Source organism: Epargyreus clarus, unplaced genomic scaffold (assembly GCF_041222505.1).
Source record: "Epargyreus clarus isolate Ecla_fem2 unplaced genomic scaffold, WU_Ecla_fem_2.2 ptg000007l, whole genome shotgun sequence".
NCBI classification, from domain to species: domain Eukaryota; kingdom Metazoa; phylum Arthropoda; class Insecta; order Lepidoptera; family Hesperiidae; genus Epargyreus; species Epargyreus clarus.
Window position 1 is genome coordinate 15,628,373 of NW_027332215.1, and position 121,896 is coordinate 15,750,268.

Here is a 121,896-nt window from a genome sequence, read left to right on the forward strand (position 1 = left end):
TCCTAGATAAAAATAAACAGGTGGCAATACAAGTGACACGAGTAGAAGTAATAGGTCGCGCCTCATTCTCTGCGGATATGAGACCTTACCTACAAGAACATTGTTTAGTTCCTATGTGAAAGTAATTTCCCGCGACAGGTTGTGTATTACAAGCTTCTATTTAACTCGCTTTGTGTGTTCGTATGTATGGTGCTACTGAATTTTAAACCAATTTGAAGATGGTAGATTTGTGATTGGACTCCGGTGGCACCACCGCCACAACTATTTCTGCCTCATAACAGCAGTGTTAAACACTGCTGTGTTCTGGTTTGAAATGTGTGGTAAGGGAAACATACTTTTCCGAGGCGTTCCAGCTTAGTCCTAAGGGGAAGCAGCGCATCTGTGGCCAACCTCAGGTAGGAATATTTAATTCTATCTGGGCTTGATTACAGTTGTCCATGGGCGGCAGTAGCTTACCACCAGGTGGACTGCATACTCGTGTGCTACTCCTATATTATAAAAAAAAGTTAGTCCCAACAGATTGAGTTAAAATATACGAAAGAATGGATTGAACGTCATTAATTCAATCATGCATTGTGGATTGAATCTCAATGCATGATTGAATTAATGACGTTCACACTGGATTCGGATGGGGGACGCTCTAATACGGTGTATCAATTATTTTGTACGCACCCTCTTCGTATGGGTATTAAATGAAAGGGTGTTCAGGCAGGAATACTGAAAATAAAATGATGTTACTAAAAAGTTGTATGAATTTAATGCGTATTTATAATAGTAGTGTTAAGCGCTGTGATCTGGTTTGAAGGGGTAAGGGAGATACACTTTGCTGAGACATTCGGCTAAACAGTGTTGGAGCTTAATGACGTCACATAAGAAACCATTTATATCGATTTCGTATTATTTCACTGCTCGCCCGCTTTTTCTATGGTTACGTGCATGCTATCAAACATATTTATGATTTTTAGGGTTCCCTACTCAAATGGTGTAAACGGAACCCTATTACTATGCCTTCGATGTCCGTTAGTCCGCTTGTCCGTCAGTTTTCCTCGATAACGACTTAAAAACCACTTCTGCGAAAAAAATTTTAGAAACTAGTTCCTTTCAATCCCATAAGGGTGATTTATAATGACTGATAAAGGTTTTCATTTATCTATATTAACCTAAATACAATTGCTCATAACTTTAAGAACTTGGGACTTTCACATACTTACATAAATGGGCATGTTCATCAATGCTAATGTTCAGGTATTTCATTTCCTTCCAATGATATTTAATGAAAATTTTTCAAAATCAGTTTAGTGGTGATGAAAATGTAACATGAAAACAATGACATGAAACAATAGTGTTGAAAAAAAAACAAAGAAACTTTGTCATTTTTAATTTTTGTATCAAAATAATTAATATTAGCCTTTTAGTGTTGGAAATAGTAAATTAGAATCTTAGAAAGAAATTTCCACGTCGCCTGTCATTTTAATATTCTGTTGCACACGACTCCGGAGTACGAGAGTAATCTTTTTGTCGTTCGTCGACACAGAAGCGATATTCCCCCGATGTTGCTTTATAAAATTTTATCTCAGTTTGCAGCTCCATCGATAAAATCCGCTTAGTTTATTTTCAGAAATAGAATAGTTTTATCGAGCGAGACAATACTTGAGTTTGTTTTGCTCGTTTGAGGATCCTCGCTTAGTCTTCAAAGAGCGTTGTTTGACTTCAAGTAGAATGGGTATGATGACAAATTTTAAAATCTCATTCTATAATGTAGGTACACGTCTACTGATTCCAAAAATCGTATTATTTCGGCAATGAATTCAGTATTAACGAAAATAATAAAATTTAAAACAATTATTGAATTAAGCGCGAAAACGCTCGCGGGTGTCATGGCCTCCGCAAGTGACGTCACGCTTCGATACCCCATAGAAAAGTTGAAGCAATACGGTGACACGACCAAAAATGACGTCATTTCGCCCCAATTAGCGACAAGAGGGCCGACTGCAGTATTTTATACATTTAATATATTAAAATATGAAATCATAATGTTTATATTAATCCTTTCCATATATTGTTTTTACTTAAATCATTTATTCTTTGATATTTTAATACTGTTTTTATGTCCATTGTTGCACGCTTTGAAGGCATGGGACCTTAATATCCTTGAACAACTATGTAACCTGGACTGCATCCCCGTTTTATTATAAATTATTTACTCATAATGAACATCATATTTTAAATTTGTTTATACCTACTTACTCTAATCCTATACGCAACCCGATACATTTTACGAATAACTATTGACGGTAATGGTAACTTACCACTATTTAAACCGTGTGCTCGTTTGATAATACTGTATCTACTATTGACAAAGTAAAAATTAAAAAGAAAATAGATTTTTTTTAGAATATATTCATAAAATGATAAATACCAAATTAAATCTCTATTTTATATGTATAATTTATCATCTAATTTTACTTGCTTTCGTTTAATTTTAATTTAATTAGAATTAAATTAATATTAGTATTGTTATCTTTCATGTTTAATAAAGTAAAATATCAAAAATTACGAGGTGGAACAAATTACGAAAAGGAAAAACTATAAACTCCAAGGGTAAAAGAAGAAAAACTAAATTAGAAAAAAAAAAAATTTGTAGAAAGTTCAAAAATGATACCAGAAAATGCTCCCGAGTGGAATCGAACCACCAACCTCTCAGCCTATAGCCGAACGCGCTAACCATTGCGCCACGGGAGCTATGCCAAAAGGGGCGAAAGCAAGGTACACTAACTGTTGTTTGTTGTAATGTTCTAACTAAAATATCGATCTTGTGTGTATAGCCACAAACTATAATAATTGTTCGAGTGGTTCGTCGGAAAGGTTTTAGTGTTTAATTTAGAAAAAAAATGTGTAAATTGACTAAAAAATGATGATAGTTGATAATTTAAGGAAAATAATTGTTAACTGGGAGTGGCGTATGCCGCGTATACCTATAGATTAGACTATATAATATATAGTTAGTATAAAACAATGTATGACCGAATTATTTCTCTTAACATAATATGCGAAATAACAAAAAGTAGAACTTCAATATCACAATAAAGTTAGAGATAATTCAATTACAAGTTACTATGTGAGTATGTGTTTATGATGGACACAGGTATGCGTGATCCAGCGAGTTACATTGCACGTGTAAAGGTATATTTTCATGACAATATTGTTTAATTATTTTATGTTAATAAGAGTCTATTTAATTGCTGGTGTGTAGCAATGTAGCGGGGAACTATATAAAAAGAAAGAAGGATATTATATTTATTTTGACAATAAGATGTTATAGAATGGATTGTCAGAGAAAATTAATAATGGAGTTATTATTGAATCTTTTATTATATATTGAATTTACACGTGCAACAATATGACGAGAAATTAATAGTTTTTAAGCTCTTTCTTTACGCCTTTTAATGATCACATTAAATCTAGATATAAATACAGTTCACTACGTAAACTTAAACGTAGACGTGAACGTGAACGCAAATGCAAACTTCAACACAAACGAAAACCGATTAGTTACCGTTAACCGTAAAGGTTTAGGTTAGTTCTTTAACTTGTACTTATAGTATAAGGCTGGAAGTACCTACGTCATCAGAGTTGAGAAGTTGAAGATCTTTGGCATTATAAGTTTCTGTCTCAGCAACCTTCTCATACACACTTTAGTCCTAAAGGGCTAACTATAGCTTAGGTAGGTAGAAACCCTGCGTCATCAGGGTATAATAATCAAAGATCAAATTTGTCATTAAACTTTTTTGCTTCGGCACCTAATTACATTTATGAAAGCAACACATGGCTAACTTCTACAGCTAGGTTGGAAGCACCTCTGCATTATGAGAGTTGAAAATTCGATGGTAACAATACCATGTTACTAACGAGTAGATAGGTACTTATTGTTAATTCCAAGTTTCATGAAAATTGGGTAAGCAGAAGCTACTTTATTATAATTTATGTAAAAAAATTGGTAAATAGTAGAGATTCAACACATTTACCCATTTTTCCTTCAACTGACAGATCCCATTATCAGACCATATCTATCACCAAGTACCGCAATGAGACATCTAAATCAAAATTTCAAATGAAAAAATTGAAATCGAAATCGCGAAGATGTCTGATGTCTGTAAATTGGCTATCAGATCTGATAGCAAAACTGATAAATGAGTATGCACATGGAAATGCCCTTTTGCGTTAATATCTATGGAAATCTAGTTGTGCACTTTGCGACGTAACCGGAAGCCCTATGCCAATATCGGAGAGGGTTTTACACTACGCTACTCTGTAAGACGTATCAGTCCCAATTATCGGCCTTTAGTGACGCGCGCTACTATAGTGCGCTGTCTAATGGGTCCATCTTCCAACCTACGTACTATTCCTGCATATACGAGTATCAGTATCTCTGCAATCGTAACTCAATAGAAAGTCCATTTCGTGGAACTTATATAGGCCAACGTACGGAAGCTTAAACTTTACGGACTTGAGTTTGAGTTTGATTGGGTCTAATTGTTGAACTGCTCTCACTAAATTTGCTCGCTAACTACTTGGTTATCGAGATTTTAGTAAACGGTGTAGCAATATATTGTATGTTTTAGGGACATACACGTAATTAGTTTTAGAGACTCTTATAAATGCATTCGTTCAAAAATAGGTAAATGAATTGTGTTTAAATAAATATATGCGAAATAATAATTAAACATATCTTTGAATGTAATTTAAGCGCTAATGATAACAGCTATTCTCGTAGTTAGATATAAAACTCACCCTCAGAAGGTGTCGAACGCAATCAATATCGCACATCACCTTTCTAAGCGTTGTCCGACCCAATTATAGGTTCTCCTTTTGCAAGTTACTTTACCCCAGTTTCTATTGAATAGCTCTGTCGCTGTCGCCAATGGGGTGACGAGATCCATTAAAACACAGACAGGGTTTATTTTTCTAATCTTGAAAGAGACTAGAACATGTATTTGTATCGTGAAGCAGTTACGTTTTGGTAGAAGGGTATCAATGCTAAATATTTACTTCGAGAAAAGTAAATAAAAATGAAATTAAAAAGAAATAATAGTACGGCCGTGCTGCTTTTCTGATCGACTTGGCGGGGACACTGCCGTTCCCCTAGATTAACTTAAATATGAAGTGACATAATTTTAGTGCAGTGATAGCCTAGTGGTTAAGAAACTCGCCCTCTCGATCTAGGGGTCCGAAGTTCAAATCCGAGGCACGCACCTCTGATTTTTCAAAGTTATGTGCGTATTAGAAATTAATTATCACTTGCTAAACGGTGAAGGAAAACATCGTGAGGAATCCTGCATACCTGAGAGATTAAAAAAAATAATCTCAAAGGTATGTGAAGTGTACCAATATGCACCCGGCCAGCGCGGGTGGACTATAACCTAACCTAATCCTTCTCATTCTGAGAGGAGATCCGTGCTCAGCAGTGGGGCGATAATGGGTTGATGATGATGATGATGATAATTTTAGTTCTAGATAGCAACGCATCTTTGACTTCTAGTAAAACCCCTGTTCTATATGGAGTAGGTTACATAAGTGTTTTTGAAGGTGGTAGAACCCTTTGTGGTTCGACTCCGGCGGCACCACCGCCTCACCTATTTCTACCTAATAACAGCAGTGTTAGGCGCTGCTGTGTTCCGGTTTGAAGGGTGAGGTAAGGGAGACAGACTTTTCCGAGGCGTTCCAGCTTAGTCCTCAGGGGTAGCAGCGCATCTGTGGCCGACCTCAGGTAGGAATATTTAATCCTATCTGGGGTTTATTACAGATGTCCATGGGCGGCAGTAGCCACTTACCATCAGGTGGACTGCATGCTCGTCTGCCACTCTTATTTAAAAAAAAAAAAAAAAGTCTATGAGTGATGATAAACACCTACTATGGTAGTGTACTTTTACAAAAATCTTACCGATACCTCGTTTTGTATGTTTTACGATAAACTCATCAAAAATATAAATGGAAAATGGAAGCCAAGTTCGATATTAAGTTTAAACGTTTGGAATTAGCCGAAAATAGAATTTACACCAAGCAAATACGTCCCAAATTCTGTAGACAATCTTCAATTTTGGTTATTAGAACAACATAATAAGCTATGTTCATATTCTCAAAATACAATTTCAAGATTCTCGCTACTAGTTATAGTAAACTAATTTTGATAATTGATAAAAGAGTTTCTTCAATTTTAATCTTAATTAAATTTTAATTTATGTTGTCATTACAATCACTTTGGTAGAGATTTCAATAAATATTTACGATGATTTGTTTAATTTCACGGAGACCCGTAAACAAGACTATTTTGTAGCAAGAAAAATAAATAAACATCGTTATCATTTGAATTCGCTACAGTGATATGGTTTATGTATATGAAAACGCTCAGAAGGTATTCCAGAAATACAATATACTTCTTCCATAATCATCATCAAGTACAATAATACATTTTTATCCACTAATTTAACACATCTCCATTATCAAAGACATTGCAAAGATCAGTTGACAATTCATAACTCAAAGTAAGACCACATATTTAAAAAAATAAAAATAGAGAAAGTATTTAATAAGTGACATAAATTATTAGTAACCAGCGAATAAGTTATTTGTACATAAATCAGTGTTATGTGGCTATAACACATAATATTATTTTCACTCTCGGATGTCGTCTAAACTTATAAACTATCTGAACAACTTATTTCATCCATTCGTTGTAGGATAACAAAATTTTAACGAATCCGAATCTGGACAATTAAAAGTTCATTGAAAATATTACAAATATAAACATTGTTTTGTAAGTTTCTAGTAAGAAAGAAACTTTATAAAGCTGTGTAGCAACTGGACTTTGGGCATTTTTAGTAGGCTCCGCACATATTTAAAGTTTGAACGCTTTGATGTGCGCTCGAAAATCCGACACACAAATAGCAAAATGAAAATATTTGTAGGAAGCTTTGAACAAATACACAAATGTTCCTGGGCTTCACTGTGTTCAAACATGTGTACAAATGTCTGTGCTATGTCTGGTGCGGGCCTGTGCTAAGTGTTTTATTACGTTACACTTATATCGACGCTTGATTCGCAATCTATACTGACATTTAAATGATTTTAACAAAGAGGTAAATTTTCAATCCGACAGTATATTGTGATCAGTAGGACTACCATGAGTTTACAAAAGTATTACTCGCTAGCGACTGCGTAAAATAAATATATGAAAAATTGTACAGCGCCTCTGGTGGTACTCGTAGAACTAAAATCCGTAGTGACGTAACTCGATACGTAAAAAACCTATCGAAATCAAATCGCTAGCGAATGTCATTATGATCTATTGCCAGACAAATTCGGTCCCATGAGTCATTAATTTGACAGACGTTGTCAAGAAATACCGTAACGATAGTAGTTATGTTATTCACTAGCAAAATGACAATAGTTTTCTATTTACCATTTCTATAGTGGCGTTTCTATGCCAACTCATGGTAATGCTACAGGTAAATAAGAATACGTAGAACATAATTTTGTTGTATTTTGAATAAAAATAAAAATATTTTGGATAGTAAATTTTTCATTGTAAATAAAATAGGTCCAACAACTAGGTGGGTTTTTATTTTGATTATATTAAATCTTTGGATTACTCTCCTGTAAAGCTTATTCAATGCCGCTTAGTAAGGATTACCTTTCAAGCGTCCATATACGTTGTTAGGTAGTTAAATTACATTTTCGATATCGAAAACAAATTGAAAAACAAGATATACATAACAAATAAACAAATATTTTAGAATTTCTTTCGAACATTTACTTTCCGTATAAATTCCATTACTTAACTCTTAAATCCGTAACTAGCTGAATAATGAAATAAATTTATTTTATTTTGAATTTCATTCCGTCTCTTATTTCTACAAAATGAAAATAAGGTCAAAATAAGATCAATAAAAATAAAATCAACGTAGTTAGTGAATTGCGTTGTGTTTTTATGAAGGTTTTAATTGGCATTTTAAACTTACCTACATCTGATGTCAAGTGGTAACTACAGAATTTACATATATCTGGTTTATAACTATGAGTATTATATTTAATTGGAGAGTCTAAAAAGATGTATAATAAACGAAAATTCAAATTCTAGATTACCAAAAAAGTTGTTACCTTCGAGTTCTGATTTTAACAACTCTATATAAAACTTATTATGGTTGTGTACATTTTGTTTAGTAGTCTTATTGATAGATTTCTGGTTCCACTACGTAGGTTAGGAGGTAAAGCGTTGTATTCAAGTTAGGAGGATGTAATAAGGGAATAAGGGAGGACTTATCCAAGGCGTTCCAACTTAGTCCACACTCGCGTTGCGAAAGCACGCATGGCCGACCTCAGGTAGGTCTCTCGTCAAATCTGGGATTGATTACAGTGGCAGGAACCATTCCCCTTGAGGTGGGTTGCAAAATCGTAATAATGACTAAACGGATTTTTTCGAATTAAATATGATGCTTTGAACAACAAAATCTCGAATTTACCCTAATTAAGCTTAAACTTTGCTACACAGGACGATATACACATACTATCTCAAACTGTAAACAAGCTAAAATATTTAAAGCACATTACGACTACGAGCGCTCGATGTATAACGCAATATGATTAAGTTGCTCATATGTCGTAAAATCGAATAACGTGCTTAGCGAGCCGTCCGCATTAGTGCATTATCAAATTACCGCTGCACACGAGCGTATGTGTATAATTGTTTTCATCTATAGGTACGCCGCGGCTTCAATCGTTAATTAGTTTCTAAAAAGTAATCTATGTTAGGTATTCCTCATAAGATCGATTAAAACTAGTGAAAGTCCCGTCAAAATTGGTCCAGGCAGTTCGCAAATTAGACTGAACAAACAGACAGACAAATAGACAAAATTCTGATAAATGTTTATTTGTCAAAAGTATTTTCATTAGTCATACTTTCATATGAAATTAACAAAAAGCTTTTATTATGACTATAAAAAGAAAGATTTATATAAATGTAGATGTGTGTATGAATTTGAGTTCGCTGGTTTAATACTAATGATAATTTAGATTACTTGACAAGTGATAATAATTGCAGAAGATAGTATGCATAAAATATCTCCTGTTTTCACTTGCAATTCCTTGCCGACCGGTCAGCCTGATGCAGTTCACATTACTAATGATTTCGGATCTCGTGACCACCAATAATAATAGTATTTGGCTGTGCTGATATAAGAATGTCGAATGAATGTCATATCCAAAACTCAACAGACATTTAGCATTTAGAATCTCAAAACAAAACATTTGAATTAATCGCAGATTGACGGCTATGACCGAACCACTGACATTCCACTGCAACACGTGTTGTTAATAATTATAAAATAATTAATCTTAATCATTTTTTGTATCTAAACCTAAGTTCTAAATTTATAAAGTAAATTTTTGCATACCTAAAATGTCACATTCCGAACTTTGGTAGGCAAATCCTTACTAATATTATAAATCCGAAAGTAACTCTGTCTGTCTGTCTGGTTGTCTCTTCTTCACGCCCAAACCACTGAACCGATTTTAATGAAATTTTGTAGAAAGATAGTCTGAGACCCGAGAAAGGACATAGGATAGTTTTTATCCCGGAAATCCCACGGGAACTGAAGATGGCGATCTAAGATCGATTAATTGGAGAATCGATCTTTTGGACCCAAAACATCGATTATTTTAATCGATATTAGTAAGGATTGAATCGTAAACTATGCATTTGATCAAGTGATGATCTTTAGCAAAGTTGAAGGTACGAATTTTCAGTTTTATGTATGTTAGTATGTTATATAATTTTCTTTTAAACGCGGACGAAGCTGCGGGCAAAAACTAGTATTAAATAAAGTTAAGATTGGTGTGCGTGATTAAACCGATGGACAAATTAATATCTAAGTACTTATATTTCGTTTCTCCTCTACAAAATAAAAGAAACGAAGCGACGGCTTAAATATACTTTGCTAACTTCATCATTTATTTATTTTCTATTTTCTCTAAGAGTCGCTTTGCTATCATAAAAGACAAGTTGTTTAAAGAAAACTATCAACAGGGAACAGGGAATTTTCCGTTGAAGAAATTACAGAATTTATGAAATAAAATATTGCTTTATTATTTTAATTATATAAATTGAAGTACGCGTTCTGGAAAGATTATAACAAGAGAAAAAAATGTAAGTCAGCAATATTGTTTCTTCAATTATCACGTAAAAAGTAAGGTTGGTACGCAAACATTATTACTCGACCGTGGAGGCTACGTAAGTGTATGTCTCATTATCTGTCACATCGATTGAGGTGTGGTGTACTTGTTACCACTGAACCCACCAGATCCCCAGATGCACCCACTACTTTGTCAAATCTTACATTACGCAAACAGTCGCGACTAAAATCTAATAGATAATAAGAGAAGATATTGAACAGAATAAGTCCAGATTTATGTTTAACTATAAAGTTGTTTAGTTCGGATGAAGTTATTGTAACTGGATAGGTGGTTTTTGAGTACACGTCGCGGTCGGTGTTGCCTCTCCGCGTTATCTTATATGAAGATAATGTTACAAATGGGAGTACGGTGCAGCTGGCCTTACTTCAGTGACTTTAGAAACCCACATAAAATTATGGCTTTATATTACACAATATTATTTGTGCCATATTCTTCGACGCCGCGAACTTTTTTTTAAAAAAACCTCTTAAGTGTGTATTATTCACCAATTACTAATACTCATCATGGCGACCCGTATTAAGCAGCGGTCACCTCGCCGGTCCGCCGCACAAGGGGTCTTAGGTTCGATTCCCAGCGCGAAAAAAATTAAATAGTAAATTTAGACGTTTTTTCCTGGTCTGGTCGTTATGTCCTTTTCTATGTATGTGTCCATGGTACCCACGACACTGGGAATCCTAGTGAGGAGCTATGAGTGTGGAGCGTTATTTAGTTTACTAACTACTAAATGATGAGTAGATGGTCGAAACCTGGATCGCTCTCATCTTTCTTAAAATGCCTATTTCTTGATAGTTGGTAGTTATAATTTATTACCACCATAATATTCATGTTATAGTGAATCTTATGACACGTTTCCTATTATCCACCTCACTATAAATATTTAAATCCAGGCGCTTGGCTGCACAGAAAATCGAATAATCACTTTTAATTCCATTATTTGCGTCGCTCTTCACCCAGAGGAGTATCTGCTGCTAACTAGATACTCCGTGTAATCCGGTCTGAGGCTTTTGTTCGTTATTTTTTACCGTGTTAACGTTTTACATCAGATTTTAATGCAACGTCATCTTAACTATTCATATTATTTAGCAACATAGAAGTAGCGAACGAGGTAGACACTATCAATGCAGCTGAAGGAATGTGGTCACTGCCGCACGTGGATTTAACGTACACGTATCCAACATGAGACAGAAGTATTATATGGAATCGGCCACAGTTGCGGGGCAACCCTAAAGACTAAGCTGCAATGTCTCTTGTAAGCTTAGCATCTTTCCCTTAGGATTCCTTTCCTAACTCTAAGTCAGAATACAACTGAGCTTGTCAAGCTCAGTTGTTTATTTTACAAGTTTTTCAATTATTTTTACAAGTTTTTAAAATTGAAAACGGATGTTTTAGTCTACTATATTAGTATCATCTGACGAAATATGTAAGAAATTTACAACTTATATATATACCTTCGAAAATATGCCAGGCATCTGAATTAAATTTATTCTTTTAACTTTTATATACAGCGTGTTTATTTCGAATCGGCTAACAAGGCACTTATCAACAACTGAAGCTTGTTGTACCTTCAAATAATTAATTGAAACCAAACTTAGTTAGTAAATAAAAGTAAATTGATTTATTCAACTAGAAAGTGCTGATTCTCATTTCTGTATAACGGATAACCAATAGAGCTTTGGGAAATAATCTGTAATGCTATTTTGTAACATCTTTTAATAATATCGATAGCGACACTACACGAAAGAGGCAATATCGGCAGAAGATGGCGAACAGTTGCGTTGTAGTTGTGTCGTGGTTGCGTTATGGTTGCGCTGCGGTTGCGGTGCCTTTACGACTACGCAAATTTAAGAGAGTATCGCTCGTTATTGCGTTGTGGTTGCGATTTTATAATATATAGCAGATGATGTGATACTAAGTATCCACACTGCTGATCGAGATGTGGTCTGTGTGAAAAGACACTTGTGCATTTTCATACAAGTTATATATTTACATTAAAGTATAGAGTGCCGCTGCCGCTTCTCTCTCGGATGTGCAGATGAGATGAACTGTTGTTCATTAGAAATTCTCATATTGCATTATTACGTAAGTATATATGGGCGGCGAGGCATTTTATAATATATAATATAATTTTTTATCATGTTAAATTTGATTGTCAATGTGGAATTAGTTCTTAGGCTGTTTGTCACTTGAGTAGTATTTAAGTCCACGCGCTGGTAGAGCGTGATTTATTCGCATTTAATCAGTCGTGTAAGCCGTTACTCTGCCCGAATTGTAAATAAAAGTGAATAAAAGTAATTCTCATATTGAAGTCGTTTCGTTCATTTTATTAATATGGAACCAAATAAGTGCGATAGTGGGAACTCGCCGACATGTACATATTCTATAAAGGTATTACCGTCTCGAGCGTAGAATGTAATTTCGAAACACAAATTCACTTGGCAATTTCTGTCGTCTAGGACTCGAGGATCAAATTCGTCTGTATTTAACTGAACAACATAACTGTTATTTAGGTATCCTAGAACTGGTGATTTATATGGTTGATATCAAATAAGATTTCCCGACCAACTATCGAAGTAAACGTAATTTCTTTCAGATTATTGTCGCGTTTTATATTATTATATAATTGACTTAAAAAAAACTCTTTTGTACTTATACTTTTCCGTCGTAAAATATTTTTAAGTCAAGAACAATAACATCAAAGCAAAGTTTTCCAAAAAAGGGTAATTTGGAAGTTATAGACAAATTCCAATTCATTAACTTGTGTAAATTATTAATTAACAGCTTTATTCTGCAAATTATAAGCATAGTTATGATCTGCATTGCACAAGTTATTACCGAAATCGGGGAAACTAGAGTAAACTTGTTGAAATCTAGGGAAGTGATCGATTGTAATTGCTCGAAATATTTAAACAATACGGATTTTATTTACAATAAGAAAAAAATTAAATAATATAACATATAATCTCTAATGTTTAAAAGTAATAATCGCCATATGAAAATGTTTAAGAAATATGTATTACCATAAATTACCTATAAGAGATTTTTTTATGAGTTATCGTTTTGGATAATTTGAAAAATGAAATTGAATTGGTCTTACTACTGAAATAAAATTATTTGACCAAACATTGATCAATTTAAACTTTGTAATAGCTGTGTACTATCTCCTCTTGTACGAGGAGTCCGAACTTAGTTTTCAGGATCGGTTAAACTTTTAACAGCGATGTTATAGTAAATAATTTAAGAGTATTTTCCCTCTCACGCGGGTTTTTCTATAACATAAAAGTAGAAAACGAGCCTCTTGGTGGTAAGTGGATACAATCGCCCATGGACTTCGTAATCAACCCCCAATACAATTAGATTCCCAGCTGAGAACGGCCACAGATCCGCCGCTACCTCTGAGGACTTAGCTGGAACGCCTCTGAAAAGTATGTCTCCCTTCCACCACACCCTTCAAACAAAAACACAGCGGCGCTTAACATTGTTGGTATTAGGCAGAAATAGGTGAGGCGGTGGTGCTGCGGAAGTCCAACCATAGAAGGATCTACCACCTCAAACTCTCACTTTGGGTGTATGTCCTCAAGCGTCGTTCACCCACACTCGCTACAGTCTCTGCAGAATGTGCGTGTACGCATGACAGGAAAATTCTATGAAAGGATATGATACCAGCGGTACCAACATATGTGGATCCCACACACATAATTTTCACGCGGTCTCAAACCCACGTGATAAAAAAGGTCCTAACATCAAATACATCGAAAGCAATAGCTATGACATTAAACCGGGCTTAAAAGATATTCCTGCAGGAATCGACCAAGAAGTTGAGCGAGTAAACTTTAACTTTGCAATTATCTAGTTTCAAACACGAATAACCCAGTTACTTAGCTACTCGTAGTAGCGACTGATCGATTTTATAACTTCATAACAATTTGCCTCCGTCGATACAAATTACAATTCACGTCAGCAATTCAGATACATTTTTTTTATATAATATAGGAGTAGCAGACGATCATGCAGCCCATGTAATAAACTCCAGATAGGATTAGATATTACTAAATGATATCGATCTCAGATGCACAGCTACCGCTGAGGACTGAGCTGAAACGTCTCGGAAAAGTATGACTCCCTTACCATACCCTTCAAACCATAACAAAGCTGCGCTTACCGCTGCTGTAATGAGGCAGAAATAGGTGTGGCGGTGGTGCCGTCGGAGTCTAACCACAAAGGGTTCTACATTCAATTTGTTTTATTTCATTTACCTTTCATATTTGGTGTATGTTATAGTGTAGAAGTTAATGCATTGTGTAAATTAGAATTGTATTACTGTTACGGTCAACAGATAAAGCGAAAACCGCCAAAAAATAGCGGTTTATTTATAGCAACCAGAATTTATTTACAAGCTTTATTATTTTTAGTATTTATTCTTATAAGGGCTACCGTTATACGCGTTCTTTAAAAATTACTTTGTCTTCTTTTTACGATTCAAGAGAGAGCTATTATAGACCGAGACACAGCAGAGGCTTAGTAATAAGGTTCCGTTTTTACCCTTTGAGTGTGGAGGCTTAAAAAGTACCTAACACATACCTATGTGTATTTTTTTTAAATGAAAACACCGTCTTTACAGCTTAACTGTACAAGGTACAAATTTGTACTACATTTTACATAATAACATAGAGGAAATAAATTAAATGGAAGGAAAATAGTTTTATTTCTGGAACCATAAATTTGTAATAGTAAAGTTGCGAGGAATGAACCGTTACAACTAAACTTACTCAGTGAAACCGACTATTATGTTTGAACCGCGGAAACATTTACCTATATTATTTATAAAAGTGGACAATTTATTATACACTATAGTTGAAACACTGCGTTTATAACGGACGATGACAACAATAGATTGTTATATCAATGAACAGAGCTTGCATATAAAATTATGGTGTAAACTGTAAACGAACCGTGTAAGTATGCACAAAGCATAACAAACGTTACATAGCTTTCTTATTGAAAATTTAGTAATATCACCTTTTTTTGTTTAAGAAGGGGAAACCTTCAAAAGGTACCCAGTGACGTAGGAGTGACACGGGGTTATGTGGGATTTTTACCGCACTAAAACCCCCCGAAGAGGACTCCGGGATCTCCAACGGAACGCAACCGGAGTCCACTGAACGAGTGGCTCCATCAGGTTCCGCCCAGGTGAGCCCAGGCGCTCTCTTCACCGTCTGATGTTTACGACGGTATGCGACCACACGTATCGCCGTCCTTCCCGGGGTTGCTTGCTGGACGCTTCTAGCTCCTACTCTTGCTGCCCGCTACCCTGGAAGCACCCTTTTAGCCGCCTCCTACGACAGGCAGGGAATACCGTAGCCCTATTCAGATTCCGCTACTACAGCTTTAACATAGGTTAATTAATGTTTGGTTCTTTTTGTTCATATAAAAACGTCTTTATAATCGATTTTCCCAAATAATCTACATATTTGAAAAGTACCTGCTCGAATTTCAGGTTGCTGGTTTTATCCGAAATGCAATTTTCATTACTTGTGTAAGAATAAATGCAGGTGATAGGAATTATAACATAACAGCAGAGTTAAGCGCTGCTATGTTCTGATTTCAAGGATGTGACAACTGAGACATACCTTTTCGAGGCATTCCAGTTTTGTCCTCAGGAGTAGCGGCGCTTCTGTTGCCGACCTTATATAGCGTTTATTACAGATGTCCATTGGCGGCAGAAGCCACATACCGTCAGATGGACTACATGCCCGTCTGCTACTCTCTCTATATTATACAAAAATCCTTAGTGTTACTTATTATCCTGTATCAATACATAACTATAGGTTTGAACACATTCAAGCGTATAATTAAGTAACATCATGTAATACGAACGCTCGGTCTAATATTAAATGCACGATCCTGACGTTTATTTAGTCTGATACTCGGGTTTGTACAAGCTTTGTCGGATTTACTTGTTCACCACACAATCTGTCAATCAATCACTTTACATCGTATGGATGAGATTTAAAATTTAAACAGGATAATACAGTTTACACTGGACTTTTGTTATCTAAATTAGTGTAAATGGGTTATATGGTAAATGACAATGTTCTTCATAGCTTATACTTGCAGCATCATAATATTCACTTATGAATCGCTGAGTTTAAATTCTGAATCCTTTTGTGCATTTGCAGAGAAATGTGGATATCGTGTCCAGTAAGCCATGTTGGATTTATGTGACGTCACCCAATCTGTAACCTACAAATGGCACGTCGTTTTCAACTTTATCTCTTGTATCAAAAGACGGGGAATTAAGATGTTATGGAAAGGATATCTAAGGGAGATGACAATCGTCGACCTGTGACAATTAACCACTTTTATCAACATAATCTGACCCTCATGTCGTCTCATCCTAAAAGAAAATTTAAACATTACACGTGTAAAAAACGTGTTACACTAATCACTTAGACTTTGCCGAAGTCATACAATTGTAGCATCAACTCTTTTCAAAGACTAAAACATATTTAGTTTTTTTTTTCTATTAAAACAGTCATAAACTCATAAACAATCACAAAATGGGACACGCTCCAAAACGTGATCACATTGTTATGATGAAACTCGTGAAAAGTAATAAAGAGTAGGCCATTTCATGCTAATCAATTTACTTTTATGTAATGGAAGCACCAAATGTGCAGCACCTGTTATTAAGTGGTACAAAAGAGTTATCTAAGGCTGAAGAGGACTAATTTGGAATGCTTTAGAACCTATATTGTAAGACAGTGATTTTTACCCATAATAGCCACGGATAGCTATACTATATTATGTGGACTCCGGCATTTCCAACAGAAACCAACTGGTATCCTCTGACCGCAGTGTTTGAGGCATATCATATTCTTCTCAGAGAGCTCGCGCTCATTGTGCACATTTAAGTGTTTATGACAGTATGCGGCCACAAATACCTACCGACGTTCTTCCCGAGGTCGGTGGTAGGGCTGTTTGAACTCCGATTCTTGCGTCCACAATTACGAAAGTCCTCTTGTAGTCGCCTCTTACTATAGACAGATAATGCCGTAGTTTTAGTCTCGAGACAACAATGATCTGGAGAAACTTTATCACGAAATATTTTCAACACTCTCAAAATAGACTTTGGTTCATGATATTAAATCTTCGCACAATTCACAAAGTTTTGTGATGATCGAGTTCCCTATCCCAAAAATAGAAAGTATTGGCAAATCAAGTTTCACCCTAATAAAGATCTCTGCCCTAGATTAAATGCCTAGGGAAGCTTAATAAAACATGGCAGGCGACTGAACAGTGCTCAGTAATGAATAGAAAGCGAAGTCTTGTAACAAATTAACCGCAACTCAGCGTGCACTGAACGGAATTGTTCTCCTTTATTCCTTAAACACAATTGCTCTTAGCCTCTTTGTTCCTTATAAACGTATAAATGAAATTTATGTCGTCTTCGAAGATAGTAACATGTATGAATTTTCAGTATCATTTTATTTTTTTATTTACTTATAACAATAAATATTTCCAAGCAGATGTCCTCAAAAAGGCAGGTTGTAGAATCCTCTATGGTTTGACTCCGGTCGCATCATCGCCACACCTACTTCTGCCTAATAACAGCAGTGTTAAGCGCTGCTGTGTTCTGGTTTTAAGGGTGTGGTAAAGGAGACATACTTTTCCGAGGCATTCCAGCTTAGTCTTTAAGGGTAGCGGTGCGCCTGTGGCCGACCTCAGGTATCAAATCTTATCTGGGGTAGATCATAGATGTTTAAGGGCGCCAGTAGCCATTTACCATCATACCTCATATTATAAAAAAGCTGTAATACGAGCGATAGTCCTGATCGCTGATACCTAATTGCCTTCGCCGCCTGTCGTAAGCGGGCTGACGCTTGTATATTAGTTCGCTAAGTAAGTCTTTATTAGACCCTAATAAGACCAATTAGCAGTTCAAAATTTTGTGAAAAAATGTATTAGTCAAATTAAAGTAAAATTGTGGAATTGCTGTAGATATATTTTTGTAATATACGAGAAGCAGACAAGCATACAGTCCACTGATGGTAAGTGGCTACTGCCGCCTATGAACATCTGTAATCAACACCAGATAATATTTGAACATTTCTATCTGAGGTCGGCCACAGTTGCGCCGCTACCCCTGAGGACTAAGTAGGAACGCCTCGGAAAAGTATGTCTCCCTTACCACACCTTTCAAACCAGAACACAGGAGCGTTTAACACTGCTGTTATGAGGCAGCAATAGATGTGGCGGTGGTGCCGCCAGAGACGAACCACAAAGGGTTCTTCCACCTTCAAAAAAATAATTAAATTATTACTTTTATAAATGACAGACACACTAATTTGCTAGTGCATGCCTTTTGAGACCTAGACAACTCTACCATAGCTTTAATCGTCAGTACCGTTAAGCATCGGTATTCGCACTGTTTCGATTGGATGGAAAAAGGACACTGAGTGACAATAATGGTGCCTATAAAAACATCATTTGAAATAGAATTTAGCTACGATACTAATCCATATCTGTGTGCCCGTTCTACTAAACACTTTTAAGGGTTTTACCAGCTGGTAGAACCCTCTGTGGTTCGACTCGGGCGGCACCACGGCCACACCTATTTCTGCCTCATGACACAGTGTTACACGCTGCTGTGTTCTGGTTTGAAGGGTGTGGTATGGGAGACGTCCTTCTCCGAGGCGTTCCAGCTTAGCCCTCAGGAGTAGAGGCGCATCTGTGGCCTACCTCAGGTAGGAATATCAATCCTAATCCTATCTGGGGTTGATTACATATATAAAAAAAACGATTTCGGCGACATCACTGCCATATATACCTTTTTCTGCCTTATAATAGCGTGTTAAGCGTTGTTGTGTCCTGGTTTAAAGGTTCTGATAAGGGAGACAGTGTTTCATTCAAGTTTAGTCCTCAAGGATAGTGGCGTATCTGTGGCCGACCTCCGGTAGGAATCTAGCCTTGGCTGGAGTTTATTACAGATGTCCATGGGCGGCAGTATGTACTCATCATCAGGTGGATTGCATGCCCCACCATAGCTTACTATTCCAATATTATAAAAACACAGAGATTCGTAGATTTCACACGAAATGTTATAAAGCATAACTAATCGTTTCATTTCCGCCCTACTTATATATATTTTGTGGTTAAACTGGTTTCACTTTGAGAGATTATTACTTTTTAGTGCACTAAATTCAATTAATTTATTTTAGTCTAAAATTCTACTTTAATACTCTCTCGTTAGAATGATTCGTGGTTAGAGTAACTTTTAGGATATTGCAATAAGTGGAAAAACAGTTAGACTGTAAGTGTTGTGTTGATATTTCGTGTCTTCTAGCATCGTCATTAGATCAAGGCGTTGGTAAAGTTGCAGTGATAGGCCTAGTGGTTGAAAGTCACTCTCACGATCGGAGTAGAGGGTCCTAGGTTCGAACCCCAGGTACGCACATCTGTTTTTTGAAATTTATTTGCGTGTTACAAATTAATTATCACTTGCTTTAACAGTGTAGAAAAACTCATAACGAAACCTCAAAAATCTTTAAAAAAATATCAAACGTATGTATGTGAAGTCTACCAATACGCCTTTGTCGAGCGACATGGATTGCGGCGTAATCCTTCTCATTCTGAGAAGAAGCCCGTGTCTAGCAGTGACCAGTAATGGATTGACGACGACGATAGAGTCACGAGTTAGATAACAATACATGTAGATAGATATACCATATACGAATATCCGATATCAGGTCAGATATCAGGTCATAATTAGTGTTATGAAGAGAGCGATAAAATTGTGATTCCACTTGTGATGCTCTCGTGAAGGGTTTTGCTTTTGACATGATTTCATACAGCCGTTAATGTGAATTGAAGAGCCCGTTATATCCTTTGAGCGCGGAAATGGGTTATAATGTGGTCTGCATTCGACATGTTGAATAAACATAATTATTTAAATCACTTTTCGAGCTATGAATAAATCTTTTCGGTTTTAAGTAAGGTTTAAACATTTTGTCCGTGTAGTCTCGGGACGGAAAATAGAACTATGGTATCCTACGTGTCGTAAGTGGAGACTAAAAGAGGGCCTTCGGAGTTGCGGGCGATAAAAGCAATAGCTCGCCTGGCCTGCAACCCTGGGAAGAGCGGCGGTATGTGTAGCCTCAAACCGTCGTTAACATCTGAAGGTGTGGTGAGCGTACATGCTCATCTGGGTAGAGTTCAATGTGGCGGTCTCGGATTCTTACACGTAATTCTGAGGACAGTCACCGAGGATGATAGTCACTAAAAATTCCACACAACCTGGTGTCGCTCCCACAACACCGGAACCCTTTGACGGTTTCCATCTCATCAAGATTAAAAAATACTTAAAAATTTATAATTACTTTTATTAGTTGATGCAGTTCGAACTTTGAAGTCCTGACGTAGGTATTTTGATGTAAGTAAATCAATAAGAATACGATACCTTATAATGAGGACTTCCGGTTTCGAACGATAGGCATCTTTGTGACAATTCTCACTTGTTTTATCTGTCAATAAGATATGGCCGGAATGTTTATTTATTTTAGAGTTCATAGTCTTATCAAGGATAGTATATGAAGTCTGAGAAATCTATAAAGTTGAACTCAGTCAAATCAAAACTTTCTTAATTTTTAAAGCTGTATAACAGCCATAGAATGAAGAAGAACTTATTAATTTCATTCAGAAAACAATTTACAAGTACAATTTATATTTATAGGTATAATTTATAGGTACAAGGTACCTACATGAATAAAATTAACCAAGTCTAATTAATTTGCATGTAATAGATATAGTAAGTACATAAAATTCAATTACACCGGAAATGTCAGAACTCTGTCCGGTGTAATTACCACCCTAGTTTCAAAAAAACTCACTGGACCATATTTTTGTCCGGAAAGGCTACAACTTTCGTGCGTACAGCCGTAGTAGATGATAGTATGAATGGAGTTATCATGGGTGGTTGCGCGCGCGTAACGGTCGTGTCGCTGGCATGCAGCGCTGCGCGGGACCCGTAGTGGCTTCAGATTAGTCATTGCACAGAGCTTGCCAATTATTATAAACATAATATCGATGACAAATGAATTAGGCCAATTATTATGAACATAATATTTGGCAGCACTTGACAGATGAATTGGAAATATGTAATGTATCACAAGCCTATTGTCGCCAATAAATAAATAAGTTATGTATTGCATATTCACACAAAATGATTACCACAGAATAGCGATATTGAAATGAGGTATGAAAAAAAATAATAATCCGTACCCTTAGTATGAGTTTTTACGTTATTACAAAAATTACTGTTTTTGTATTTGTTTACGTATTTCCCATACATTTCGAATCAGTTATGATACAGTACGCTAGGGGCGATGATTGGAAATGTATAGGCACATACGTAAATAAATACAAAAACAGTCATTTTTGTAATAATTTATACTAAGGTTAGAGTATATTACGATTTTAATAACGCAATTTATTGTATAATTTTTACATAATATTATGATACTGCTCTCTGTGCGATCTTTGTAGTAACGATTTTTCAGTATAGCCTTGTGGATGGTGATCGAACATTTAAAACGTTCATAAATTTAAGACATTTTCTTGTGTTAATAATTATTAACTTTATTATACCGTACAAATTGATACTAAAGAAGATAGAAATCAGAGTAAAAATCTATAGGTAAGCCTTACGCTGCTATAAATATCCGACAAAGTGCTGGCACTGCCTGCTACTGAATATAATATTAGAACTATCCTTGTTGGAATCATATGGTCGACTATGCTTTAAACCTCTACTAAATTTAATTTTGGTCTAAACCTAATAAGCCAGAAGTCCATTAGGACTTTTAGAAATATATTAATATTGCAGTATAGATTAAATAAGGACATATTTTATCAACTGTTTCGACAATAATCACAAATAGTAATGTTTATTTTGAATACATTAATTAATATTTAGGACATTAACTTTATCGAAATGGGTAGTAAAAATTTAGTATTATTTACTATTACTAAATCTTAAATAATGAACATTAACCAACCCATAGATATGATTAAACGGACGCTCGTGATTTTTTAATTTTCAGAAAAGTAGTGGTGTATTTATATCATTATTATTATCATTATTTTTGTTATAATCTATCATTATACGGTCCTGTGGCCTAATTATATGTCAGGAGAGTAACTTGATTTATGCGGAAGAGTTTTAATGAACGTGAATAATATTCTGAATGCACAGTAAGTTTTAAAAATAAAAGAGAAAAGTGCTTGCGGATGAAGGAAAAAGTTCTGCTTAGTTTTAAATACAACCCTTCAACTTTAAGGTGAACTTATTTCATAGACCCGTTGAATATAAATGAGCCTATGTGATACGGATATTGTCTCATTTAAAAAGAGCAGAAAGTTTTCTGGCTGTTGTCATTTATTTAAATTGTGTATATAAATATTTGCAATGTTTTATAAAGTGGAGTAAAGTGTAATAAACATGCGTAGGTACTTTAATTAGTGTCTTTTTTAGCATTCGACGAATTTCGGGGATAAAGGTAAATTTGTACTATAGGATCACATAATTTTATAAAAGTAAATAAATTATCATTATTTCTGTAAAAAATGATATTGGTGTTAATTTAAAGCAACAGACATCAAATATTTATTTTTAAATTTATTTATTATTTTATCTGAGTGGGTGGCACAATAATTAGCTTCTCAAAGTTACACACATCCTAAAACTATGTTACTGTATATTAGTTAAAATTACTTACCCATAAAAGATCTTCTGAGAGAACATGTTTATGAATCATCATTTAGGTACATAATAATGTGAATATATAAATTAATTGTATTTTATAAAATGTAACATTGTGTTATACGTTACATGGAAATATATATTTTTAAATTATATTTGGAAAACTTAAACCTTAAAGAAATAATACATGTACATTGTATATAAAAGGCAAGTATAACGAATTGGAGATTATTGGTTAAAACTTAGTGATTTTCACATACTTTGTCTCAGTGTATCAGTAGCTGTTCGAATAAATTCGTAAATATTTTAACTCCAAATCCAAAATCCCTGGCAGCGGATCTGCCGAGGTATCCTTAAAGGACGAAAAAAGAGAAAGCTATACATAATCGTATCGTGTTCTCTCTATTCGTTACTAGTCTACGCGCGAGGATACTCGCGGGGTAAGACGGGAGGAGGGGAGCACAGCGCGGGACGCGGGCAAGCAAATCAGTCGTGCGCGTTCTGTCGCGGTAGGATTACGTGTGTTGTGGTCAAGAAAACCAAAAAAATAATTTTTCGTTTTCGTCGTATGTAAGCACCATGGACGTGCTCCCCAGCGGTAACCTCTTCCGCGAGCTGCAGGACGTGACGGACACCGGCTACTTTGAATGGAAGCTGTCGCTGGAAGACTACTGGCAACAGGTAAGTGGGGCTACGCGATCACCTACCACCGTGGTGAGCTGTGCAAGCAAGCGAGCTGGCGTTTTATTGTTTAACAATTTTGACTCTTCAATGTGGGGTGGCGTCGCGCTTGCGTGAGACCTCGCGGTCGATTTTCCACGAATCTTCAACCATCGTTCCTTAAGTATCCAGCAGAGAATCTCTTAGACATTATATTTTTAATTTCAAACACGATCGCGTTCGCGCCGAAGGTTGTCGCTGTGCGTTGTACATGATCGCGCGTTTACTAGTTCAGATCGTGCTTACGCCATAACTAAAAATATCCTAGCAATGTTTTAAGAGGTTCGGCTTTACCGTTTTATCGTAGTAACTGGGTTCCTACACACAAAATGTTGCCACATTCTCAATAGTTGGGCACTTCCTTTGCCGCTTTCAATATTTCCCGAGGCTTAAATTTTAAACTACGTACAAAAAGTTTTCAACTTGTTTAAAAGTTAACTTTTAACATAGCTCGCGGTGTCTATCGGTTCCAAACAAGATTTTATCGCGAGATAGTTGTCATGTTTTTCGGATAGAAAGGTTTATTGCTGTTTAAGTGGAATTTGTCTGTAAAAAGAGGGTTAATTTTTTGGTAAAACATAAGTAATGGCTATTAGTTTTCTCTACTGGATTCAATAGGAATACTTCAACGGCGGCATCGCTCTTGTTTTGATTCAACATTTTAGGTTTATTGTCGTTTGTTGGTGTTCACAGGACGGCTGCCGGCGGTCACCTATTGTCCGGTATTGCAGGATTGGTTAATCGGAAACCATTTCCAATAAAATAGGCCTTTAAAGAAATATTTCTCACTTAGCTTCTTGATTACAAACGATGGTGTGTAATATCTACATGCTTAGAAAAGATATTTTTAGATAAGTAAGTCGGTAGCGACTCGTCTATCGTGTATTTATCTTAGTCTCAAACAAACATTAGTAGGTATATATGCATCGTATTTATTACTAGTTCTTGCCCGTGACTGCGTGTGCGCTGACTATAATACTGCTAGTATACACAGTGTAGTTAGAGGGCCCATTACTTATAGGAACTGGTTGATCAAATTTTACCAATCCATCTTTACTGGTTCAAGCTCAGTCAAGATTATTTAGTCCATCAGGATCAAATATTATTGTTTAGTCTGTTACAAGTTAGTTAGCCGAAAAATGTGAACACCTTCGAACTATAATAAACTTACGCTAATATAAGGTAAGTATATAATTAACTTTATTATGCTTTAGTACAATTACAATATTTTTGTTATGAGTTTTCCTTACCTTTCTTCGTTTTCCTTGTATCCTGTTTATTTTTACTATTTTAATTTATAATATTTGATTACATATATTTTACCTTGTATTAATTTTGTTCGGACATTAATTTTGGAACTAAGGATAAAACTAATATGTTGAATCAGTAATCATCAGAATAATTAAGTAAAGAAGAAATCCTAAGGTACATTTATTTAATTAATTTTACAAGTGATCAATAGGTTACAGCCGGAACATTATTGCAGAAATCGAATAGTCTATATAATATAATACTACTCTTGGCAAGAATCCAATTTGTTTTCGGTTCCCAACTACACAATATACTCATATGATCACGAATCACAAGTTATGTTATAATTCCAACCAGTCCATTCCGAAATCTCATAAGTTAATTTATACTCAACGCGCGGTAGTTCCTACTCATATCTTCGTGGGAAATATTCTGTCAATGACTCCAAGAAAATATTGCAATTATCGATCAACAATAGAGAATCATTCTCTTAAGTTCTCTGTTTTCATGTTCGCATTCTTCCAACGTATTCTTCATGTTCCATCCCAACAAAACAAAATCACACGTTAAACTCAAACAGTAATTGAATACAAGAAAACTATTGTATTATCGACCAATGAAAGAGCATCGTTCTATTAAGATCTACTGTTCTTTACTTCATGTTCTTCAATCACATTGTTCGTGGTCCATCCCAACAAAAGGGAATGAAATATGATTGTATTATTTGTAACGATAATGATTATACTTTTTACATTTCATTCATATTTTACTTTTTACAGTACTTTATATTTAATAACAAAAAATACTATTACTACGATTACTAATTATAAAACAGAATAAATTATTTTATCGAAAAATAATTGAATAATAAGTGCAAAATGAAATGAAATCGATTTCTACAAATGAAAAGCCAATTGTATAAAAACTTTAAACAATTAGTAACACCCGCATTATGGTGTTAGAGAGCTAGAGAAATGGTATCAGGCTATGAAAAGAAACGACAAATGCTACTACAATTTTATTTAACTGTTAGCCTTCACAGGATGATCATTGATCAAAGTCTTGTCAAGTTACTTGTAAGAAGCTTAATTAACTTGAATGCAACGAGCATTGAATTGTCACTAAAGTAGGTAGTAAATAACATTGTTGCGTATGTTGATCTATTTTATATATACGAAATATCGGCAATAAATAAATTTAAAAACGCATATCGTGAGTACCCGTTACATAATAAAATGTCTCAATACCGCAATAATTTTAGTCTAAAATCATATACTGTTTTATATATTCGATAGCGGATGCATAATATAGATATCTTGTTGCACAAAAAACATTTCTGTTTCACGGGGAAATATGTAAGTCACAATCCAAACAGTGAGCAACGGCTATCTGAAAAAACAAACTTTACCACTCAAAACCCGTTCGGTTATCGTATTTTACCAAAAGCCGATTTGCCTGCGGCTGAATGCAAAAACAAATAAGAACAGATTGGTAAAAACTCCACTAGCTCGACCCGATTTTGCGAGCTGCGCTATTAAATCAATTAATCTTTCGTACAATTGGGATAGTAATTGCAACACCTATTTCGTCCTGGTAGTTCCGGTAACAATTAGCACGAACTGGCAATTATGCCGTTTTAACACATTCATGCCTAATTCGTTTATGTAACATTTGCAATACCTATTAACTGATCAAAGAATCTATATAAATTGGGACAGAAGGATCAGTATAACAGTAATAATGGTAATGTTAAATATTTTTTTTAGAGTAATATAATAAATTCATTGTGATAAAGTAAACGGACGATCAGTGAATAAAAATATTCTAGAAAATTAGCGAGCCAAACACGATTTCGCCAAAGGAAGGAATGTAGAAAAATATGTTTTGAAGTAACACTCAATATTTATCCAAGTTGAATACCCGGAATATTAACTCATATTTATGTATTACTTTGGTCTGAATCAGTCAGAGAAACTGATGCCAACCTGTTTATTTGAAGAGCCAAACGTATTTAAATGTCAAATTGGCCGTTGACTTAACTTGTCATCGTCAACACTTAACACATCTTTCGTCTGGAGACGACGTGTGGAGATTTTTTTTAACACGTAATACTAGATTTGTTATTCTTTGCCTTCTATATTTTAAAACCCCTATTTATCTATTTATTATTTTACTAAGTTTCTTTTTCATTTTTTTAACATCACTTTTTGTTTTTGTTGAAAACATTTTTAGGATCCGGAATGTCTAGCACTTAAGGTCTCTGCTCGGCTGTACTTCAGGTCTTCGGGTCTGCACGACTGCACTTAACGGATTAAGGATCTGATAAACACTTTGAAAGTATCTTTTAAGAGATTTACAGAAATAAGTTTGCATCGATCCGAAATGTTAGCATGAACCGTCAATATGACTTGTAGTGCTACCAGAAATTTTACTATCAAGAAATTTGGTTTCATGTGTCTGTAGTATCAATTGTATCAATTGATGCACATATCTTGAGAATTGCCGCTTCCTGGTTACTATATTTGTAAGCCTTGTATATAAAAATATTACAGATTCTTTGTAGAAACATCACGCAAAAGTAAATTCTTCCACAGGCAGTCTTTTGTTGTTAGCCCGGTCAAGTTAGACATAAAAATATTGGTCAAATAGCTAAAATTCCGGGAAAGCCAATTTTTTGTAGAGACCTTGGGTTTACCATTACAAATAAAGTGTCAAAAGTCCCCATCGATCCGAAGTGTGCGTCGGCAGTTATTCGAGGTCAAATGTCAAAATTTTAGGTTCTTTGATTTTTCCCCTGAAACGGTAAGTTTTATCAAAAAAGTACCCAGGATCAAGTTGTAGCTCTTAAAATTCTCTACAAAATAGTTCTTATATTTTTTTTCTCTAAAACCTAACATTATTCAGATATTGCGCTTGTAAGAATTACGAGTACGTTTTACACGATGTGCACATATTTCCACACTACCTGTGAAATAGGATACTCAGCGCGTTTTTTTAACGTGGTTTCCCTGGGAGTACTATTCCACGAACCTTTATGATGTTATTTCCTGCAACAATAGTTTAACAAAAAAAATTTAGAACGACAGTTGAACTCAATAACCAATATACATAATCGTCATACTATTAAATAAGTGTTGTCCCTGAAAATAGCTTAAAGCTTCTTGGGACAGTCCCCCCAGGGAAACCATGTTAAAAAACCCCGCTAAGTACGCTATTTCACAGGTGGGGTGGATATCATGTAAAACGTAATTCTTACAAGCGCAATATCTGAATAATTATTGGTTTTAGAGAAAAAAAATATAAGCACCATTTTATAGAGAATTTTAAGAGCTACAACTTTGGCCTGAGGTATTTTTCGATAAAACTTAACGTTTTTGAGAAAAATCCAAAAAACCTAAAATTTTGACGTTTGACCCCGAATAATTGCCGACGCACACGTCGGATCGATGGGGACTTTTGACACTTTATTTGTAATGGTAAACCCAAGGTCTCTACGAAAATTCAGCTTTCCCGGATATTTTGCTATTTCAATTGTCTAACTTGACCGGACTATGTTCTGAAAGGAGATCTGACGCCTGCAGAATTAGTAATGTTTTGATTACATTCTTTTTTAAACATAGTAGCCTGGATTATAATAAACGCGTTGATAAGAAGTATGCGCCATCATTGACACAGTAACATTTCTAGTATAGTGTATTGTATACGTTATACAGACATAATAATATATAACTTATGCAGGAGAAACTTTAACGAAACGTTTGTGGATGCAATGTTGCGAATAAGAACACGAAGGAATTTATAAGAAATCCAATATCCGAGAGCTTCCTGATACAAGCATATTGTATGTATATAGTTCAGTTTAAATGAAAAGAGACGCATATTCTCACTGTACTTCATCTTGTGATACCGTTAAGACGAGGTGTGTTGTGCGTATCGTCTTTTGTAGAATAACTCAAGTGGCATCAAAATACTTTAGTGCTACTGCTACTGATACGATTACTTAGATATAACGAAATTATTCGTAAGTCGAAAGTTTAAAAAATTAGATGTCCAGGCCACATTGGCATGGATAAATAGTTCTACATATGAGTCATAATTCATAATACATATTTATCACACATAATGGAGGTAACACACAAGTGACAGTTTATGTATACGACCGTTGCCACCAGTCGTTGACGGTCGCTGTCGACTCAGCGATGATTGCTACAAGACGCAATCGGCGACCACCAGTGACGGTATGGTGACGATTGCCAACTCACTGTTCCCTCGTGTATTACCTCTCTAATAGTATCTTTTTGGTCAAAAGTGCGGCACCTCTGTCGACTTTAATATGATTCACTGCGCCATTCATCTTTCGAAAGATTAAAACTACAGGAAAGAATCGCTGGACGTTTTTTGCCTAGCTAAGCATTAAACTCATCAAATTGAAAATGATTCATTGCTAATCAGCTATTGTAGAAATAAAACCAACTTCGTTTTACCTCAACTTGTTTGGTTTTCTTTTCGGACATTCCTCGTATCGGTCGAAGCGCGCGCACAATTTATTTTATTTTGGTGCAGCTGTTGAATTGTAAACATTTTGAACATACTCCTAAAATTTGACGTAATGGTATGAATTTTGACTTACTTGACGGATCTAAGTTTAAATTTCGAAGTACTAATTGTCATATTGTACGTAGCTTTACTTGCTAAGCGATTTAGTGGCCAAGAAAAACATCATTAGGAAACCAGCATGGCTGACAGTTATTTATGAGAAAAATAGAGATATATGAAGTTACTTATCTGCTCTTATCCAGCCGATACACAAAGCTGGTATTGATCTGGAGAAACTCATATCTTACAGTAGGACAATTATAGGTTGATGGACAACCCTAAATTGACTGGTATCAAAACTTAATTCCGGTTTAGTACCTCTTTCTGACTATTACTCTGTGCATATCTGAAGCAACAGGTGAATGAAGGGCTGCATGTTCATAAAACAACTTAATACTTGTCGTTGATGTACCAGCAGCGCGTATATATAGGTAAGATATTGATAATGTGAAACTTTTACGTTTCAACGCAAATGTTTTTACGGGACAAAAAGTAATTAAAAGAGAGTAAATAGAATTCACACAGGAGCTTTTTTGTGAGCTTATTTTGTGCTCAGTGGATTGGAAACACGTGTCAGCTGAAGTTTTCTCCCAAAAGTTGTGTGTCGGCGCCCTCTGCGCGCGCATCACAGCGGCAATGGTGACGCTTTGGTAAAGGGACGAACACATAAATACTATTCATACCGACATCCTGCCGAGGTACTCCTTCTAAGCGTTTATTTGTATCTTTTATTAGTACGTTGGTAAACATTAATTTACAGAGTTAAAGGTAGACGAGGTCATTTTGTGATAAGCTAAATCTAAAGATATACAATTATATGTGAGTTTAATTCATAAGAATTAAACTCACATATAATTGTATATCTTGTATCATATTATGTAGGCATATAAAACTCTTACCCACCAGTGATCCATACACGTTTTAAAATAGGCAATCTTTACTATAAAAATCCAGACAACTATTATAATTACAAACAAGGACTACTAGACACTAATTTGGCAATCTCGATAGTCATGTGTTGTGTTATAAAACTTTGATGAAAATAAACTGTGTTCGTTAAAGTGCCGATACGAAACCGGTAATTGGACCTTTTTTGTTTTACCCAAATTAAACCTTTTCAACTAGCAAAATATTACTTGAGTTCGTAGCTACCGGATCGATGGGATGCGGAGAAGAATTTGCGAAAAGCGGTCCTTCTAACGTTGCCGAAAACAGTTGTATAACTCGGTCAAGGAATTTTAAGTATTTGAGCAGTAGATACAGATTGCTTGCGGCTTTAAGTTGGGTGGTCGATGTGTTTCATACTCTGAATAATGTTACGGAATATTCGTCGTTTATACAATATTCTCGTAGTTTATAAGTTTAAAATAAGTTTATAGGTTTATAATAAGTTTATGAGGAAGAGATAACAGGGCCAGAAGTATTGTTGGACTTATAAAGGATTTTATTAATAGAACGTGAAATAATGCATCAATCTTTCCTAAATTGGACATTGGACATTAACAATAATAAACAATTTTGGGTAGAAAATGGAAATAATCTATTATTTAGATCAATTTCAATCTAGCGCATGTTTTAACTTGCTGAGAACTTCTAAATTAAAATGTCAAATATTGTATTTTTTTAAACGATAGTTCATTGGCTTTGGTAGGATTTCAATTATTTGTTACTCTTCAGCTTATACATTTTCCATAATACATCGTGCTTTATTTCCATATTTCATGTAACAGATGGACGAGCAATGTTTTGCGTAAATTAATTATTTGGCCCAAAATCGTATACAAAATTGAATATAAAATCGAATCTCATTAAACATGTATTAATTGACAAGGGTCTTTTAAATTCAGTCGATTTTAAGTCGATTGTTTGCCAGTGAATTTAAATTTAACGAACAATAATCTCTGCCAGAGAAGCTGTACAAAATCAACTTTATAATTACCTTTTTGTACTCCAAAATAAAAGATGAAAAATATCGTAAGCCTATTATGTATGAAATATTTAGCAAATGCAGCAAATGAAACTGTGAGTATTGGAAAAAAAAAATGTTTCATGTGTGTAAAATTACCGAAATATAACGTTTGAAGATAGTAGAACCTTTTCTGGTTCGTCTCCGGCGCACTATTTCTGCATTATATTATACATTATCAGAAGCATTAAGCGATTATGTGTTCTGGTTTGAAGGGTGTGGTAAGGGAGACATACTCTTCCGAGGCGTTATAGTTTAGTCCTCAGGGGTAGCGCCGCATCAGTGGCCGACCTCATGTAGGAATATGTAATCCTACCTGGGGTTGATTACAGATGTCCATGGGTGGCAGTACCCACTTACCATCAGCTAGACTGCATACCCCTCTTCTGCTCCCATATTATAAAAAAATAGCGATTGAAATTAAGCTATACAATACTTTACCTACTAAGTTCAAAATTGTTGATCTATTAGGGATAAATTGTCAAACTCGATCTTTGGGTAAATTGGATTGAACGGGTGTCAATAACCACGTAAGTCCGTAATATGACGTGACCAAGCCTCCACATGCTATTGGTGCTAGCAGAACCATTTCAACAGGAAAAGTCACACCACATGCTAATTTCTAACATATAGTTTATTATAAAACTGTTAGTTACAATTTGCATTTTAGAGATGGATATCCACATTTGCATGCTAGGCGTCATTGAAACTGTGGTAGAGGATTGCAATCCAAGTCTACATGAAATTGGAATTTTATTACGTATTTGCTTAAATTAAATAAACATGGTCTTCGGCACAACCTCACATTGGAGAGAATAATCATCATGAAATTCTATATACATATATGAATATTATTAAAATATGTATCCCGACATTGCAATCTAGCGAGAATAATATAAATGACATTTATAATCAACTCGAGAATACCTTGAGCACAATTCTGAATCGGGAAATAACAATGATCATTGGCGACTGGAATGCGAGGGTTAAATAAGAATATCTAATGCTCATTCTTAATGCTATTCATTATCTTGATACCAAAGATCGCAAACTGACTATGTCTAGAGGCAGAAATGTCAAATTTCGATCTTTGATAAGAAAAAGTTGACGACAACCACGAGCCATTGTCGACGACAGTTGTTGGAACTCACTGCAGTCACTGACGACAAATGGCAACAGTCGGTGGTTGCCTACTGTCGATAACGACGATCGACGATGACTATTGACATTAAATGGAATGAATTAAGAAATTGGAGCTGTAAATACGGAATATATATTTTATTTATTTGTAAGATTCCTACTCAATGTAAATGGCCCAGTTTATTTTAATTAACAGGTTACCTCGATACCGTATGTTCTCTACACATCAAAGCTCATAAAGAATTTATGACAGTTGTACGTTAGTACCTACAGCTACTACAACACTAATTATTAGAGTAGTACCTAATTAAGCTAATTTACCCAGTCTACCGTTATTAATTTATTACTGTTAAGTTGTATTGATTAGTTAGATAAGGAAAGTTTAACTGATTGATATTATAATAGATCAGAGTCAGTGAAAGGAATGTGTAAGATTTTTATAGTATAAATAATCCTATCGTTATTTTTTTTGTAAATCGCCACGAGTATTCCAATTATTTAATAATTCAGAGGAACTTTTGGGTTCGAAAGTTAAAATCGGCATGGCTAAGGTTTCTAAAACGTGGCAATAATCCAATAAACGAAAGTTATTGAACAATCCTCCAGTCAACAATCCCAGCAAAAAATTGAAAATAGCGATAGCAGAGTGATTCGCATACTCATCATAATTTTGCGGTTTAATCCGCAGCGATCAAAGAATATTCACCATGTCTTTGTCAGTACACGTGTTATGATTTAAATCATTCTTTTTTATCTGAAGATAGTTGTACAATCTATTTTTGGTGATAGACCATCGGAGTCATCGCGTCTGGTACATGTAAGCTTAAATACATCCGTACTCAACATTCCTGAAAGATAACCCGTACGATCGGCACTGGCCATTAAAGTTAATTTGGTACAATTAGTGTCGCTACGATCATTACAGTCAAGTGTAAAAGGTCGCGGATATTGCCCGAATAGGTGCCGTTTTATTGTCTGGACTCATTCGTTTGCTCACTAAGCAACAATATACATATAACAAAAATAAAAGGGCAATGTACCTGCCTGGTGGTTAGTATTTCGCAAAGGTAAAGATATAAGTATTCGTGAATTGCTTTGACAAAGTACGTCTCACATCTACAAACTAAGTTTAAATTGATATATAGGATTCCATGGCGGACAAATATACAGAATTTTTAAGTAAATATATATAAATTCAGTCTCAGTTCAATCGTCAGTTTTGGCAACCAGTTATTCCAATTTTCAACTACAAAGGTCGAAATCAGTTCAATTGAGCTGTTAGCTTTCAATTTAAATATGAATTTTGCAATTCAGGATATCGTTTTTGCATCTGTTTTCGGTTTAAATAACAATTTTATTTTGACAGATGTAAATGTGAAGAAAATTAAAAAGATTCCTATTCATAAATATAAACGTTTGTGAAGAATTAATAATGATACTCGTTATGGAGCATCAAGAACGGATTATATCACCTTAACTATAAGAGGCCTAAACAGGGCTTATTTAAATATAAGGGTATTTTGTCATACTATTAAAAGCATGCATCTACGTACACTAGTACGTATTATACTTATACATTTTATAAAGCGTAATAAACTCAATTTGATTTGATTTCTTTACCACAAAATTATGAATTAGTAAATTGTCTAAGACACAGTATGTATGAAATTTACGCCTCTCTACGTATAATACGTAATAATAATAATACTACGAAGAATACACAAATTGATTGTACGAGTATGTTCCATAACGCGACTGGGGAGATACAGGCCGTGCCAGTTAAAATATTGTATAAAAAATTGTTATTGTCTCTGACCCGACACGTTGAATGAAAATACTCGTATAAAAGTAATTCTTTTATACTTTTGAAATTTGCGCCTTGATGATAGAATTACTAAACAGTAAATATTTACTTATAATAATGGTATTATTTCACAACATAAAATTGTTGCGAATCCCTAGTGATTCTCACAATGCCAATTGAATGACAGACTCAGTAGATTGTAAATGAAGAAAAATTGTTTACAAGTAAAAAAACTTCCATCAACGTACACGAACCTCAGCGGCCTCTATCGATCCGCGTTCGGAGGTCCCACGGTCCCAGTACTCCCAGTACGGTAAAATACATTTGACTCGGCAAATTCGTGGAAGGTTTTTGAAACTTGGTTGAGTTTTCGTAGATTTAAGTATATGTCACTCAATTCTAGTTCGAAATCTTCAAAAACATTCATTCGTAGGTACCTACACAATGTGATTTATTAATAAATGTTAGGTGACGTACATTTAGACAAATTACACTTCATAGTTTAAATAAAGTTAAATTGCTGAATGTTAATTAATATATTAAAACATGTAACTAAGTACTTAAATCAAAATTTAAGCGTGTCGTAATATTTACATGCTAATTGACCAAAAATACGCGTTTCTGAAATTTCACGAAACAAAACAAAATAATGCCGAACATAATGTTTCCTTCACATTATTCAATAATTGGCACAAATTGACTAGTGATATAAATATTATGGAAATGTAATTAGCTACCTCGATGTAATTATCCAGTTAATTCTACTTTTATTTTAATGTATAAATCTTGGATCGTAGCAGAACCCTCTGTATTTCGACTGGCGGCACCACCGCCACACTACTTCTGCCTAATAACAGCAGTGTTAAGCGCTGCTGTATAAAGGATATACATATACTTTCCGAGGCACTCCAACTTAGTCTTTAGAGGCACTGTATAAGTATATACAATTATACATCCTTATACTGTGTTGAGGCAATGGCGTATCTATGGCCGTCCTTAGGTAGGAATCGAATCTTATCTAGAGTTGATTATAGATGTCGAGCGGCAATAGCCACATACTATTAGGTGGACTGCTCCTCTGGTACTCTGGAAAATACTATATAATGGCATTAAAATTTCGTTTCACTTGTAATGTGTACAAAATATTCGTACATCGCGCCCCTGTCAAATATTCCCCGTCTCTAACACTGTTGACCTATTTTCAAAAATAAAAACTACATAATTATTGACGGTACATTTTCGCCTCGTTTCCCGGGAGAATCCACGGGTAATTATGGGACGTGACTATGAATGAATTCATAGGGACATATTTTTGCCCATATTTTGACATTTTACATTTGGGTTATTTGTATGGTGCTCAACCTTGTAACTATTTCAAAGAGTTTAAAGTAGTTCATCTAAAATACAGTAAGAAAATCTGTATTTTTTGATTAATCTGGTGTGTGTATAGCACTACAGGACATCTGCAAACGGCGATGTTAATCAAGTTGATGTCTCTTAATAAATATTTTCATAAAAACAATTAAAATTAAAACGCTTCATCAAGTCTTGGCGTGAGTTCCGTGGACGGTGGTAGATAACCACAGGAAGTGGCACCTGCAAATGTTTACTCGAAAATATTTAGGGCTTCTGCGCCAATATTCAAAAGGAAGGGACTGAATGCGGGTTGCGTGCGAATAAGTGTCGTTTGTATTTTTTTAAAGAGACGTCCGACTTATTTTTACCACCTCAGGTTTCTAGACAAAACAGCCAGAGGGAATTGGCAGCGGCTAGATAAAGCTTTAAGAAAAGACAATGGTGTATATTTGTAACATTTTCGATAAAATCTATTAATTGATATCTAAATATATATAACGCGTCCGGTCGAGGTGTCGAAGTAACTAGACGTACTGTCACTCGCTCTAATAACAATATCCACTATTGTGAAATAACTCAACAATAACCAGTGAAAAACGTGCTAATATCACAGTGCAAGACATTAAAAACGTAAATTAATTGGAGTTACACAAAATCAATACCGAAGAAGTGTATTTATAAGAAGAATATTAACCTTAAAAATACAGAGTGAAGTTTGACATTAGCTAATGTTGCCACGAGAAGAATTTAAAAACTACTAAATAACAGTGTTGCCAGATCAAATAAAATACAAGTGAAAAAAAAAATAAAAAAAAATAAAAAAAAAAAAGGAAATACAAAATAATAATAAATAAAAAAAAAAAAAAAAAAAAAAAAAAAAAAAAAAAAAAAAAAAAAAAATGGACAACCAAACTCAAATACTATTCGAAAAAATTCAAGAGCAAATTCAACAACAGACTAAAGCTATTACGGAATCGGTAACTAAAAACGTGGTACAACAAATGGATGAACGATTTGAAAGATTATACGAAGAAAACAAACAACTTAAAAATGAAGTTAAAGAACTTAAAGAGAAAGTTAAGGGTTTAGAAATGGGAAAAAAGAAAAATAATATACTTCTTTTTGGGATAGTAGAAGATAAGCAAGAGCTGAGTTTGGTGAAAAGTATGACTGAAAAAATTAACTCTTACCTTGAATTAAACCTGCAAGAACACGAAATTACAAACGCCTACAGAATTGGAAAAATAAAAAACGCGCCTCGGCCTATTCTAATTACACTCGGTTCGTACTGGAGGAAAACTGAAATACTAAAATCTAAACATAAATTACCTCAAGGCATATATGTGAAGGAAGACTACACGAAGGAAATATTAGAAGCCCGCAAAGCATTACAACCAAAGCTTGAAGAAGAGCGCAAGAAGGGAAATATAGCTTACTTGAAAGTAGATAAACTGATAGTCAAAAAGCAAACTGACGCCAATCGAGAAAAAAGAAAAAGGGACCCGTCTTCTTCACCCAGCCCCAGCACACCACAGTCAGAAAAACCACAGTACGTAGCAGCGAAGAAAGTTAATATAACCAATGCATACGAGTACATGGCACGCGCAAGATCCAATTCAGTAAAAGAAAAGACGAATTCATAGCAATCAACAAACACGCGAAACCGGACCCGAAACGAACACAATATAAATATACAACAAACAACTAAGAAAAATAGCCCCCCAAGCCGGCTGGTCCCCGTGGGGGAGAGAGACCAAAACCCTCCAGGAATAAATAAAAAAATATCTCAAAAACTACTACATATTGGAACATTCAATGTCAGATCACTAGCATCCACAAGAAGATACATAGAACTCATGTATTCGCTAGAAAAAATAAAAATTGATATAATAGGCTTAGCAGAAGTTAGACGAATGGGCAGTAGCATCGAAGAACATGACGATTACATATTTTGCTTCAAAGGAGAAACGCCCGGTCTTCACGGAGTAGGCTTTCTGATAAAAAAGGAATACAAAAATAACATAATAAACTTTTTGGGCGTGTCAGAAAGAGTTGCGCTTCTTCAATTACAGTTCGACAAAAAGATAATATCAATAATTCAAGTATATGCGCCAACTGAAAAAGCTTCTAAAGAAGAAATTGATAAATTTTACGATACCCTACAAAAAGTGCAAAGACAGGCCGGGGTAAACGTACTAGTTATTGGAGATTTTAATGCCAAAGTGGGTCCAGCAAAAACAAATGAGGACAAGATCCTAGGAAAATTTGGCTATGGAAAACGGAATGAAAGAGGAGAGAAGCTCATAGATTTTGCTTTTGAACATAAATTATCTATCATGAATACGTACTTTAAAATGAGGAAAAATCGGAAATGGACCTGGGTTTCACCGAACGAAAGAACTAAGAATGAAGTCGACTACATCTTATCAAACCAGCCCAAAAGAATAAGAAACGTAGAAGTGTTGCACGGCTTAGGGTTTAGTTCAGATCACCGACTGGTTAGAGCCACATATGTTTTAGAAAACTGTAAGAAATGCAGGACTTCGTTCAAACCATCTACAAATGCATTTAAAACAGAAGAAGAAATAACAGAATACACCAAAAAATTAAGAAACTGCATGAAAGAATTGGAAACTTTAGATAACGACGAGGGAGTCCAGACCTTATATAATAAAATAGAACACATCATCAAAAATTGTATATTAATCAAACCCAAAAAAAGAAACCCAATAAACTCAAACAAAATTCTAAAAAAATCAACAATAGAACTAATAGAAAGACGCTCGGAACTCCTAAAAACAAGACACAAAACTAAAGAAATGAAGGAAGAGTTATGTAGGCTATTCAAAAGAACGAAGAAGGCTATAAAACAAAATTACGCAGACTATAGAAAACAGATAATAGAAACTACCCTAACACAATACAGGAGCACGAAACGAGCATATAAACAACTTAGTACACATAAAAATTGGATACAAAATTTAAAAACAAGAATCACAACAACAAATACGAGGAAAGATATTATAGACTGTGCCACTGATTTTTATAAAGAACTATACAAAACTGTTGAAACCTGTACAAGTAAAAACAAACAACCGAGAAAATATAGCAATACTAAAGAAGAGCTCCCCAAAGTGGATACAACGGAGGTAGAAATGCATATTAAAAAACTTAAATCAGAAAAAAGCCCAGGACCAGATGGTATCCCAAATGAAGCTTTAAAAATTGGAAGTAAACTGCTAACACGCCCATTATCCTTTCTATTCAACAAAGTAATTGAGACGGGACAAATACCAGAACAGTGGAAGAAATCAGATATAATTCTGTTGTACAAAAAAGGCGACCCTCAAGATATAAGCAATTATAGACCTATTAGCCTTCTCTCAAATATTTATAAACTTTTCACATCTATACTATCAAGCAGAATCAGTGATAAAATCGAAAATCTTCAACCTTTAGAACAGGCAGGATTCCGACCAGGTTTCTCAACAATAGACCATATACATGTAATGCAGCAAATAATTGAAAAATACAAGGAGTTCAACAGTCCACTATACGTGGCTTTTATCGATTATGCAAAAGCATTCGATACGATATCACATGAGTCAATTTGGGAAGTATTAAACAAATGCAACATCCACAAAAAGTACATAAACATCCTACAAAATATATACGAAAACAGCACCAGCTGCGTCAAACTAGAGAAACGAGGACCAGAAATACCAATCCTACGAGGAACGAGGCAGGGTGATCCCTTGTCCCCCAAAATTTTCATTGCGGTGTTACAAAACATCTTTGAGGGCCTGAAATGGGAAAACCAGGGAATCAAGATAGGGAACAGGCATTTAAGTCATCTCAGATTTGCAGACGACATAGTCATCTTTTCCGAAAGCAGCAGTAAACTAGAAGAAATGATGAACCAATTAAGTATACATAGTGCAAAAGCAGGTCTTCTAATTAATAAAGACAAAACAAAAATAATGACAAACAGTTACACACATAAAATAATACTTGAAGATAATATACTTGAATACGTAAATAAATACATATATCTAGGAAAAGAAATATCATTTGAAGACAAAAATGAAGAAGAAGAGGTTGAACGCCGAGTAAAAATGAGCTGGAAAAAATATTGGTCACTCAAAGAGGTTATGAAAGGTGACTATTCTCTCCAACTAAAAAAAGTAGTGATGGATACATGCATTCTACCGACTCTCACGTATGCTTGCCAGACGAGGACCTATAGTAACAAAATAAAAACGAAACTGGTCAGTTGCCAGAAAGCTATGGAGAGAAGTTTATTGAAAATAAGAAAAATACACAAAATAAAGAGTAATGTAATACGAAAGAAGACCAATCTTATTGACGTCTTACACCAAAGTCTAATGTTAAAATGGCAATGGGCTGGCCATGTTGCACGATACGGTGACAGGAGATGGACAATAGAAGTGACGAGATGGAAAGGACCTAGCGGAAAAAGAGCAAGAGGACGACCTTTAAAGAGATGGAGTGACGACGTCGTGGCAGTAGCGGGAAAGGAGTGGATGAAAAAAGCTAAAGATAGAGAAAGATGGAAAATACTGGAGGAGGCCTATACCCACATAGGGGTTCCTATCAACGATAAGAAACCAAACGAACAAGACAAATAAAAATGGAGAAAAACCTGACATTCATAGTGTATAACTTTAACGTACAAAAAATAATAAGAAAAATACATATACATATATTACTTTTTCAACATTTAAACATACATGTAACTCTTAGGTGATGGGAAATAAATGGCTTTATTATTATTATTATTATTATTATTATTATAAATATATATAACTCAAAGGTGACTGACTGGCATAGTGATCTATCAACGCACAGCCCAAACCACTGGACGGGCTAAAATTTGGCATGGCACGCATTTTGGCATGCGTTTTGACGTAGGCATCCGCTAAGAAAGGATTTTGATCAATTCTACCCCCAAGGGGATAAAATAGGGAATGAAAGTTTGTATAAATCTTCTTAGTTAATAATATTACTTCTCAACGTTAGCGAATACACGGGCAAAAGCTCGTACTGGATAAACTGAAGACTTGAATATGTATATAGTTTTAGGGTTCCGTACTCAAAGGGTAAAAACGGAACCTAAAGCCTCCGCTGTCTATCTGTCATAAGGCTCTATCTCTTGATCAAGAGTATTCTTAAAAAAAAAACAGTATTTCCAAAATGTTGCTGGTACGTTTCGCGTTTGTCAAATCTTCTCGACTCATTTATGTAATTTCGCTTGCGATTTTGCATATCACGGGACTAAAAGCATAATTTTAGTCACGTGATATGCGTACCGAAGAAAAAATGTTTTCTAGATATAAACCTGTGTAACATCTTACATGGGGAATAGTTAAGATTTCAAGGAATAAAGAAAACATAAATTATAACAGTATTCGTAAGTAAACTGACTACAATTAGGTTACAAGTGTAACACTTATTCGTACTCAGTTCAAATCAGCTAATTGTCTTACACATAGTTTTACGATGTGATATTTATCTTTGTATATAAAACCTGATAACGCGATAACGGAACATATTCATTGTTTTCGGGGTAATATGGATATGATAAGCGTATTCGGAAAATGCAGTAGGTACTTTTATTACGTTAAATTTGAAAAATAAATCTCATATGTATAAAACATTAATGGCACATTTTTACAAAATCAGTAAACAAGATAATTATAACAAGAACATTAATTGTAAAAAACATAAAACCTGACTGCTTATTTACGTAGTCTTTTTTATGTTTTTTACTTGCACTGTACATTTGTACAGTCTTGGTCACTTCCACAATTTAGGCCAATCCGGACGAACGACATCACATATCGCTTATTTGCAATTCAAAATTATTTTTTCTGTTCAAGGTACAATTTAATCCTAAATATTTCCTATTTTAAAGTCTAACTGTACTGTGGTTACATATGCTATAGCTACTTATACCTGTGTTTTCCCTTAACTAACTTCATGTTTTAAAAAGATCTCGAAACAAAAACCTTTTTTAATTTTAAACTGGCTCCCCTGGCAAATTACCTTTTTTGAGTTGTGTCCATAATCCTTGCAAAGCAGCGATATGTCAAAATCCGTCAAACCAAAATGGAATGCAGGACATGCAAAAAATAGTACAGATACGCTCCAAATACATTACCCTCCCCAGTCGAGTAAAAAGTGGTAAATCAAGCTGATAATATAAAAGCCTTCTATTAATGTATAAGTTATAGAAGTTAAATTCTATTTAAAAGGTACGAATCCCAAATCAGAATACATCATTCGTTATTTATCATTTCTCCGAATCAAATTATCTGTAAGTACAAAGTATACGTAAGAATCCAATTCATATTATTCCTTATTTATTATTTCTCTTTGTAAAGCCATTTCAATTAATGTTTAACAATATTTAGACGGCGGTGTGGGCGGTATTTGAGGTAAACTCATGTTTCTATTTCAAATCGAGAAAATATCAAAATTAATTGTACGGTCTCTCATATTTTATTTACGTAACACCGCAATCATTGTTCGTTTAAAATACATTGTTCTTGTGTCTGGGGAATACCATATGTTATTGTTCTCGTATTAAGTACATACTAACAGTTATCGAAGCTTCGACTGTATTGTTTATTTTTGATTTCAGGTAACTGCAAATCATGATATATTGAAGCAGTGGAATTGTATTGTAGTTTCAATTGATTAAAGTGGTCTTGGGTTAGTTGTGTTCTGGCGATCGCGAAGTTAGTTCCAAAGGCTTTCGCTTGCTTTGTTCAAATACCGTCGTATGTTTCATTAGCCGCGTAACATGACGTTTAAAAAGAAATCTGAAAATTATCGTACTTTCAATTGAAGTTGTGATTTAGTTTAATATTCTTCACCAATTTTTATTCAAATCTATAACTGACGTTTATAAATCTTCGAATCTATTTTAAGATGTGACAAAGTAATTAAAAATCAAAATGTAAGTATAAAATTCACTTACCTATTTAAAGTATAGATTATGAGTGACATACAGTAACAGTTATGTACAAATGGAGATTGTTTACAGTTATATTTGCCAATGTTAGTTGCATAGGAATTATGGACTAGTGTATAATAGAGTACTGCATGCACGCCGTCTGGAACCTAATAAATAACATAGTTCCGAGGCGGCTGTAATGTAACCTTAACGTGTGAGTGACGTAAAGTGATATATCTAATTATACACATAGAATTAGCAAACGAGCATGCAGTCCATCGCATAAGTACTGCCACTCATGGACCTCTGTAATCAGCACCAGATAGGACTAAATTCCTACTATAGATCTGCGACTTGTGCGTTGCTTCGCCTGTTGCAAGTTCGAACGCATCAGATGAGTAGGTATTTGTCCTTTCGAAAAGGATTCTACTACCTTCTGAAGTTATAATTAGGAACGGCTTGATCTTAGTTCCAATTGGCACCATCCCCAATGACAATATTTAACATGACTCCTGGCATTGAAACAGACGATCAGTACTTCTGTCACTTTTACTTCTTACATTTGCTTAAGGAAGCACTATGTGGTTCCCTCGCCTATTTCTCTCTTGTGGCAGCATTATAGTGTTGCTTGTTGTTTGAAGCATAAATACAAATGGGATATCCATAATTACATGAAGGGTTAGTACCATCAGTTCACCTCAAGATTTCAATAATATTGTGTCTTCCATGCTAGTATACCCTATCAGGTCACTGATAGTACACACCTACTGTCACAATTAAATTTCCCTTATTTTCCATAATGCGTACTTAAAACCCATAATATGAGTCGGTAAATATATTTCAGTTTGTTTTTAGTTTTATATTTTATTTTTAACTGACTTCGTTTCTATTCAAATTTCCTGTTTCATAGTCTTTGAATGTCCTGTAGGCAACTGCGACAATACTATACAACATCATCTGCATGAATGTCATAATGATTCACCGGTTGATATATACTACGTTCTCCCTACGCGAGTACGCTTCTAGGAATATGTTATGACTGTGACTATCACGCCATTATAATGTGTATGTACAAGGAACTATGGGTTACAATAAAAGAAATTGTACTAAGGTCTTTACAATTATAATAATATTAATTGCTCAATAAGTTGTTGGTAAAGGATTCGGAGTTATATCTAAATACTTTTTAACAGCATATTCTTGACTTATTGCACTGTTATTTCATTTTATACAATATCGTCTTAAAATATTATCATAAGGTCCGGCATCGAACATTTTCGTTGATAGTAAAATAAAGGTAATTATTCCGTAGGCAACGTTAGTAGAAATATCTCTGCTAAGTGCCAAACATTATGTCATATCTTTATTGATATGTCTTTAAATATTCGTTTATTTTCGATGTAGATTATGTGTACATTATTTTATACGCGTGATACTGTGATATAAATGTGTACACATAAAATCTTCTAAAATACTGCTGTTCTCACGAAACTTGAAGTGGTGCCAACAAAGAGTGTAGACTGCACTTAAATATCGTAGTTTCTTTCCGATTTATACTCACGAGGGCCTCCCGGTTTTGATTACGGTCTACCGTTCATACTTTTTCTATAGTTCATATTTTTCAAAGGATGAAAAATCTGAGCATTGAACGCCCTGCAAATATTGTTCAGTAACTCTCGGGGAAAATGAAAAATAGAAAAAATTCTGCACATCGTAATAACAGACAGAATGCTTTGCAATAATGAGCTGCAGGTACTGTTAGAGCGTTCAACCCATGCGGCTATTCTTATGATTAGAATATACGGACTTCTTGTGAACGCTATTACCTACTCATAATATGTGCCATACATATGGATATTATTGTCAGTACCGCCCGTAATAAAGGACTCATACTGCCCGTAATATTCAGTACATCCTGATCAAAATTTCACAATGTCTAGTATGAAGTAATTGTCAAGGTCGATTTATGGTAGGCAACACATTGGATCGATTGATTAATAAAATAACGAGCGTTAATTTATGAAATAGTGAGATTGGTAATCATGTCAATCAAAAATATGAATAAATATATTTTAAAGCATTTTAGTTTGTCGGCAATGGTCTAGAGCGTCTGTATTAGTGTAAATTAAGGTAACCTTAATCAAGAGGCGCGTTAGTCATATCTTGAGGAGCAGTAACGTATCTTTGACAAACGTCAGTTTCATGTGATAGGCACGTAATGAGCGTCCAATATGCACGAGTTGACTGTTTCGAATATACAATACTTCTAGTATTTTTGAATAAGATTCCTTCCTGTTTTAAGATTTGGATGCATCCACGTGATGATAGTCAATGTGACCAGCAATGGGAGCGTGACGCACGCCGCAGCTGCAAGCCGCAGCGTCACACAAACAATATTCCTTGCAATGTTGGTCAATGTCACGCAACATGTTTCTAACGCATGCCGGAATGCGTAGTATACAGTAGAGTATAATGTGACTAGCCCGTTCAAGCCGCTGAGGTCAGACAAATCTGGGTATCCAGGATGTTATCACGGTTATTTTTAGCAGGGTAATGAATGTTGGATACAATTAGCGTAGATTATACGTATCTGTAAAATTTAGGAAATACCTACGATATACGTTATTTATCTTTTCTGATATTGCACATTAATAAAAGCAGCAAGCGGTAAACAATAGATCCTCTAAACGCTATTAATAAAACAGTTGATATTGTTTTAGCTGTTTTTTCTTTGCTCCGGAGTGAATATCGCATAGTGACACCCACTTGTCTCGCATTAAGTGCATCTGTTATAGAGTATCGGTTTCTCGCAGGATTTAACTACGAGCGTGGAACGTTGGTGTGAATAAAGCGACGGTGTCTTGGCGATTTTAGATAAGAAATTCTTGAGCAAAAAATGCATGAAACGTTTTGTAAAGACCGGAGAAACGTAAACAGATTTCAAACGAGGAGAAGTATGTACATATGATCGATTAGTGACCACCATTCCTAAGGTTATAGAAATCGCTTTTAAGAAATAATTTTGAAAATTTCGTATCCGAAAGAACAGTTTTTATTTTATTTTAATAAGTCTTCACTTTTATCTTTGCCCTGGAAAGGACTTTAAATAGATATGATTTCTTCGCGAAAATTTATTTTTAGGACAAAGGAATTAGATGTGATTTCATTACAAATTTTTGTATGGCCTGAGCCGATCAAATTTCGACCAGGCGAAACCCAGAAGCCCTTCAATTTAGGAATTTCCTGCTTGTGGTCAAATTTTATTCCTTTATGAGTTTTCCCAATTTGATCAGTGAACTGTTTTGACGTCTTTATTAAATTTATATAACACGTGTATTTTGAAAATATAAACCTGGACAATATTTTTTTACTATCTAAAAATAGCAACGTTGTAATAATTATAATATAACATAACTTTTCAGATTTGGGATTTAGCATCTTCACTTACGTTATATTCAGTTCGAATACAGAAATCCATTATCTTAACAGCCAAGATTCCATTATACGGCTGCAAAAGCGTCAGTACTTTTTAACCGACTTCTTGAGTTATAAATATTTTAATACTATCAAATGCCGTGGAAATATTAAAATACTTACGTGATAATAGTAGAGTCGAGTCTGTATTTCTTGTTTTAGTTGCGTGGGTAGCCATTGCCGATATGATGTCTGGAAAAGAGAAACGTGAAATGAGTATTTAATATGTACTATCACATACCTTATGATAAGCTTAGTTTATTTACGAAAACAGGTATCTACGATTAATTATTAACTGAACTGCCTGACTAATATTAGTAAGGATGGAAATTATCAAAAAGCACGAAGTGCGTTCGCCAATCTCAACTTTAGAAGGCCGATTGTTTTGTATTCAAATTTGGTACTTATTAATAAGTGTTTGGTGGGAATTTAGTTACCAGATCACTTTGCATGACTTTCACACAAAATAATTGACATAGATATTTCGCGGAAAATGCCTCGAGTTTTAAAAAAAATAAAATTATGCATACCTTTGTACGTATTTCAGCAATTGACCCCGCGATGATATGTTCCTGATATTGTACGAGTATATTCTATTTATATTTTTGTCTATACTACATAGCTTAAAGATTATTATCTATCTAGCTAATATTATAATCGCAGATTTTAGCCTAAGTCGCGGACTAGTAAATTGGAAGTTGGTAGACTCACTTTTCACTTATGAGTATAACATTCGAGTCTGACAAAGCGATCTTTCGAACTCCACACGAACGTATGAAGCCGATATTCATTTTTGTGACATTGAAATAGCGAACGAACATACCTACATTTCACTTGATGGTAAGTGGTTACTGCTGTCTATGGACATCTGTAAACAGCTCCATATAGACCAGTGATTCTCCCTAAAGCTGATCAAAGATACATTGCTACTTGTGCTAAGATGATCGCCGTATAAATAAGTCTGTACCAACAGACTCCCCACATTGCAGTATCACATCTTTATAACAAAACGCAGAACTGCTTCGAATTAGATACAGGTGTGTGCCACCCGGGTAAAACTGATTCTACCGGCTTACAAATTACTTTTCTGTTCCTGTGGTATATCTTATATATAAAATTCTCGTGTCACAATGTTAGTTACCGCACTCCTCCGAAACGGCTTTACCGATTTTTCCTATTTCCTACAATAGTCAGATTTCCTTACAATGAAGTTCCCGGCAAAATTCCTTTGAGGGATTAGTGAAGAAGAAAATATAATAAAAAATTAACTTATGAGATATCGTTTGAGAAATATATTGAAAACGTATTATGATATTATATTATGGACTTATGTTTTTAAGATTTTTAAGCGTGTATACTTTTTTGACGTTAGAGTTTTCCTTCGTGAAATATAAAAATGATAAATATGACGTAAATTCCAATCTGTCAACCCTGGATAAAAATACGAAGGCAAATTTTCAGATTTCCAACCAAATGTAATTAATTTTAAAGCTACATGTGTAAGACAAAAAATCTGGAGTGTTCTGTAGTTTGTATATTTTGTAAAGTATGTAGGTATATGTATCAATTAACTCTAATATCAGTGCAGGGATTTCTAACACTATGAAAGGCATTATTTTAAAACGAACGAAGGAACGAAATACGTAGCTTGTTTTAGTTCTTATCAAGGTACATACATACTTAAATTTAAATTCACTTCTCCATTTTTTTATTGATTGCCTCTCGAACGTTATTACATTATCCTATATATAAAATTCTCGTGTCACAATGTTAGTTACCGTACTCCTCTAAAACGGTTTTAGCGATCTTCACCATATTTTATATGCATATTCAGTAGGTCTGAGAATCGGCTACTATCTATTTTTCATACCCCTAAGTGATAAGGGTTGTTCACCCTTAACTTTTTTTTATTTGTATGGCAACACAACGTTTGCCGGGTCGGCTAGTATCTTATATATCTCTTTTAAAATATCTATGGAAGTAACAAACGAGGTTGCAGCCAACCTGACGATAAGTACTACTGTCGTCCATGGACATCTGTAATCAACTTCGTATAACATTAGATCAATCCTACCTGAGGTTTGCCACTGATGCATTGCTAGCAATAAGGACTAAGTTGGTACGCCTGGGATAAGTATAGCATTCTAACAACACCCTTCAAATGTTTATACAGTAGTGCTTTTAGCTGTTTGAAATGTAAAGAAAAGGCGTGCCTCTGAAGGCGACCTCATCATGTTCTACTATCTTATATATCCTACCAAGATTATATAAAAGAGTACATATTATAGATGCAACGGAAAGTTACCACATATAATCCATTTATGATATACTTATTTCTCAGAAAAGATCTTAAAACTTTGTTAGCACACTAAGTGGTTATTCGTCCGTGACCATGAAGGAATTTAGTTTTAAATGATTCAGAGAGAACGGTTAAATCATAATCGTTTACAGTATATATTACCTACACGAATAAATATTCATGTACGTCACACAAAGGTTTTTAATAATAACATAATTTATTATCATTACATGCACTGCCAAACAAAATATTTACATAAGTTATTTGCAAGATCTCTAGAGTGTAGATACAAAGGATTTGGAACATGGAACATTAAGTCTGGGAGAACGGTTTTAAGTTTTTCGATTTTATAACATCCTACGAAAATGTTTGGTTAATCTTTATATAACAGTACACACGCGTTATTTTGAATCAGAAAGTATTTGATAAAACCTTTAGGACATGTCCTACTCCTATGCACCAACAGATCGGATGGGTTTTAAAACGATATGATGGATAAACCCCTTCTCATGACTTTAGGCCGGTCCTTTTGACGGATGTTTCAACGGATCTGAAAATCCTCTAACTATGGTAATAGCGAGAAAATTCAATTTGACATGTTTTTGAAGGGATACAAACATTTCACGAATGTGTAATAGCGTGAAATATTAATTTTGACAGATGTTTTACCGGATCGGAACATTTCATAACGACGAAGTAGATGGGTAAATCTTGGACGGATACGGACACTTTAGGCAAACATTTGAAAACGTCTAGATCTACTATAGAACGGAAGTTGTCAAGATTTTTATACAAAAGCCTTTAATACCGACACCTTTAGACACCATCACAAATTGGTTGACATTTGATATTTTTAATGCCGTATTAAGATACTCGCGAGCAATCGGTTAAGTAGTTCGCGGTACAATGCCGAGTATGTATACGTTATTTACGAAGATAGACGCGTTATCTTTTGATTCACGCTGACAAACTATTCTACGCGGAGGACGGACGAGCGTGGCGAATACCGAATTCACCCGAGTGAGTAATTTACATACTCGTACTTGCGCTTACTTATGTGTACTTACTTGTCGAGTAACCTGGCATCAGAATTACTTATTACCATGTTATAAAGCCCATATTCGGTCTAATTCTAAACTAAATTGTGCTCAAGTCAAACTGCTTGATCCCATTTTCGAACCCTGTAATTGGTAAGTAAATTAACGGCTCTTTCGATCCATGCTATGCTATTATGACGACTTAAATTTAGTTGTCCAGTCTGCGACTTCGCTAAGTTTAGTTATAAAAATTAACAACAAAAGTTTACGAAGCATTTACTCACATCTTCGTGTGAATCACTCATTTGTTGATGTTGAGCCACTATTGGTGTGACTCATTCATAAATATCGACTTAAAATTAAACATGCCAGCGTAATAAATAAGCGGAAAACAATGGATCATAATTTTTAACAATATATCAAGTACATAAATATAAAATACATTTACCTGATATGTAGGTACCTATATTAATTTAATAACACTTACAAATAAGGTTGCCAACTTTTAAACACAATAATAGTACGAGTATTTTACAAAAGCACAGCAAATTTTTTTTTGTACTAAATAATATATTAATTATTTTAAGTCGAATAAAAATAAATATTAGTTATTACCTATTTCAATTTCATTGAATCTGTATACATAGGTTATTAAAACTAACTGCTGCACTTATACGCCCCATCCTAGAACTGTATATTTCAGCTTCCATCATCACACCGGATTTCAAAAGAAGATGACAACCCTACGAATATTTTCAACAATTCAGGAAAACAATAAATATTATCACGTCAACCTGCCATACTTATTTGTGTTGCGAATAATCATTTGACGGGATTAATTTATTCCAAACAAAATCGCCATTTCCTGTAATCGTACCCGAAGCGAAAGCAATTTTCCTGTTAATTCGAGAACATGTATCGGTATTTAAATTTCCACATTAATTTGGTCCAACTTGTTTGCTTAAATAGCCTAAAGAATGTTGATCGCGGTTTTGGCCTGCTCTATATAAATCTAATGTGTGCTCGTATTGAATAGTTCGAGTAAGTGTTATTAAATTTGCGGTAAGGTATCTATAACTACTAATATAGTATACAGTAAACCCTTCCTTATAAAATATTATTTGATGATACCAAAACCACACCGAATTGGATCCTACTGATTTTTGAGAAAATCGCGGGCACACAAATTTACATACTTTATAGTGGTCGAACACAGAATCTCTTGTCTTGTATATTAAGATTTTATGCATCGTGGATGCCATTGACTCGCACAAAAACTCTACACAAAAAGTCAAAACCAGCAGGAATCTAACTTCATAATTTAAATGTATGTTTGGCCAGGAATGGAACTAGAGACAAAGTCAGATCCATATCGAAGTTTGAGACAACTGCGTCGTTTGCTTGGCAAAATATTTCTGACTAACAAAAAGTACATTACCTTAAGACAGTTATATGAGACAAGCGATGGAACTTTTACCCTCTTCCCCCAGGCATATTGTCCATTGAATTCTGGTCAATCGAATTACAGACCCCGATGTTTGACCCCACTTATTAACTTAACTAACCATCCCGGACGCTCATCTCAATATGCCCCTATTCAGCATCTCTCTGGGATCGTTGAATTTAATCTTTTACTTATGTGAAAGTTAATTATTTTTCCAACTACGCTTCCTCTATTAGAAGTTTGATTTAATACAAGTCATAAATTAGTAACACACTATGAAAAAAATAAAAATTAACAATAAGTATCTTTATTTTTATAAATATTATTAACAATTTCATCAATATTCCAAAACGCTGTAATGCCCGGCGTCTAAGTAACCTGAGAACAACAGATGTTTTATGATTCTCCCGTGTCCGTAGTCTATGGTTCTCGAGCACCCATTTCTGTGGACCATAAAAGTGAAATCGACATATATCTCGCTGACGCAATGCAGCTCTACGTGCCCGGCGTACTCTCCATCCCGAGACATTAAATTTCGATAATCAGACGGGTGGTATATCTGTTGGCCGTACGAACGATCGCCGATTATGAAATCCTTATATCTGTACCAGTTATCGACCACTCGGTCCACGACTCTCAGACGTATTTCTCTGTGCCTCTCTTGAGTTCCATATATGCAGTACGATACGGATCTGAACATGCAATTCCCGTCGCCCCGAATCGGTATTACTCGCCGAGCCATTTTTTATGAATTTGGTCTTCAATAATCTTAATCGATTTTCTGCGAACGATTTCAATATCGATTGGATTGGATCCGAATTGGTACAACCTTAACTAATGTCAAAATATTTGAATTGTTATCGTTTGAAAAACTTGTGCGCGAATTTAAAATATTATACTCTTCTGAATTGTAGGTGGCAATGTTTAGACAGTAAATAAAAAAAATAATTTTGTTGTAGATGAAACTAAAGTATGTGATAAAATAAAACCGCTTTCGTAGGAAAGTATAATTTTGAAACATGACAGCTGTCTAGTTTTATTTTTCGTTCTTCTGATTTGTATGACTGTCCTCGACGAGGATTGTATTCTTGTTATAAGTTTAAACATTAAGATTTAATTGCGTAATTACATTGACTGATTTGTACTTTTATTTTACCGACGATGACGACTGCCTACATTGATTCATGCCGATAAATGATTCATCTGTGTTGATACATTCGAGTCATAGCACTCATAGCTGAGTACGCCTCAGCTATGAGTGGCGCTATGAGACATTTTAAAGCTTCTCATAATTACAGCAAAAACGGGTGTTTCAAGCACGTTCCTTTAATACATTACTCTTAAGTACTTACGTTACGTCAGGTGTGAGACAGGCTTGAGCGATTAGTTTATTTATGTTTTGTAATTACTTTATACTTACAGAAATGAAAGTTTCAATTTTTATTTTCATAATTACGAGTATATTAAATTCATTGGGGTGTACCTGTACATCCATCCAATATAAACATTTGTTTAAATACTTTACTTAATTGAAACATTTTATAATAGCTGTGCCAAGGTTTTAATTTTTGATGCGGAAATATGTATTTATTTTTGCAAAACCACACTGTTTGCAAATGTATGCAATTGACGTCTAATTAAATACACCTGTACAACGAAAAACGCAGCCAAACAATTTGAAAACCGCGACAAGTACCATAAATTGTGGTAATTTATTATACGTATTCGTGGAAATTGTTATACGAAATTTAAATTGTGTTCAGTTTTTATCTCCTTCAACAATTTACAAGTGAGACGGAGACTTTTTATAGACATGTACCTAATTCAATTATAGCCCGTATAAAAATAACGTCGAACGCATCGAAAAGAAAGTGGTTCGCTATTTTGTGGTATATGGTGACATTAATAATATGTTCTTTTTAATTAAAGAATAATGTCAATGTATTGTTTTGTATAAATGAGTGTAGAGATTTTAAGGAACTTGAGAGTATAATTAATTTAATTTCCAAGTAATCGTTCATTTCTTATTAAACCTACGTGCACGCAACTTGTTATTAATAACCAATCTATCCAAAGATTTTCCGGCTAGAATTTCACATTTGACAATTTTTGCCTTCTAGAACTTGTATAATTTCAATATTTCTTAGGCAAAAATTTAAAATAGTTTATTAATAATATTTATTATCAAATACACTAAAATTAGAAGATAATTAAATGTTTTACTTGTATAGTTTCCTGAACTGGGCATCGAATAAAAAAATATTTGCGTAGCAATATGTCGTATGAACCATTCTGTCGAATGAGCAATCGTCTAACAACTACGTCCTAGAATACCCATTGTTGACTTCAGAGATTCCAATACGGATTCGACAGATAATAGATTTTCCTGGACATATGAAATAAAAGTCAAAGGTATTGTAAAGTCAACAACGCTCTTCTTTTAAGGTATTGCCTAGAGTCTAAGGACAGGAATTATTTAGCTTTATCTAAAAAACAGAACCAATTTTTCCTACGCTTTTATTACCTTGACCTGTATTTATATAAAGGAATCTTTGAACTCGATTTTTACCCACTTTGTTCTGCATACGAGTAGTGTCGTCTATTCACAGAATTTTAATCATCAAATATTTAAATATTCTAATATCGAACACCCGTTTTAAATATATAAATGCTATCTTCAATATCTCTAACATCTTACTAACTGATATACTGCAAACAAAATACAATAGCCTATAAGATATATTAATCGCAGTCCTATGGAGAAGTTTCGAGGAGTTGGATATTACTTTGCCGACCTTTTATTTGTAAATTAATCCAAAATTGAACTCGTATGCCGGAAAATACGTCAAGAAATCCAGTATCGGAGTCGTAAGCCGCAAGTACCTCGCTGCTTGTTGCGTCGCTCGGAAGTTATTACACTTCAACTATATATACCGACTACACTACAATGCCCATTCTCATAGAATGTAATTTGCAGAGACTTCTGGATCTGCAGTGCAAGCTTATGTAAGCCTAATTGCATTCAGTCAAGTATTCTGCCGGAAGTTGTGCTTTGACATATTTAGAAATACTCTACATACTCTAGGGCTATTGAGAAATTCTTTGCTTTTCAAACTACTCGTATGTTAGATCTGGTTAAACGATATACACTATTTTACTCGAGTTTCAAACTCCTTTTACCTATCACTTATAACATTATAATAATTGTGATACACATTATAGAATTATGACTCAGTACAACTAATTTTTGGATACAAACAGTTTAAGTATTTAGTAGTAAGTAATTTAAATTAACAAAAAATAATTAGGTACCTACTTATATTCATTTCTAGCGTTGGCGTCAACTGTATGAGAAGACAAAGGCGTTTCACTATTATACCTACAATATAGATAAGTTTATAATAATTTGCACATTGTCTTCGCAAGTTATCGATATCAAAATGGGTGAGTTATTATTTAGCTAGTCGTTGCGTCATTCGTGTTTTCGTTTAGGTCATCAACTCACGCCCTCTAGACAGATAGAACAGATACAACAATGCAATCCGGGCCGTAAGGTTCGGGAGGACATCACAAATTAAGTAATAAATTTATATTCAACGCAGAATTGATTACACAATCGCGTGTGAATGAACCGTGTGACAGTCAATGTCGAAGAATTAGCACCGCTGACATAGTACGGGCGACTTATGACGGGCGACGGCGATTTGTAATGTACGGCATGCTTATATGGGATTAAGCCAATTCGTAGTACACATTTATAGAAAAAATAATAATAGCACAGAGTTGGCTTATATGATGAGATTATTAAAAAAAATCGTAACTTTAAGAAAAATTAAGGCCAGCTCATACGCGTGAACTTGGAATATATTTACTCGTTTGTTCCAGATATCTGAGTGATATCTTTGCAAGATAAGATACATTAATACAAAACCGTGATGTATGAGTAATAAAAATTCTTCTGTTATGTCACCGTAATTGATTAGGAAAGATATCACAATTAATTAATATAATATTGCATTTTGTTTACTCTCTGAGAAGACAACCGCGGCGTTGCGTTAAGAATATTTTATTGGTAAAACATATATTTGTGTATAAACGATGATCTGATATATATTCATGCTCTTTTAGTAATCTGGTATACAAAGAAACTAGTGGGCTATATGATTGAATGTAAAAATTTAATATTTTCACTTGGACCACCCGATTCGTGATATTCAATAAACAGATTACCATAGAATCGTTGTACTAAAAATAAAAATGAGTTGATGTGATTCCTATGACCGGTTGATGATTTCGAATCGGACCTCTCTCTCTGAAGCATTGTTGAGATAAAGATGGCCGTTCTAAGGTAAAGCAACTCGTCCCACGCTTTACAAAGTTGAACAATAAATTTACTCCATTTATTTTTGCCCGTGACTCATCCAAGTCGGATGTAAATTGTATTAGTATGATTAGTTGCTTTCCTTTAAATGTGTTGGAATAATCATTGGTATGTGATTGCCTCTAACACGTATACACATATAGATCTATAGTCTATAGAAATAAATAAAATCATTTGTATGTAGTGCTATAAAGCTTTTTACGAATTACATATGAAATCAGGTATCTACAGTAAAGTACCGTAAAAAAACTACTAACCTATGAAAAAAACAATTATATTATATGTCTGTTTGTTCTGGCGAATTTCAATGGGATGTTGTGAGTATGTATAGTTGGTTTGTACCCGATAGGTGGCGCTGTTACCCAATAAACCTATATCTATATTTGTAAGCTGTTTATAAATGTTACATATTTTAAAATTTAATAATAAAATTACTAAATAATTTCCTATATTATCGCGAAATAAGGTAAAATTTCTATTTTACCTTATTTTGCGATGTATTTTTGGAAAAACCGTCATTAAATTAACCTACATACGATCTGTAGCACTACCATGAGTTGGCATAGAAACGCCACTATAGAAACTATTGTCATTTTGCTAGTGAATAACATAACTACTATCGTTACGGTATTTCTTGACAACGTCTGTCAAATTAATGACTCATGGGACCGAATTTGTATGGCAATAGATCATAATGACATTCGCTAGCGATTTGATTTCGATAGGTTTTTTACGTTACGAGTGGCTCACACTACGGAATTTAGTTCTACGAGTAACCACCAGAGGCGCTGTACAATTTTTCATACATTTATTTTACGCAGTCGCTAGCGAGTAATACTTTTGTAAACTCATGGTAGTGCTACTTACGGCTAATTTAATTTTCTATTGTTTATTATGGTTTACACTTAAAATCTTGGTCATGAGAAAGCAGGAATGAATTATTAATTTTATTTATACTTATAAATAAACTCGTTAATAATGCAACGTTAAAAACACAACAATTGTGCGGAAATATTAATAGAGAAAATATTTATTTAAATTATAATTAGTTAATTGTGGGAAATTAGGTAGATGATTCTCTGGCCATTATGTTTTTATTAATGCATCGCCGATCACAAATATTTAGTAATTAGATTTACGTTTAAATTTAGTCGATTTTACAATATTATGATCTTAATATGGCTAGAAATAAGCAGTGGATTCAAGATTGTCTTCGTAGCTCTGAAGGTGGTAGAACGCTTTGTGGTTCGACTCCGGCAGCACCACCACCACACCTATTTCTACCTCATAACAGCACTGTTAAACGCTGCTGTGTTCTGATTTGTAGGATTTTATAAGGGAGACATACTTTTCCGAGGCGTTCCAGCTTAGTCTTCATGGTAGCGACGCATCTGTGGCTGACTTTAGGTAGGGATATCTAATCCTATCTGGTGTTGATTACAGATGTCCATGGGCGGCAGTAGCCACTTACTATCAGTTGGACTACAGCCTCGTCCACTACACCTTAATTATAAAACAGGTACGAGAGTAGGCGAGCTTGAGTTTGGTAGTAGGTTTGTATTAAACACAAAAACTCACTTCTGATTTATTCGAAGTTGTGCGTATTAGAAATTAATTATCGCTTATTTTGGTACACCAACTTTACTTGACCAGCGTGGTAGTCTACAGGTTAATGAGATTAACCCATGCCTAGCATCGGTTCAGTCATAGCATTGTCAGCATCAATAATAATATAAGGGAGACTGGCTTATTAAAGTCACTCGTATCTTGTTAATTAAAACATCAATGGGCTTTGAACAGCCATTCATTTCATTGTACTCCGTATTATGAGCATGAAATTCTGAAAATAAAAGTGTTTTAAGGCGAACTGGTTTGTAGCTGTATTATGTATAGCAATGTTTCCATAAAACTATGTTGACAAATATTAATTCGTTATTTATATTTGTAGATAGTGCAGTGATGGCCTAGTGGTTAAGAAACTCGACCTCTCGATCGAGGGGTCCGAGGTTCAAATCCCAGGCACGCACGCACGCACGCAGGCATTTTTCAAAGTTATGTGCGTATTAGAAATTGATTATCACTTGCTAAAACGGTGAAAGAAAACATCGTGAGGAAACCTGCATACCTGAGAGATTTATAAAAAAAAAAAAAACTCCAAGGTATGTGAAGTCTACCAATACGCACTTGGCCAGCGCGGTGGACTATGACCTGATCCTTCTCACTCTGAGAGGAGACCCGTGCCCAGCAGTGGGACAATAATGGGTTGATGATGATGATTTGTAGATAGGTACCAAAATGGAAGTGGTAGAATTATTTCTGATTACACTCTACACTCAACATACCTGTTTATGTCTAACAAGCTGATCCGGCAAACTTTGTACCGCCTCAAAATCCATTTATCAAATTTATTTCATATAAAATTTAGCCTATGTTATTAGGGGATAATATAGCTTTCTAATGGTGAAAAAATTTTTAAAATGGGTTCAGTAGTTTTTGAGCCTATTCATTACAACCAAACAAACAAACAAAGATTTCCTCTTTATAATATTAGTGTAGATAACAGTAGCGCTAAGCGCTGCTGTATTCAGCATGCAATTTTTCGACTTGAGTTTGTCCTCCGTGACAAATCTGCGATAGGACTATTATCTTTGCCGTGTTGATTACAGATACCCACAGGCGGTAGTAGCCTTTTACCGTCAGGTGAACTGTATGTTCGGTTGTAGGAACACAATCGAGTGCAATCGACCACACATGTTTCTACCGCTGAGGAGTACCTAAGTTTGAACGCTTGGCATAAATGTGCTTACCACAACGTTCAGTCAGTACAAAAAAATCTAAACAGATCTAGATGTCCAGAGCCTTCCATACGATATATAGAAATAAAACAAATAGATGAATAAATTATAAAATGATCATAATTTCAAAATGAGTTAAATATATATTTATAAAGTTGTATATGAATGGTATGGTTATTGTTCCACATAGACCACATATTAAACTTACGCCCTCATGTAGGTAAGTCCTCCCGATAAGTTTATAAAAGAAACATTGTTTATATGGTTTGTTCCGTGTCTGTTAACAGCAGTGTCTAAGACCAGAACTAGAGCGATACCCTCCGGCCTTTGTATAAACTACCTAATCATATCCTTACGTATGTTTCGTCTTTGTTTTCACATTATCAACTAGTATTAGCCGTGGAAAGACTTCAACAGTATTGTAACAAACCAACGGTTGGTAGTAACAGTCGTAAAATACTGATATTAGCATTTTAATTTAATAACTAATTACTTAATAAAACTTCAAGTAACCTCTTTTTATATAAGGCTGACCTCAGGTAGGTCAATCTTATCTTAGGTTGGATACAGATGTTCTTACCTCGCATGCTTCTACATTATAAACAAATCTGCATACGGTCACAAGTTATTATTTCAACTAAATTGTGTAAAAATTGAGTATTAATGTCAAAATGTGTAATATCGACATACGAGTATAACCTCATAAGTGGCCAACAGAAGAACCGTTGTCCGGGGCTCTGCAATCGACACCAAGAATTGTATGTATTCGACACCAAGAAACTGGAGCAACGCCTGACGGTTGGTACCAATGATCATAATGTTTGAATCATCAACACCATGTAAGGATAAGTACGTACGTGCGTTAAGCATGTTATTAGAGAGTAAGTAGTACAGTCACTTACATATTGAAAACCTCAATGGCAATTAATATATATATTCAATTGAAATGTGTTCCTTTAGATATAGTGTCACATGTTTTAAGAACGAAAAATCTGACGAAATAGTAAATACTCGTAAGTTATTTATGCTGTTTCGAAAATAGCAACTTAAAGACAGGAGTTATACTAAAATGAGTGCGTTTGGGAAATATTAAATAGTGATTTTCGACACGACACTTTGAATGGCTAGAAAATATTGCAAAATTTACCACATTAAGTACACAAGTTAATGTTTTTTAACTCTACATTTTTTAATGTGTCTAGTGTTATGCACGCTATAAAGATCAATCTGATGACGCCTCTTACATGTAAATCCATCAAGCCGTTTAGGCAACAGCGCGTGCCTAAAAAATACAAATCCTACTCCTAACTAATATGATATATGCGAATGTGAATTTGTTTGTTTGCTATGCTGTCACGCCTTAACCAAATAACTGATTATCATGAAGTTCTGTACACACGTTGTCAGGGCTTCAGAAAAGGACATAGAGTACCTTTTATCCTGAAAAGAAGTACCGTTCTTAAGGGATACAAAAAGTTACCGCAATCGAAGCCACAGATAAAAGTTAGTTTACGGACTTAGACCAGTATAGACTTATTTCTTTAGAAGTTGCATAAAAGGAAACCGGGTACCATATTTACTGCATGTAACCATTTAAATAAATCGTTTAAAAGTCAAAATACAAATTAGCACAATGATGTTCGCGAATCAAACGTAGTTATCAATTAGATTATCCATAAAATTACATGCAGTTTGTGCTAATTTATCACAATCCGTGTTAGTGCGATCATATTCTAATTAGCAAATTGTGTGGACTCGATTAGCGATACTAGGTACGCACGTTTTGGTAAATGAGGATACAATTTTGTTTAACGAAAGAACATAGATCATGACTGAAACATTTTAGAAGATGCTTGAATTGCCGTTTGACACTATATTATTGAAACAGTGATAGGCTAGTGATTATGAAACTCGGCCTCCTGATCGAGGGGTCCGAGGGTTATTTTTACCATGCCAGATTTTTAAAAGTTATGTGCGTATTATAAATTAATAATCGCTTGCTTAAACGGTGAAGGAAAACATTGTTAGCAAACCTGCATACCTGAGAAATCTTTAAAAAATGTTTTCAAAGGTGTGTGAAGTCTACCAGTTCACACTTGGCCAGCGCGGTGGACTATGGCCTAATCCTTCTCGTTCTGAGACCAGTGCCTAGCAGTGGGACAGTAATGGGTTGATGATGATGATGATTGATGACTATTCTATTTCTTTTTCCTTATTTTTTTTAAAAGAGCATTATGAATCCAGAAATGTCCCAAGTATACATGTGCTGTCTGTAAACTGTATTATAGATATTGAATTACATGTTAATGGAAAATATGTTGCGAGTTGCACATTAACTTGTCTCTCAGTTATAGGTACAAGTTTTTCCGATGGCGTGCATATAATAGAAGTTGTAGTTCTTAAAGGTACAATAATAGCAAAACTCTATTTCTGAGCCCTACTTCCACGAGCGACGTCTGACGACGAGTGAAATACAAAACTGTCTGAAAACCTGAAAAAGATCTGAAAAAGTCCTAAATTTAAATCATAGCCCACATTCTCAAGAAATTTATTGTTTGAAATACATATTTGGAAATGTAGCTAAGACTGAAATTAAAGCTCCTGTTAAATAATATGCGAAATACAAATTATTAAAGTAATCTTTAGCAATTTATAAATTATGTGGAATTTCTTCAACATTGATAAGTCGACTGTGATCATAACGTTTAAGTAGGCACTTAACGTAAGCGCTCGTTATCGACACTTAATATTCCGCATGCTTTTCTCTTAAAGATTTTCATAGGAATTTTATCAAGGAATGAACTATGTATAATCAAGAATATTTGATAAGAATTTCTTAAACTGTACACTTTCTACACAATTCATTCCTATGTCTTGTATTATGGTGTTATATAAAGCTTTTATACAAGTTTATATATTTTGTCGATCTGACGTTTTTGTTAAGTGCGGATTGATAGACTTACACTTCAGATCTTACAGGCTTGTAGGATTTCTAATAAACACAAAATTACATATTTGAATTAGAAAACTATGAGTACCGTATGAGTTTTCATCACTGGCTCCTCAGAATCGTTTGTTATATTTGGTTAGTTGATACCACGTTGTATGACGCAAGACAGTCCACTTAAAGTTGATATAGTTGTATCTCACTGACTGACATGATTGACATCTGAATTAAAGTTGTTCCCATTAACATAGTTTATGCTGAAAATATAAAATCGAAAACGTAACCTGACTGCAAGAAAGAAAAGAATTAAATTTTTGAATAAGTAACTGTCGGTTTACTGTAAAGACAAATGCTAGAGTGTATTAAAAGACAAGAAACATTTCGAGTTCCCAAGAGTTAGTTACTTATGAGACTTCTACGTGATGTGGAAGACAATACTCTTCGATCGCAGAAGCAGTATGTGGAACTTACAGCACAAACTAGTTCGGTTTCAACTTACTGAAATACTAATTCTTGAACACATAAGAACTAATTGATACATTAATATCAGTCTAGAGAACAGTTCTTGTAGTCTAGAGAATAGTTATATATAATTGTCTGACATTCAAAACAGGATAATGAAGAAACTGTCGCTCCAAAAAATGTTTATCAGAAATCCGAAAAAACGTTAGCCCATTTCGCACTGATTGGTAATTGGATCTTTATACCTACTTGAACAGGAAGGAAAATAAAAATTCATTTCGTCTTATTTTAATTACATACTGAAATAATATCAAATACTGATACATATTTGTTAATAGCTTTTCATCACAGGGACAATTCTCATTTGAAATCAGACCACAATAGGCGGTTATGCTTCTGACACTTGCAGTTATTAGAACGTTCGATTAAATCATTGATAACTTATTAAACCACGTACCTATTCAGTTTAAACGGTTTCTGTGGTATTTTGAACAAGGATCTGGAAATGACTTCACGTATTACGCGTCATATATTAAGCTAGGTTTACTAGTAAATAATAGTTACGTTTTCATAGCTAATTTGGATTGCTCGTTATGATAAAGTGTTAGAGTCCGTTGTGAGCTCGCGAGAAACATCCTCACGGCTATTGCTGTCTAAGTGCACAATAATAGTTGTGTTCCGGTTTGAAGGGTGCGATAATAGAGGTACAGCGATCCACCAAATATCTCTGAAGTAGAAGCGCATCTGCGGCCGACCTCGATGTAGAAATACGAATATATGGGGTTGATTACATCTGTCTATGGGCTGCTTCAAAAAAAAATATAAAAAGTTTATTTCATGTTTCTCGGTATCTGCAGAGTTATTCAAAAAGTTTCAATAAATTTAATTGAAATTGGTTAGTAACAAAAGTTGCTGCCGACCTGCAAATCCGGGATCTAGCGAGCGGTGATGAATTTCCTTTCAGTGTAGTTATCGCGATGAATCGCCGGATGCATTTTTCTGCGTTATTCAGCTGGGAACATGAATTGCTCTCTCAGCGTTCTCCCTTTGAATTATTTTTTTATTTTTCACCGATTGAAATTGAGCCGATACCAGCGTATTTTTATTTGGGGTTAACAAATCCCCGACACTCGCAATTCCGTAACATCGTTAAAAGACCCTTGATGGATTGTTAGGATTGTAATTTTTTGTACAAAGCGAGAATACGGGTCACTGATTTTATCGTCATACTTGTTTATGTGGATTAGAGTAGATCGACGACCATTATAATTAATTAATCTATATAATTGTTATAAGACCAAAATTTAACAGTCATACGAAATTGTGAAATTTTGATCTTTCGAAGATAAAACATTGGATTGATCGATTAATTATTAATATGTTGTGGAGATGTTGAGAGACACCTGTGTACAGTGAGAAAAAATCTGCTAAAACTTAGTCCATTACCAATATATTATGTACATGTTTTGACGAAAATGAACTTGTTATTTTCTCTTCAAAGGTAGAGAAAGGAATTCTAGTGTGTAATTTACGTTGCAATGATAAGCATTCGTGGCGCTGAAACTAAGTTATCTAAGCAAGTTTCTTATCTAAACGCCATAAAGACATAGCTAAATAATAATAGTTTGTAAGCACTTAACTAACATTCCCGTCTAAGCGTCTAAACAATTACTCGCGTGTTTTGGATGTCACAGATGCTTTAGTCGGGCGACTTTGATACTTGTACAAAATGGACCTGGATTCTATATACTAACTAATATTATAAATGCGAATGTAAGTTTGCTTGTTTGTTTGCTTTTCACGCCTTAACTATATAAGCGATTGTTATGACATTTTGTACACATGTTGTTAAGGAATTTAAAAAAAGGACTTATGGTAACTTTTATATCGAAAATAAATGCCGTTCCCGAGAATTAGGTGAATAAGAGTGAAGCCGCGAGTTAAAGCTTATAAGGAGACACACATTTACAGATTTTTCTTTAGTATTATTTGAAGATTGGTTCATTTAAACATTTGCTGGTTACAGTGTTTTTAAACAACAGTAGTAGTCATCTTAAATGATGTATATTTATGCCCGTTATTATATAATCAATCTATCGAAAGTTATAACCAGTAAAGATCGTCATTCGACAATTACTTCCTAATAGAAAAATGTCAAATTTCGATTCTTAGTAGGTAATTTCCGGATGGATTAAATATTAATATTGGGTATTTAAGTACTTACTAAACATGTTTTACTATGTAGAAATAAACATTAATTTCGAATAAACGGTATGTATTGTTGAAACCGTACAGGGTTTTTTTTTAAAAGTACCTACTATATTTAGTTTAGAACGAATTAAAGTATGTAGTGACTTTAATCTAAATTTGATATTGTTAGTAGATTGGCTAGATTCTCAGTACTTTCCCACTGCTGGGCAATCTCCGCAGTCACAGACACTGAGATGTCTCCTTCAAGTGTGTATTTAGGTCATTAGCATATCAGATTGTAGGATTCACGATATTTTCGTTTATGCTTAAAGCAAATAATGATTAATTTATACGAACATTCGGAAATATGTGCGATCGATTCGAATTCCGATCCTCGAAGTGGGAAGAAAAATATATCACCCAGCTGTAACACTTGTTATTTTGTTTAAAATGTAGACAAAATAAGTATTCAGAAAACTAAACTACACAGAGATGAATAGTAAGAACGTGCTTTAACATGCGAACGCTGACATATCACAAATGGCTCTCTTATGCATTCCCTGTGAACAGCGCAGAAATAAATATCCTTCGCGATTGGCGTAATGTGGGTAAAGTTTCACGTAGGAAACGAGTACAGATGATGCCGCTTTGTAGGGGTAGAGTCCTGAGTGAACCCGGAAAATCGATCCTTGACCCCTTTTCTGACATTGCTACCCACACCCGCGCAGGGGTGCGAGTTTGTTCATTACGCCCCAATTTAAGAGCTGAGGCGTTTACAAAAAGTGACCTTGTAATTTTATGTGACGAGCCGCGTGGAGGAGCTGTCACCATACTGGTCTGTTGCGCAGGGTTCTAGGTTCAATCCCGGTCAGACAGATCTGAATCATGAATGTAGATTACTGTTCTGGGTCTGGGTATTTGTATACGACTTTGTAAGTGTGGAATAATAGGGATTGTAGCATAAACGTCATGATTTTAATTATTACATATCTTGCACTTATCTGTTATACGTACCAAATATACCAATTAACTGATTTTGATGATGTCCCAATTTAAAAGCTGTAGTGTTTTTCGAAGTAAAATCAGAAACGTAAACTTTGATTAACAGCGTTCATTAACTGATACAATAAAAACGTAGCTCTAGTGGTGAAAAAAGATTTTAAAATCAATAACCTGATTTCCAAAGCGTAGAACCATAATCGAACTAACCTAACTTAAATTTCTAACAATTTATAAAATATTTCTAATCAACGTGAAGACAATATATGACTGTTAAAGCGATTTACAAGCATGTCTGTTTCAAATGTGTATTGTTTAAGCCTTTCTATTGCGCTAAAAGTAGAAGCGCACATTTACTTACATTTGTGTGAACCGTCGAGTACATGAGAATGTAATTCATAGTAGTACTTAAAATTTTCCCCAGCAGGTAACGAACCGAACCTCTCCAGACTACTAATAGGGCTTACATTCAGACCGATTCTTTTTAGACTAAAATATGTGAATCATTATTTATGAGAGTTAACATGAGATTATAGTCACTTTACTTAATATTTTGATGATCAGAAAATGTAACTGATAGAAAAGTGACCGTCATATTATTTTTCTTTTTTAAGAATTTTCGTGCATTTATACTTGTGTGTCTATGCAATATGACAAGGAAACCTAGTGGGTTTAAGAGAATAGAAAATGTCTATTGGCCACATATAATGCTTGTAATTGAAAAGTGGCATTTCATGAACACAATTGTTCGAGCTTTATGTACTTCTTCAATGAAGCTTCATTTGTTACAAGTGTATTTCAATCAATTCAACTTTATTGATAGAATAAATCTATGATGACAATCAAACTAAATGGTTCATCTAAATTCGCAATTCTGACAGTCCTCAAGGTGGACGACATGTCGGTCAAGATTCGCATCTATCTTTCATTACTTCATCCAGGTCAAAAGTGTCGCCTCTGTTACGTCAATTAGAGTGACACTCGAGAAAGGAACGGCTGAGTGGTGCGAACACAAACATGTCTCTTACTTCGAATATTAGTCACGATTTTTACTACAGCCGTTTACCGTAGGTACTATCTACGTCATCTACCTAACTACCTAAATCTGCCTACATCTACCTAATTTACCTAAATATTTTTATTTCTTGGCTGTCTTTCTGTTGAAACTTAACTTGAAAGTTACTGGAAAATCATCCATCCAATTTCGGAAACCGATTTGAACGGGACTTTCATTTACGGATAGATCACAGGGCTTCAAGTGGAGGTAATTTATCTACTTTTTGCCTCCAAAGTAGTAACGGATCCGGCCGTACAACCGCCAATGACTGTCACCAATTTATTCTTGTTATTTTAACAAGCTATAAAATAAGCGTAATTTCTGGTCCAGTATTGGTTGTAAATATTCAATTACGTAGCATATTAAACATTAACAAGCAATACTGCCAATAAAACAGGTTTTGCGATAAATTAATCACCTTTTTATATCGAAGTTTGAAGGAAATAGATTCACACGTGATAAAACTTGTTCCGTGTGACTGACTACTTTTTGTTTGATAGTTTTATTCATAACCAATGAATTACTACCGTCCAAGGGCGAAAAAATAAATTCGCTTTCTATACTAACAATCCCACACTAAAATTACACAAGCAACACCATATAAAGACAAGTGCACAGACATTCACATCTAACCAAACAATCTATGTAGGTACCTAATGTATCAGTCAACGAAAAAAAAGATCATCGAATCACAGGCAAACTTAATATACTGGGGGCCACCATTCAACTGTCCGCCCCGGGCCTTCGACGTCCTTAGTCCGCCAATGATCCACACACAGAACTTACATCTAAATTCATCACAACACATCTTCAACATCTGAATGATGTCGCCACATATCTGCTGGTGATTATAAATGTCTGGCCGGGGATCGGGCACAATCCTGACACTATGGTGAGTGCCACGCCATTATATGAGCTCCTTGGAACGCTATGCTTTCACGACAATTAAGTAACTTAATCCAAACCAAGCAAATATCTTAAAAGCTTTTAGATTTTGCAAAGTTTTGCGAACAAACTCACGATATCACTTATAACTTGGATGCTGAATATTTATAAACATGATTGAAAACCTTCTGAACTGAACTCTCGACTTTTATTTCAAATTTTTGGCCTCGTTGCGTTGACATAGATTCACTTATTTTTAGTTCAAAACATAAACGGGCCACAACCTCAATAAATAGTGGATCGTTTACAAATCTATATATAGAATGATTTATTCAAGGTCGATATATTGCTGTCTGTTTACAAAATCGACTTGTTTTGAGGTTTTTTTTCGTGTATCCCGTTTTGCGATCCTTTATCTACTATATTCAGCGATATTTATTTTAATTTAGCGTTGGTGAAATCTATGGTCCTTAAGATTCTAAGTTTGAAGACAATAAGTACCTACCTACCTATTATACTTATGGGATTTTAGATTTCTGGTGTCACTTATATGTAGTATTAAGTTCTCTGCTTTGGAAGCTAAAAACAAACTATATTTTGGTAAACTTTCATGGAGTGGAGAAGACCTTCGCTTTCTTAACCGTTATACTTTGTGTTGGAACTGGAAACTACAAATCTTTTCTCTGAAAATCTTTCATCTTAATTCGGAATGTTTGTCACCAAACTGCATTTGCGTTAAAATGTGGGTTTCCAAGAGACCTAAATTCCTCATTTTTGAAAATGGCATATCTATTTACAAAGGTTACAACCTTCGAAAATTAGACAAGTCTACACATTATACATATTGTACAATGCAAAGCTAGATCGGACTCTCCGTGTATAAATATAACTTTTATCGAAGAATAATCATTCTACAAGTGCAAAGAAAGGCCAAGAAGACCGTAAATGAAATGCGAGCAATTTGCAACCGCACGCCGCACTTCGCACCGCATCTTCCGTTATGTACCTGTACATGCAATTATTGTTACTCATTTTCTCAACCCTTTTCGCCCTTTTGTTCAATGCCTACTCTATTGGGAAAATCTCCGCCATTAATGGACAATACGAATCAAAATCGGGTTAGTGGATCACTAGATATAAATAGACCATAGATACTCTGACGCTGCATTTTTATTAAGCTAGGGTTGTCACTGATGCATAAATAAAAGTATAGGATGTGGCGCAAAAAATAATAGTGTGGGAAAGTCATGAAGCCAAATTAAAATACAATCACATATAGTACAGTGTAAGCTACACGATGTAATATTTTTTGGATAAATATTATAGAAATATACAAATAAGTAGCTTATTAGTATATTTCTATAATTCTTTCGCTTCGTAATAAAAATTTAAACATAGAAGTTTTGAAAACTAAATGCTGCCTACTTATTTTACTTAGGTTTGCTTCAATTACCTTCATTTCAAAGTCATATTCCATAAGCCTGACAAAGTGCCGATTGGTCGACTTCACAAACCAAAATACCAGGTTTGCTGAGCAATTAACGATTAATTTCGTACCTAGATAACTTCCTTAAATCAGTTATGAACCTCCGACCCTCCGAAATTCATACGAATTTATTTATGATTCTATCTTTTGAAACAAATTTTTTAGTTTCGTGACAACCCTGTATGCATCTGTGAATAGAGCCGGATGTTTAACCACTCCAAAAATCCGATGGACTGATGGTATTTGTCAAAAGATGCTTTCGCCGCGTTTCCCGTCGAATATGCGTTTGAAAAATACAACCGCACACTCCTTTACGATTATAAAACATTTTACGAATAAAAAATACGTTCACAATATTTCTATGTTTGTAAATATCATTACTGGTTTTGGTGGATTTCGTATTGTTTTCGAATTTCATTCACTCGCATTCGAAAATGTTGTGGTTCTTGTTTTGTGTAAACACAAAAGCGCTTTTCATTCATTGATTGTTGAAGTGCTATTTGATTACAATGCATTTCGTATTAAATACCAATTTATTCATTTATTCATTTACAAAAGGTTAAAATACTGCAAAAAGGCATCAACGGAACGCTGTAGTGTAATTATTATAATTGTTATTGTAATACGCTGTGGTCAACACATAACAATATCACAACGAATAGCATTTCATTTAGCTTTTCACATATTTTTGTTAAATAAAAAGATTACACATTTTACATACTTTGCGAAACCGCTTTAATATTTAACAGATGTTTGCTAAAACAGGTATTCGCACATACGAATACCGCACGATTCGGACTCGACAGTGTAACCTTCGGTTAGCTCACGGTTACGATTGAGTCATACATTCATATCCAATTAAATAACAGTTGGGCATTTCAAAAAGGTGCCACCTGATCTTATTAAAGTCAATTCCGAGTTGCAAGTCACGACCCCAGCCCCATTCGGCACGAAGGGTCACTTTGTCATGTAATGAGTCATTCCTCGCGTGGATTCTTTCCACATGTCGCATGCAAAACTGAGAGTACATGAAAACTAATGTAAAACGACAGCTGGTATTGATTACAGCAAGGTTTATTGAAAATGAATAAGTTGGTGGAACTGCACAAAGCAATATGGAACAACTTAATTATATAGTCGCGGTTTCTATCATTAATTGCTGCTGTGAGTATTATTTATTTAAAAGTTCTGTGAAGGTGTTAGTTTGTAATTATTTATTACTGTTAATTCTAGGGCTATTTGGCATAGGGTTTTTTACTTTGGAAAATATATTTTCTAGGAACACTATTTTATCGCATGGGAAATATTTAAATTGAAGTCAGTTTGTGGAGAACGGCGTGGCGCGCAGAGACTAACCACAACTGGTTCACTGAACTCTACGCAAAATTAATATTTAGCTAGCGAAAGCCCTACGGAAATTGGTTTTTAGTAAATACTGAAATTAATTAATTGGAGATTTCAATTTGGTGTATTTAAACGTTAAAAGTTATTTAAAATTACCAAATATCTGGTTAGTATAATATTGGGGTAAGGGTGAGAGAGACGCACGAAGCATTCCAACTTAGTGTTCAGAGGAGCACCGCGTTTTTGTCAGACCTCAGGTCCTATCTATTTAAAACTATTTTCAATCCGGAGTCAATCACAGATTGTCGAGTGGACTGTATGCGCACTTGCGACCCCTATATATTATATTATTGCAAAAAATCTGTCCGTACAAAGATTAAAGTAAAGAATTTTTTTTTGAAATTAAAATGTAAATAGACATGTATGAAATATATATTTTTCTGGAAAAGGTAATATTATGGAATCTTGCGCCGCTTCTTCATAAATAGAACACTATATGAGTCGGTGGTAGCTTGTGGACGTTTAAAAATTTGAATAAGTAATTCGCTTTAAATGAAAATATTTTCATTTAACGTTTTGACTTACGCTCGTAAGTATAATGTTTAATCACGTGCCGAATACGACGATTGTTGTGAGTCACAATGCTTTAAATAATTGGCTAAGAGCAAGTCGAGCTCGCACACGGAGGGTTCCATATCCATACCACCAAATTTTCATTTGTTTTTATTTTTAGTACTTGTTATCATGGCAACCATACAAATGAATGCATTGTAAAAAAAATAAATGTCAATCTATTGCGATTTTATAGATAAAGCGAAAAATGCCGAAAAGTAGCGGTTTCTTGTATGGCAACCCCCTTTATTTTGAAGTTCCAAATATTCTGTGAAATTTTCAAGTGTCTATTTATAACAGTTCCAGAGATAGAACCTTGGAACATACAGACAAATGCACAGACGGATAAACCGACAGACAGACAAACGGACAGACGAACAGATAGCGGAGGCTTAGTAATAGGGTTTCGTTTTTATCCTTTGGTACGGAGCCCTAAAAACGAGAACCCCAACCACGTAAACAAGTTGCATATGCGCTGAAAAACTTCATTAAACGCACATATTTTTTACTTGAAGCTATATTGAAATAGAACATGCTATCATCCCTGTGGTTACTCATGGAGTGACAATTAATTCAATTGCAAGTGTCATTCGACTGAACCACAAGACATTTAGGTAGTGAGGATAGTTGAATAACGTTTGAAGTGGGATTAACTCGGCAAACAACTCTGGTAATGGACCGATGGTCCACTGAGACCGATTTATACTAAATAGAGCTCGAAGCGAACTCTCTGATGTTTGATGATGTATGACGTACGAGGGAGACATGAGAAACGTTTTGAAGGAATAATCAATAAATAAATAAACGCTTTTAACACTCGTAGCCTCAAACTAAGAATCCCTGTATCGTAGATACCACTTACACACAAAGACGAATACACAAACACCCAGACCCAGAGCAGATATCTTAATTAATCATTGATATATTTGAGAGATCATCATTGAGATATCGAACCCGGAATACTTTGCACGTCAGACAGGCATGGTGACCGCTCCGCCACGGGAGTTGTCAGTGAAATAAAAATTAAATCAAGTAGGTCTTGTTTTAAAGTGGTATCTGTATCAGATTCTCGGACGTAGCCCGGCTCATCCACCTCTTCTCATCGGCTCATCACCTTCCTACCATACTGTTCTAATGTTCTGTGGTCACTGTTACATGAACCTATTACCAAATCAAAATAAGTTGGTCGTGCGCGTGTTACTCGTTTTAAGGTCTAAAATGGATAAATAAGATAACACAGCTGTCGAGTGATAGTACTGATAGTATTTTAATAACATCTAATTTATACTTGTTACGTTAGGCAAGTAAATTGACCTTCTTATCGACACACGATTACAATTCTTGTTTTAATAAGTTATGTAGATACTCATTAACATTAAGAATACCTGACTATAGTCTGATTCAATTAATTATTAAATTTATATTGATTAAATTAATATTGTCAAAAATAAGAAACTGCCATTTGACACATATTTTCTTGATAGGTCAACACCTTTGTTTACATTTTGGACACCTAATTATGAATCGGACTATATATTTATGAACAAAATTTGATTCCCGATCATTTTATCGTAGACCGCTATGGTACCAGTAGTACGCCTTAACGCGTATGTCGATTTACATCCAACCCATCCATCAATAATTCTATACTGAATTAAAACGATGTCTACCAAACTTTAAGCAAAAATATTCAGGATTTTCATAAACCCTTTCGAAGGGGTATTTATTTTTCCACTTTCTTCAATAGAGTGTAAAAATAAAAAACGGTATTATAAAACTCTCCTTGCTTTATTTTTCTACAAACTCGATTTCGTTAAATTAACGAAAGAAAATCTTATTAGGACGTTCATTACATATGGATATGTTGTCTTCCTCATGTCCGAAAGTCTTATAATGGAATTTAAATATACTAAGTAACGAGACACATAAGTAGCGGCTCATTTCTCGTACGTCCTAGAAGTCCCAACACACGCAACGTAGCTGGCCACCCTAGTCAAAATTGCACGTATACCCGTTGCGTCCGCAACTCTGCAATCCAATTTTACATTCGAATTGAATTTTAGTCATGGAATTAGTCAGTCAGGTATTCCTAACATTCCACCATTCGAATATTACAACATGCTTTGCGCTTTAATTCACGCATTCTGATGAAATTGTTTTCGCAGTTATTAGGACCGGGTTTTTAAAACGAAAAAGTGAGTTTTTCGGGGAAAGTCTGGTGAAATGCGATACTTGAAAGCAAAAAAGGCTCATTTTTCGAAAACATCGTTTTACCTGATTTTAACTACGATCTTGTTTATTTTTAACAGATTTTCCAAACAAAACAGGTTATTAATTCGTCGATATCGTATATTTGTTTCTATGCTATCAGTTTTTCAGTTAGGTATAAGTTGGTTTAACATGGAATTACACCAGAAATTCGGTATTTCCAACGCATTATTTATGACAACTATGACATTTAACAATTTAATGTAGCAAATTATATTAATTACAATTATATCATAAAGTATAAGCCACAAAATGAAAAATCTCGTTCATATTTAACCAATATTTATTTCAGTTAAATATGCTGGTAAAAGCTGCCGCAATTTCAAAAATTTAAGTAAAACGTACGTCATATAAAATGTTTTTAAAATATTCAAACTTTTTCTGTCGCTGCCTGAAATGCTGGGAAAATATTTTATTCAATGACTTTTTATGTTAGAGGCGTATAAAACTAGCATTTATTAGAATAAATGAATAAAATTTCAAATAAAATGCTTATTACAATAACTTAGTGGGAATTTGAATATGACTCTTATATGCCTATTTATGCCTTATCGATATGAGAGCCTAATTTAATCAAGGGCCAATTGGAATCAAATCAAATATTGGTTTTTAGTTTTTAAGGTTCCGTAGGGATCTATTATTGAGCCTCGACTGTATGTTAGTCTGTCCGTTTGCCCATCTATAGAAAAATAGATACTTGAAATTTTAGAGTGTTATTTACTAAGGAAATTTTAAACTCAACAATTCCTTTATTTCTACAGTTGCAATGATAATAAAAAAAATATATTTGGTGGCAAGTGTGCGACTTCGACTCGCATTTGGCCAATTTACCAAATGCAAAATTCCATTATAACCTTCGATCAAGAATACCAATTATTAAAGTAGATGGTATTAACAATTGCTTATGACACAAATAAACCATAAGTTAAAAATTTGCTGCTCTCTAAGATGCTTGGTTATTAAATTTGATACTAACAATAACTTTGAAGCAATGTTTATTAAAACTGATGGAATACCAGGCACTAAGGAGTTGATTAGTTTTGAAACAAGATTGCATCCTTGTTCCAAAGTCGGATAATCCTGTGACAAGAAGCTGATGTTTATGTATTAGTGCTTAGTGCATCATTTTACGAGAATATAGAAAACGAAACTTTGCTCTTATGCCGTTATTAATAAACGACCTACACAATGATTTTCATCATATTTTCCAACATTGGTCTTCAAATGAAATTTTTCTTATTTTAATAATAAATGTTTTAATGATAAATTTAAAGTATGCATCTGGGTTTTTTCTTATAATTTTAGATGACTTTAGCTTTCTTAGACATGCTCATCAAAAATGCGTCTTGTGCATTTTTTCCACATACATACACATGCGATAGGAATCTATCGCTTCTTATTAATGGTTGATCTCTATAATTGATCTCTCACTTAGAAACAATTTCGAAACATTTTAATTACCGCTTCCGTCAAACGCCCTAAGAATCGTTTTACAAAAATCTGTTAATCTACATATGTAAATGTACCCTTAGTATGAGTATTTTCCGTTTTTACTAAAATTACTGTTTTTGTATTTGTTAACGTATTTCCCATACATTTCCAATCGTTTTGATAAAGTCCGCTAGGGGCGCTGTAAATACGTAAACAAATACAAAAAGAGTCATTTTTGTAGAAACGTAAAATCTCATACTAAGTATAATATTTGTACGATGAATTTCATATCGACAGCGTCCGATAACGGTAATCTCTTTTTACGTACCTATCAATGACGATATGATTATTGTTTTGTTTAAAAGTGTTATCTAAGGCTATTACGACATGCATCAGACGGCAACAAAGTGTATTACACCTGGAATTTGGCGTTTGTAACATAATTATATTACTATTACAACATAATATAACGTGATAATCTTTTAAAGTTTTATTTATTAGCGTAATTTCGTATATCGTTGAGATGACATATTGAATATCAGTGAATATTGCTAGAAAATATTTTAGAAACAACATCGGATATTAAAATTATTACACCATTGTAGACGATCTTCCGTTATCAACAGTCATCTTATCCAATGCTAACCAAAGATCGGCTTATAACATTTACTTCATACTAGAGATTGCAAAATTTCGAGCATTGATAGGAAACATTTGGACTATTTGAGTATTAACTAATTTGGCGTATGCCTGTCCTACTTCCACTGTATAATTCTTTAGGGAAAACCACAAAATGCACCTAAACTCAAATTACAAAAACAGAAACGTTAACATACAGAAATATAATAGTTAACTCATGTTTTAAGTTATTAAGGAAAATAATTACACTTCAGTTACATTATAAAATGCGAGCAAAATTACTAGAGGCAGCAAATCCCTTTACAGAACTTAATAAACCGTTAAGTAGTGAAGATTAGTGCAGAGTGTAGTAATAGAGGTCATTTGAGGTCAACCAGCGTGTCGGGAATAGGGACACGAAAAAACATCGATACTTTGGTATCGAGTACTTTGTGGTTCGATACCAATACTTTAGTACTTGACACTTTGTATTTAATACTTTTATTCATCTTTTTGATAGATATCGTATCGAATAAATATTTGCCATTGAATTCCGTCATGTCAAACCTCGTAAAACAGTGGTCGGTAACGTTTTTAGAAACACAGGAGACATATAAGCTACATGGACATGACTGGCGAAAAAACGGTCCAGGCGAAATTTTGGAGGAAGATCCCAAACTAAGCATCACTGATTATTAGAATATCGATACTTTTATTTCTATACTTTTAAGTTTGATACTAATGAGTACAGTATCGACACTTTCTATAGAATGTCCCTAGTCGGAAACAGCTCCGGAAAATAGGGAATAACTTTCCGCTGCGTTAGTTGCGCGGTGACAGCGTTTCCGCTGCGTCCCCGTCGATAAGGTTCCATGCTATTAAAAGTGTTTCCATTCACTAAAACCTTGTCGTTTTTCGAATAATGCAAATAATATAAAATAAATATCAATGCCTGTTTCTTTTGATTTGTATATATCTTACGTATTAGGTCAGCCCACCTTTAATGGAGTAACAATAAACAATACCTACGTATAATAAAGTATATCAAAAAACTAAAGTAAGTATTTGAAATGAAAATCGATAAAATGTGAAATTGACGTTTTTATTTTAGTATTTTTATTATAGGTATGCGAGAGTAACTTTTTATGATGAAGCTAAAAAAGTCATAACGTTTGTGAGAATAAAACGACAATGCTGCTGCTATGCGCTATTTCACTGCGTAAGTGTATTCACAATATTTTGTTTTGTCCTCAATACATCTCAGTCCTACTGCTGAGCAATAGGGCAAAGGTCTCCTTTCAGAGTACGAAGATTAGGAGTTAGTCCACCCCGCTGGCTAAATGTGGAATGGTAGACTTCACACGTTATACCGTGATTGACTGACCCAAGTTCATAACCACTAGGCTATCACTGCTTTTCATTTATCTGAATAGAAATAAAGTCAATTATTTAACCTAAATTCTATTAATATTTCAGTCACAGCGTGCAATTGTCTCGATATGAGCGATGTTCCAAATAATAAGATTGATGGAGAAGATGCAAAAAAACATATAAATGCCACAAATATAGATTATGATGAATTTACTGATTTAGAAGACATAAGAGAATACAACAGCTCAAATATATCTTTAAACACTTTCTTTAATTTTGTGTTGAACGTATCTAAAATACAATTGAAAAAGGTGCATAGCAATATTAAAGCCGATTACTCACTTAACAATACAGAAATTTCACTAATTGACAGTGCTTTCAAAAATTGCGAGTGGGAATACGGGGTTACTCTCAAAAGGTATTTAAAAAAGTATTTTAGTAATACCACGAGTACAAGTAATCTTTCTTTGTCAGACTTAACGGATTTCTCGCATTTTCTATTGCAAAAAACTATAGAAAACAATCTAGACCTGGTAGAGGGCGAACTTTCCTTGCCAACAATTTGGTCGCAGCAGTCTTTGAAACATAAAATTTTAAGACAGCAAATGAAAATTGTCATAAATGTAATAGATAATCAAATTTGTTGGGACTTGTCTTTGTGTATGAAACGAAACGTGTATACCGACTACCTCGTAGAATGGCTCCGGTATTTGTTAAATGCTAATGCTCAGCAGTTGAATTACTTTTTTACGGCAATACCAACTCTAGTTGACACGTACATGCACTTGATCCGAACGAATGTCAAATTCCGGCATAAAATTAAATACATAGTTCAATCTGATGACTCAGCACGAAGGGATTTTATAGATTTTGTCGATGAGATTTTCACAAATGAAGATGAGATCACTAATATGATGCCCGGTGAGTTAAAAAGGGGTGCCATTTTATACCTCGAGTTGTTTGAATTGCTTGACGAGAACTATAAGTTGAATGACAAAAATGAGAATTATTTAGATAGTATATCTAGAATGTTATACAAATGGTCGAACAACCACGATATTGAAATCACGAAAATATTGGACACAATCGTGCACAACATGGAGTTGAATATTAAAATCTGGCCTCTTGCAGAACAAAAAAGAATGGACATGATCTGGTTACAAATATTATCATTGTAAATAAGTCAATAAATCTATAAAATATACCTAATACTTCCGAAAATAAATTGAATATTAGTCCTATATGGACTACGCTCCTTATTTATATTTTACACAGTCAGTTTGTGGTAACTAAAGTAGTTTATTTCCAACTGAAGTATGTTTAAAATCTGCACCAAACAGTGCTTGACAAAGTTGGTACGCATAAAGTTATCATAAAGCCATAGGATGTGCCATTTACGATACACGATACGATAGTTTGCATGGGTAGTATCAATCTGCCTCGACTCATTGTCTATATTTCAACAATGGATTGAAATGAACCGGTGTGACGCCAAAACATTCCATCGAAGTATCCACAATCAATGGTATTGTATGTTTACGTGACTCGACTGCGTGAACCTGCCTATATTGTGCCTTACTCGTACGTAAAGTTGTTACAGCTCTTTCGGACAGAAAGTTTGCGAAAATTAACGCCAATGCGTAAAAGATTACCATTTAAGATGTGGATTATAAAATTACGGTATTAAGTTACAAAGTATTTGTTTCGTTTCTCTTCATCAAAAAGTACCAAACTTCGCTGGACGCCTTACAAGTGTTTGGTGGAAACATTTGTAGCCCTTAAGTAGATAAACTTGAAAAATTAAAGTTAAATATTATTTGAATACGAACTCGACTGACCTATATAATGGCGACCATCTAACGTCCCTTAGGAGATTTTTACCCAGTTTCCCCTACCAAAGTTCAAACTTGGACAAATTTTTAAGCAATAATTTTGTGCAAATTTTGTACTTTCGTGAGCAAATATTTGTTATGATTGATTATATTACTAACGGGCTTTAGTCCACAGAGGAACGCTTTATGAAAAATCCCTATTCAATATTATGGAGTTCATTACAGATTATGAGTTAATTTGCTTTGATTGGAAACTTGCAAGAGCCGTTTTCTAAATACTATACATTTTTTCGTGTTTATATATTTTTTTAAATATTTGCACCAACACAAGAGCGTGGGAAGTAAACTGAAAAATTTTAAATGTCTCTACCTGCTACGATCTACATTAATATTTGCGTCTGTCGAAGTTTGCATACAAACTTGTATCACGGCATTCCGATAGGGTACATTACGTCATGTAACCGCCACGGCGTTTAAGCTCATAATTGCGTAGCATTAGTAGGTACAGTCAGCTCCAAAATTAGATGAACATATTAAGGTTTCAAATATTCACCCAAGCGTTCATATGTAGCTGAACACAACTAGCGCCATAATTAGATGAACGTCGTAAAGTTTCTGAAGTAGATGAACACTACAGTGTCAAAAGCTTAACAGTGACATATGATATTACGTTACCCATTTTTGCAAATATCGGTGTTATGTAGTGTTCGTCTACTTTTGACACTTTACGATGTTTATCTAATTATGATGCTAGGAGAGCTCAGCTACTTATGAACACTTGGGAGTATAGGTATTTGAAACCTTAATCTGTTTATCTACTTCTGAAGCTGACTGTACGTACAGCTCAGTTCCATACTAAACGCGTTATGATCTCATGCCGTCCGCACTGAGGCGCAAGTAGTGAATGTTTGGCTTATGACAGGCATATGAAACATTTTTACTTCGAAAATTGACCAAGTGCGAGTGGAACACGCTTACAATGGTTCCGTACTAAATAATATTCAGAATATTTAATTTCTAGTATTTGTAACAGCCATAGGATTAAATGAATTGTGAAAATTTCAACTGTCTCCCTATTCCGGTTCCGATAAAGCGAACAACGCCGAAAAGTAGCAGTTTCTTGTATTTTCAACATTTAGCTTTATTAAGAATATCAATATTCTGTTTCTACGCACATACACTTATTTAAACAACACTGAAATCTAAAATAGGTTGTATTTTTTTTGTGTGTGCACTCAATGATACTTCAATACCGATGAAGAAATTAAAGAATTTATCAAACTTAGTAACGATTTGTATGAAACTAACCTTTATTGTTTATTTTGATAGAAAAAGGAAATACATATCCGACATATATGCAATGAACATTATTAAAATAATAATAGCGTTGCATACTAAATTGTCCTGCAGGTAGGTATGTACAAACAAAAGTAGTTATCATACATACAATACCCTGTAATGATATTCAACGCGCATAATCATGAATGGCATGCCTACATTGCCTACGCATTACGCCGCAAAACGCGGCAAAGCATAAATTCCACGCGATGTACAGTTTCACGTATTTTATGGTAAGTGGCTACCGCTATGGACATGTAATCAATCCCAGATAAGATTAGATTCCTACCTGAGGTCGGTGACAGTAGGCCGCCATGCCTGTGGACTAAGCTGGACTCGGAAAACTATGCCTCCCTTATGCCCCTTCAAACCAGAACACAGCAGTGCTTTACATTACTGTTATTTGATGGAAATATGTGTGGTAGTGGCGCTGTCGGGTCCAAGTACAAAATTAATAAAAAATATTTTTTTTTACACTTTCAACTCCACACTAGGATTCCGTGTCGTGGATACCACACACACACAAAGACTAATACAAAAACTCCCAGGCCCAAAACAGATATCCAAATTCGTTATTCAGATGTCTGTATGGACGGGGATGAAACCCGGAGCCCTTTGCGCGTCAGATCGGTATGGTGATCACTCCGCCACACGAGACGTCACGCCGCCACCAACGACACCAGATCGAAGTCTTCTGCCACCTCTAAAGCACTATAAATTAACTATTTAAGTTTTAAGTTTTCACATTTATCCTTTGAATTCATTTTCGCAGACAATTTGCTGACATAACATTTTGATTTCGCATTCCGGTGTCTGTCCCGATCCAATGCAACTTCACCCATCCAAGTTTCTTAATAAAACTTGTACATATTTTACTGGGAGTCTCCCCGCAGAGTCTAGTACGGAGCGTAAATATTTTCTCGACGCTAGCATACCACACGAATATGTTTTGAGTTATAATATTCTCATAACATGGATACTTGGAAGTGCACTCGGGAAAAACATTTTCATTTTGTCATTACAATTTAAAGGACTCGTGCACTCGATTTATGCTAGGAAAATAAATTTAAGTCGCGGTCCTTGATATAAGTTTCTTGCGGAAAAGTGAGTTTAAAATGCACTTACTTTTTAAGCTCAAATAGTCTCTTAAATACACTCCTTTGCAAAAAAAACGGGCGGGTTTGATTTTTTAACATTATTGGTAATAATTTAGTTCTTCAGAGGTTTTAATAGCCAAACTATGTTACTGGCACTTAATAAAGAGTCTGGGTATGAAAAAAAGTTCATTCCAAATTCAAAACTTTTGTTTTTTAAATTATTAATCCCTTTTTCATTTTGTGACACTTTTCGCGGGTTTGCGGTTAAAAGGTTATCAAGCAACTAAAAGTAACTTTTCGTTATTTTTAGTACAACAATTTATGTTTATCGCATAATTCTGCCTTATTGTGACTTAAAACAGATATCTTTGTGTCTATCGTAATGGCAGAAAAAGCAATGAGAGCTAGTAAAATTATAGCGCTGCTGGAAGAGGGGTGTAGCCAATGTTACGTCTCACAGCGGTTAAACGTGAGTCGTTCAACCGTACAAAGAACCTGGACTCGATACCAAGAGACAGGTTCCGTTCAGAGAAGGCAAGGTTCTGGGAGAAAACGTTGCACACAGCCGCGAGACGATCGCTTTTTAGTGACTCAGGCGCTGAGGAACCGCAAATGCAGTTACATAGACCTCAAAAGAAACCTTGAAGAGGTACGAGGAGCACAAGTTAGCCTATGGACTGTGAGGAGAAGACTTTTAGCTGCTGATATACGTAGTCGACGACCAGCGCGGGCCCCCAAGTTACTCCGTGAGCACCGGATTGCGCGGTTGAGGTTCGCTAGAAATTGCCTATCTTGGACACCAGGTAACTGGAGTAGCGTACTCTTCTCCGATGAGGCTCGAATTTGTCTGCATGGTGAGGACCGACGTCGGCGAGTGTTACGAAGACCAGGGGAACGCTATGCCGATGTGTGTTTTGAAGAAATCACCCCTTATGGTGGAGGGTCCGTTATGTTTTGGGCGGGCGTAACTTCCAACTATCGTACCGAGATAGTATTCATAGAAAATGGCTCACTAAATGCGCATAGGTACATAACAGAAATCCTTTCTCAAAATGCACAACCCGCACTGACTGTAATTGGTGAAGATGCCATTTACATGGACGATAATGCTCGGGCCCACCGTTCTGGCGACGTAGATGCTTATATGCAAGAGGTCGGTATTCGTCGTTTGGATTGGCCAGCGCGGAGCCCCGACCTTAACCCCATTGAGCATGTTTGGGACCTCCTAAAAAGGCGAGTACGATCTGTCCAACCACCTCCACAAAACATCAGAGAGCTTAAACGTGTAATCTCGACTGAGTGGGAACACATTCCACAGGACACCATCAAAAGCCTGGTGGGAAGCATGCCAAGACGATTACATGCCGTAATCGCTGCAAGAGGAGGTCATACTCGTTATTAATTTTTATTTTTTAATGTCTCTTTTATTAAAATACCATAAAAATACTCGTAGTCTTAATTTCATTATACCCATAAAAATGTCCATTTTAACACGGCTCTCTGTTTACATTGACTAAAACACCGATACCAGGATAAAAGTGTTAAAAAACTAGATTCTCATTGATAATAAGAAATTTCTAGTCATCCAAGCTAATGACATACTAAAAATATAATAATATTTACCCATAGAAAAGCTAAGGTAAAGTGTGTGTGTAAGGTGCCCGTTTTTTTTGCAAAGGAGTTTATTATAAAATAGCCGAGTAATATGTGTTATAGCGAAAATTGTAAAATTTTTAAGGGGCAATGTTTATAAGTAGATAGAGTCGAGAGCAAGGTTTATTTTATTGTTAATACTACGTCCTGAACTTTATTGTCGTCGTCGTTGGCGGCTTATGTTGGGAAGTGGACTTTGAAAGAAGCATTAAAAATATTCCTCAGTCCCTTACCGTCCATGAAATACGCAGTAACAAAAGAACTAGAAAACAGGAGCAAAAATGATAAAAGCACGTTATGTTGAAAGCTATGAAACAGAAAATAAAATGAAACGGAATATTGGTTTTACCGTGGAACCAACAACGGAAACTTTTGTCGTGGCCGTGCCTCGGCGGCGCTGTTTGTATGAAATGAAATACACTATCAAAACTCCAGAGCGACACACAGCTCAACCTGTAAACACTTTTCAACTCAAACTTTTCACTGTGTAGGTACATGTCACGTGCGACGTACAGTAAAAAACTCCGGTCCATTTCGTCAGATGTGTGAAACGACTCAATCTCGTTTTATAAAGAGCAAAGGTAACGAAGCAACACTTACAATCGTGTATGACTAACGTCGTAGTACCTATATATGAACCAGTACCTTTAACATGAGTTTTTACAAAAATGTCTGTTTTTGTATTTGTTTACGGATTTGCCCATACATTTCCAATAAGCGCCCCTAGCGGACTTTATTAGAACTGAATAGAAATGTATGGGATTCGACAGACTTTTGTGTTTATGTACTTCAAACATATATTTATTTCATTGTCGTTAATTTATTAACGATATATTTTTTACACTTGGTGAGGGTTTCGTGATTGGTTTTCAATGATAGCTAAATGCTAAATTTAAATACTAACGTTCGTTAATCGATTGATCTAATGTTGTGCCTACCAGAGATCAATATTTGACAGTTTCTGCATACTAAAAATTGACAAATTTTTGCAGTTACGGCACTTACGAAGTCATACTCCTTGAAATCACTTTATCTATACTTTCTATCACAGCGAACAATTTTGGATAGATTAAAATAGTAAAATAGTAGTATAATGGAGCAGATATTAAACATCACTTTACCTATTGTATTAAACTGCGTTAAAATAATTAAGGCACAAAGGGAACTTGCACATCAATTTCACAGGTTATATAAGGTTAAACCGGTACAGTATGTTCCAGCATATTAATATTTCGGTCATCGTCAGGATCTGAGCTCGACATGAACGTACAAAGCCTGGAACACCTGACGTAAACTTATTAGACTCCTCTATTGTGAACTACATTCCCCTCGATATTATGCTCTCATTATGCCATTGTTGCTTATTAAAAAAATACAAACATTATTTTATAGAATTTTATAAAATAAAATCACTGTTACAAGTATCAATGAAATATTTAGTTTAAGTTGGTAGAAATTGTTAAAGTTACAATAACCCCGAACTATTTGAGAGAAATAGGAAAATCTCATTCCTTTTCTAAATAAAATAATTAACCCCTCCATTTAATTACAAGTCGTCTGAAAATTTAAATGTATTACACTATAACTTTGAAGCTTGTTGATATATATATATATATATATATATTTGCGATACGGGAAATACAACAAAGTTAAAGATAATGCGTTCCTTGTATGGGAACATTCATATTTTTTTCTTTTTTATTACTTCTTGAGATATCTAACATGGTAGCTAATGGGTATATAAGGAAGGTTACACACGAGCGACTGTCAGCTAATACACACGGTCGATAAAAATCGTGAGAGTGGTCGCCAGCGTGGTCCATCGCTCGTATATTATCTCCCTTAAAAATAACCAGCTGCTTAATTTTACTACATTTACATTTATATGTTATTTGTAATTATTCGTTTTGGTATATTTGAATGCTGAAACAATTTTAACTATTGTGTCATTTACCTCTCCATCCGCCTTTCCATTATAAACTTAATATTATTCAGTATTCAAAAAATAAAGTGTAAAGATGAATTGCTAAAAAAATTAAGGCCTATTTTAATTCAGCTATATTCGTTTTAGAAAGATATACTATGACTTAGAATTCCGTTTAGTCCGAGGGACAAAATGTATCTCTATTTTAAAGGCAGGTCTGGATCTCGGCAAATACGGGGACCGAAACTATTCATCGCTCTAACGAGATTTGGTTTTATCCACACTAAAACTTCATTTTAATGTTCTAGTCTGGCGCTGGCAGCCACGTTCGCTACTTTAAAATTTTAAATTCAATTCGGCCACGACTGTTGGTGTACACTTTGTCACGGGGATTTTGTGCTTTGTCGCTTTTTTAAAATGAGTTCATTCACTTTTATGAAATGAGATTTGATCTCTGATTTTAAGTTAATCGTTGAATTTATATCATATAATATGATAGGAGTAAACTAGCATGCAGTCTACCTGATGGTACTACCACCCATGGACATCTGCGATCAACCTTAGATAACATTTGAATTCTAATTGAGGTTGAACACATACGCCTGAGTACTAAGGACTCCTGATAAGTATCTCACCACACCCTTCACACCGAAACGCAGCAGCACATTATACTGCTGTTATTAGGCAAAACTACGGGTGCGGTGGAGTGCTAGAGGGCACTATATTTGCTATCAATCAACGCAAGTATTTGTAAAAAACCTATTTATATTCACGGTAACCTAAAGTACGGACTCTGTGACAAATACCCTGTAACAATTTAAACCGACGTGTACATTTTGCAGGTGTGTTGACTTGACAAGCTCCGGATTCCATATTTATTACTACAATTAATTATCCTTACTTTCACGAAACCATACTTGCTTATACATATAAATATACGCTTTGTTGCTGAGTTTCACTTAAACTTAGTACGAGCAAAATAATGTAATGTAAATGTGATATTAGAAAGACGTTCAGACAAAATACATACACACAGTAACACCCAGGTAGTACTATTTCTTCGGTTTCAATTTGTACATAATATCTGTTCTGTTTAGGTAAGGGCTAATTTCAAAAACATTTGAACAAATAAAGGGCTCCATTATATCGATTGTTCTAGGCTACATATTTTTACCCAGAATTATATAGCTTTATGGCGGTAAAATCTAGCGTAGAGAAAAAAAATCTAAGTCAATGGGTAAAATTGATAAAATATATTCGCGAATAAATTTACACGTAATAGATAAAGTTACACTTTAAGTCGTACTGTATATTTGACACGTTCAATTCAGTAAAAGGCGGTTAAATACAAACTTCTAAGCTTTCGCATTTTCGCAGCCTTAATGGTAACAACGCTTCTTGTTAAGGCTAACACACGGCACACATCGCGGCTGGTAGCGACATCCTGTAACGTTACAATGCCGTGTAGTGTGAATCAACGACCTGCGCCGTTAATAATCACGACGTCGTAAAAATCTGTCATGCAAACTTGCGATGCCGTATCCTGTGAATGCGTTTAGCCCTAAGGGACTTTACACAAAAGCGATAGCTTATGTCCTTGGCGTGGACTGTTGCTCGTGTATTAACTGCCTTAATCGCAATCAAGGCCGCTTGTATAATGTTGTTAAAAACAAAGCGTCCTTTAAACCGCTCATTCAAGGAATGTATATGCCAGTCACTTAATTGCCGATAAAATATCTATGCTAATGTCATAAATCTAGAAATATTTGTTTGTTTGTTTGTCACGGGCAATTGAAGTAACTACCAATTTTGAACACCGAACCTGTATACTGTATAGGTTTTAGGCTTTGTGATAGAACATATCAAAATATTTTTTAAGAACGTTTTCTTCCGAGACAGTTTTAAGCGCGGGTGAAGCCGTGGGGCACTTTTAAAAGATTTTTATAAAAACATTTGACACTTCAAATTACGTTAATTTTACGTTTGAGTAATAAATGGATTCTTTCCTGAACAGAATACCTATATCATGTTATAGAATAAAATAAAACCTCTATAGCCAAAACTCATAAAATTAGAATCGTAATATTTACCAGACAGACATATTACAATGTTAAGCGCATGTTCCCGACCTCATTACCTTTTGCTCGTAGTAGTTTTTATTTAAAAAACTATAGCCACTACGTTCACTAGCGTACTACGATAGCGTATTGAAATACATCGTACAATGCACACACTGTTCCGTTGAAATTCCTTTGCTATTAATTTAAAAACTCAGCTCTAGCGCCAGTACAACATTCCATTCATAGACTTGCGCGGTAGAACGGCCAAAGCAATTATCATGCAACCACCATACAGTATCAAGAGTGCTATTGTCTGTTGGTATGTATTATCCTTATATATTAGAGAGGTCGATGAGTAACGCATGACTCACTGAAGAGATAACGTGAGTACGAACAGCATAGAGTAGGCATTGTTTGATAGCCATTAATGCACGCAAGGCCGGCGTCTCTGTGAGGGTTGTTTTAATGTATTAGAATCTATTTATGTATTTTAATACCATAAATAAATTGATGTAGCAAACGAGTTATCCATTCATCTAGTTATAAGTAGCCACCAACTCATGGACAACTGAAATTAACCCGAGACGCCTTCAACATTGTCTAAAAATGATTCGTAAAACTGTATTTCTTGTACCTCACCCTTCAAAGCAAAATATAGAAGCGATACTTTGCAATTATCAGGCAGAAGTATTTAGACACGGTGGTGCTAACCTCAACTAAAATAAATACGTAATTAACTAACTCTTTGACAAATATCCCGGCTTTGGTGTACTGTGGTGTCGGCTGTAGATAAAACATAGTAGCTATTTATAGTAATCACATTTGGTATTTTAATGAGACAAAACTAATTATTGTTGTGGAGATAAATTATGTTTGTGGCGCTGCGACTTTTACGGAGAATATTTCATAGCAGAGAGATAATAAATATATTAATGAATTTATTACTTAACCCTTATTAACACGATTACGTTGAATGTCGACGATAAGTACAGACAAGGCTACATAATGCATGTTACAATAAAATAATATTATACCTATTTGTTACGCTTATATCACACAAGTATTTATGTAAATGATAATAAAGTTATAACCATTTTACGAGCTATACAACAAGTTTAATAACACATTCTTGTGATGTTTTCTTACTTTGACTAAACGCATGGAACAGTCGTCATTTATATCAATGTTATTCGCGGAGGGTGTCTGATTCGATACCCAGTTAAGCAGATATTAAAAAGAAATAAGATTTCTGTAGTGATTTTTCTTCTGGGTCTTGTTTGTGTTTCTTTTGTGTGTCTACAGCGTCCAAGTCATAATGAGGCTTAATGTGGTGCAATAAGTATTGAAATGGTCTTCTTTGTAATATTAAAGTAACAAACCCGAGAGAGGCAGACAGAAGTGAGTCGGTGGTCAAACCGAAAAGCGCTCTGACACCTTCAAAATTACTATTAGACAACGTTCATCATTATCGTTATCATTAACATCACAATGAGAAGAATAGGCCATAGTCCACCACGCTGGCTAAATGCGAATTGGTAGACGTCGCATACCTGTGAAAACATTTTTTTAAGATTTGTCAGGTATGCAGACCTCACGATGTTTTCCTTCACCGTTTAAGCTGGTGATAATTAATTTCTAATATAATAAGATAACGTTATCGGCAAATAAATTAAATATTTAATGAGAAATGATTTATTAAGTAATGAATTCTGTGGGAAAAATCGTCACAAACAAGGACACGACGAAATAACTTCGTTGCTTCGTTAAAATTATCCTCTTCAGCAGAATTTTAAAGACAAAAAAACGATCTAAGTCGGCTTTTATAGCGAAAATGTCCGTGAATTTCAAAGCACTATTTAAGCATTAAAAATTCACTGGAAATAAAGTAACATGAAACACAAGCACTGGTGCTTTATTTTTGTACCAACATTTTCTGAGTAAAAATTTCCGGCATTTATAGACCATAAATGCTCGTAATTTATTACATTTCATTATAAATTGGTAAGATGGCCACTATAAAATTGTAAGATAAAGTTGGATTGTTTTTATTGTTCGCTCTTATCTATGTCAATGTGTGGCATAGATTAATAAAGATTACTCACTCCTAACAAGAAAATGTACCCAGTTTTGACAATTGAAATAGTTGCGTAAAAAAGTTTTGCTACGTCTCCGTGCTAAAATGTCCCTAAAATATTTGAAATAATTATTTTTTTATCATGTAAATTACGCAGTATTAGTTGTTTATTCGTAAATTTTCTCTAAAAATGTTTTTATTTGTCAAGAATTCAAAAAAAGAACTTACTAATAAGCCGTTTGAGGCTTCATTCAATTTCAAGGCGGCGAAGTATCTTTACTAATCTATGATGTGTGGTAACAGTTTCATTGTGAGAACGCATCTTTAAGTATTTGCCTATATTTAAAATAGTACGTTTTCATTCTTACGAATCTAGTTCTATTGAACAATAAATGCTGTAATTTAGAAGAAATTTGTTTAGTAGGATAGAAGTCATACTAAGATAATCATATTACCTTTGAAAATCCAATTAAAACATGACTAATCGTAAATAAACACCTAAATATTGATTGAATTCAACGTGTTTGTATATTTACACTTCACATAATATCTATATGCTTTCCAATCAACCGCTGAGTAAATTTTGCGAAAACTCGCAATAAGTCGCCAAGATTGCGGATTTTACGGACGGCCGGAGATTACGGACACTCAATGTCGAGTAGTCAGTGGGAAATGCATTTAATTTTCTCTAATTGATTATTTATTTTGCCAATATAACGAAGATGCTCAGGAAAAGTAATCAAGATCTGTTAAGTCTGACTAGTCGAGAAGCCACTGCAATAAATTTCAAATAGCATATCTCTCTTATCCAGTCGCGCATATAAATGACCGCACACGCTTGTCAAAGTCATAGCAGTTTCTTCGCAAGCCGTGTACGTATAAAACGATTTGATGCAAGTGGCACGTGTGAGGTATTCCTTTGAAGTGAGGCTATATATTATGTTAAATATTCAAATAATAAGTAAGTCTAGTAAGTATAGTCCGCGTAAAACTGCTAGTCCGCTCTGAATATAGAAATGAATCGTGTCGCCATAGCAAATTGGATGACTACACCTGCTCACGACTACTTCAGAGCGGACTAGCAGTTTAGCGCGGACTATAACTAAGTTAATTAATTACTAAATAATAAATAAATATTTATACAAAGTAAATACATAACACACGCATGTAATAGGGACGCGCGGGCGGGTGTAAACACGCGCGATAGGACCACTCTGACACGCACCTTTACTCGAGCTCGAATTTAAATAAAAAACTTGAAACCGAGGACGGACCCCATATGTTGAATAGTAATGTTACAAACATGATTAGCTGACACACCTCAAGTAAATACCTAAGTCATCATCATCAACCCATTACTGTCCCACTGCTGGGCACGGGTCTCCTCTCAGAATGAGAAAGATTAGGCCAGAGTCCACCGCGCTGGCCAAGTGCGTATTGGTAGACTTCACATACCTTTAAGATTTTTTATAAATCTCTCAGGTATGCAGGTTTCCTCACGATGTTTTCCTTCACCGTTTAAGCAAGTGATAATTAATTTCTAATACGCACATAAATTTGAAAATCAGAGGTGCGTGCCTGGGATTTGAACCTCGGACCCCTCGATCGAGAGGCCGCGTTTCTTAACCACTAGGCTATCACTGCACCTAATACCTAAGTACTGGTAGGTTATCTTAAATTAAAGCTTCTCTGTTAAACGCGCAACAAAGTTCACATATGGTTGGTTAGTCCATGCACTTACGTTGTTGTAGTTCTATTAACACGATAAAATATTGAGGTTCAACTCCAATACATAGAACATACTACACTACATAGAAACTAGTTAGTTTAATCATTACTAGTATAATTGTATCAATTTTACCAGTCTTGTAGATTTCATATTATATTCGACGGAACACAAACAACATACGAGACTTCTAAGTAACGATAAGAATATAGATAAGTACTTCAAGTATACAGATTTTAATTACAGAATGTATGTTATCAACCGCAAAACATAGAAATATTTATCGTTTTACGAGCCTATTAAAAATGTATCCGATCAGTATAACGCGCGTCCAATTTCTGATCTCGTTAATTGATTATGTATGATTAATCTGCGGCATATCACATATGTCGGTGTCAACACGACACGGGTGAATCCGCTACGGGCACACATTAACATATGAAAACGTACGCGAACCGTAAGCGTTTTGTTTATTTTTCATCCCTGGATGTATATTTTGTACATATCATCAATGCGATTTTCACGAAACTTCTTTCAAAAGAAAGGTATAGGCCACTATTAAAGCCAAGTTCGCATTAGCACTTCACATATCTTTCAGAACCTTATTGATTTGAAAACGGTAATTCGTAGCTTCCTAACGAAATTTCTAATTCGCAAAAAACTTCGAAAAACCAGCCGAGCGTGTTTAGGAACCCCGGAAGCGAGATAATTCATTTAACCACTAAGTTATTGCCGCTGCATTTCATTTATTTCTGCTTTTAATTTTACCAATTGAATGGCTACTCAAATAATACGTTTTATTTACGATATTTTGCGGATGTTGGTCACTAAATAAATATTGCGTAGTTTCAACCTCGATGCAAGTTAAAGTAATTAAAAACTCATTGAATCGTTATATGAATAACACTGCAAGTCTTATCTGGGAAAGTCAATCACATATAGATACTTAATCGATGCAGTCATGCTTTATCGCTTCATGAAAACTCGAATACCTTTCGGCCAACTGCGAACATTGTTAGCATTCAAACATCTGGTACGTGTTATTTATCATTATCAACTCATTACTGTCCCACTGCTGGGCACGTGTCTCCTCTCAGAATGAGAAGGATCAGGCCATAGTCCACCGCGCTGGCCAAGTGCGAATTGGTAGACTTCACACACTCTTGAGAACTTTATTATAAAAACTTTCAGGTGTGCAGATTTTCTCATGGGATTTTCCTTCACGTTTATCGTAGGTACACACAACCATACGTGTAACTAATAAAACGATAATAAGCTTCTTCACAAGATTTGTAATTTGTCATTTGTTCAGAGAACATGGAACTTGGAAATCGAAGGAACTCATTGCGTATGCCAATACCTTAATGTTAAGTAAGCACACAAATCTACAGATCTGTAAAACCTTCATAGTATGGGAAACAGATGTTTTGATTCAATTGGTTACAAGATAACCCGAGGCGGACCCGCAACGCTGGTACATCGTGAGAGCGGATGCTGTTTAAGTGACTAACTGACGAGGATGTTCCTGATCGTGCTAAATAATTTCGCTACACACCCACACCATGAAATAGCTACGAATGGACCGTTGGTATGTTGATTTTTACTAGGTGTGTGCTTAGAGTGCTTTATAACGACGATTATTAATAATCAATCTATCTAAAGTTTTGCCTGTCAGACATTTGATAATTTCTTCTTAATAGCAATTGTCAACCTTCGACCTGCGATCAGAGTGGATCGTAGTTTCTAGAATGAGTTCAAAACTGTTCTTATTAAATGTTATTGTTATCTTCCTTACCCCTTATTTACTCGAAAGATAAGGGTGTCTTATTTTTTATTTGTAAAGGGGTTATTCGAAACTACTGTACTGATGTATACGGCACTTTCTAGTAAGGAAAAAGTTTTACCTTGTAAGTATCTATAAACAGATGATTGAATAAAAACTGCAATAGCTTGTAACAAACAGATGAAATAGACTATCAAATACAGGTAAATAAATTAAACATTGCTAATAACTACCTATACCTAAGTTGCCCTGCTAAAGAGGCACTGCTGCACTGCTTTAAAAGTGTTCTTAAAACTAAAATTTACCAATACCTGGCCAGTGCGGTGAACTATGACTTAAGAGACCCGTGCCCACCAATGGGACAATAATGGCTTGCTAACGGAGAAAACTTACCCACCTAATATCTCGTAATCTAGAAATAAGAATTGCGGCGTACTCCTATGTAGCGCGGTCGGAACTCTATCAAATTATTTTTAGCCGGCGAGCATCGTTGCCGGAAAATCTAACGATGTAGACCCCAATGCGTGGGTGGCAATTTAGATATGGATGTGGTATTCTCGGCTGGTCGCTCTGTGCCCTTAGATATCTTGATAACGTACATAAACATGATTAATTGAAACTAATGTTTTAATTGTGCCTGTTTATTGTATTTAGTAATGAAAATTCTTGATAGATTTGACAGTATTCGCCATATGTTTTGGTTTAATTAGGACACCTTGCTTGATGTCAGTGGTACCTTCCTTATACTGCACTCTGGGGTAATAATAAATAATCAAACTATCCAATTATTGTCTAGCAATGACCGACATTTCACAATTTTCGTTGCTCAAATTTAGAACAATATTTTTAAAAATTTTGTTTTAGGAAGTTTAATAACAAGTATGATACAAAATGTTATAATTATGCTTGTTACGAGCCAAACTTATATTAATTACAAGATTGCCGAAAAGTTTCGTAAGATTACAAAATTTTAACTTTGATAACATTGTAATCAGATACTCCGATCATAAAGTAACCCGTTGTAATCCTTAGAGGTCAAACAAAGTACATGCCCAAATAAACATTCCGTTCAATTCGTACATCCATGTAGCTTATCAAACCCGACTCACCCGCAAATAATTGAGTTGACCGTATTCCCAGCAACTGACATCGTAGGTATTAGCACGAATTCCACATTTTCTCTATTATGTACGACTAATATATACGATTTTGGGCTCTTCTTTATAGTGACGACATGACACGGCACCGGCATCACATACGAGTACATAATATTAAAATAGACAATGTAGTTATGTTCTTCGTGTATCAAAAGTACAAATATTCATTTACATACTAAAAACAATAATTTATACAGTTCGTTATTAAAAAACATACTATTTTTCAGGACCGTCGATTTTAGGACCAAGACACTAAAATCGATCACTCTATAAATTTATTTCGTATCGGACTATAATACTCTATAAATTTATTTCATATTGGAACTACGATGAAACTATTTCGCTCGGTTTGTGAAATCAACTCGGTCTCATACGTACAAACTTATTGTCGCACATACGCTATATACTGGTACTGACAGATCTGACAAAAGTTCCGCTAGTATCACCGATAGTGTCGGAACTTGTATCAGTTCTGCCGTGTAGTGTCTTAATGAATACGAGCTCATTAAATGTTATGTTCTATTCTATTGTTTACACTAAAATCGTATAGCTATGCTACACACAAAGTAATTAACATTTTATTTAAGCCGGTCATATCGCAATTTGTTTTATTCAAATAAAGTTTTAGAGTTTATCGTTGATATCCTGTTAACGCTTAGTAATGAAAATATCAGCTCATCCGTTGTATTGGTTATCAATTTATTTAAAATTTTCCAAGCATTGGTACAACGTACTAGGGATGGCGATTCTTACCGAAAAAGATCGATTTTTGAATCGATTCGAATCAAAATGCAATAAATCAATTCACAAAGAAATCGAGGCCTAAGGAAAGGGCTACAAAGGGCGAATATAGGGAAAAAAAAGAAATAAAAAAAAGGGTCATCAGGACCGAACGAGCACTGAAATACATATCGGTCAGCAAATAATGTCTATAACATTCAATAAACTTCGAAAAGATCTACTTTCGATTTACTATGATGAAAGATCGATTCACCTAAACGATCCATTACTGGAGATCGATTAATATAATCGATTATATTGGCTTAAAAGATTGATTCTTCGATTAATCAATCTCGGATCTCCAACCCTACAACGTACAAACTTGGATAATCTGTTCTAAAAAGTATTTGCGGCATTTACTATTTTTATCGCCATCGGAACCATTTCAGATGCTTGATGCAGATGCGTGCAATGCATTCAGCTGTCAAAAATATAATTTTATCGGCCAATAAATTTCAATAGTAATAAAACCAAAATTTATGTACAAAAAGGAAGTGAGCTTCAGTTCTTAAGAAATACCTACTGCCCTACCGCCACACCTATTTCTAGCATTAGTGAAGAATTTATGTGGAACGGTGTCAATATGTGCCTACTAACAGCTGAATTACTAACAATTATTTGTGCCTAACAAGAGTTAGGCGCTGCTGTGTTTCGGTTTAAAGGTTGTAAGGGAGACATGCCAAGCGTTCCAACTTTGTCCTCAGGCAACGCTTGTAGCAACGTACTTGTGGCCGTTCCACCTGAGGCTTCATCGAGTCTTACCTTAGGTTAATTACAATTGTCCAAGGACGGCAGTAGCCACTAGGCACAACCATAAGGTGAACTGCATGTTTCAACGCATAAATGAGTCATGTATGTGAAACCCTTATTCTATATGGTATCACTTACCATCAGGTATAGCAGTGATAGTCTAGTGGTTAAGAAACTCGGCCTCTTGATCCGAATCCGAAGTTCGAATCCCAGGCACGCACCTCTAATTTTTCAAAAGTTATGTGCGTATTAGAAGTTAATTATCACTTGCTTAAACGGTGAAGGAAAACATCGTGAGGAAACCTGCATACCTAAGAAATTAAAAAAAACGTTTTCAAAGGTATGTGAAGTCTACCAATACGCACTTGGACAGCGCGGTGGACTATGGCCTAATCCTTCCCATTCTCAGAGGAGACCCGTGCCCAGCAGTGGGACAGTAATGGGTTGATGATGATGATGATACCATCAGGTGTACATATTCTCACCAGAATCTTATAAAAAAGTGTAAACATGTATTAGGGCTGAAGTAAAATGCTAAACTTTTTAAGAAGGAAAAAGAAACTAAAACTAATCGCTTTCACAATTTCCGTCAGCCTCGCAAAGAATTTATAACCAGGGATTAAGATTCCTGCCGAGCTTAGGTCAAGATTAAGCGATCGGTTCCCGAGTTCAATAAAAAGTTTAAAAAAGTTCCGCCTATCGTTTTTTAGGGTTCCGTACCCCGAAGGAGAAAAACGAAATCCTACTTAGTCTCCGCTGTCTATCCGTCTGTGACAGGGCTGTATCCTCATAGCTAGACACTTTTTTTTTTACACAATATGAATATAGGAGGCCGCTATAACAACAAATACTAAAAATAAAAAATATTGAAAGTAAATAGGTGTTTCCATACAAGATATCGCAATTTTTCAACGTTTTTCCGACTAAGTAGAGAGTATACATTTTCTCAGTGCATTTATTTACTATAAATATTATGATAACAAATACTAATAACAAAAATAAACAAAAAATTGGTTGTACGGAACACTTCGCGTGCGAGTTCGACTCGCACTTGATCAATATTGTTTGGACAGTTCAAAAGACTTTTAGACTTTAGGCGTTGGTAATAGTAACATTCCATGGAATTTTGAGTTAATTTCGAGTAAAAATGTACAATGGTTTTTTGTTATTGGCGCACTGCCTATCTATCAATCAAAAGGTTTTTGTTTAGATCATGATGGCAAAAATAGTGTGTAAGGATTATCAAACGTATACAAGCTATGTTCTACTCATTTTTATAGAATCGAGTATATTGGTAGGTTTAATAAATTGAACAATTGAGTTGATCAATATATTTTTATTCTGTTCCTAATATGCGAGTATAATTAAAAAAATAATAATACACAATTGTGACTTTTGAATGTGGTATTTTCTGTGGTAGTGTCACATCTGCGGCTGACCTCAAGTAGGAATTTAAGCTTATTCGTGGTTGATTACAGATGTCCATGGTCGCCACATACCATCGTGGACTGCATGTTTGAAGGTGATAGAACCCTTCGTGGTTAGACTCCGGCAGCACCACCGCCACGCTTATTTTTGCTTAGTAACAGCAGTGTTAAGCGCTGCTGTGTTCTGGTTTGAAGGTTTTCGTAAGAGAGACATCCTTTCCGAGGCGTTCCGGCTTAGTCATCAGTGGTAGCGGCGCATCTGTAGCCGACCTCAGAGAGTAATATCTAATCATATCTGGGGTTGATTACGGATGTCCATGGGCAGCAGTAGCCACTTACCATCAGGTGGACTGCATGCTCTTCTGCTACTCTTATGTTTAAAAAAAACATTAAAACGATATTTAAAGAATCATTTATCTGTTTCGCACCTACTGATTTTCGTTATCGTTCTGTTGTTGCATTTTGCAACAGCTTATCAGTAGCGCTATCATTCCCCATATCAATGTAACGTATACACGCGGTACCGCTGCCGGTTCTAAAAAACTGGACGAATCGACGTCCTTCGATGTGTGATAAAAACACCAACACAAAAAACTTTAATCTATTATTTTTAAACTTACTTAAACTGAAACGATACTACGAGTAAAATATTGGTGAAAATTAAACACATTTGGATAATGGACATTTTTTCTATGTTTAAACTAAATACAGTAGTGTTCCATTCTGACTCAGTCTGATATTCCCGCGAGAACTTTAACATAAAAATATAAAAAAAAAACACTCTTATGAAGACTTGCTTAACCATTTCAAGTTATTCACGAATATTATTTAAGTTTTGCGGAGACAAACTAAATCGAAATTTCAATTTCTATATATAGTCAATAAGCTAATATCAATTTAAAACATTGCGTAGAGTTTGTGTTGAAATATTTTCCATTTATTTTTTAAAGGATAGAGTTAAACAGGCAGTAGTTAATATAGATGTGTATTCCTTGTATACGTACTCATGTATTGTAACATGTATAGGACATAAGGTCTGTATGGTTAGTGGATCTCATCACAATTAAACGGCCTTGTCCGTGTTTCTGTGATGGGTTGGTATTGTTGGGGTGCTGACAGACTCTGAAGCACACGCCATGAACTGACACATGTATTATACTGATAGTAAATCTGACTTCGTTTTTCGTTTACAGGTTCCAATGTAAACAGTGATCCAAATTTATTGGTACTTAACGTAAACGAAGGGCTCGGAGCGTAGGGCGATGTTTACATTTTTACAAAAGTACCTATACATATAGATACGCATACAACATTGTTTTAGCGTTTAGAAGCACAATTTGAAATCGGGCCGAAATTAATCAAAGGTCAAAAACAATATCCAGAAAATCGTATCGTAAGTTTCATAAGTCTCGATTTTAACAAGATAGAATTCTAGTCTGGCAAAGGTGACGAAAGGTTAACGCGCACTAAGGTAATTGCGTCTGAACCGTATTTTATATTCAGCAGAGCTGCTATGTAAATTGTCTAAAAGCAAAATTGTGATACTAAAGTAATAGACTTATACGAGCGATGGTAGCTCTTGTAAGGGTAGTAAGTAGTCTGTAAAATTATTTTTTTCGACTAAATCGGACATGACTTTTCAATAATAATATCGGCTCTCTCAAGGATAGAAATGTGAGATCGTTTGAAGGCCTCTTTTAAAATGCTCTCTATATTTGTAAGACCTATCGCATCAGTTCAATAATTTATACGACTACAAAAAAAACGAAAAACCGTTCGAGATTTTGAATTTTGTAGTCGACCAACTTAGCATAATATTTTAAAAATTTGCGGTCCGTTAGAAATCATGGAAAATATTATTATATTTGCAGATGTAATAACGAGTATCAAGAAAATTATATATCTACTTAAATTTTACTGATCGACACCCACTTTTGTGTTAAGTCTATATTCTGAAATTAATTCAAAAACGATCATAGATATACTGGTCAGAGAAATAGGTCGATAGAAATTTAGGCGATATAAACAGTTTCGAGCTCTTAATTAATTGAATTTTCAACGAACTAATTAAACAGACTAGTGGTGTTTCAAATCTTCCCCAATTGTGAAATGGGGTTTAAGACCAGCCTAAGGATGTATTTATGACTATCTCTTACTCGCGGCTTCTTTCGCGGTCAGGGTTCGATGGGAATAATACAATTTTCTGTATTTGTGGATAACTTTGTTCATATGTATCCTTCAGGAACAGTCGTTATCTCGGATTAAAAAGTATGTCTTTTCAAAACCGCTGACAACATCTAACAACGTCTGCATAACATTTCATGACAAGGGGTTATGTATTTGAGGCCTAAAAGTGTAGCAAAGTATCAAACAAACAATCTTTTTTTTCGCTTTTATAATATTACTAGCTTTCGCTTTTATAATATTACTAGCTGACCTGGCAAACGTTGTGTTGCCATATAAATAAAAAAATGTTAAGGGTGAACAACCCTTATACTACCCTAAAGCCGTTTCGGAGGAGTACGGAAACTAACATTGTGACACGAGAATTTTATATATATGATTTAAGATGTGTACCTGATTCAATAGAAACTTGGACACTTATCAGACAGCCCTATTGCTACTAAATTTGTATTGCTAGTTATTCTCATCGGAGCTTAAGACAATGCACAGCTCGTCACATATTTGGATACCATGTGCATTTACAAACATGCTTACATTAATGTGAGGGCCTTAGTTAAAATATAATGAGGATAATGTTCACGGACCATTGTGTTTGTGTCCATGCATTCCGTTATGGGCGTCCGAAATTTAACTGCGTCATCTAAAGCTTGGCGTACAATTTAATATTTTAATAGTTCGATTACTCATCTGACGATTGCGAGTTCTAAGAAGAAACCCTATTATTAAGGGGAAGTAGTCATTGTCCCCTTTGAAATTATCTGTCATTGAGCAAAAGTCAAATCCGGTCTGTAGTTCAAGATTATTCCAAATAAGCAAATGATAAATAATATTATTAGAGATAGTTTATTAATGTAAACGTATTACGTGTACCATCGTCAACCCATTTCTGTTCCACTGCTGGGCACGGGTCTCTCTCAGGGTAAGAGGAATTTAGGTCCTAGTCCACCGCGCCATAGCCATGTGTGAATTAGTAGATTTCATAGGCATTTGAGAACTTTTCTGTTAAACTCAGGCGTGTGGATTTCCACACAACAATTTCCTTCATCATTATAACAATGATTTTTTCTAATACGCACATATTCGAAATCAGAGATACGTGCCACCGTGCTAAAACTTAACAAAAAACAACAAAGTTATCAACCCTAACAAAGTATTCGGCAACATCAGTGATGAGTCACCGACAGAAATACTATATTAATACTGTCGGAGCGTAGTGACGCAACTTGTTCAGCTTACCAATGCTGGCCCGAAGTTGGACGCATACTTTTCTTCTATTTGAGTGAGCTGATTGCGTTGAAAGTTAGCCTGACTTTCGGCTTTCGGGAAATTCTAAATTGGGGCAATGATTGGGGCCAACAACACCAATATGTGTCAAATAAACTGTAGTAAAGAAAGGAAAACAGTCAACAAATTGTTTTTCATAATCAATGATGGTTCAAAGTATAAACTAATATAGTTATTTTGAAGTAATTAAGGTAGACTCAAAAAGAAAACCTGTAGCAAATGTAAACTTCTCTTCATCGGTAATCTATGTAAACTAGACAAGTTAACCTCGAAGTTCATAAGTTTAATCTAAAGAAGCGTCGACGTTACCAAGTTACTGAACTCCACCGTGCGTGTAATGACGAGCTTGTTACGTTCAACGTAATATAAATTTTCAGTAGCGGAAATATAATTATGCATCACTTTGCACCTAACATATCGAAGGCCCCATCGAATAAAGTTCTCACACGATTGTTATTTTCGGTTCTTTAGGCTATCCTATACCTCCTTAACTTTTTATGAATGAGAGACTCAAAATACACATATTATATCAATTATTAAAATAATTGCCTCTTTTCGTTTCGGGTCCCATTCCCAACAGTGGGATATAAAGATAATTACAGCCATTAAAAGTAAAGATGATACATTTTAATCCCAATTAGATGAAATATTTGGCCAAGTGCGAGTCTAACTGGCAAAAGGAGGATTCCGTAACACCTGTTTTCTATTTTTATTAGTACTTGTTATCATAGAAACATAGGAGTAAATGTATTGTAAGAATTAAATCTGTGCACCTGTTACGATTCAATAGATAAACCGAAAATGACAAAAAAATACTGGTTTCATGTATGGGGAGTGCGGTCCCTCTTTATTCGCAACCTTTTTTTATTTTAGCATTTTTTGTGTTCACCGTTATACACAAATACTCTGTAAAAATCATTTCGTTTTTACGAGCACCATTTGCATACGGAACTCTAAAAACAAAAAAAAAGATATTTTAAAAATACAGACCAGTCATTTTATATCCAATATATTGAATCAGTCATTGAATGAAAAGAAACCAAAGTATTATTCATTTAAATTTAATTTTATCTCGATACCATAATATTTTCAGTAAAAAGGCAGAAGTAATTTCCAAAAATGTCCGTTTGATTAAACAGTAAAGCGATTCTCTTTAACCCGGGAAATGGAAATGAAACGAACAATCGGTTCGGGGATTGATAAGAGTTATAATAAATTATTTTCGGAACTCGCATTTAATAATTTGCGAAAATATCGTAATGCGAAATGATAAAGCGGAATGGAGTACTCTTTGTTAAAGGACTTTCCACAACTTTGAGCGAGCGACGTGCATTTATCGTTTTTGAAAAATAAGTAAGGTTTGTTCGCTGGAGTTTTAATAGTCTCTGAGCATTCCAGGCCATTATTTTATAGCAAAGAAACTATTATTCATTTTATAAGTAAGTTTTTGTGATTTATAATTCAGTATTGTAGATACTTCTTTATATTGTACTTTAGGTAGCACTAGAGAATTATTATTAAAACAAGAAACCTGACTGCTTAAAAAATTGCCACTTCTAAAATTAAGATTAATTTAAAAAATCAAAAACCCGACTGCACCAAAAAGATTGAAGTAGAATTTCCAAAAGCGGTGAAATAGGCATTTCATTATTTTTATCCAGAAAGCCAAATACAAAGTTTCATAGTAGGCATAGTAGGCTTCAAAAACAAAAGATGTTCAAACAATATTATCCTATTTTATCCTCGTAGTGCTCATTTACGCTACATAAAGAACCTATGTGTAAAATTCCAGCACGCTTAAGTTCAGCGGTTTTCCTTTGCGTTGATCTCTGGCACAGCAACTCACTCATTTAGTCAGACAGTCATCTCGATGTGTATATTCGAGTATATATGTACTAGCTGACCCGGAAAACGTTGTGTTCCCATAAAAATAAAACAATGTTAAGGGTGAACAACCCTTATCACTTAGGGGTAAAAAAATAGATAGTGGCCGATTCTCAGACCTACTGAACATGTATATAAAATTAGGTGAAAATCGGTGAAGTCGTTTCGGAGGAGTACGGTAACTAACACGAGAATTTTATATATAAGATATATAATGTATGTGTAATCTCCTCTTAATTTCCGTTATTTTGACACCCTACTCGATAGGTTTGGTTAACTTTTTTTAAAACGTGTTACTATTTCGCGAAAAAATCCTCCATTTACGGTCTATAAAATATGTAACTTCATTAAATCAAAGTTTTCGTCATTATTTTACCTCGTTAGAGGTAGAATTTCATTATATTTATCTAACAAGCCTGATACAAAATTTCAGTGTTTGCTTCAAAATTGACGATTGTTCAAATGAACTTTTAACCCTTATTTTACCCTCTAAGGGGTTGATTTTTTGGAGGGGGATAAATTAGTGCGTCCTTGTTCTTATCCAGAAAGCCAAATATAAAATTTTATAGTAGTTGCTTCAAAATTAAAGAATTTCAAAAAAACTGTTTTCCCCTATTTTACCCTCTTAAGAGTAGAATTTCCAAAAGGCCTTTCTTAGTACTTATTCACGCTATATAGAGAACCTATGTGCAAAATTTCACAACTGTAAGGTCCTTAATTTAGGCTGTACGTTGATTTCTGAAAAATGAAAAAGTCATTTAGTTAGACAGTCAGTCAGTCACCTTGCTGTTTTATATATATACAAATATGTTTTTATAATCTCCGTTTAATTTCCTTTCATTTGATACCCTACTCGATAGGTTCGGTTAACTTTATTTTTTAAATGTGTTACTATTTCGCGCCAAAAATCCGCCATTTTGATTTTTTTTTACTAACACCTATCTAAGGACACTCGGGTCATTGAAACAAATATAATGACACCTTAACTGTTGAAATTCATCCACCCGTTTGTTAGATCGGATCAAATAAAGAAAGACAAACATACAAGATACGCGCGAAAAACATAACCCTTCCTTGGCAGTCGGGTAATGAACCTAACCTCATCTATTTTAATATTCGTCAACTTATCAACCCCTCCTACGTATAATATCACAACTGCAATGACAATTTTACGGGAGAGAGTTTCAAAATTTCGAATATGCTAAAATGCGAATAAAATCTGCATTTCTGCAGTATCTCTATCAAATTACGTATATATATTTTATTTCGATAAAACTCATTAAAATAAGGCAATTTATGCAACGAAAACGAAAATGTCCTGTTGTGGTTTACGATATTATACATAGGAGGGGTCGCCCTTTGGGCTGCAGGGCATATCAAAGAATGAACATTACCTTCCACCATTACCTACGGCAGTGCAGTAAAAATATACATGAAGTTGACATTGATGCTATATAGTCCTTTACAAAAACATACATAATAACATAAATTATCTGAACGGAGTAGGTGAACTATTTTAACAAAAGGATGCTATAATTAGTTTGAAACAAAAGGGTTGCGATTTGATTTGACACGTTGAATAACTAATTCTTAAGTAGGCCGTGCGTGCTTCTGCATAATGTAGAACAGTTAACCAACTCTAGTATTACTTGAAACGTTCTACATCTCTGTTTACTCGTGAATCACGGTACTTTTCTGAAAAGATTTTAACGCGAAGAGACTAATGGGATTCAAATTTTCCGATAGTGATCCGTTGATAAAATTCTGAATACGTAAACTACTAGAATAATTCAGATAAAACTTACGAAAACGCATCTTGAAATAACTATTATTTTGTTAGTGCGACGTGCAAATTTGGAGCAGTAGGTGTGTAAGTCAACGTTTTTGAGTTCAAAATTAGGAGTGCCGTAAATGTAATTCTACCAAAATATTGCATGACGTGATTTATGTATTTTAAATTGTGGAAACTTTTATGGTGCATTCATTTTTACAGTTTGCGTATGAACGAATTTATATCTTCCGTAACGCAACCGTGCAGACACAGTCCGGGCCTGTCAGTCCTAACTGATATCATAAATGCTAAAGTGATTTTGTTTGTTTGATACACTTTCAAGCCTTAACTTCATAAAATTTTGTACACAATTTGTCAGGAGTTCAGAAAATAATATAAAATACCTTTTATCCCAAAGAACAGTACCGTTCCCCAGGCCGTAGTCCGCGCCAAACAGCTAGTCCGCTCTGAAGTTGTTGCGAGCCGATGTAGTCATACAATTTGCTATGGCGACGCGATTCATTTCTATATTCAGAACGGACTAGTAGTTTTACGCTGACTATATTTATGCAAGCCTCTGACTGCGAGCGCAGCTGAGTAATAATAATAATTGTAATAATATGATATTGTCATACACGACACGTTAAATGTCTATAGATATAGCTAAATCGACTCTAAATCGTCAGTGAAAAACGCTAGTCGATTTCATATTTCATCTCTGCTTAGAGCGATAAAAGTAAACAGTAAAATTATCAACGATTTACAAGTCTGTGCTGCGAGCACTTCGTGATACCAAGTTTCTACGACTCTGTAGTTTGACCCCTTTTCAGTTAAATCGCTGAAGCACTACAATATCAGAGGTGACAGCGTAAAATTACTCAAAGGATTTTTCTATTGATTTCGTTCCTATTGTTTGCGCTTAACACTTAGAATCCAATCGCTTTGAGCGAAGACAAAGTTTGAACTAATTTGAAGTTGTGCTCGTTCGTATCCAATTCAAAGAACGGTTTAAACTGCACTGTGCACTCTGTATCAAATTGGTCTTTGAGTAGAGTGATTAAATATTTGCTTCAAATCATTAGCTCTTTTTAATGTTCATTGTCTTACAAAGGATACGTTTGATTTCTTTGAACAATTACTTCTTGCCTACAGTTTTACTACAGTTTACATTAGTGGTTTCAATTGATCTCATAGTCGAAGTACCCTGTCGAATCCCGGGCGTTTCTGATTTTGGCGAAGGTGAAAAATAACTACGTGAGGAAACCTCGAAGGTTTAAAAAAGTTCTCAAGGATATGTTAGGCGTATCGTAGCGTATCGAACCATTACTAAAACCTGGAATAATGAAGGTTCGACGACGACTGATATGAAAAGAAAATACTGTGAAACACTATTTCAATGATTCATGCTTCACCATTTGGCAGGTTTGAAACTGTCTACTTATACCGCGAATAGTTTATAGAAACACCATTTGAATCGTTTCAGTAGAATCAATTTTCCCAGGCTATACCTGCGTGATAAGTCAAGACCTCAAGACCAAGTAACAAGAAATTTGTACCCTTAGGTAAACTCTTTACAAAATATGTTTTACTTAATGCTCGTTACTCGTATTTGGCAATTGACAAGGGGTACGAAAATGACAGTTCGAGAAGGGTGGCCACTTAAAATTGGAAACAATCCAAAATTGTCACAATGTTATATATTTGTGTAAATAACTTTGAGTGACAAGTGATGGTTTAGTATTTGCTATTATTCTTTCATATTTAGAGTGAATAAACATCACGGTAAATAAATAAAGTTTACCGTGAATATTTTATTTATTTATTTATACTATATACATTGTTGTTCACGGTACATAGATAGAAGATAGAAGATAGAACATATAACCGTACGTAATCGAAGTTCCTAAAACTCAATCATATATAATCAGGGTAATGAAAACTAAAAATGGTTTCGTTTGAAATCTATACTCCTCACATTATACTTACTGTATAGTTATGTTTCAGATTCAGATTTATTGGTGGCTTTTTACAACATAGGATAGAAGACGAGCAAGCAGCTCACCTGATAGTAAATGGTTACTGGCATCCATGGACATCTGTAATTAACTACCGATAAGATTAGATTCCTACCTGATATCGGCAACAGGTGTGGCGATACCCCGGAGGACTAAGCTGGAATGTTTCGGAAAAGTATGTCTACCTTACCACACACTTCAAACCAGAATACAGCAGCGCTTAACACTGCTGTTATTGGGAAAAAGTAGGTGTGGTGGTGGTGGTGTTGGAATCCAATTACCGATAATTCTACCACCTTATATTAGAGTAATAAATTAGACTGACATCGCTGTATGGTTTATTCGACATGCCGGTTCTATTAACAATAGTATCATTATATGCGCACTTTTTATGCGCCACAACTAAAATAGCATTTGATCCATACTATCTAATAAAAGTGCTCAATTTTCTAATAGGGCAATAATCAATGCACTATAGGTACAATGCGTTTTTCTATGACCGTGGAAAAATAACGAGAAACTTCGAAAGGCAGTTGTGAAAGTCACTCGCGCGCAACGGAAGACGCCGGCTATGTAGGGTGGCCATGTGTGACCTGACAGTTCGGAGAACTGCGGTTTACCGAACCTATATATGTATAAATCTGGATACTGTATCCCATGTCCATCTGGGAAAAATGTATTAACCTCTCGGGCGTATCGTTATTTGCTCAGAATGGTTTCCGATTCACAGGGCTCTAATATTAAATTAATTAATAGGAGTTCGATTAATTATTATTCCATCGTTATACATAGCAAAATTTACGGATCAACTTTTAAAATATTGCTTTTTATTTTTGTTTCCTGTACAATAGTTGAATGCATTGCTTTTTGCAACAAAGTGTAAATTAAAAGAGCAAACTTAGATTCCGTCATGGATATTGTAAGAACATTTATTTTAACGAAGTAAAGATTTATTTTTGCTTTACCTTTAAACAATTGCATCTGCGAATGTTTTATAATAGCATGCATATTTTAATGGAGTGAATGTACTTGCTATTAAGAAAATATCAAGCAGCAGCGCGTATTTTATACAACTACTTTTTTACAATTTAAATAAACACACAGCTATAATATTATCGTAACATTTAATGTAATATTATGAGCATTTAGTTTGTCCGGCTAGAAGCGAAATCGTTGTCAACTTCTGCGAACTTCATTCGTACAAAAAAGTTTGCATGTTCATTGTATAAACCCCACGCATCCGAGTTTTCAATGGAACTTTGTGTGTTTGTGACAAACTTCTGCGATAGCGAGTTATCCGTTTCTCTCTAAAACTGCTGGTAATGATAAAGTTTTTATAGAAATAGAACCAACTGCTGTAAATAAATAGAATCGCAGATAGTTTTGAACCTCCTGCGGTTCGACTCCGACCGCCACACCTACATATAACTATCTAACATCAGCAGTGTTAAGCGCCACTGTGTTCCGCTTTAAAAGATGTAAGGAGACATACTTATCCGAGGAGTTTCAACTTAGTCCTCAAGGATAGCAACCCGATTGTTACCAGCCTCTTTTATAGCTCTCATCATATCTGGGGATGATTACAGATGTCTATGGGCGGCAGTAGCCACTTACAATCTGATGTATTGCATGCTCTGTTATATGAGAATAATGAAGTCGATTATAAATGGCTGGCAGCCTTCATCTTATATTTTCAGACATAGCATAAGCGAAATGCAGATTTAAGTAAAATTCGAATTTATCGGTTGTAATAATGCTATTATTTTTTATTATTTGTGCCATGTAAACTAAATGCAAAGCAGTTGAATATCCTAGATCCATGCAATACTAAAGAGTATATAGAAAGAGAATATACCGTACCGCTGCGGTGGCTCCTATAAAAATAGAAAATCGATTACTTTCGAATTCAGTGTTTTCACAAAAATAAATATTACATTTTCACACTAAATAAATACAAGTAGATAGGTACCTCATTTTCAACAAAGCCATATTTACGATCCAAGTAATCACTTAACCCTTAAATAATTATATTAATGAATAATCACCCATCAACTTTGACATAATAATAATGATAAATTATATTATTTGGCTGACGAGGGTAAGGCCGACCCTGAATCAAAAATGAGAAACTAATGGTGACAAAATCGAAACGCCTTCAATGAATAATAAATACTCGTTAAAGTTATCAACTGAAAAGTCAATTATCTATTCCATCGTATATTTTAATTGATATTATAATAATTAACGCGCACTTTACCTAGTTATGATAAATATTTAACATCACATATTCCACAATCGGTATTAGACACGAATAACTGATAGTGATGGAAATGACTAATTAATATTAAAGATTCAATGCGCTACATTTAACACTGGCAAAATGTTTTATGGGATAATATTTAATGAACTGGGAATATAATATTTTCTGGATTGAAACAAGCAATATTATTTGGTGCATCTGTAATATAAGCTTAACACGTTATTTACACTGTTATTTTGTAAAATACCAACATGAATTCTGACATCACAATATCGATTGCACAGATACTGCAGAAAAAATATTTATAATTGATTATAACAGTAAGATAAAATATCGCAAAAAAATCTACATATTTAATAGATCTTTCAAAAGTTCTGAAAGGTGTGTAGTCCACCAATTCGCATTAGAGAGCTCGGTGATTATTGATTTAAACCTACTCGTACCTCTAACTCTGAGATCAGATCCCGTGATCAGCGTCGTCCACCATTTGCTGTCAGTGGGACAGCAAATGGTGGACGACGATAAATTCGTGTTTCGAAAATAATTGAAACGAGATGCTAATAACATACAAGTACCTACATGTCAAGTCAGAAATCTTCACACATACTTCATCTTATTTCCTCACTCTCAACACTACGCCACTGTGTCTACATCGAGATATTTCAAATTATTTCCTCTTTCGATACTAAAAACTGTTAAATGGGGAAATAATATAATTATTTCCCCATTTCACAAATACAGGTACGCGACAATACCAATGGAATTAACGCTCATGACTGACCGAATTGAATTGTTTGCACAGTGAGGTGTCCGAAATAATTCAAACTAAAACAGAAGCTGATTTTGAATTAAAGTTGACATTTCTATTAACGGTTACTGTAACGCTTTTGGCTTTGTAATTTATGTTACATCACTGATGTATATATTTGAACTTCGTGTTTTTAGTTACAGGGGTGCTTATTTAATAATGATTGGTTAATTTTGGCACTTCTGGTCTTCTTCGTTCTGGAGGGGGGAAACTTTAAAAGGTACTCCTGGAGTTATGAGGTATTCTTATCGTACTAAAACGCGTAAGGTGTCCGTTCTCAGCGCTGGGCTGAGGTCTCCGCGATTTCCAAAGGAACGCAACCGGAGTCCTCTGAGCATGAAGTCCTTCACGCGGATCCTTCCCGGGGATGCTGATTGGGCAGTTCGAACTCACAGTCCTACGACCCGCTACCACAGAAGCCTCCTTTTATTCCGGTATCTTGCAACAGGCAGGAGATACCTTAGCCCTCTTCTTATCCTGAGACTACAGGGCCACATTTAATTGTTGCTTACCATAAATTAAAATTTGACGATTTCTAGATAGTCATAACAATATCACAATTTTGTTAGGTACGCAAATATAGGATAGACATTTTCAATAATAACATTTTATATTGAATTTATAATTTTCAAATTTCGTTGCTGTATGTTGTTTTCGAAACTTAACACGCAATCTCTTGGCTGGTTACCAAAAATGGATATTCAAATATTTTAAGTATTAACTAAATTAAACGATAATTTACAATCGATGACGCATCATCATCGATGACGCATGAATCAGTTTTTATTCGAGCTTTCCGCCCGCAGCCTCTTAAGTAGTTTGTCGTACAGTCCTTACAATTATTCCTTAATAAATTTAAATTAATCTCTAGTCTGCATCTAGACGTTACTATACGTATATAAAACTATAAAATCGAACATGGCTGTAATATAAAATTTCAATTAACTAACAATTTAACCTCATATTACAATATCAGCTTACCTTGTACCCATCCTGTTTAATTAGAAGCCTCGAACAAAGTCAAAAGTTTAAGGGGTCTTATAATAAAGTTTGTCTAAGACGTTAATGAACTCTTGGGAGGTAGAATAACTACGTAATTTAAAGGCAAACTATAAATAGTTTCATTAGCAGTAAGTTCTTGTTCTTACTTGTCAAGACTTTCGCAGTAAGGGCCAACAATGTGCTGATACTAACTCCAATACACGAGTTTCTTCTCACTAAACGGGATTAACTCTGTAGTTTAGATGTTAGTCGTAAAGGAATTGTAGTTTATATATTATACTTTGTGTGATATTAGGAGTAAAGGTGAGATAATATACATGTCAACATCTTAAACTGTTAACAGTGTTAACCCTTTGCTTGCCAATATACAAAATTGATAGTTAATTTAGAGTGGCATTTAATTATTATTACTATCTTATATAATACAAATATAAGCATAGTAGCAGCCTGGTAAATTTTAAAAATAAATCTAATATTAATATTGTTATCAACTGATTAATATGTTCATTAATAAAGTTGCCGTAAATTATTTCTTGCTTAAAACAACAAGTTTAAATAGGTACTTATTATTAACCGTGACATCATCGTTGCTACACCGATGTTATGTACGTATTGGGACTTAAGTTCCCTTTAGATAACATCGGTCGAATCCGAAGGGTTAACTGAGTACCGTTAAACGGAGTTTGGAGTGGCGTAGTGCCCTCCGCCTTTGTTACTTCTACGGTAACCTTGGTTGAGTGCGTTGAACCTTATAGGAAAACGTGGGCTCAGTATAATGGGCGCTATTGTATGCATCTGAATATTATATCAAATTTAAATAAAATACCGGCTTAGTCACACGACGTGCTAATGTGTTCATAAACAATTCGGTAATATTATTATATTAATAAATAAAAAATATCGGTGAGAAATTATAATTGTGTTGGTATTTTTATACCAATCTCAAATCATTTTTATAAAAAATTAATGTTATTTGTGCACGCATGTATTTATGGACACGAATTCATGCATGCGCTCAAGCCTTCCGTGATTGGTTTTTGATTTTACAATAATTTAACTGATTAAAACTTCATATGTTATTGAAAATATACACATGACTCAATAGTTCCCAAGATTTATTAAATACCCCGTTATCAAATTAATATTTTCCTCGTAACGCTGCAAAAATGCCAGTTATTTTAATAGATATCTCAATTATCTACAGGTTTTTTGTCGCAACCCATATAGGAATAAATAACGATATTAAAAAGAAAATATCGACGATGTAGTAGCAATAACTCGCATCTCATTGTTTTCGTCGTCCTTAAGACACTGGTGTCTTAAGCTTAAGGACCTGGGTCCTTAGGTTCAAAACTGAGCAAAATATTAAACTGTGGCAATACGTTCTGTCTTTTTAAAGTAGTGTTTCTTCTTATGTAAAGTAGAGTTTTTTGAGGTACGAGTTATTGCCAATTCGTCGTCGATATACTATAATAATATCGATATACTTTATGGCCTTAAATCTATGATCAAATTGTTAATCTATTAGTCAATGACGTTTTATACTTACTATTAGTCAAATAGGGAAATAGTGTAGCTAATTAGGAGAAGAATTATTTAAACAAAATTATGACGTAAAAGTAAATAGCGTCTTAAAAATTAAAATAAAAAATGTGGATCCATTTATTTAAGAGTAGACACGATTAATTTCCACTCGATCTTATATCTTTAGAGCTAAGGCCATGCTTAAACGATCGTACGCGCGGTAAATTAGTAACGCAAATTTAGAAAAAAATGATAACTCAATAATAATAATACATTTATAAACTAAATATTCATAGGTAAAGTCATTGGATTTTTAACTAAGTAACATGAATATAATAATGTATTCATTTGTGTACCTATTCAAAAATAAAAAACCCGTAATCTGTAACCGTTAGGAGTATGTAGATTACAGAAAAATAAAGTTACGTTATGCCCTAGAATATAACACGTTACGCCATCTATGAGCGTATTACAGAACTATTTGTTCAACGACGGCGCTACTCTCGTGAGAACTTGAGTTGTATAATTTAATTTAAATGAGAATTTATATAAATATATTTTACTATTTTTATTTAAATAACGTTTTGCCAACGTTAAAACTCTTATAAAGTTTTTATATCCCAATAATGAATTTAAAGAAATATGTCAGAAACCGTATACATACAAAAGTCATTAGGAGCTTATTTTCATCTATGCTTGAGAGCTATACATAACGCCATCTCTGTTCGGAGCGACGAACTATTAACTTAGTAATCAAACAGCGCTATGCTTCAACTCATTAAATGCAACATTTGTAGAATGAATAGGGAGCAAATTAAATCAATGAAAGTATGTAATTAATGTACAAAGTTAAAAAAATGGCTTCATAGTAATGCTGCTGAACACGGTCTCCGTTCATAACTGGAGGAGACCTGGTGCATACTCGTCCTCTATTCCAATTCGTATTAATAGCAGTACTACGTGGTCAGCTACAGACGCATAAGTACCCTTTACAATACCTTTTAAACCGGAACATAACAACGGTCAACATTGCTGTTCTGTGGCAGAAATGAAGGGGCGGTGGAGCCTCCGGAGCTAATCCACAAAGGATATTACCACCTTCGGTATGCACTCGCAAGGCGACAATGTGATATTTGTTTTCATCTGCTAACGCGAATATTACTACAATAGTACAACTGCTGGTAAATACTGCTGTTACTTCATTAATGATAAGGAATTGCGTAAGGAATATGTAAGATTTAAAATGTTATGGATCTTATGGAAAGGATATTATGACAAAGCGAATTGCATACTGTGCGTCTAGATATCGATGTTTAGCTAATAATTATTTTCTTATTTAAATCCATCATTGGATTAACGCGAATTTATGGAACGTCAATTGATAATAATCTTCTGTGGTTATCCTTCCTGTTGGCTGTGCAAACTCTTGCTCCATCGCCACAGTGAATTAAACAGCGTAATGCGAATTAAATCCATGCCGCAGTAACCCGATCACGTCTACCCGATTGTCACGTTATAAAGAGAATAGAGATAAATTATTATAATTGAATAATTAAATTAAATTATCTTGAATAAATAAACCATACAACATCAAAAGGTCGTGACAACGAAATGTTTTCTCCTTGTTTCAGACATGTTACGAAATGGAGCAGTATCTCAAAGAGGAGCCGCGTGGGAGACGTCCCGAATCACCCGTCGAGGAGGACTGGGCTAAGCAGGAGGACTGGGCTAAGCCACCTAGTCCAAAGGTTCCTCCTCCGTCGCCCCCACCTCTCCCTCCCCCACCAGCTAAACCGGAGCCTGCTCCAGTGCTGCCGCCTCCACCAAAGCTTCTGGTGCCCGGCCAGAGAGTGCCGACGGCTCCAAGGCTGCCGTCGACTATAAAGTATGGGAGTATTCCGAGACTGCAAGCGAGTACGCCAAAGCTAGCGACGACATCCAAGCTGCCGGCCGCAACCAAGTTCACGACCATACCGAAGCCATCAACTATGCCGAAGTTCGGTACTACTACTAGGCTGCCCACCATGCCTAGACTGTCTGCTGCGCCGAAGCTTGCCAACGCTCTGAGGTTGACCACCGCGGCTAAACTGATTGCGCCGCCTCGCTTAACCACGGCGCCGAAGTTCTCTCTCACGACGCCCAGAATTGCTAGCACTCTGTCGAGGCTGCCCAATCTGACATCGATCAAGCACGAGCCTATCAGTGACTCCGATGAGCCCAAAGGTAGGAAAACTTATCTATATACATAAAAACCTTACAAATACCACTGCTGGTCTCTCCCGCTTATCTACGCCACTTCCACTGGCCCTAACTCGTCAGAATCCCGAGGTGTCTAATAATTTTCTTGGGGTGAACAATCCAACTAATCAGAGGGAATCCTTTAGTCATTTTGTCAGTCGTGGAGATTATGATACGAAAACATCAATTACCTAAATAGAGACAAAAATCTTTTTATAAGGAATAATTTTAGAGGACCTTTAAATAATTATTAAAGCTAATTAATAATTATAAAACCGTCGTTACTGCAAAAAATGTTTACTAGAATTAAAACAAAAATGCAGATATGTATTAAAAATCATCAGAAGCATTCAACAAACCATGTTGTGGAGAAAGTTTTGAAAAAGTCCTCGCTAGTGGCACGGTAATCGCTCAAGTATCGGGGTCAGCTCATTGTGTTTCAACTCTCTGCTCACAATCACATCACATATTCAACGCTCAATGACATGCCCAACTTCGCCATATTTCATACTCTTTGTATGTTAATTGAAATAAGACGTTCGGTTATTTAAATTGACTAACTAGATTAGACGAATAATTATAATTCAGTGTCATATAGTGTTTTATTGAACAACAAACTTTAGGAAAAGTTGGATTTAATTCAATTATTCTTAGAAGGAAAAAAATTGGACGTCTATTTCAGTTAATAGGTAAATTAGGTACGTATATAGTTAATACACTACAGGAAATCATAAAATGGGATGCCAGGTGGTCGACCGGTGACGTAATACTTTTAAGTACAACGATAACTAATGTATTTATTATAGGTTTGTTTTTGTCGTCAACTACGTTAACGTAGTAACCGCATTGAAGATTATAGTCAACTAGAGCAAACTTTACATAAAATATTTATGTCCAATTTGGTACCTGGTAATTTTAAGTTCATAAACAATTCCTTGGAGATTAACTATCCATCCATTCCGTCGTCCGTCCTTCCATATACTAATAGATAGATAACGTTATAAGTTGCAGATTATTATGGAGAAAGAAATATAAACATAGTCACATTTTTAGACCATAGAGGCCACTTAAAGTCAATAATATGAGTTCGAAGGGAATGTCTATAGAAATCAATAAATGAATAAGGTACATTATGGAAGTACCGATTAGAATAATATTAAAAGTATTTAAACCTTTACATCAGTTTGTTTATGGACGGAAGAGTACTTTTAAAACTAAAACAATAAATGAAAGTTGCAGTCTCAGCCCATTTTACTTCAGAAAGTCAAATAAAAGCTTTTTAATAAAATATCTTGATGCTAATTGCAAGAAACGTAGCAATCTTCAAAGTCTAGACGTCTATTCTCAACGGTTTTACTCTCAAGACGTCTTAAGGTCAAATACATTAAGATTTTAAGTGTACACTGAACCTTTTATGAACGATAATATTAAATATTACAATAAAAATTCTTTAAACACTAGCTTATATCATCCTGCTGCAACAGCAACAATAACTGCAGGTGAACATTTTATGAACCCAAGATAATTAATTGCTATCAACAATCTCCATCTATCAATTTTCAAAAACATTCTCATTCTAATTGCAGACGAACCGCTGAAAATGGAACAACAACACAATGAACAATCTTCTTTTAAAGCCACAATCGGTCTTAGGATCAAAAATATCTTCATCCTCTTTATCGATCTGTACTTCAAAACCATCCTCATCCTAATTGCAGATGAGCCGATGAACACTCCGGTGTCTGCTCGGCGGCCTCACGCGCCGCGCCACGCTCACCCGCACGCCACTGATCCGCGCCGCCGCGTGCACCGCTGCGAGTTCCCGACCTGCGACAAGGTCTACACCAAGAGCTCGCACCTGAAGGCTCATAAGCGCACTCACACTGGTAAGTCATGACACATAAAACCAGGGATCGACCAAAGCCTCGGTTTCGGTGAAAATAGAAGTTTTGGTCAAAAATCAGCCGAACTTTTGCTTGCGTTTGGTTGTACTCGTTTGACTAGCGGAGGTTTTCTACTCAACTTTCAGTACGCTAATAATACGAATCTAACAATTTCGATTCAAAAACCAGTTTAGTTACTGTTAAATGACCCAAAAAAAAGGAAACATTTCGTTTTTATTTTAATATCAATGAAATTAAAATCAAATCCAAATATGTAAAACAAAATTAATCGTAAAGTGGACACACAATTCCTATTAACTTATGTATGTACCTTATAAATGAAGTACACAGTAGATGTTCCTAAATATTAAGATAGAACTGTAAACACACGGATAACTAGACTGAGCGTTGGCTCAGGTGCAGCCGAGCTAATTATGTTTGTTTGCAAGCCCGCAACCGCAACGGGTGATTGAAATGCCTCCCGTTCCCACGTTAATTACTCCTGTTTGATAGATACCTAATTTGAACGGCCTATTCATTGAAAGCTGGGGTCGCTAATTAAAAGTGTACATGCGAGCCAATTTCCATACAATTTTGTTTCTTTTAAAGTGGCCAACCGCCATTCAGTGGTCGTTAATTGGTCGTGTAATTTCGTCGTTACTCGTCGTTCTTTTACTGTCCCATTGCTGGGGATGGTCTACCCTCAGAGTGGTTTAGACCATACTGTCCACTGCGCTAATACAGTGCGAATTGGTAGGTTCGGACCCTTGAAAATCTTTTTAAAGATATTCAAGTTATCTCACGATGTTTTTGTTCGCCGTTTAATTAAGGGATAGTTAATTTCTAATACATAACTCATTAAAATCGGAGATGCGTGTTTTGGTTTCAAAACTACGCGTAATATACCGAATCCGCAATGAATACAATTTTGAAATCCTGAAAGTCGGTTGACATTTTTTTCTAAACACGAATTCACTTGTCTTACTTTCAGTTATCTCATTGTCGATATTGTGATGCATCGTGATTCGAATTGGTGTTTACATTTTACATCACTTAGATATCGTATTCGTTTACAGCTGAGTATCACTTAGAATTAAGATAGAAAGCCTATATGAGGCTTTATATTTTAATGTTATGCATACAGAGTTTATTTATATTGTTTAAAACTCTTGATTACGTTTCAGGTGAGAAACCATACAAGTGCTCCTGGGAAGGGTGCGAGTGGCGTTTCGCCCGCTCCGACGAGCTGACGCGGCATTACCGCAAGCATACTGGCGCTAAGCCGTTCCGCTGCCGCCATTGCGAGCGCTGCTTCTCCCGCTCCGACCACCTCGCACTTCACGCCAAGCGTCACACATAGCCCGAGAACCAACCTCCCACTCCCCGCAAGCGCAACCGTAATCGGGCTATAGCCACCGATAAAAAAACTACGGGCGCTAATTAAATACCGGCCTCGCGTGCGTCTCATCCCGAATTGGTGTGATTATGTTTATAGGTTGTTGTAGTTGTGATCCTAAGTGAATGTCGCGTTTACGTTGTTTTAGCTTGTGCTATTATTTTGACAAGAAGACGCGCGCTGGCCCGGGGATGGAGGTTCACGTTCGCAAAGCGTTGCAAGCCAAAGAAATATCGCTACGAATCGTAGCCGAGTCAACACTCATTGCACCTAATGCTTTAAAGTTATTATTAATTCCTTTATTATGTTTACGCTAAAAAGGTAAAATCTCTTTAATGTTTCGGCCTCTGTAGTTGCGACTTTGTTGGAATATAAACGATTTATATTTGCCGTTGTTTATTATGTAATAGTTTTCGTAAGCTTTGTGTATAGAGAGGTTTTTTTATGTCGCCCGGTCGCAAAGCGGCCGCGCGCCGAGTTGTGCCATCGTTTGCGGACGGCGGGCGGGCGTACGGCGTCCCGCACGAGGCGCGCCCGCACGTTTTCCGCCAACCTGCATTTCAATATACGTGACATATTATTTATTGAATCGCGGGATGTTCGGCAGATATTCCCACCGACGCCAGCACAACCTTTTGTTAGTTTAAGCTTAGTAGGATGTGCGTCGCGTTACCTGATGTTATATCGGTACCTCGGAGTAGACACTTGGTAAATAATGCGTCTACGCAACATCCATTTACGATTTTTGTGTATTTGCACAAATGATAACAGCTTCTGTGTATTTTGAAAATCATAACGATAAGATAAATGTCTATACGTGTTTAAAGTCGAGTGCCTATTTCGAGATACCGACAAATTGTATGTTTATTTTTTACGATGTTTTCTTTAAGATTTTAAATAATTATTATGCGATGTATTTACTTTAGGCTTTAGGCTATCTATTTTGCTCTTTCATTCCGATGATGATGTGTAGTGCTAATGTGCAGTTTTGTGGTCGTCAGTGAAGACCGTGGGATAGTAGGTTTTCTGCACATTATATTATTGTAGTTTCACACCTTTACACACATAGCGTTAGAAACTTCAATGTTATATTTATCTTTGTCTGATTTATGAATATGTTTGGGTGTCTTACGAGACTTATGTGTGAATTATACCTATTAATGACGTTTAATTTGCTAAGTGTGTATTGGTGTCCCATATAATTTATAACACGTTGATTCTAAAACACAGTCGCTATTTTAGTTAAATATTTAGAAGTCTAATGACTATACGCGTAATGCGTATTTAGCTCGTACTCTCATCAATGTGTAGGCAGTATAAGTGTTTAGACTTTATCAAATATTACAGTCAAAATCTGTGTAGGTATATCTAGTTAAATTAAATATTCACCGCTTTTGTATAAAATTGCTTGTCTATATTAATAGTTATAAATTTATAACAGCACTTGCCTACATATTCCCCTTATTCATACTCAATAGCAATGTTTGTCCTTTCTATCATAGTATTTCGAATGAAACATAGACATAGTTATTTTTTTAAATTTTAGATTGTGAATAAAGAGGGGAACTATTTACGTGGCATATGTTAGCTACAGTTTCATCAACGACTTGATGTCATCGTCTCATCAACATTGCACAAAGTCAGCAACCTTAGATAATATTTTAGATATCTGACGCTCAGATTAAGCCTAGGTAACCGCCGGCTGTTTTGGATGCATTTTTACGTCTTAAATTTAAGTAGGTACCTATGAGAACGACTGGAAAATACACTGCCATATTTAAACTATCGTATTAGTAACCTTTAAATCGGTTAATATCTCGTAGTAACTTGAATGTCATGTAAACTTTAAATCATTGTAACTAAAGTGATATTCTGATATGGCTGTTCTTAAAATCTTTAAATATATCTCAGGGGCCAATATTACTGTCTTCCCCTTTTAAATCCAATTTTCGGTAACTTTAAATCAATATTTATAAAATAAATTAAATTTAAAATTTCATTCAACTATTTTTGAATCTCGGTCGTACCAGTTTTTGTATTTACTGCAGGTTACGTTCACCTGACTATAAAAGGGATTTATTACAGTTTTTTAAAGGACTAAGGGTGTTTTATATTATTTTATGTTAAAAATTATTGTGTAAGAAAAATCTGTGGAAAAAACACAATCAGGCTGAAAGATAAATGCTGGTTGCTGACTGATTGTGGGTCAAAAAAGTCGGTAAGGTCGTCAAGTTATGAAAGGGTCTTTTGCGAAAGTATGTATCGGCTCATTACAATTTTCGATTATATTGTTGTGGAGTTGTGTCAAATTGACGGTAGTAAAACTATAATATTTAACCGATAATTTTAAAACCTGAGATTAGACATACAACTTACAATTAAATACGTAAAAAAATAATTGGTGTACGTTTATAATATATTTGTATAGGTATATTGGATATCGAATTTAGATCAAAAAATATTAAAATCCTATCGTGTCATGTGCTTGCGTGTGCGAAAAAAAAAATAACGTTTTTAATATACTTCTTTAGGCAAATGTGTGTAGGTACTTCTAACTGAAGTAAACTAGGAGTGCTAGAAGACTTTACAAGTGGCCAAAAGACCATTCCTTAACAGCCAGTGATGCATTGGTGGCTCTTCTGGTACTGAAATATAAAGGTGACGTCACCATCAGGCTCGCTAGGTGTAGATATAAATGATATTCTGAAGATCAATGTGTATGAAGTGAGTAATGGGATAAAAAAACTATATATAAGGAATCTATAAAATGTGATTCATAAGTTTATTCAGGTATAGTCTAAATGTATTGAATGTAATATGTCATAGAAATGAATGTCTGTGTATTATCGTGCATGTGCTTAAGGCAAAGTATAGGTGTGTAGATGTATTTATTATTAACATATTATGCACATGGCTGGCAACTGCATAAGTAGTGGAGTAGTTAAAATTATATACAAGTTAATGTCTAAACGATATAAGTATCTACCCATGATTATATAAATATACCTAATTATAATAATGATTTTGAAAAAAAAAATGTCGCGGCTGTGTATTTCTGAATCAACCTGTAGATAGGATATCTAAATGTATGACTTTCTGTGCGTGTGTAGCATGTTTTCTGATGGATGTTTATATAATAATTATATTATGTGTAATCAAGATATTTAAAAAATATGATCGCTGTGATTCTTCTTGTTTCTGTATTATTTAATCACAAAGTATCACAAGTTTACGATTTTTCTATTTATATTAAGGCATAACTGCCGTAGTAAGTAACTTGTAATGTTGTAATCATGTCGCTTATATACACTATTATTAACGTGTCAAAAAGCCAAAAGTAAAAACTACTATACCTTGGAAGTTATTAGAAAGCACAATATCGTTCGTGAACATAGAAATAGAATTAATATTATCACAATTAAACGCTTATTATAATTTATATAAGTCTCAAAAGTATATAAATTCTTCAAAAGTGTTTGTTACTCATGTCGTTTTTAAATTTTAATATTTATAACTTTATTGAGTGATTTTAACATTTTCATATTTTAATGTATGGTAAGGAACGAACTGTACCTAGTTATTTTTATATTAGGCGAAAATATTTAGTTTTATTGTAAAATGTGTAATATTTTACGAACGTTCAACCGGAGGGATTTTCATATTATCGTGTTAATTTTCCAGTTTTCTATATTCTATAATTTTATCATTATTAATATTTGGTGCCTATAGATTTATTTTTAATGAAAAGTCAAGACTTGTTTTATTAATAACAAATATGAGATAAGTTATATCGGTTTTGATAAATTATTGGAGATTATTGGCAAGAAAAGCCAACTAGGTGTCGCCTTATTTTTGACACAGTATTTTGCAATATGAGTGCAATGTCATTATATCGTATCGTGTTTGCCTTTTAAAGATTTTCTCACTCTGTGGCTATAGTCTTAAGATTTTATGTATAAAACACCATCATGCTATGTGTCAAAAAAGGAGCCAGCCAAGCTGTTCACCTTTCGAAAGTAGTGCTATCCTTAACGATTGTTCAAAAGACCTAAGTTCTGCAGTGCACAATATATTTTATTCCCTTTGTCGAAACCCAAAACATTCGCTATATTGGTTGGTCGAATTGGAAGATTGGTTTCGTTACCTAAACTAAAATGCTTACAATGCGGAAATATTTACGGCCGAGTAGACTTGCTACTTTTAGTATCAGCTTCGTGCTTTGGCGATTGCATTGTGCACCTCTGTTTGGTGACTAGCGTTCGGCTGCGGTGTCGAAAACGCGGTTTTTAGCGACTGCATAATTGTTACTTCGCGTTTTGCATCGACTTTTGCATCGAACGTGCAGAATTAGTTACCGCTCAAATGTGTGCACGGTGTAGTCTTTGTTTGCTGCACTTAGCTTCCGAAAATGAGCGAATATGTCAATTGCCAATGCCAAAAGTAGGTAGTCTTCTGGGTTCAATGTCAACAATCGGTATATAAATACATATTGTGTACTCCAGACCCTAATAAGAACATAGTACACAAGCGTAGACGTGTCGCATATTATATGACGCGAAATCTAAACGTATAATAATCGATGTATATTTTAGCAAGCTTCTAATTCATAAATATTTGTGGTTTTCTCGCCGTTTCTGAAATATATTGCTAAATGTTCTAGGTACACAAAATTTGGTAGATATAAATCACTATGGATAAGATGACTGTTTAAAAGTAGTATAAGTAAATAGAACAAGAATAATAAAATTGTATTGTAACGTAGTAATAATGATATCTTACATTGGTAATAGTTATGGTGAGAGTTGTGACAGACCCGTCGTTTTCGCTGAAAGTAAGATCGAAGATGGGAAAATCGAGTGTATCACCGATTGGGGACTTGGAGCGATTAGGCGCCAGAAGGAATTTTCGAACGATTTTCTAATGATAATGAATGGTTAAGCATGTCAGTTGAGGGATGTATTGAATCTATTCTCATAATATTTTCTAATCGATTAGGCATTTGTCTTTGTCTTATTAAATATTGGTCAACCACATATTGTATGGTTACCTTCATATTCTTAATTAATATTGTGGAATGCAGTAGGCGTCATGTGTATTTACAATCCATATCTGGTCCCCTGTCTCCACAGGAGGCTCAAATAATCCCTTACTCCGATGTAATAGAATATAATGAATGTTTACTTATTAATGTATTCGAACTATTACCTAGATAACTGTCATATATTATTGTATTTTCTCTATATAGTTCGGTGAAGCTACCAATTTTTCTTGAATTTGTAACGTTTTCTAAATATATTGTACACACTGTTTTACATTCCAAAATGCTGCTTAAATGGTTAGTGGTTTGTATATGAACCAAGATTACTCTCAATATAATAAACTGAATTTTTATTTTTGATATTATTTTTACTTCATAAATCTATTACATTGCCAGTGCCATTGAGTAACCATATTTCGACTGTACAAGTGTTCTAAAATCAATATATCTGGACATTAGTTCTGTAATAGACATAACTACACGAAATTTCAGAAATGCAGTTTTTAATCACGGCGGTGTAGTACATACATACCAATGTATTAAAGAAGTCATTTGTAATATCATCTCAAGAAATGCCCAAGTGAATAATAACTGTAACAGATCTTCAAATTTCAAAAGGCTTCATATTAATCTTGTAATAAGCCATACTATTGTATTTAATATTATATACTTAGTTATTACCTATCATAAATCTACAATTAGAAAGTATCTTTCTTCCCTTTATTTTATGTGAACATGTATGATCACCTGTGTCTGTACGTTTTGTGCCCACTCGAGGGTTGAATTATGTAGCATATTGCATTTTGTATTAATAAACTTTTCTTATATGTGGTCTTGGTCGTCTTTTCTTATACAAACACACAATTAATGCACTATTCCTCTAGTAAAAATAGTCTGCACAAATTGTAGTTGCTAATTGTCAATAATACTGCAGTAAAGACATTTATTTATTTACTGAATATGTATGTGAGAAAATATTGTAAAAATGTGTTGCTTTAATATCTATGTGACGAAAAATATTATCGTTTAAAAATACAATCATGGTTATATTACAAAATCACATCTTTAATATTTTAAACATCAAAAAAAAA

The 121,896-nt window shown here is 34.8% G+C and overlaps 1 protein-coding gene and 1 non-coding gene across 2 annotated transcripts; one reads left to right on the top strand and one right to left on the bottom strand.

Annotated features, from left to right (window-relative positions):
* Positions 1-2,669: 2,669 nt before the first annotated feature.
* Positions 2,670-2,742, bottom strand: TRNAY-AUA (transfer RNA tyrosine (anticodon AUA)). Its single transcript has one exon. It is a non-coding gene; the product is annotated as a tRNA-Tyr (tRNA).
* Positions 2,743-23,466: 20,724 nt separating this feature from the next.
* LOC140743516 (uncharacterized) lies at positions 23,467-121,639 on the top strand. Its single transcript, XM_073074848.1, has 4 exons — positions 23,467-23,686; positions 111,882-112,473; positions 114,207-114,374; positions 115,556-121,639. Exons 1-4 carry the CDS (start codon positions 23,585-23,587, stop codon positions 115,729-115,731), a joined length of 1,038 nt encoding a protein of 345 aa, XP_072930949.1. The 5' UTR covers positions 23,467-23,584; the 3' UTR covers positions 115,732-121,639.
* The last annotated feature ends 257 nt before the right edge of the window (positions 121,640-121,896 follow it).

Coding starts and splice junctions, on each gene's coding strand:
- LOC140743516 (XM_073074848.1), top strand. CDS start 23,585: ATGGACGTGCTCCCCAGCGGTAACCTCTTCCGCGAGCTGCAGGACGTG. Junction 112,474..114,206: donor TGACTCCGATGAGCCCAAAG/GTAGGAAAACTT, acceptor TCCTAATTGCAG/ATGAGCCGATGAACACTCCG. Junction 114,375..115,555: donor TCATAAGCGCACTCACACTG/GTAAGTCATGAC, acceptor ATTACGTTTCAG/GTGAGAAACCATACAAGTGC.